This window comes from Xyrauchen texanus, chromosome 27 (genome assembly GCF_025860055.1).
Source record: "Xyrauchen texanus isolate HMW12.3.18 chromosome 27, RBS_HiC_50CHRs, whole genome shotgun sequence".
Classification (NCBI taxonomy): domain Eukaryota; kingdom Metazoa; phylum Chordata; class Actinopteri; order Cypriniformes; family Catostomidae; genus Xyrauchen; species Xyrauchen texanus.
The window spans coordinates 14,169,893-14,314,071 of record NC_068302.1 but is presented as its reverse complement, the minus strand read 5'-3'; the positions used below and the strand labels follow the sequence as shown (position 1 = coordinate 14,314,071).

The 144,179-nt window shown below is 38.6% G+C and overlaps 4 protein-coding genes and 1 long non-coding RNA gene across 9 annotated transcripts; 2 read left to right on the top strand and 3 right to left on the bottom strand.

Annotated features, from left to right (window-relative positions):
- The first annotated feature begins 46,983 nt into the window (after nt 1-46,983).
- Nucleotides 46,984-97,503, top strand: gpat2 (glycerol-3-phosphate acyltransferase 2, mitochondrial). Its single transcript, XM_052094472.1, has 21 exons — nt 46,984-47,049; nt 51,443-51,553; nt 64,092-64,165; nt 65,129-65,239; nt 65,876-66,010; nt 67,417-67,516; nt 70,471-70,604; nt 74,343-74,442; nt 77,862-78,047; nt 78,669-78,767; nt 79,226-79,308; nt 81,349-81,467; nt 81,569-81,639; nt 83,909-84,173; nt 84,323-84,465; nt 88,116-88,193; nt 91,893-92,018; nt 95,118-95,238; nt 95,337-95,405; nt 95,788-95,843; nt 96,110-97,503. Exons 1-21 carry the CDS (start codon nt 46,984-46,986, stop codon nt 96,224-96,226), a joined length of 2,364 nt encoding a protein of 787 aa, XP_051950432.1. The 3' UTR covers nt 96,227-97,503.
- A 146-nt stretch (nt 97,504-97,649) lies between these two features.
- Nucleotides 97,650-107,826, bottom strand: LOC127621051 (fumarylacetoacetate hydrolase domain-containing protein 2-like). 5 transcript variants are annotated; one of them, XM_052094481.1, is made up of 8 exons: nt 107,719-107,826; nt 106,785-106,986; nt 105,807-106,023; nt 102,511-102,570; nt 101,998-102,160; nt 100,957-101,065; nt 100,516-100,603; nt 97,650-98,384 (listed from the first exon to the last, which is right to left on the bottom strand). In XM_052094481.1, the coding sequence occupies exons 2-8, from the start codon at nt 106,952-106,954 to the stop codon at nt 98,322-98,324; spliced, it is 870 nt and encodes a 289-aa protein (XP_051950441.1). In that variant the 5' UTR covers nt 106,955-106,986; nt 107,719-107,826; the 3' UTR covers nt 97,650-98,321. The 5 variants fall into 5 exon arrangements, with proteins under 5 accessions (XP_051950441.1, XP_051950440.1, XP_051950437.1 ...); XM_052094480.1 differs by having other exon boundaries at nt 107,589-107,808; XM_052094477.1 differs by having other exon boundaries at nt 106,785-107,035; nt 107,612-107,808.
- A 221-nt stretch (nt 107,827-108,047) lies between these two features.
- On the top strand, nt 108,048-123,841 carry zgc:152830 (uncharacterized protein LOC767682 homolog). Its single transcript, XM_052094474.1, has 16 exons — nt 108,048-108,121; nt 108,945-108,986; nt 110,344-110,434; nt 110,510-110,658; nt 110,847-110,955; nt 112,759-112,880; nt 114,394-114,493; nt 114,869-114,944; nt 115,438-115,523; nt 115,908-116,012; nt 116,113-116,188; nt 118,295-118,413; nt 121,549-121,632; nt 121,724-121,781; nt 121,863-122,044; nt 122,431-123,841. Exons 1-16 carry the CDS (start codon nt 108,111-108,113, stop codon nt 122,557-122,559), a joined length of 1,539 nt encoding a protein of 512 aa, XP_051950434.1. The 5' UTR covers nt 108,048-108,110; the 3' UTR covers nt 122,560-123,841.
- An 823-nt stretch (nt 123,842-124,664) lies between these two features.
- rnf10 (ring finger protein 10) lies at nt 124,665-140,217 on the bottom strand. Its single transcript, XM_052094466.1, has 17 exons — nt 139,681-140,217; nt 137,599-137,789; nt 136,045-136,250; nt 135,771-135,861; nt 135,456-135,640; nt 134,908-135,044; nt 134,200-134,357; nt 133,605-133,739; nt 132,900-133,119; nt 132,660-132,793; nt 128,699-128,816; nt 128,489-128,590; nt 128,171-128,305; nt 128,008-128,099; nt 127,491-127,548; nt 127,225-127,389; nt 124,665-126,085 (listed from the first exon to the last, which is right to left on the bottom strand). The coding sequence occupies exons 1-17, from the start codon at nt 139,823-139,825 to the stop codon at nt 126,012-126,014; spliced, it is 2,346 nt and encodes a 781-aa protein (XP_051950426.1). The 5' UTR covers nt 139,826-140,217; the 3' UTR covers nt 124,665-126,011.
- A 642-nt stretch (nt 140,218-140,859) lies between these two features.
- Nucleotides 140,860-142,882, bottom strand: LOC127621055 (uncharacterized). Its single transcript, XR_007967829.1, has 3 exons — nt 142,748-142,882; nt 141,573-141,656; nt 140,860-141,281 (listed from the first exon to the last, which is right to left on the bottom strand). It is a non-coding gene; the product is annotated as an uncharacterized LOC127621055 (long non-coding RNA).
- Between the last annotated feature and the right edge of the window lie 1,297 nt (nt 142,883-144,179).

Genomic DNA, 144,179 nt, shown 5'->3' with positions numbered 1-144,179 from the left:
AACTTCATAAATCATAAAATAACAATAAAACATATTTGTTTAATTATAGTCATCTGACTACTGTACATGTTTTTTCATTATTATTATTGTTTTCACTTTTTGAGATTTTTTTCTTCTTTTACCTTCATGTACCTTCGGGAGTGTCCTGATGTTCAAGATCAAATGTTTAAGTATTAAAGTTGAAATACAAAATAAAAATGTTAATTGTTTATAACTGAAATATTTCTATGTGTGTTTATCAGACATAGTTCATAACCAAATACAACCCCAATTCCAAAAACATTGGAATTGGGGTTGTATTAAACTGCTAATAATATCATCAATGCACCTCAATACTGTGATACAATAATACTGTGGTAATTTTTGTGATGTTTTCATTCTGTGAAAATGTCGTACCATTACACCCCTAGTAGGCAGGCCGATACGCACTTGTATGTTGAACAGGTTTTTTCTTGATCCCGTGAAACAAACAGGGAGCACAAGTTCTGTACCGTGCAGCTTCCCTTGTCTCTCTCGATGTATCAATATCAATGCCATTTTGAATAAAAATAAAATGGTATTAAGTGAGAAGCACCACACGCAAAAGCCTCCTTTGAGGAGAGTGTGTCCAACATATTTGCACGTCAAGTCATTTTTATTTGTATAGCGCCTTTCACAACACACATCGTTTCAAAGCAGCTTTACAGAAGATCAGCATTAACAGACGATAAAACTGCAATAACTATAATGTCTTAGTCATCATTGTGTAGTTTGATAAAATGTGATTTTGAATTGTGTTTAAAAATAAGTAATTAAATAATAATTGTATTTATAACCCCAGTGAGCAAGCTGTAGGCGACTGTGGCAAGGAACACAAAACTCCAAAAGATGTTGATTAATGGAGAAAAATAACCTTGGGAGAAACCAGACTCACTGTGGGGGCCAGTTCCCCTCTGGCTAACATCATGAATATCATGTAAATATTACTTATGTATAGTTCAAGTCATGGTTTAAAATTAAGGGTCAGTGTTAAGGGTCAGTTTTAAACAAAGATTTTGTAATGAACTGTAAGATTAATGACTAATGTTTTTGAAGTTCATCCTGGATTAACTGCAGAAGTTCACATAGATGCAATATGTCCTTGTTATTTGGCTGATGAAGTGTTTTGTTGGCAATTAATTGATAGTCTATGTATTCCATTATAAGAGTGTAGTCCATCATTGCAGGCAGATGCAGGCAGAGATCAGTGAGGTGCATCGCAGTTCAGCCTGGCCAGTAATTTTGGTGAGGTCTATCCTAAATCCAAGGTTCAGGCAGTGGCATTTGATTAACACAATTTCATAAATTGCACAAGCAAATTAGCACCCGTTATTTGAGATCTTAGTAAATCTGGGCCATGGTGTAGGCTATGTGAAAGATACTTTTACACAATATATCATCAGTTGAAAATGTTCACAAAAATCTGTTTTAAATTAAATACATTTTACAGCCTACTTTCATTCGGCAGTAATAGCACAATGTAAATAGCGTATGGCAAATTGCACAGTCTTTAATGAGCCTAATTTACATAGAAAGGAGGCGTGTTTGTACGGAAAGGAAGTGCAATGACTTCATTTAAATATTGAAGACGCTGTGCAATTTCATCACTGATCGAGCCTGCTAAGGATGATTGAGGGAGGTTAGTGAATAAGATGCAGGTATTTGTGCTGAAATAGTTATTCAACTGTTTAGTGAATCTGCCCCAAAGAGTGTTGTTTAACGAGTAGCCCAATTTATAATCTGAAAAACAAATCCCATTATATATCAATTATCATCGGGAAACTCTTTTGATTATCGATGTGTGAAAAAGGCATAGATCACACACCTAATTTAAATGTATTATTTTACCGAATTTTGTGTGTTATATATTTATTATTTATAATACTTGTATGCTTATTTAGCTTAGCAACATGCTAATGTCAATATTCTAATTAATTTAGAGTCAAGTCTACCATGTGGAGCACTGTTTGTGTGGTGATTTGCTGCCTGACATTCCAAATAGGTCACTTATGAGGTTCCATGACAGTTAGGATGCTGCCTTGAAAGGCATCTGCCTTTGTAGGCAGTGAGACAGCTCTGTAGGATTTGTAACAGAGCTCTGTACCAGATTAGGTTTTTTCACGTACCAGTAAAACATGTGCATATTGATCCTGTGCAATGGTCCAAAAAGTTAAAATAACTCTATCCTAGTTCACTTAAGTTGCACATTTATCACCTTGCTTTCACATGCTTCAAGCCATCTAAAGGCAAAGACATGAATATTATAATGAGCATGTCCAGCATTCTTGTTAAACCACTGTAACATTATCAGCTTTCCCTATTCAGCATCAATGTTTAATCTGCATTAGTGTGTATTGGTCCTTTTATCTTTGCAGGTATGAAAAATAAATCTGTTTTTCTCTGTTAGCTGCATGTTAATTATGTGGTACTTCCTTCTGACCGTAATTAGTGTGATTGGAAGAGGGGATTGGGGTGTTATTTTATGTTATGATCTGCGACTCGAGTAGCATTAGCACAAATGCAAAATAAATTAGGTCATCAATCAAGGGCAGAAAATGCAAGGACTTCAGCAAACAAATAAAGGGGGAAAGAAATAAACAGGCAAATAAAAAGATAATTGAGTAGATGAATGGAAGGAAATGGAAAGAAATTGAAATTGAGTGACAAAAACAAAAGACAAGGGGAGAAATATGTGTTTAGGGTGAAGGGTAATTTGATGTGAATAAGAGTGTGTGTGTTTATGTAATAGACATATATTGAATGATGGACCTGAGAGGTATTTAGCCACCAAAATATCATAGACATGGGGGTGGCCTTTGCAATTGCAGAGCATGGATTGGGGCCTGGGGGCACCAGATATGGGCACTAGAATGTAATTGAAGCAAGTGAAATCATGGAAAAATTTTCAGGCCAACTCCAACATCATGGCCAAATAAAAAGACAATCAAGTATGGGCCAGCTGAAGGAAACAGTATTAAATATAAATTGAGAGACAAAAAAAGTTGATAGGAAAAAATGTTGCTTTTAGGGTGAATGGTCATTTGATATAAGTTTGTGTGTCTGTGAATGAGAAAGACAGAGAGAGTGACAGAGAATTTACATGTAAAGAAAATACATGAAGGAGAAAGAATGTATTTTGCACATTTGGGGAGAGAACAAACAAACACATGGACAGAAAATGAGGATTCATAAATGAAAAGAGCTGCATTATATAGAACTTACAAAAGAATTATGTAAGAAGATAGAAAACAGCAAAGCAAGGGAAAACCAGCACTGAGCTGAATACTTAGATCATAGTCAGATGAATGCTTTCACATTTGTTTGATGTCAGACAAACAAAAGATGGTTTCACAACACATAGGACATTTCAAGTCTCCTCTGCTTTAGAGACATGCATTACATATGAAAACTAAAGTTTTATTTCAGCCAATGGACCCCATACAACACCACTGATGGATAATGCATTCAAATGTACAAGTAATCAACAAAACAGCATTCTCCATTCTCTACTTCTCAATTACTATAGTATCAAGAGACAATGGATGCAATAGAAAAACTTTTGCAGTTAGTTGTGCTTGCTAAGGCAAGGATTATGACTGTTGTATTAAAGGAATGTTCTGGGTTCTATACAAGTTAAGCTCCATCAATCTGTGGTTGGTTATTCATGTTTTTGAAACGTTACAGACATTACATCAGAAATTAGCATAATTACTTCTGATTCAAAGTAATGTCCAGCATTTACATTTACATTTATGCATTTGGCAGACGCTTTTATCCAAAGCGACTTACAGAGCCCTTATTACAGGGACAATCCCCCTGGAGCAACCTGGAGTTAAGTGCCTTGCTCAAGGACACAATGATGGTGGCTGTGGGGCTCGAACCAGCATCCTTCTGATTATCAGATTACCAGTTATGGAATAGACCACTACACCACCACCACCACTCCAACCACACCAGCATCATCCAATCACTGCCAACCATGTAAAATAAAATTATACATTCTGAATCTATGTACTGGTTAATATTGTCCCATGTCTGCTAAACATGTTGAGTGGTCCAAATATTTTCTGCAGCCTGAAACTGAACTTTTGGTTGGATTTTAGGAGTGAATACACATATTTGCATAGAGAGTAATAGGATGTCCCCTTGCTCCCTTGGTTTTAGTAAAAGACTTAACCTCCTGTGAGCTCTGTCTGCACTGGTCTCAGAACAGCTTAAAATACACCTTATTTTCATCCTAACGCCATATAAAGCCTCTGAAAGAAACATTTTCCAGCTTTTGGAGGAACATATTGATTCTCAATGTGAAAATGCACAGTGAATATAGGAATGCATTTACTAATGTTAATGAATAGAATTGTATTGTACAGTGATAACACAATTAATATTAAAATGAAGCGAAGTGGCCCACTGATTTGTTAATGTTGAAAGTCATTCAATACAAGGAGAGGGAATGACGTCCCAAAACCCATGTGACAAAGTGGAGGGCGGGGCTGGGCCGTGATGGAGCATGGCCGGCGCTGAATCTGCTGATCAGTGGGAGAGTGAGATAAGGGGCAGCCAGAGGTGCCAGTTCGAGTGAGAGAGAGAGACGTATGCAGCCACGTTGAATGTGTGTCTGTGTTTGTTTATGTTTGTTTTAAGTTAAGTTTCTGATTAAACTTTACATTGATTTTTCAGCCTTTCAGCCTGTTCCCACCTCCTCCTTGCTTGAACTGTTACAGTGGACATGATGTTTATCAGTGTGGTGACGTGCGAAAAATGCATGCATTTTTTTTAAACGAAACTAAAGACGTTACGCTTTACACCCAAAAGGTTTCAATGAAAAAGCTTAAAGAGGTGTCTTACCCTCTGCCCATAGAATGTTGCACTTGGTGCAACAGATATTTAATCCTTAAATGACAGTCTAGAGACTTGTGAACAGTTTTCAGTCAATTTAAAATACACTGCCTGGACAAAAAGAAAGTCGCCGTTTGGATTTAAATTATTGTTGTTCAATTAATGAAATTTATAGGGTGGAATCTTACAAAATATTTTATCACTGTTAAAAGGAAAAGGCTTGAGAGTCCAAACTCATCTTCTCTGTGATTGGTTTTAGATTATTTAATCATTCAACCACTCTAAATTAATTGGAATATTTTACCAAGCCACTGTCAAGTTACTTCACCGAAAAGTATAGTGTGTGGGTGTGCGCGGCAGCTTTATGAGAAAGCTCTACCCATGAGACTGATTAGGTTATTAAGTTATGAATGGAGATGGGTTGTATAATGTTCTGTTTTGTCTTCAATAAGTCTCTGTCAAACTGAGAAGTATTGTATCTGTGCTGGTGCAGTCACTCTCTCTCTCTTTTTCTATTTTTCACTCAAGCTCTCCATCCTCAGTACTAAAAAGGTTATTTTTCCTGAGAGCAGCTCTCCATCTAGTTCACCCTGACAGAGCATTCACTTTTTCCTTCTCTTACTCTTCTTGTCGTCCCTGTATCGCTCATCGTTTCTCACTCTCTCTCTCTTTGCTCATATTCAGACTCTCTAAATTTTGAAAGGTTAGCCTTGAGTGTGATATCTCTCTCTCTCTCTCTCTCTCTCTCTCTCTCTCTCTCTCTCTCTCAGTGTAGTGTGAGAGGCCTGAAATGTTAACAGTATTCCATTAGTAATAGACTCCACACTGACTCCTTATGTAAGACACAAACTCACATACTCAGGATGGAAAATGTGTGCTGATATGTGTGACTATTAATAGACATTCTGCCTCTGATCTGTCATAAAATATGCATTCCTGTTGACTGTATTACAAAATATGTATAATGTATCATTATTTACAACTAAACATCAATGTTGTAGTACAACTCACTTTTGATGCCAATCTATGGACATTTTACCTGGAAATTGGAGCTCAAACATGCTCATACATTCAACAACTCTTTCAGCTTCAGCCATTGGGGGCAGTGGTAACCAGAAGTGGCCAGACCACTGGTGACCAGATATTTAATGGTTCAATCCCTTACAAGATGTGAGCCATGAAACCCTGGTTGCTAGGTTGGTATGGGTGATTGACCCTGTATATCCACAATATTCCTGAGTTCTGTGATGCTTGGGCAGAACTTCTAGTTAAGCGTTAATGATGGATGTTATGTCGTAATGCAGCATTAAAAATGACAGAAACTTGAGAACAAATGATCACAGAATTGAAAAGAGGTGATATTGTTCTTCCCTACCAATCTGTTAATGATTATGAGTTTGAGGATAATGGCCAAATAGAAGCATTTTAGTTATTTGGTTATTGAGTCTTTATCCATTGATGGAAGAACCTGAGCAGACTAACCTGAAAAGCTATGTAACCTATCAGCACCTTCACAGCTGTAAATTTGGACATGTTCTGCGAACTGTTGATAATTATGGTTATTTTAAAGTATATATTGAGTCTAGTCAGAACCTGAAGAGTTTGTTGTACCATACTTACTGCAGATAAAGGGGAGGTCCAGACAGCAGGATGCTTGTGTATTACAGGACTCAGGCTTTGATACTGTCATGCTGCTGTTTTTCAGATAACAAAAAAATATTTTGTGGGAGATGACTGTGTAGTATGCTCAATCTAGCTTTATACTTATAGTTTACATAAATAATATCCATATCTAAATGCTGTTGCCTACATTAAATGTTATAGTGTTGACTGAACAACTGATCCTGTTGATAGATTTAATTTATTGTTCTTGTGTAGGAAATAAGGATGCATTAGCAGCCACACAATAAACTGTACCATACAGAAAGAGCAACATGCAATACAAATAAACTAATTTATTTGGACATACATTATAAACACTGTACACAAAATTTCAATGTTCTCTGTAAAGCAACTATAAAACCGGATGTATTGTTAAAAGCACTAGATGTACAAATAAATGTATTTGATACTGAATTAATGTCCACTGTTTTCCAAATCACCTTTTCCCCATAAGGGAAGACAAGCACATCCTGCATACTCAAAAGAAAGTGAATGAAGGCAGGAAAGAGGAAAATCAGAATACAGTTCATTTCAAACGTGATAATGTCTCATTAAATAATTATGATCTTCCACTGAAGAATTTATCCATTTAGCATCACAGCATGAAAAGCATCGTCGCTACTCCCAGACAGTTCAGGAAAAACACTGTTCCTTTTTATACTCAGTAATAATACCATTTCAAAACACGTGAAGCATTCACAAAAAGATGCTAAATAGAAATGAAGAACTCTCAAAATGTCTAAAGAACTTTCAGCACATGTACACACACCTGTGATCCTTTTCATATTTGGCTCCTAAACTATGGAATAGTCTCCCTAACACTCTTCGAGATGCAGACACACTCTCTCAGTTTAAGTCTAGACTAAAGACTTGTCTATTTAGCCAGACAAACACCTAATTTATCCTCCAACCCACAATTAAGCTGCTTTAGTTGGGTCTGCCGGAACCAGAAACCAGAAACATTGAGCATGATCTCTAACTCTGCAATAAATTTAATGGCATCTATACTAATATTATTTTATTTGTTTCCATGTCTCAACCTCGGGACTCCTATCCTGAGGTCACCAGAACCGTTCCTGCTTCGTGTTGGACTCCACTGCTACATGTCGCTGAATGATGATGACTAAATGCAGCCGTGCCAGCCAAACATCAATTCAGTCTATTATGATGGACTTCAGAGGATGAACTGATGCCAACTCCAACCTGAATCACCTCGGTCTATTGATGGAATAGACTAACTATTGCCAACAAAAGCCTTCATCGGCCAATTAACAAGGACAATTGCATCTATGTGAACTTCTGCAGTTAATCCAGGATGGACTTCAAAGACATTGGTCATTTATCTTACAGTTCAAACACAATCGATGTTTAAACACTGACCCTTAACACTTACTTAGTTTAATCATTTTAAACCATGACTTTAACTATACTTAAGTAATATTTACATTATATTCATGATGTTAGCCAGAGGGGAACTGGCCCCCACAGAGAGTCTGGTTTCTCCCAAGGTTATTTTTCTCCATTAATCAACATCTTTTGGAGTTTTGTGTTCCTTGCCACAGTCGCCTACAGCTTACTCACTGGGGTTATTAATACTACTATTATTTAATTATTTTTAAACACGATTAAGAATCGTATTTTATCTAATTACACAATGATGATTCATCGACTTTATAGACATTACAGTTTTATCGTCTGTTAATGCTGATCTTCTGTAAAGCTGCTTTGAAATGATGTGTGTTGTGAATTGCGCTATACAAATAAAATTGACTTGACTTGACCTGTTAGCACAATAATGCTATTGTTTATGTAATTAATTGCGCTTTGTTTCTGGATGACTATTGTTGCTGGACCATACTGGTGGATAATATAAGTAATCCTTGCTCTTGACTTCTAGCCAATAAAGTGAAAAGAGCACACAATAAAATTATTCCAAGCTTTTTCAAACAGATGGTCCTAAGTCAATCCTGTTGTAGGCATTGCAAGTGGTTTTTGATCATAACATTGCTGTTTTAGATAAAACATTAGTTTCACTTGATTATTAGGATAAACATTAACTGTATACATTGTCCAGGACATTTTTAAGACATCTTACAACATATAAAAAGCAATAACCTAACCGCATGACACTCAAGCATGCAGTGAACGCCTACACAACCAATCGCACTTGCGCTAGCCAACCAGAAATTCTGCCCACCTTGTAAAATACAGTGGACGCACTGAGAATATTGTGGATACGTTTTAAATGTACTGTGTCACTTTGGGTCAAAGATACAAAAATATTACTTTGCTTGCTTACCCCTTATCAAATTCAGAGTGACAAGTTAAGAGTAGGCCTACCAATGTGACAAATATTAAATGTTTTATTTAAGTGTATTAAGCAAATACCAAAAAACTGTTTCTGTCAGCAAATACTTTTTGAAATGACTAGTGAATTTGTACAGTGATTTAAGATAATTTTAGTTTGACCATAAGTCACATTAATTTGGCTGTTGACAGAAGGAAATACTGCAGGGTCAAGTCATCTTTGCTCTGGTAGACACTGTAAATTGAGGATGACATTTATGGTTCAGTATTGCACATAGGCTATGTCACCCTGCTGCAAAATGATCTAAATTCAAGACCCAGAACTAAGCAGCCAGCTCACTGAGTAACGACAAATATCCGGCTGTGTGTGCGCGTGTGTATGATTGAAGACTGGCAACTGATGGTTTGTACAATAATTAAGTGTGTTTATTCTCAGGCCAGTGCCCATTTAGGGTGTCAGCATGGTACTCTGTTAAATGCAGCTGGCAGTGGAAGAGAGAAGGCACCATGCCATCATCTGTCTCTGAAGGAGGAAGAGAAAGAGAGAGAGAGAGAGAGAGAGAGAGAGAGAAAGAGGGATGGGTTATTAAGAAAACATAAGGGACAGATGCACAATGCTGGTCCTGAGAGAGATGGAGAAAGAGAGATACCCCAATATTAGTTACCGCTGCTCTCGATACCAGACAAGACACAATGGATATGAAAGAAATTTATTGAGTAGAAGATGATTTAGTTTGAGTGAAATTAACAATGTACAATGAAAAAAATGTGAAAGAATTTTAAAAGAGTAAAGGCCGAAACATACTCTACGCAAGTATGTAAATGCAGATGAGATTGTTTGACCACCACATTGCCAACACATGATCCAGTTGAACATGCTAAAACCTGTGGTTACACCAGGGAAACCGTTCCATGGAGGAATATGTGGAGGACTTCTTTGCTCTGGTCTGCGAGGTGGATTTAAATGAGATTTCTCTCAAAAACCTTTTCCGTTTTGGGCTAAATGAGCCAGTCTCCTCCATGATGCCTGGTGGTCAGATTACCCTCAGTCTGGCTCAATACATGGATTTAGATCTGCAACTGAGCGGTTAATCTTTCACTGTAGGAGTGGCCGACGAGGAACTTTGCACTCTTACAGTGACTGCCATGGCACCTTCTGCCCCGTATCCTCAGTCTGCTCCATGCCATGTCAGAGCCACACCTGAGTCTACTCCATGCCATGTCACAGCCACACCTGAGTATGCTCCATGCAATGTCACAGACACACCTGAGTCTGCTCCATGCCATGTCACAGACACACCTGAGTCTACTCCATGCCATGTCACAGACTTGCCTCGGATTCCAGGCTTCGCCTTAGCCCTCAGCCTCACCGGCTCTGCCTCAATCTTCCAATTCTCCAGCTCTGCCTTGGTCCTCCGAACCTCCGGTGCTGCCTTGGTCAACCCTGGTGCTTCGAGCCTTCGGCTTCTCTCTGGGCTCCAAGGTACTCCAGTTTCACCCCTTGAGTCTCTCACGGCTCCACCTTCCATGGCTCCGCCCCTAGAGCCTCTCACGTCTCCACCTTCCATGGGTCCGCCCTGGTCTCATGTTCCACACCCTGTCTCGCCAGGCCATGCCGCAAGGACCCCCCAGCTCCCTATTGTTTTGTTCATGTTTGGGTGTCGGGAGCCGCCCCTAGTCGGGGGATATGTCTTGTTTAAATGTGTTTTTGTTAATGTTTTGATTTCATGTTTTATTTTAATAATTTAGTTCCTGTTTTATAGTCATGAATTCCTATTCCCTCTTGTGATCCTGTCATGTGTTTCCCCTGTTCATGTGATTAACTCGTTATCAGTCTTGTGGTGTCATTGGTTCGTGTTTTATTATCAAGTTATCTTGTCATTAGTTTAGTCTTGTTATTTGTTGTCATTGCCCATGTCCATGTATTTAAGCCCTCATGTTTGCCATTGTCCTTTGTCGAGTATTTTTTTGTGTAATGTAGTAAGTCATGTCGTTTATGTTTGTTTTTGTTTATTACTCACATTTGTATAACTGCACTTTGTAAATAAACTGCACTTGGGTTATCACTTCATCATCATCTTCGTCTGCCTGTCATTGCTAGCCAATGTTACAAAAACCTTAGTACTCAAGGGGTCGATAGAGTTACCTTCAAACGGCTGTCATTAAACTGGATGAGTTATTATTCAGGTAAGTTTCTATAAATATATTGACTTACACTTACTTGCTCAGCAATATTAGAAAATTAAGACAAAAAAGCATCAAAATGAGTCAGACTCGCATTGCCATTGGTATGATTTATAAATAAGCTGAAGAGGGGGCGACCCAACTGAGCAGGCGAACACATTCTGCAGGCTTCCTTCTGTCAAGGAAGAGCTAGGATGCGGTGGAGGATTGAGAGGAGACGTGCCATATTAGCATGTCTCTCTAGCTTTGTACGTTTGTCTAATCATAATGCTTTTTTGTTAACCTACGCATTTGTACACTTACATTTCTACGCATTTATATGTAGACTTGGCAGTTAACTTGGTACACCTAGATAAAAAATTAAAAAAAACGTATCCTCAGCAAGGTTATAATGTTAACGTTCATTGCAGGGCTGTTGTGTTAGACTACATTCAATTTATGATAAACTGCCAAGTAAAGGGGATGTTTGACAGTTAATTATATTTAAATTAGCCTACATTCCACATACATACCTGCCATTTGTCTTCTTGTTACTCAGACATTAAGAGATTAATACTAAGTCTGACAGGCTTTGTACAGTTAGGTGCACAAACATCATTATATGTTAATGCAAGAAGTACCTGTACCTCATCTGTGTCACATACATCATTAGTTATCAACCAGGACAGACCAACACAAACGGGACATTTCATGTCTATGATACAGTAATCATGTAGGCAACAGCAACTTTTTGACTCAGAACCTGTGAAGACAAGTGTGCTCTCATATTGACTATCAAGCAATGAAAGAAATAGAAACCTTCTCAAGCATTAGCAAGTACCTGACCAAACAGGTCAGATGTTAGAGGGAAATTTGATTCTGTTAGACTTCAACCATTCATATCAGACATATTTAGAATATATGTTTATATTTAATATATGTTTAGAAGACAGTTGATTAAATATGATATAGTAAGAACACGTAAATAAGCAATAAATACATAATAAATATAACACAAATTAATAAACAATGTTTAAAAATTCAAAAATGATATTTCTTTTCTTTTTTTTAACAGGACCAAAGTCGCTTGTTGGTATGCACAAATGAATGAGCATGTGTCTATCCTCGCCATGTTCTTTTCTGGAGAATTTCGCCTGAAAAGGCTCTCATTTGCCGTCCGCCAGTCAATGAGGGCCTGTTACGCTTGAGTAATGAGGCAGACGAGGAGATGCGGATCCAAACGCAGTTGAGCTTTATTAAATGAACCAAACAGGAAAACACAAAGGAACAACCCACGATGGGGAAATTAAACATAAACTGAATGAGCTGACCAAGGTAGACACAAATAGGGAACTCGGGAAGGAAAGATTCACCGGGTTAACATCAAACAACGATAGACAAGGACTGAACCAAAAACCAGGGTATAAATACATGAACATAGGAAAAAGGGACCAATGAACAAACAGAACTCAAACAAGATAACAAGGTGATTAACAGAAGTAAAAGGCAAACTAATTAGGACAGGTGAAAACAATGAACAGAGGAAACACGAACGCTAACGAAGAGACTATGGAGTTACATAAGGGACTAAAGTGAAAACTAAAAAATGCAAAAGTGACAACAATGGTAAACAAAAGGGCAACAGTGAAGCAAGACAGGGTATTCATAACAGGGCCCGGGTTTCCTCAGTTATCCCTTGATTAAAATATTGCTTAAATGTTAAATGTTTTAATGCACAATAATATCCATTATAACAAGTTTGTACAATAGTGTGGTAATGGGGGCGTGGTTGTGTGTCTGTCTGCGGAAGAGAGAGATTGGTAAGGCGGTCACCTGGGTTGTAGTTTTCTCTAACATCTGTCTCTTGTTTTAGTGATGGTGGAGGCAGACTTTAAAGCCGCACCAGCGCATCAGAGAAGAGAGAGGCCCAAGAGCACAAACTCGACTGCTTCTGAGTGTATTAAAAAGTTTGTTATCTTATTGAGTGTTGTGAATATGCATGAATTTGGTGTATTAAAAATCGAAGACCCTGAAGGCAGAAAATAAAAGACTTGCCTGCACTGCTTTGTTGTCTCCTGACTCAAAAAGAACCGATCCTACTACAAATAGGGAATAAAGACAAGCAAACAATTCGGTCAAAACTACAAAGGCAGCGCTCTATTACAATGTTAAAGTTAAATAAATATATAAAGTTATGAACCTTAACTTTGTTCTCAGCCAAACCAATTTGCCTGTGAACAAATAATAGATTTAGACTCTGAGACCAAAAATTGCCCATTAGATATACCCAAAATTAATTATATCTCATATTTAACCACGACTTCGGAGACATCAGAGCCAGCAGCAAATTTCAAAAGGACTTGCCACAGATTTGAAGTTTAAACAACTAAATTCTTGCCTAAAAAAAATCTTAAAACTACATTCCATGACAACACAACAACAGTAGTATTTTGAAAATTAGAATTTACAGTTGTGCGCTTTCTCCTCCGCCATTGCCGCTGGTTGGTGCGAAATGCATTCTGTGATACTTGGCTCACCCAAGTCCACACAAGTCACCTTCTGATGAGTCCTCGATTAAACGGATGGAGCAAAAACACATTGAACTGGACTTTGAATTGGAACAGTACTTGGGCTGCGACTGATGATGTTTCACAAGTCCAGTATGCCTCCTACACACTACATGATTTTCAAAGACGTCGGATTGTGGTACCGTTCATATTACACAACTGTCTATCTTGTCATTGAAGTCATAGAGATTTCAAATTACAAGAGGAATCGGCGACAGGTGTGAACACATTATAAAACATTTCACTATTGACGAATCTGCCTGGACTCCAAATTACTTTTCACAACAGAGTACACGCAAAAAGTGATAATAGATACGAAAACAAATTCATGATCATATGTTATGCATTTCAGAATATGATGTGTATCTTTTTAATCATATATTTTATTGGTTACAATATGAAAAGTACCTCCTACTGAAGAATCTACCTATTTGCTTACCTGACTGTCCAAGAGAATTGGCAATTTCTCTCCAACTCCTCTCTTTCTCCACCTGGTTGTGGTACAGGTCAGAGGAAACATCAAATATGCACTGGTGCTCCTGCCAATGTTCCAATAATTTTTCCTCCATTTCTTCAGTGCAATGAGACTTTCTTGATACCGCAGCCATGCTATTTGATGTTCTGATGCAGGTACATCAGGACTCCTCCCACTGAAACTTCCCGTGCCCCGTTTCTTGCTCTCTAATTGGCTATAGGTCAACGCTGCAGTTGTATTCAGTCAAAACATATTTCACATTGTGCGGTTTGGAATCACAGACAGGTCCAGATATTTAACATTCTAGATATCTCACTGACATTGGCGACACGTCGGCGCTTCTCTTAAATTGCGTCTTTGATAATTCATACATTGCGATCGTCGCTCACTGGAGCGAGCTCCAATTTTCATATGATTTCATGATGACTGTCACTGAGTGAAAATCTGACCTAAAATCGTGTAGTGTAAACTCAGCCTAAGAACACAAGTACAGACTAGAATGCTTATTTAGAAATATCTGTTGTCTTCAAATTGTTGAAGTTATGCATTGTGGCCTGACACATTTCAGAATGCATCGACGTGTGATATTGAGCTTGAGTTGAAAGGTGTGTCTGTGTTCACATACTTGCGTAGAGTATGTTTTGGCCCTAAGTTACAACTACATATACTGTGTAAGCCAAGCCTATTCAACTGGTGGCCTGCGGGCCTTTTGAAATTTTCAGTGGCCCCTGTGAGGTTGTCAGTTGTCTTGGGGGATGTTCACAATGAACATGTTTTTTGTCTGTTCACAGAGTTTTTCAATGGTTTTCCAATGTAAACTTGCGCTAGATCGACGTCACCCCACATGTTGATGTTTGTACAGTGTCTTGTTCAGGAGCAGTGCATTTTTAGACACTTTCAGAGGTCGCACTACAAATAATCCTTATCTGTAATTTTGGTAGAATGAGAAGATTAAAGAATTAAAATCATGGACGACTGATAAGCGTTAGTTCAGAGAGACAAATTCTATTCATTCATTTGGTATAGAAAACATTACATTTGAAAAGTCAAAAGTTTAAAGGATTGCATCTATAAAAAACTTCACTGTTATTGTTCAATAACTTTTTGAGAATAAGTCTAATTCCTCTGTTAATTAATTTTCAAAGCACTTTTTAGTTGTTGTTTTTGTTTCATTTTTTCGGCAAGGTAACTGTATTTATTTTTATTTATTTATTTTGTTCAGAATTTCCTGCTGGAAAATATTTGTCATGAAAAAAAATTTAAGCTATAAATACAGAGGATTTATCTGTATAGTGAACAAATATAATGGGCCTACTATAAATCACTATTTTAAAGAAGCTTTTCATTAACAAACTATTCTGGCCAGGCCCACTTACCCCTAAGATTTTTTTCCATCTGGCCCACTTTCTGGTGTAAGTCTTGCAAATCATTTGGAACATGCAAACAAGTGATAAGTCATTTGTTTTAATTTCTTTATATTTCACCCAAAAATGAAAACTGCATCATGATTAAATCTGATTGACTGAGGCAGTTCCTAACATTCTGCTAAACATCTCATTTTGTGTCTCACAGAAAAAAAGTCAGTCAAACAGGTTACAACAATATAAATAAGAGACCGAATCATGACGGAGTGTTTTTATTTTTAATTAAATATTGGATTTTTTTATGTTATTATTACAAATGTAAGTATAATTGAATAGGACAGTTTTGAGATAAATGTTTTGTTTAGAAATGTCACTTTAAGAAATCTAGAAAGCCGACATCAAAAATGAATTTTCTATTATTTAGTTTAAAATCCAATTAATTAGGCCTATTTCATAAGTAGTAATGAACCTACATTATAAATTCACTCTCATTTTCTTCTTGGCTGGTACTGTAAATACACTGTCTTCTTCCCACTTCATTAGATTTGATAATTTATATACCGGTAATGAATGTCCATATGCTAAATCCTGCTATTCACCTTTAGCAGACATTATTGCCTATTGCCTGGAAACAATTTCTGAATCAGACATAAACCATCATTTTATATATACAGTATATGTATCTTATCTTTTAATGCTCACAATACCATTATTTGTTCCAGGTCAATTTGAACCCCAGTTACAGCAGTAAACCTTTTATTATACTGCATTTGTAACCTCTGAAAGAACACAAATAAAAAAAAAACATTCTAACATTTCTCACCATGTAATTAAATATTTTATTAGACAATGAATTGTTCTGGCATGATATAATAAACCATAAATGATAAAAATACATATATATATATATATATATATATATATATATATATATATATATATATATATCCTATACGTAATACAAAATATAACTCCTTATTTTAGGTGTTTTACTGTATGGTTCGTGAACAAGGAGCTGGTGCACTTATACTGTATATCTGTTAAAGATCAGTGTAAATCTCGTTTAGCTGTGACACATCATAAATGATCACAAACAGTCAATTAGATATGGGCATGCAAGTATATCTGTTCATATGTAGAGAAAATAAAATGCTTGGAATGAAATGTTGCCTTGGAATGAAAGCTTCTTGCAGAATCAAGATGCATTACTCTTCTTTCATCAGTGACTATTTCACACTCTGAGCTATCTGATTTAAGTTATGTGCCTGTACTAGGCTATAGCTAAACAATAAATCTCTTAGAAGAAGTCGGCTAAACATGCTAGATCTGTATTTTCCATTCAAATCAGAAATGTATTACTATCTTCAGGTATGCTGAGAACTTGATCTGATAGAATGTGTATTACTGTGCCACTGATATGTGACTAAAGCTTGCTGTGTGTTATGACTGGCTGATCCCACTCGTTGAGTCCCAGTTTAAACAGTGCTTACTTTGCTGCCATCCCGCATGTCTTCTGCTGGAGATACTCATCTCTGTCAATGTTTTATTTTCTCTTTTGTTCTGCTTTCTGGCATATCCTAACATATTTATTTCTTACTTTGTGTTTCTTTTTATTTAGACTGGGTTTTGACGTCTTATTTCAAATGCATCAAAAGTCCTTTCTATTTTCTACCTTTCTGCTATTTTTCCCCAAGAGTCAGGGTCTCCTGTGGTTGTCTACATTAATTTCTGTCACCATTCCTCTCTCCCTCTCTTTCTGTCTCTTTCAATTGGGAGTTTTCTCACATGTTCTACACAGGTTTGGAACTGAGCTATTTTGCAATGTAATTGGTGGGTGACATTGTTTTCTCAATGACAATAGCTTGCTACTAGTGAAATCATTGGAAGGCTGGGGACAATTGTTATTTGGGTAACCTTAATGTTTTCATCACAAACAAGCAAGAGTGATGGCGTTATTAAAAAGAGCAACCATTTCACTTAATGAGACATTTTTAACAACCAAAAAAATATTTTGACATATAGAATGGTTATTTTGGATGTCCAGTATTTTTCTTCTGTTGTATGGAGTTTTGATGCCTTTGAATATATATTCAGATTTTCTTTTATTTGGTTGTTGGTCAAAAGTTAACATGAATGACAGATGCTTACATTGTAAAACCATGCAAGCTTTTTTCATGGGTACTCCAGCAGCAACCCCGACCACTCCAGCCATTCCCCAGATCACGCTAGCAAACATGGTGCCCCAGGATGGCCAGTGTCACTGGAAGAGGCAGTCCAACTGGCAAAGGAACATTTGGTGGCGTATCCAGGAGCCGGCAAATCTTTTTCTCTAGCTCCAGCTCTCTCTTCCCCTGTCTCTCTTCCCCTTTTCCATCTCATCCTGTCCCTACCCCCCCAGCGACAGGGGTTCATTAAAAAAGTCTGGTCAGGTGTGCTGGCACAATGGGGAACCGGGACATATACAGGATCAATGCCCGGTGATGTATGTGATGCCATGGGTCCGGTGCCCGATGCATCACAAGCCGCCCCCGATTGAGCAGGGACAAACTGTATACCAGTGATTGTCCAAAGGGGTACATACCAAGCCTTGGTGGATTCAGGTTGTAATCAGACTTCAATTCACCAATGCTTGGTTCAAGAAAAGGCTTATGGAACAGTATGCCGGGTGAAGGTGTGGTGTGCGCATGGGGATATACACGAGTACCATTAAGTGTTCAATGTACTGTTCAAATCCTGGGACAAAAATATAGAATAGAGGTGGCTGTTAGTCCACCAATCCACTGATTATGGGTATAAATTGGCCAGCATTTCAGACATTATTGAGGGGAATGTGTGCAGATGGGTCCTGCAATAGTGGAATTCAGTGTGGTATTCGTGCAGTGCTGGTTAGGGAGGCATTGCCTGAGCTGTCGATGTCAGCTCTATGTCAGGGAAGCGCGGAGGGAAGTGAGGGCTCTGCCCATCCAACCCTCTGGGGAATCAGCATGGGGGATTTCCCTCTGGAGCAGAAAAGAGATGAGACTCTCAGGCATGCCTTTGACCGTCTTCTATCCATACTTTTCAATTATTAAAGAAAGGTTGTATCAGATGATACAGGACACTCAAACAAAAGAAGATACAGCACAGTTGTTAATTCCGGTCTTCCTGGTCTTCCAGGTGGCTCATTATAATACCAAGATAAGACCCTGAACTGTCTCATGGCCGCTTTTATTGGCCAGGGATTCACAGGGATGTACACAGGTGATGTCGGACATGTCGCGAATGTCAGTTGGCGAATCCTCTGGTCAACCCAAAAGCGACATTGCGCCCTCTTCTATTCATCGAGGTTCCTTTTGAAAGAATTGGCATGGACCTTGACGGGCCATTAGAACGGATGGTATGGGGGCATCACTTTGTATTAGTCTTTGTTGATTATGCAATGCAATAACTTGAAGCAGTGCCCCTGGGCAACATTTCAGCATGCAGTGTTGTGGAGGCACTCTTCAAAATAATCTCCCGAGTTAGGATGCTGAAAGAGATCCTAACTGATCATGGCACCTTGTTTATGTAACGTACACTCCGCAAACTTGATGAACTATTGGGGATTAAGTCAATCCGCACCAGTGTTTACCATCCTCAGAAGGATGGCCTGGTCGGATGATTCATACATGGAGATGCATGATATTGGGATAAGTGGCTATAATTTGCAGTACAAGAGGTCTTGCAAGCCTCCATGGGGTTTTCCCCTTTGAATTACTCTATGGCCATAAGCCTCGGGGCATCTTAGATGTTCTGAGGGAAAATTGGGAGGAGGGACCTTCAGAGAGTAAGGATGAAATTCGATATGTTCTGGACCTGAGAGCAAAACTAACTTAGGGAATTTGCTCCAGGCCCAGGAATGGCAATCCCAGCTGTACAACAGGGGCACTCAGCTACAAGAATTCTCACAAGGAGATAAGGTCCTTATGTTTTTACCCACATTGAGGTAAGTGCCCATTGAGGTCACACGGCGTGTTTGGGAAGTCGACTATGAGGTAAAACGAATGTATAGAGGTGGAGCACGGTATATGTATCACCTGAATCACTTAAATCCATACCATGGTGGTGCCTGTGCCTTTGGCGATGGTCATTCCAGAGTGGGTGGATCTAGGACTGGAGGTGGACTTAAAAACAACCCCAGCTATAAGTAATTTATTCTTAGGTTGATTTTCTTGAAAACTGTAAACACTGTGTTTCTGTGGCGCTATGATGGGCTGGTTTGAGTATTTCTGTAACTGCTGATCTCCTGGGATTTTCACGCACAACAGTTCACTAGAATTCAAAAATTCTCTAGAATATACTCAGAATGTTGCCAAAAACAAAAAACATCCTGTGAGGGGCAGTTCTGCGAATGGAAATGCCTTGTTGATGAGAGAGGTCAACAGAGAATGACAAGACTGGTTTGAACTGACAAAGTCTACGGTAACTCAGATAACTGATCTGTTCAATTTTGGTGAGAAGAATATCATCTCAGCATGCTCATCTGAGATGTGGGTTGGTGCTGTTTGGCAGCACAAGAGGGACCTACACAATATTAGGCAGGTGGTTTAATGTTGTGACTGATTGGTGTATACAGTATGTTGTATATATTAATTTATAGGCCATGCTATATGCAGTATTTATTAGTCTGTTCTTACCGAAATTCTAATCACTGTTCCCAGTGGCTGAAGATGTTAGTGTTGTTGAACGTATGGGAGCTTTCAGGGTGAAATGTCCACAGAGTGGCACCAAAAGCAAGCTGTATTTTTAGTTTTAAAAGATGTAATATAGTTAAAGAGAATGCATCTTTAAATAACTTTATCCCCTAACCGTCAGTGGAGTATGTCATTTTAGGGCAAAAATACGTGATCTCCGAATCATTCTCACCATTGTTTTTGTGAATGCGATTACTTCCTGGTTATAATGGCCTTCATCAGTAATTTGGCAGAATGAGGTTAATTTTATGGTCATGAATATTCGGAAGCAACTACATTTTTGGCTAGAAATTCCTCTTTGACAGTTACATATTGATAAAATAACCTTTAATATATATATATATATATATATATATATATATATATATATATATATATATATATATATATATACACTCACCTAAAGGATTATTAGGAACACCATACTAATACTGTGTTTGACCCCTTTCGCCTTCAGAACTGCCTTAATTCTATGTGGCATTGATTCAACAAGGTGCTGAAAGCATTCTTTAGAAATGTTGGCCCATATTGATAGGATAGCATCTTGCAGTTGATGGAGATGTGTGGGATGCACATCCAGGGCACGAAGCTCCCGTTCCACCACATCCCAAAGATGCTCTATTAGGTTGAGATCTGGTGACTGTGGGGGCGATTTTAGTACAGTGAACTCATTGTCATGTTCAAGAAACCAATTTGAAATGATTCGAGCTTTGTGACATGGTGCATTATCCTGCTGGAAGTAGCCATCAGAGGATGGGTACATGGTGGCCATAAAGGGATGGACATGGTCAGAAACAATGCTCAGGTAGGCCGTGGCATTTAAACGATGCCCAATTGGCACAAAGGGGCCTAAAGTGTGCCAAGAAAACATCCCCCACACCATTACACCACCACCACCAGCCTGCACAGTGGTAACAAGGCATGATGGATCCATGTTCTCATTCTGTTTACGCCAAATTTTGACTCTACCATCTGAATGTCTCAACAGAAATCGAGACTCATCAGACCAGGCAACATTTTTTCTTCAACTGTCCAATTTTGGTGAGCTCTTGCAAATTGTAGCCTCTTTTTCCTATTTGTAGTGGAGATGAATGGTACCCGGTGGGGTCTTCTGCTGTTGTAACCCATCCGCCTCAAGGTTGTGCGTGTTGTGGCTTCACAAATGCTTTGCTGCATGCCTCGGTTGTAACGAGCGGTTATTTCAGGCAAAGTTGCTCTTCTATCAGCTTGAATCAATCGGCCCATTCTCCTCTGACCTCTAGCATCAACAAGGCATTTTCGCTCACAGGACTGCCGCATACTGGATGTTTTTCCATTTTCACACCATCCTTTGTAAACCCTAGAAATGGTTGTGCGTGAAAATCCTAGTAACTGAGCAGATTGTGAAATACTCAGACCGGCCCGTCTGGCACCAACAACCATGCCACGCTCAAAATTGCTTAAATCACCTTTCTTTCCCATTCTGACATTCAGTTTGGAGTTCAGGAGATTGTCTTGACCAGGACCACACCCCTAAATGCATTGAAGCAACTGCCATGTGATTGGTTGATTAGATAATTGCATTAATGAGAAATTGAACAGGTGTTCCTAATAATCCTTTAGGTGAGTGTATATATATATATATATATATATATATATATATATATATATATACAGGCGTATGCAAAAGTTTAGGCACCCCTGACAATTTCCATGATTTTCATTTATAAATAATTGGGTGTTTGGATCAGCAATTTCATTTTGATCTATCAAATAACTGAAGGACACAGTAATATATCAGTAGTGAAATGAGGTTCATTGGATTAACAGAAAATGTGAAATATGCATCAAAACGAAATTAGACAGGTGCATAAATTTGGGCACCCTTGTCATTTTGTTGATTTGAATACCTGTAACTACCTAGCACTGATTAATTGGAACACACAATTGGTTTGGTGAGCTCATTAAGCCTTGAACTTCATAGACAGGTGCATCCAATCATGAAAAAAGGTATTTAAAGTGGCCAATTTCAATTTGTTTCACTCTTTCACTCTCCTCTGAATTGTGGCAACACGGGGGCCTCAAAACAACTCTCAAATGTCCTGAAAACAAAGATTGTTCAACATTATGGTTTAGGGGAAGGCTACAAAAAGCTATCGCAGAGATTTAAGCTGTCAGTGTCCACTGTGAGGAGCATAGTAAGGAAATGGAAGACCACAGGCACAGTTCTTGTTATGGTCAGAAGGCAGGCCAAGCAAAATATCGGAGAGGCAAAGGCAAAGGATTGTGAGAACGGTCAAAATCAGCCCACAGACCACCTCCAAAGACCAACAACAGTTGCTTGAGTTATGCAAACGCACATTTGGACAAGCCAGCTTCATTTTGGAAGAAGGTGCTGTGGACTGATGAAACAAAGATGGAGTTTATTTAGTCATAACAAGGGGCGTTATGCATGGCGGCAAAAGAACACAGCGTTCCAAGACAAACATTTGCAACCCACAGTAAAATTTGGTGGAGGTTCCATCATGCTGTGGGGCTGTGTGGTCAGTGCCGGTACTGGGAATCTTGTTAAAGTTGTGGGTCGCATGGATTCCACTCAATATCAGCAGATACTTGAGAATAATGTAGAGGAATCAGTCTCAAAGTTGAAGTTGGATATTTCAACAAGACAACGACCCAAAACACTGCTCAAAATCTACTGTGGCATTTATGCAGAGGAACAAATACAATGTTCTGGAATGGCCATCCCACTCCCCAGACCTGAATATCATTGAAAATCTGTGAGGTGATTTGAAGTGGCTGTCCATGCTCGGCAACTATCAAACCTAACTGAACTGGAGATGTTTTGCAAGGAGGAATGGTCCAAAATACCTTCATCCAGAATCCAGACACTCATTACAGGCTATAGTAAGCATCTAGAGGCTGTTATTCCTGCTAAAGGAGGCTCAACTAAATATTGATGTGATATTTCTGTTGGGGTGCCCAAATTTATGCACCTGTCTAAATTCGTTTTGATGCATATTGCACATTTTCTGTTCATCCAATAAACCTCATTTCACTACTGAAATATTACTGTGTCCTTCAGTTATTTGATAGATCAAAATGAAATTGCTGATCCAAATACCCAATTATTTATAAATGAAAATCATGGAAATTGTCAGGGGTCCCCAAACTTTTGCATACGTCTGTATATATATATATATATATATATATATATATATATATATATATATATATATATATATATCAAAAATAACTGAAAGAGTCAATTAAATTACTTGGTCAAAAATGATTGGTACAAAAACAGAAAAAAAATTCCCAACCACATTCATCCAGCATACTTCTATTTAATGTGGTTAATTACATCAGGGTTAATGGCAGATAATAAACTGCTTCATGATCAGGAGCACTGTAGTGGGAAGCTTTGGAGATACTGCTCTTCCTGAGGAATGGAACTGCAAGCTCCACAGTTTTCTCTCTCTGGGTGAGGATGAGCTTTATTGCATGTTTAGGACACTCAGGAATGAAACATGGCTCAATTTCATTTTGTCCAGTCAGCACTATTCAAAACCGCTGCAGAAAAAGACGCTTTATCCCACGACATTTTTGATCATCTCTTACAGACCCTAAAGGGGATGTGGGATTGGAAGTCATGGCATTTTAAAGACAAAATATTACCAGCTGATTCTATCAGTGCTGCAACTATTATATAAAACAAGAAATGCTGGATATTAACTGCAGTCTTTCATCAATTTCATTATGTGTTTGCTGTGTCCTAAGCATTTCAGTGGTGTATGAAAAAATCTACTTATAAATGCATTCATTCCATAAAGAGGACACAATTTCTGGTGAATCACAGGTGAACTATCTGTACTGAATACTGATTCTTTACTGGACCAATATTGAAGTATTCTTTAATATACTGTCACGATTGCAGGTGAAGGCAGACACGGGACAAGGATCTACTTGCAGCGGAAGTTTTATTGAATAACAAAAAAACACGAACAAAGAAAACATCCACGATGGGAAAAGGTAAAACAAAACACGGAGGGCATACAAAGGGTTAAACGGGAAGTAAATAAAGACAGAGAGCACGGATAACAGGCGTCCACATACATCAAAGACCGACAGGGGAATGGAGAAACAAACAGGGTTAAATACAGCGACACAGGAGGATAACAAACGATATTCAGGTGCAGACAATAACGCTGTGGCAGTGGTGATGAGGGCCGGGAACCATGGGAAATGTAGTTTGTACACAGACAGTGAAACACGGGGCGGACAACAAGGAAAACGTGACATGGAACGTGAAAAGTGGCATGTGAAACAGAAAACACAGGGCAGACAACACAGGAACGTGACATATACTCTTTAAGTGAAATGGTATACTCTTTTTAAATCCATTTGGCAGACACTTTTATCCAAAGCAACTTACAGTGCAGTCAAGCCATGCAACAGTACAAGTATTATGTCTTCTGTAGTTATATGATATCTTTGTGTGCCAAATAAATTGAAAATGTGTTGTTATTAAGTTGTTATTCACTGACTATCAACAGATGATATTCAAATCATTAAGTTAGTGAACCGAATCTTTTCGATTTGTGAACAAATAATTCAAAAAATGTTGTGAACAAGATCCACTGGTTCATCAAATAGATGCAACTCAAAGGAACGATTCATTCACAAACTTGCTCGGTTCAGCTCCTGTTGATGAAAAAGACTCCGAAAGACATAAATTGTAATTTTCAATATATGTAGGAAATCATGACCACTCACATTAGAATGAAGACTTCAGTCACTTCGGTAACATTATAAAAGCTGTTTTATTCTACATGGAGAGGGTCCGCACATGGGGGCTGCCATGTTAGAATCACATGACCAGCCGAATATGACTCGCTTAATCTCAGTAACTGTCCTGTTATTTGACACTTTCACTCACTGATTAAAGTAATCATGACTTACTGTAAATATTACATTTCTACAATGGCATCTGAAATTTAAAACTATTGATTTTAAATGATGCTGCATCCAAGCCGCTAGATGTCAGTGTCCAAAGTCCAAGATGACACAATGACAAAAGTTACTGAGTTCTCCTTTAACACCACAAAACGTATTCATGTACAGTAGTCCCTAATTAAATGGATTAAGTCATGGATTAATTGAAGAAGCAGAAAAAAAATAAAAAAAGAGTTGTGAACTTGTCATTTAAATTGAATGTGATGAAGCCCTTCCACAAAAGTTGTAAAATAATTGGTGACAACACTTTACAATAAGGTTATATTTGTTAACATTAATACACACATTAATCATCATAAACTAACAATGAACAATATTTTTTTTAAACAAAATGTATCAATCTTGGTTTATGTTAGTTTATACATTTCCAACTGCTCATTGTTAGTTCATGTTAGTTAATAATGCAATAACTAATGTTAACATATTCAACTTTTAATTTTAATAAGGCATCATCAATTCTAATTACCATTTACCAAGATTAATAAGTGCTGCAAAAGGATTGTTCATTTTTAGTTCATGTTAATTAATGTTGTTAACTTATGTTAATGTTAACAAATGCAACCTTTCAGTAAATTGTTACTGAATTGTTAATGAAATCGTTAAAGAACCAGAATTGCAAAATTGAATCGGAACTGGAAGCAGAATCATTACATTCCTTACGATTCCAATCTCTAATCATAAATAGGCTCAGAATCTTTAGGGCATTTACTGTATAAAGGTCTGAGATATGACATTAACTGAAGAGAGCAAGAAAAAACATATGAATTGGTCTCAAACCTTGCAAAATTAACATGGAAACAAAGAAAAGACCAAAGAGGTAGCTCATAATGAAGCAGAAAGTTTATTTTAGGGGTAGGTTAGGGTTTAGGTTCTGCAATACATTCAAATTCAACAAGAAAGATTTGAGTTAACCAGTAATAAATCATAGACAAAAAGGACAAAACAATATCTGGGCAGATGAGTCAATGCATTAAGACTCATGACAGTTTTAATAAAACTCTTATAGTTTATTATTCATATAAAATGGCTAATTAGAAATTCGTTTTCTGGCTAATTTGAAAGATTGCCATACATGGTGGAATTTTCTTATCATTTCAGTTTATCTGGAGTCTGATCATGACTTAAATAACTAAAATATCAAGTTATCAAATTAATCATACACTGGTCTTGTTGCATTAATAACATAATTTTTTATACATAAAATTGCATATAGAGTCATGAGTCTTAAATGCCTAAATACTATAGTTACAGTCTTGCATTTGTGCAACTGGGATGCATGTAGGGCCAACTCACTTTACTTCTTGTACGAAGGCTTTCAGGTGTAAAATGGATCAAATTCTCTGGAAAGCTGATTATTGAGTGAGGGGGAAAAAAAGAAAAGAAAAAAAAGAACCAGAGAGAAAATCACTTTGATCATTAATGGTAGCTTTTCAAGGTTGGTCAAACCACGTCTGCAGTATTGATTTTTGAGGATCAGAGCAACAGATATCTGTATTAATTGGTCCATATCTCACTGACTCAAAAACAGTACACAGTACGTAGTTTTGGAATGTTCTGCTTCAGTGGTGAAGCTAATACATGATAAACGTTTAGCAGAGGCAAATAACTGCAGCTGGATAGCAGTGTAGAAACACTGTCAGAGTTTTAGTGTGGTAGAACAATGTTCACGAACCGTTACAGAACTGAACTTAATGAAAATCATTTGGTTCCAGTTTTGTTTTTCTTTAATGGAACTGGTTCTGAATTCCTAACTTTACTCATGATCTAGTCAAAGATCCATTATGTTTCAGCACTTCCTTGAACAATATAGGTCATCTTTTGCATTAAAACACAAGTTTTGATGGGGAATTTCTCTTCCATATGCAGTAATCACAATAAAACCCTTATGCCTGGGGACCTCTCCCCGTTTAAATATCCTGGAATTTCAGAGAAGAAACTCACACTTTTATTTGAGCAGTGGAGCTGTTTGCACTCCGCTAGCTGTCTGCCATGACCATCTATAATCTCTGTGATTTGTTAATCCCTTTTTCCTCTTTTCTCTGTCTCCCACTCATGCTGCATTCTTTGTGCTATGAGAGGTCAAGATTTAAGCATCCGAGTGATTGGCCCTCCATACGCTGCCGATGAACTCTTAAACCTGTGAACTCTTGAACTTGGACTCATTTGATCAAATAGTTACTCCCAGTCGGTGACCACTCAGGGTCGGCTCTGGGCGCCGTTTCAAAACAAGGGCTGAGACTGAGGTAAATTAATTCACATCTGAGAGTAGACTTTTGGTGCCTGATCATGTACTGTATTTTCTCAGGAGGGGGCATATACTGTATGTGTTTATCATGCATATGTTTTTCATGGTCACATATGAAAACGACAATTAGGGCTAGTTCATCCCAAAATGAAAATTGTCATTATATATTCACCCTCATGTTGTTCCAACCCCATATGACTTTTACTCTACCTTGGAACACAAAAGGAGACAAAAGTCATACAGGTTTAAAATTTTGTATTTAAGCACCAAAAATGGAAATTGCCCATATTTCTATTATACAGAATTCTTTACACTTGTAAGGTATGGCGGAGGATCAGTGGCCTTAACAGATTCACGAACAAACAAGAACTTACTGTTAAAAACTCCCCTAATTACTGAAATAGCGCCAACCAGTCTCCACAAGCACAATAAATGTATTGACAAAGAGACAATGAACTATTGACAGAGAACCGCATGTGACATCCGCATGCTCACCACGTGCTTATCGTGTGGAAAGGAAGGGGGGACTTTTGAACGTAAAAATGTGTGTCTTTCTTATAAAGCCTAAAAGGGCTTAGTTTTAATGAAATATGTTGTAATCCCTGTGTGCTATGTATTTTGGTGTAGATCAAAATTAGTAGAATTGTTTAGTAGTGTAGGAGAACTCATTATATCTAATAAGAGGCTTTATATTTAATAGCCTCAGTGTATATTCCCTTTCTAAGTATACTAAACACATGTTTCTTGGTATCAAATTAAACCTTACGATTTGTCCGAGCTGAATTCGAATATAAGATCTCTGTAGAATGATATTACGCGATGTTTTACTATCTTTTGAGTCATTCAGCCCAAAATCTCTTACTGTCATAAACATGCAAATGAGCTTTGACAAAGGAACTCTCTCATGCCCAGAGTAAGGGAGACTTTTACGACCTCCAAAGGAATGTTCAGAGAAGTGCTGACCCTCACTTCATTCTCTTACTGAGAAAGAGAAATGAACCCTGTTAATCCTATATATATTCTGTATATCCATGTGATAAATATTGACATGTATCTAATGTGCCATCTCACATTTTCCCTTAAATGTGCTTGATCTATGTTTTCTTGCAAACTAATGGGTTAATGTTTCAGACTTTGCATACTATGATTAACCAAAATCATATGTGTGGCATATTTGGTCTCTATAACTTGGTATTTTGAAGATTGAAATGACTGTGTACATGATATGTCGATAACAACAACATATTAGTATTACAAGTATATTTCCTATTTTCTTTCTTGCACATGCAATGGGCAATTTTACAACAAAGAGCAATAAACCAAATTCCCGCCTAGAACTCAAACCCTTCTTATTGGTCGAGCCAATGAGAGGTGGGACCTGTTTCCTGAGGGTATAAAATTGCTGCGCCCACCTCTTAGCTCCCTCTTAGCCTGCCCTCTCTCTTATCTCTTGTCGCTTATCTCTTGCTTTCTGGTTCTCTGAGCCTTGTGCTCTCTCACTCTCTCGCTGAATGATGCCAAACTAGAGGCCCCAAGGACTCCCAAGCGTGTGCCAGGCTACGGCCTTGTCTCTGACTCCCACTGGTTCTCTCTCATCAAGACAACATCATCAAAGATCAACTGGAGCCTCAACAAATTGCATCAGGACAGTTTAATTCAAATGGGACATGCAAGTATCAAACTTAGTCTCATTATTTGATACATTAAGTATCCTCACCCCTTTCTAAAAAGGGCATGTCAGAACTAATATGATGGTTTGCTCAGGCTGTTGATCTGCTGAACTTCAAACAATGCTATAACTTCTTGCCTTCCTGTATTCTGCTTCAGCCCTCTTTCCCTTGGTAAACTGTACGCATGTATGTATATGTATGTTAGAGTAGTTTAAATGTTTAGTCTAGTTAATAAAGTCTTGTTCATGTCACATGTAAAGTTGTCTGTGTCTCAAGCTCATATCTAAAGTCACTAATCATAGATTTTGACTACTTGCTCTTAATACTTAGTAAGAAAGACATTTCCCTTGCCCCGAAATGTACATTTCTATTAATTAATTAATTAATAACCAAAATTGAGTGTTCACAGGATGAACCGAGTATTTGGTTGTAATGTTAATGTAGCTACATCAAGTTAACCCGATTAACTGATCCAAATATTCATAATTGATTATAACAAGTTATGATTGATTATTAATATTTCATAGAGCTGATTCGCTACCTAATGGTGGAAGAATATAGAGCTGATTCGCTACACACTGTCAGACAAAATCGAGATTTCCCCTGGGTCTTTTTTGGCCCACATATAAATTTAAGAGGGATTTAGTTGCATGTGCATTCTAGGGTTAAGCTTGACAACAATTCCTTAAAAAAGGATCAGGTTGTTTAAACAATAAAAAAGAGCATTATGGGATAAGTAGCTTGGTGTTTACAAACCTATTCAGACAGTTTCAACCAAAAGCCTTTTATAATTACCATAAAACTTAATATAGATTTTCTCATTAAAACTATAAAGTGTTATGTTGCCAGAATGTAAGATACATTCTTAAAAGTAAACAGAGGCTTCTATCAAGCCAGTACTATGATAAATCATCAATTGAAAGGTCTTTATCTTACACCGAGTGTGATATCTCTGCCGTGCATACATTAGCAATCAGTATGACAGCATGACAGAAAGGCAAGGCTATTTCTTATACTGGTTCTCATGGATGGCTGATTGCCAAGTGTTGGTCAGCTTCTGCTATACAGCCAAGAAGTTACCCTTCAACCCTTCCAACAACCTCTGAAATCATATGATCACACCAGTGTTTTACTCTGTGCTTGAAAAAGATCAGAGTGCTTACATAAGATGGTAGAGAGAAGTAAATAAGACTGAAAAAATTAAATACATTTTTAAAGATCTATGAAGATAATATAAGATATTCTGTGCATAATTCACACTAAAATATGGTTCCAAAGTATTCAGTTGATGCATGAATCAGTCTTGTTAGTGCTTGCAAATAAACTTTGTGTACAACATTTTGTGTACTACAAAAATAAGACAACATCCTTCATACAATGGAGCCACTGGAGCAGGGCGTAGTCCAAACAGAGGATGAAAGCATGGCCCAACAGATGTATCGGAGGGTGAGTACCACCCACTTGATGGCCAAACACTCCTTCTCAATTGTACTGTACATAGCCTCTCTCAGCGTGACCTTTTGATTAATGGAGGGCATGGTACGCTCCTCCCCCTCCACCATCTGGAACAGTACCACTCCCCAGTCTGATGCATCTGTCTGCAAGAGAAAGGGGAGAGTGAAGTGCCATAACAGCCTGCACAAAGTGCAGCCTTCACCTGTGTGAACGCCTGCTGACATGGCTCTGTCCCCTTGGCCGGATCTGATTCCCCCTTTTAGTCAGATCGGGCTGGTGACGGTTCAATAGTTATAAGGCACAAACCTTTGATAATAGCCAGCCAGTACCAGGAACTGTCTCACCTCCTTTTTGGTCTTAGGACTCTGGCAGCCTGCAATAACTATGGTCTTATCAATTTGGGGCCGCACCTGCCCATGACCCATGTGGAAGCCCAGATACCATATTTTAACCACCCAATTGCTCACTTTTTTGGGTTTGTCATGATTCCCACCCATCTCAATGACCTCAGGACAGCCCTAGGTGCCGCAGGTGCCGCTGCCAATCATTACTGAAAATAATGATTCCATCCAGGTCTGAGGATTCTGTCCATGAGCCACTGAAACGTAGCCGGGGTCCTGAACAAACCGTACAGAAGCATCATGAATTGGTGTAATCCGAACGGTGTGGAAAACACAGTTTTTTTCACAGGATATGGGAGTTAAGGGGATCTGCCAATATTCCACTTTCAAATCCAGTGTCGAATAAAAGCGAGCCGCGTCTAACCGATAAAGCAATTAATCAATCCAAGGCATCGAGTAAGCATCAGATTTAGACAACACATTGACTTTTCTATAACCCACACAGAACTGGACCAAGCCGTCGCTCTTAAGAACCAGAAACACCGGGCTGGCCCAGTCACTGTGGGATTCTTCTATTACCCCTATATTCAGCATGGCCTTTAATTCTTCCCATTCCACATATTTTTGTGCTCGAGTAAACGAGGGACAACTGTGTACCTCTACAACTGGGGTTGTTTCGATATGGTGCTCTGTGAGATTCGTACAACCGGGGTGAGGCGAGAACACATGGGAGAACTCTCCTTGTAACCTGGCAACCTCCGTGAACTAGGATGGTGAGAGGGGGTCTCTACAAGTGACCGAGGTGACTCAAACGGTGGCTTTTAAGTTCACCTCAGTCCCGAGCTCCTCTCTCTTTGGAACCACCTTCTCCAAAGTCATGGGAAACACCTCTCTCCATGTTTTTAGGAGGTTGAGATGGTAAATATAAAGTGCTCTGCCTCTATCCGTTCGTTTCACCTCATAATCGATTTCCCCAACTCACCTTGTGACCTCAAAAGTTCCTTGCCACTTGGTGAGTAATTTATAGCTCGATGTGGGGAGCAATACAAGGACTTTATCTCCCAGTGTAAATTTCCGTAGTCAAGTAACCTCAATTAAAAGTCTGGCTTTGACGTTCTTGAGCCTGGATCAAATTAATGTTTGATAATTGCCCTAGTGTGTGGAGTTTGCTCTCAGGTCAAGAACGTATTTTGCTGTTTGAAGATCCCTCCTCCCAATTTACCTGTATGACATCGAGCACACCGTGTGGTCAACGGCCATACAATAATTCAAATGGGAAGAACCCCGTGGAGGCTTGCGGGATCTCTCACACTGCAAATAAAAGTGGCCTTGAGCCACTTGTCCAAATTTCAAGCATCTTCGTGCATGAACTTACGAATCAAATTCTTTAGGGCTGATTAAATCGTTCGACCAAGCCATCAGTTTGGAGGTACTAAACGCTGGTACGAATAGATCCCCAATAATTTGTACAGTTCGCATAGTGTCTGTCACATAAACTTAGTGCCCTGATCAGTGAGGATTTATTTTGGAATCCTCACTCAGGAGATAATTCTGAAGAGTGCTTCCGCAACACAAGACATGCCATACACCACCTGCAATCATCCCCACAAATGGCCGACCAATAGAAACGGGCCATCAGATGTTTCAGTGTTTTTTATGCCCCAAGTGAACCGCCACAGGATTATAATGTAATAGCATTTCCAGATGGCTCTTCGGTACAAACAACTGGGTTGTATCCTCTTTTGTCTGAGAGTCCTGTGTCACTCGATACAACCGATCCTTGATAAATACGGATATGAGAGTGCAGTGTCTGGTTGGAGGTGTTGACCATCAATCACTCTCAGTTGGTCGAAGGCGTGCCTAAGGCTCACATCTCACATCTGTTCCAGAGTAAAATCCCCTGCAGGGAATCCTCTAAGGGCTGGGGAATCTGAGATTTCCCCTCTCTTACATCCTCCTGACATGGAGCTGACGTAGACCGCACCCAGCTAGCGAATCACACACCACACACTGATAATTTTTTTTGCAGGACCTATCCACACATATCCCCCTCAATAAAGTTATAAATGCTGGCCAATTCATCCCCAAGATTAGTGGATGGGAGAGGTGGGGACAAACCACAGCCTTGAAACTATGCTTTTGTCTCCGAAATTGAAAAGTGACCATAACTAAAGGGTAATTTTGAATTTCCCCATGCATACACCTTTCCTTCACCTGTCGGCTTGTTTTGAAAGCTTTGGATTGAACCAAGCTTTGGTGAATGGAGGTTTGGTTACAACCTGAATCAACCAAGGCTTGGGTTGTACCCCCCTTAATACTCACAGGTATACAGTATGCTCCTGATCGATCGGGGGTGGCCTATGGCACATCGGGATCTGGAAAAAAGTCTCCACCTCCAACGTGGAGCATTGGTACTGGAAGTGCCCAGGTTTCCTGCAGCCCCAGCAGACAGGCCCAGACTTTAAGCCCACACCAGTCCCCATTTCCAGGGAATAGGAACAGGACAGGGAGAAGGGGAGCGGGAGGAAGGAGAGAGAGAGAGAGAGAGAGAGAAAGAAAGAAGGAGAGGGCTCGCCGGCCTCCGAATATGCCGGCATATGGTCCTCAGCCAGCTGGACCGCCTCATCCAGCAATACCACCCGGTGACACTGGACCCACTCCGCTGTCCCTTTTTGTACCTGGGTGATGAACTGCTCCAGTACCACCAGATTGAGTACCTCCTCAGCATCACAATCTTCAGCCTGTAGCCACTTATGGCAGATGTCATGGAACAGTCGAGTGAATATTAATTGGCTGCCAAGATTTGGCAATGTTGCTTTTGGGCTTCAGCCAACCCATTGCATGATGGTTTTCTTCAGGTCTTTGTACACCATTAGGTTGGACGCAGGAAGTTGTTGGGCCACGAGGTAGGCAGCTGACAACAATGGCATGAGGTGGTCTGCACGAAGAGCTCAAAGAACGCCTCTGGGTCATCCTGAGGTCCCATCTTCGCCAGTGTGACATGTGGCGCGGCCATAGGTGTTGACTGTGATTAAGGCGTTTTCTTACTCCTAATCCCGGGTTTCGGCACCACTGAACAGATCACTAGCTCTCTTGTGAAGGAGGAAGTATGGGCCGGGTAAGCTGTCAAACGTAAGTCTTTATTTTACACACTTTTCAGTGCAACACAAAAGGTTTGCTTTTCTGCACAATAAAAGTACATATGGATGAACACTGCTTTCTCTCCCCTCTGGTGGTCTGGATTGCCCTTTTATCTCTCTCCAGCTCTCACTGCAATGCAAAACAGCTGTTAGAGATCATTTCCCAGAGGTGTCGATCCTTACCGCTCTTCCTCCCCATCATGGTACAAATGTCAGAAGATTGGTAGGGAAGCAGCCATACATGACGATGACCTGACAGCAGTAGGACAAGGTAATTTAAAATGAAGAAATAAAAACTCTCCCATGCCCACATGTTCAGCATATCAAATCATTCAAGGAAAAGCAATTCTTTGAACGCTTATGTATAAAGCATTAGCCATGCATCTCTTGTCCTATTGCTTCTAAATGCATATGATTCAGACTCAGTGTCACTATACAGATATATTGGTTGTTTGTAAGGATTTACAATATATTCTCTGTGTATGGTGTGACAATGTCTCTGTGGAATGAATACATCAAACATGCATGAGAAAAATAAGGAGGCATGCAGAAGGGTATTAAAAATTATGGATGTGGTTGAGGTAAATAATGAAAGAAGGATGGGGTTAGTATTGATCGGATAGGTTGGAAACAGACTGTACTGTATAAAGAGGGGATTTCTGACTACTGCTATTGGAATTGATCAGTGTAGTCTTGTAGCATGGCTGTGTGTTTCTGTGCTTCAGGGGCGGTTCTCAACATAAAAAGTGTGCTTCATGTGGTAACGTCTAATAAACTGGTTTTATTAAATTAAGAAATGTTGTTTACTTTGACTGAATTTACCTGACAAAAATGGTTACACCAATTAAAAAATTTGTATGGGTTAGATCAAGTAGATCTTTGAGGTAACAATTGCAGGTTACCACTTCTTTAGTGTACACTGAAAAAATGTAAACCTAAAATTGTGCTTCAATTGGGAACATCTAAATTAGCTAGTTTTATTTAGGTATGTCCTGATACTGATATCGTAATCTGGTCTGATACCGTGCTCATGTACTTGTACTCATGTAAAACTTCGCCGTTCCGAAAAACTGATACCATGTACAAATGTAATTCCTTAAACATTCAGTGCACAAAAAAAAATCCCATTATATCCTAGTGAGATTATTAGTGATTAATATGTTTCAGCTGGCAACAATTCTTTTAACCCTAACTGATACAGTGTGTAGCTTCTCATTTCTTAAACAACCATGTCGTAATATGTATCCCATGGTCATGGAAAAGATGTTACTGTTCAGTAGGTGCAAATTATTGGCCTGCAACAAACAAAGAAAACAACTAAGGAGATTGCAGAACTCACTGAAATTGTGTAAAGAACTGTCCAACGCATTATTAAAGCCTGGAAGGATGGTGGTGAACCATCAGGTTTGTGGAAGAAATGTGATCAGAATTTTCTTTTTGAATTATCGTGATTGGAGATCACTAAAACGCTTGGTGAAGTCACATCGTAAAAAATCGACATTAGTACTCAATGCAATGAGAATTTACAGGTTTGGGGCTACACAGATGTATGGCCACAAGAAAACCACTTGTTAGTGAGGCTAATCTGAGAGAAAAAATATTACATTTGCAAGGAAGCATAAGGATTGGCCTGTGGAGCAATGGAAAAAGGTAATGTGGTCTGATTAATCCAGATCTACCCTATTCCAAAGCGATGGGTGCATCAGGGTAAGAAGAGATGCGCATGAAGCGATGCACCCGCCATGCATAGTGCCCAATGTAAGAGCCTCTGGAGGCAGTGTTATGATCTGGAATTGCTTCAATTGGTCAGGTCTAGACTCAGCAACGACTGAATGACCAGGTTATCCCATCAATGGGTTTTTTTCTTACCTGGTGGCACCGACATTTTCCAGGACAATAATGCCAAGATTCTGGCTCAAATTGTGAAAGAGTGGTTCAAGGGGCATAAGGAATCATTTTCACATATGAATTGGCCACCACAGAATCCTGAACTTAACCCATTAAAAGTCTTTGGGATGTGCTGGAGAAGACTTTATTGAGTGGTTCGACTATCCCATTGTCAATTCAAGATCTCGGTGAGAAATCAATGCAACTCTGGGTGGAAATAAATGTTGTGACATTGCATGAGGTTATAGAAACAATATATATAATGACGAATGTGTGGCGTAATCAAAGCTAAAGTAATCCTAACTAAATATTAGAGTGTGCAACTTTCTTTTGGCCAGGCAGTGTATTTATTTAATTAAATAGCAGAATTCTGTGGTTTAATAATCACTTGAGTCATGTAGTATACGATCTTCTGGATTGAGAAGCTACCATCATGAAACAAAGAAACATATCAAAATAAAAGTTCTGCCAAATTAAAAGCTCCATTTAAAGGGAAAAATTTACATCAGAAATAGATAATCACTGTAAAGTTATGTAATATTCAATGTAATACTATTACTACTATTACTACTACTACTACTACTACTAATAATAATAATAAATCAATAGTATTATATTTAAGCTATATCTCACATCTGTGATGCTCTGTTATGCAGCAATTTATTTGATAAAATTTTACTCCAGTGTTGTGTTTTGGACTGTGCTGTGAAGTTCTGTATAAAAGCTCTTCATTTGATAAAAGTAATTAATTATAATACACATAATGCTTTGTGGGGATTTACCCAGCGAAACCGAGCCTGTCGTCATCCCCAAATCGCCTGCATCGCCAGCCGGGTCATCCTCAATCCCGTGGGAAGAAGGAGCGATGCGGGGGGTGGCTGAAGTGGCTTTCTCTCGTGAGGAAAGAAAACCGCGACCGCAACATTACCATGGCTATGTTCTCGCACTGTCCCTACGACTTTAATGCACCGTAACCTTATTCTTGGCTCCTCAGTGAAAACCTGTCTGACAGATGCTCGCCCGCTCCCCTTTATACCCGTATGTCCAGGGGTGGGATATGCAAATTCTGTCTGCCAATTTCTCAGAGGTACGCGAGGCTCCCAAGGAAGACCCCTTGTGTCACTTTATTAGACACAATGTCGAGTGAGTGACAGAAGGGGAACTAGGTTTTAAGGGTTAGATCAGGTAGCTCTTTAAGTTTACAATTCAGGTTACTATTTTTTATAGTTTAGGCCTACATAGTGAACATCATTAATACACATTATCTTTGGTACAGGGCTTGGTAGAAATAATAGGCCTCATTCATGAAAAACAAGCAACAAATTTCAGTGTAAATCCCTTGTAGACCCTTTTTTTATCAAACAATTTATAACCATTTTGTTTTTATGAATGATTACACAGGATTTCTTTCTGCTCAAGGTCCATTAATGAGGGTCATTGTGTATATGGTGCAGAATATTTTGTAATTTATTATTTTCTTCATTATCATTGTCATGTTTGATGAAGTTTGTAGTATAAGTTTCCACCCTTTGGAAAGAAGTCTCCTGTAGGAAAACTTTTTTTTTCCACGAGCACAATAAAGGCTCAACCCATTATTAAGCATTGACCATGTTTCAAAACAGAGCCACTGTCTTTTGACCCAGAGAGGAAGTTTGTTTAACAGCATGATTATATACAACATGAGACTTTGAAAACAACTCTGAAAAGGCATTACACACACAGACACACACACACACACACACACTGTAATCAGTAACCTAGTGGTCATTATCCTCTCATGTCATCTCCAGTAATTAGAACCCTTTTAAAGTGTCCATTTGACCAAGTCCTCCAGTTATAGGGCTTTTCTAAACCTCTTTCCCACATTAATTACCACTGGTATACAATTAGTAACCCACCTTCCATTCCAGTGATTCCAATCCCAATCTATTTCCGATGCTAAATGCTTCATCGGAGCCCACAGGAATTGTGGCTTAATGAGGAGTTGCCTGGATAATGATGGGAGGAGGCTGTATTAGTTTGCTGATGAGATATTGGTGGTATCAGGATCTCTTTATCTCTCTCACACACATCCACATTTACTGCCTATTTCTTGTGCTTTCTTCCTCACCATATATTTGCACTGCAACTTGCTCGATACTAAAGTATATTGGAATGGTAAGGCCAAGAGCACTGTGTTAACCTATTGATGTGTGCTAGGTAGCATATGGACTAGTTATCATCACCATATAACTAATTAGCCATTTTTCCACTATTGGGCCAGTATGAGCCAGGGTTAAAAACTGGCCAGCTGGTGCCAATAGCCACGGACCTGGAGTCTCAAGACCAAAAATGAATCTACGTTCACAACATCAGGCCAATAGCCCCGCAGCGTTGCCCTAAACCCGCCCTTAACATACATCCATGGTGCTAATGTCACACATCCCGCTTACTTCATAAGCAAAAGGGAAGCTGAGGTATCATGTTGTCTAGTGTAGAGGATTGCGTATGAAGGTAAGAATTTTTAATTAGTCAAGTCAGCACTTTACAGCTACACAAAGTAACATAGCTTTATAGCACAAAATAGTTTCCCAACAGGACTCTCTCAGTCTCTAATTCTCTCCCGTCTGGTGGTTCTGTGTCCGTTTATATGCCGCTCACCCCATGCTTAATGAAATGAGAGACAGGTGTTAGACATAATTTAGCTCAGGTTCAAGTGCCCTTACCGCTTTCTCACGCCCCCACTACCACATCTAGTTACCTAGAGTACTGAGTTTATATAATTTGCAAACATTAGCTAGCTAGAAAGATTTAAGCTAGTGTTAACAACTCACTGACTGAAACTGCACACCGTCCATGATCTCGAACCATGGAAAGTCATTTTTTGGGCACTGCTTTGTCCATTGTGCGTTTTAACAGATTTGTACTGTACCCACAATTTTTTTATTTTTCCAAACCTCTACTGTTGTGCGCTGGATACAATACCTGTCAAATTTGACAAAACTCTGCATTTGATATTGACATCGCCTCACTCCCCACTTGGCCTTGTTTGGCCCAAAGGCAATAAACGGGCCAAAGACCATTGGCCGTTGAAGCCCTGGAAATGACAGTGGGAACTCAACTGGCCCAGGTACGCCCAGTGATGTGCACAGGCTTTAGCAGGGAAAGGGATGGAAGGATAAAAAAGGGCATTGATTTTTTTTTATTTTAATGAATAGTAATTATAAATACTTAAGTAATGTCTTTGCTTTTTGAGTATTTAACCATTATATTGTATATACAGTATATACTATACATACAATTTTCTATTTTTCCTTTATCACAAATAATAGCCTAACATAAAGGCTAACATAAAAAAAATTATGTTTCTCACAAAACGCACCATGGTAATACGCTTGTTTATTTATTTATTTTCAGACATGGTCTGTGATAACCCCATGTTTATGACGTATCATAGTAAAACCATGGCATTTTTTAAGGTACCTTGGAGTACCATGACGGTATCATGAAATATTAGTATGATCAATCATTCAGTACCATGGCATTACCCTGGTAATATGGTGCACGGTGCGAAGGTGCGATGGTAAAGTGCGAGCATTAGGCGATCGACTGTGTTCCGCAAATGCTACAGGTCCTTGAATAATGTATAACATGCGAGTAAGTGTAGCTGGTGCCCCCCTAGGGAGTTGGTGCCCTATGCAGACTGCATAATATGCGTATAGGGAGCTGCGGAACTGTCACAGACAGGTTTATTTTATATAATTGAAAGCGACGTGACCGCTCCCATTATAATTATTAAATCTTTCTACACTAGTGGTACTCGATGTCGGAAATGCAATAGTAATCGAGTATTATTCTTTGCTGAACTCACAGCACAATAAATGGAGTGGACTTTTTATCTGACCTGTTACTTATCTGAGGTAACAGCACTTTGATGTTCCGGGGCAAATTCAAAACTGCATTTTTTACTTCCTTGAAGGGCACTAATGTGGGAGGGGATGCCACTAGAAAACTCATTCTAAACGAAAGTGAGAAAATGAATCTTTTCTCAGAGTGCCCTTCCACAAGACTGTTAGCGAATCGTACATTCATAGAGTAATGCCATGTTTCCACTTCAAGGGCTCTGGAGTTCAGAGTGAGTATAGGGCATAGGGAGGATCACTTACGACTAAAATCTCCCCCCGATCTGCTGTAGCATGCCCTCTTAAATGCACCTCCGCTTCATTTTCTTGAACAAGGCCACGATTTACAAAGAAATCTCATAATAACACATTATTACTGTTATTGTTATATTATGACAAGATTTTAATTTTTGTTTTATTTAACTATTTTAATTCAATTATTAAAATATCTCCCCTTTTTCTGGACGGCCAAAAGGGCACCTTTAGATTTGTGAATGAAAGGGGCTTGCACCCCTGCTGCCCCCGTTCTGTGTATGTCAGTGAGCACACCCTAATTTGTCCCGATAGTGGAAAGGTGGCTATTGTGTGGGTGCAGCCTTATGTTTGCAAATGCATTTCTCGGTACCTCATATCTGCAAATGTTTTCCTTTCTGTATGAATTAGTTTCATGTGAATCTGTCTTTATAACATGCAAGCCCACACTCATTACACTCAGTGTCAGCAATACCAGCAGCTCTTAATGGGCAAAATAAGCCTTTTTATTAGCCTTCCAATGACTGCTTCCTTAGTGACTTTATTGGAGATTCATTTGTTGGGCTGTCTGCAAATGTTTCAAGCAACAGCTCATTTCAATAATAAATTGAAATTATTGTAATTATTATGTACTATTGCAATCCACATAATCTACCTGATGAAAGCAGAGTGGACAGGAAGGACGTTATATCTAATCATGCCTTTGATTGAGTTTAGAAATAATGAATACATAATAAACAACTTTGTTTGCCATAGTAAAGTCAGTAGCACCAAACCTAAATTAGCATTGAAAATGGTTGTTGAAAAAAGGCTGTTTTTTTTCTGAATATGAAGCGGATATCTACAAACGTGGGTGACAATGAATGTTTTTGGAGAGGAAGGGAAAACTGCAGAGTACAAAGTGTTTTCTATACATAAAAAGCAAAAATCACTAAAAGGTCCAAGGGTGAAGAGAGAAAAAGGCAAAGAGAAGAGGCAAAAGAGAGAACATATTGTTATTTCCAACAGACTGGGGTCATATTTCATTTGTAAGCACCCACTTTTACACCTACATGTGCATACACAACAATATGAGCTCACTTTGCAGTAAATACACATATTCACATAGTTGTGTAAAAGGTACAAGTGTACCTGTACTATGCAAAATATAATCCTCGATGACTGTGTCTGACATTGACATCATGTAATTTCTGAGAGTGTCACTATATAAAAGTACATTTACGCTAAAGATACACACTCACACATATATGAAATTGCTCATTGCACAGCTTTTTGAGGCCTCTTTGACTCGTATCTGCTCTAGGTATTTGTGAAGTGCTGCTGTACTTTGAACCACATATGGATGTCTTGCCCCTGTAAGGACCTTTCAAGGTAATTGCTTTAGGTTCACCACTTTGGGTGAAGGTGAATATAAGTATGAAATACATACACAAGTAATATACTTTAGTATAAATTAACTCCTAAATGCATTCTGAGTTCTTTAGTGTGGCAATGTTCCATAAAAAAAAAAATAATAATTTGAACAAACTTAATCTACTGAAAAACTCTTCTATAACGTTCTCTAAATCATTTTGAATGAATCTGTTTAATTTCTTTAGTGCCATGATCCCCTTTGCTTTGTTGTCTTTGTATTATAATCACCAAGATTCTCTTAAAATCTGGAGGTATAATTCAGGTAAATCCTATTTCAATTACGATAAGTCAAAAGATAGTTCTGTAAATACTTAGAGAAATCAGCGGCTCTAATCTCTAATATAAATGTAATCCTGCTTTGCCTATAATAACACATCCACAGTCTCAGGATTTTAAGTATGAGGTTTTGGACTGAAATGAAACAGTGTTTGCTAATGAAATCAGTGAGCATCTTTTATTAGGCAACTGGCCTTTTATGTATCAGGTGATATCTTAAGCCAAAGAATGGCACTCCATCAAAAGAAGAAAGCCTCAGGACAATCCATGGTGATTTTTTGGACATATATATACAAAAACCTTTCCAAATGATTTAATTTCTTAAGTATTAAATTAAATTATCAATTGTCTTTGAAGCGAGATGAAGTGATGGTAACAGTACAAACACTTTCCTGCCTGATCAAAGGTTATAAAATACATATCTGACCTAAAGATGACCATTGGACAAACTTTTCACCATTTCCTGGAAAGGCAGGCAAACACAATGACTTATTCAACATCGGAATATCTGAACCAGCATGATCCTGTTCAAATAAATAGGACAAGAGGCAGTACAAATAAAAAATGTCAAAAGAAAAATACAAAAATGTGAACAGAATGATAAAAGATAAGAATACAACAGGGAGTGAAGATGTTTTGGGATTTGTCAAAATAAAGGAGGAAAAGAGAATAGTAGAAATGATGGAGGGTCATAGATCAGATACATGGGGAGCACAATGTGAGCTTAAAGAAAGTTGTGAGACTGATAGACAGGTAAAGTTAAAAGCTACACATGCACATAGATGTTAAAGCAAAGACTACAGATCACTATAAATCACAATTTAATCTATCTATGTTTGGTTCATCTTCTGCTCAAAGATGAATTTGAAGTCAGTCCTGTGATTGAAAGCAGATGAATGCTGATGTTTTTTTAAGGGATTGTTCACCCAAAAAGGAAAATTCTCTCATCATTTACTCACTTTCATGCCATCCCAGATGAATATTTTTAGAACAATATATCAGCTCTGTTTGTCCTTTCAATGCAGGTGAATGGTGATCTGGGATGACATGAGAGTGAGTAAATAATGAGAGAATTTTCATTTTTGGGTGAACTATCCCTTTAATTGAGAACAGTAATGTATCCTCGTCTATAGGGGGCGATGTTGTGCGGGTGAGCTCAACAAACCATCCATAATTGCTGCAGGCGAGGTTAGTCATGCGGTAGTTTGTTAGCGTTAATGAAGCAAAATACTGTTAACCAAAATAAAAATTAAGAATGTGAAATATTAGTCGATTTTGCTGAACATTAACTTTATAATAATGCTAATATTTAGCCTTGTTTCTTTCTATATCAACTTTAAATCCTGCATCGCCATTGTTTTCTGAAGCCTCTTAACATTATTGAGTGTACCCGAGTAGATCTGGGAGAAATTATTATTGTTTCTCCCAATCCTAAATCTCCATAAAGGACGATATCACTTAAAGGAGGTCATAGCCTTGTAACAGCCAAGAAACCAGGCCAACAGATGTTCACGTCATAGATGTAATGACCAATCAGCATCCAGAACACGAACTATCCGTTTTATAATATTTTATTCACGTTATTCATTAGTAATACAGCATTATCAAGCATTCAACGGGTGAGTGAAGGTTTGTGACTGTTTATAACTTTTTATAAGCCTTTGTTTATGTGCAGTAATTGAGTGCGTGCATAACCTCACTCACGCGCTTCAGATGCTCGTGAGCTCATAAATCTCGTGAGTGATGCCACCTGTGTGGTCGGTTTATAAAACGTGAGTACTTTTTCAAGTGTTAGGCCTCTCCATTGTCCGGATAAGCTTTTTGTTAGCGCTTTCTCTTTGGCTCTGGGTTTTAATTTAATTTAGTAAGGAGACGGCGACAGTAAGGCTCAAAGTTGTTCAGTGTAACTCAAAACCTGAGCTGCCTACCAATACATTATGTTGGGGCACCAAAGGCACGCTCCGAGTCCATTTGGGGTAACTTATTTGTGCCATGAAGCTCAAAATGCTGTCTAGCAACTCACTAGGTTTAATTTTTTTTTTTTTTTTTTACTCACTAGGTTTAATGTTGCAGCTTCTTAACCGACAGTGACGTCTTTTCTCTACCGGTCATTTTTGTAATGCAGATATTGTGCAGTGAAGAATGGAAGCAAGAGATATGGAGATGCTTGCAATAATTGTAGCTAAAGGGGCAACGTTTGATGAATAGTGAGGGTGTCAGAGTATTCTGTAAGGACACTCTCAGCTACAGAGAGGGATAATGGAATTTTAGGGTGGAGGAGAGAATGTGATTGTAGGGCCTGGTCTTGTTCATGTTTGGAGAGAGAGAGCTCATTGTCAGGATTTCAATAACAATAAGCTTGTTCTCAAGAGTTGTTGCCTTAAATACATTGGGCCTCGTTTATGAAATACAAGCAGATTGATTTTCTGTGAAAAACGTTCACAAATTTATTCTCACATAATTTGCATTTAATTCAATGGGACAATGTAGGTATAAATGAATTTATGGACAAAATATTCAGAGTATATTGTTGTATCTCAAGACTACTGTTAATTTCCATTTCCATTTTTATTTTCTTTGAAAGATGTGCAATGGCTCTAACTGTGCACACTCTGACTTTAAATGTTTTTTTTTTTGTTTGTTGTGTTTTTGTGTCTGTGCCAGTATCATGTAATTTTAGGCTGACTCGCATGAAGGTTGAAGTCTAGGGATGGGCAATATGACTATATAGTATCACATCACGATATAGTATTTTCAGTTTACAGAATAAACAAAAAAATTGGAATGCCTATTTTTTGATAATCAGCTTCCTCTTTTATAATTTTCTTCTTATTTACAAGTTGACTGTCAATGGTAAAAATAACAGCCAATAGCAGCCATCATACTGCTCAGGAAGGAGACGCATTCTGTCTCCTAGAGATGAATTGGTGCAAAAAATGCAAATAATCAGAGAACAACAGCAAATAACCTTCGGAAGATGCTGGTGGAAACAGGTAGACAAGTATCTATATCCACAGTTAATGAGTCATGTTTCGACATGAACTGAAAGCCTGCTAAGCAAAGAAGCCACTGCTCCAAAACCGCCATAAAAAGCCATACTACAGTTTACAAGTGCACAGTGTTTAAATTGGCTTCTGTTGGGAGGGGGAGCCCTAATTTACGGTGAATGGTCATCATTCTAAATCCCGCCGTAAAATGACTTAATGTGTTTTTACACCAAAGGGGCTCTTTTTCCAGTATTAATGTGCAAGTTAGGGTTGAGTAGTTATTCAAACAAAGACAAATACTTTACAATTCACTTATTTTATTATTATTTTTTATCTTGAATGTTAACAGGCAGGCAATGGATTTCACCCTCGGAAAATTTATGAAATGAACATGTTTGAAAATATTGCAAGCCAGAGACGAATATTTAAATGTATTTTTTATTTGTGCAATTTAGAAACGTTGAAGTCCCGTCGCACCTGAATGTTAATGTAACTCATGCAGTAATTATTTATCATATTCATGCAGCCTGTGTTATTCTGTTGAGTGTTGAAAAACCATCAAGGAGAAACGCATCATGACAAGTTTTAGAAAGAAAATAAAGAGTAAACTCGTCCGCTTTGCGACAAACATTAGTCGTTCTATACATTTTTTTTAATTATTATTCAAACTGAATAATAAATGAACAGGGAAGTAGAGTTGGCAAAATAAATGTATAATCTCTGCCTTTATTGAGTTTTTAATGCCTGATAGAAAAGTATCTATCTTTGTAGAGCAATACAATTCTTTAGGCAATTGCAGAATAGTCCCATTAGTCTTTCCTTCTGTGTATAAAAATGTAATATTAGGTAACAAATGTCATAATAATGGGCCCATATAAGTACAGTTTCTGTAGATTTTGACATCAACAACAAAAATAATGTCACTTAATGCATGTTCATGTACTGAAAAACCATGAACAAAACTATACTATATAAAAGGAAATGCAACTCAGGATCCATTAAATACAGGTTATGTTTAATCTATGGCAGGTCGACACTTGATGTCCAATATAAAATCTGTCCTGAAGTAAAAACCAGTTGAGAAACACTGAGATAAAGTTACAGACAGGAGCAGGATATATTCGATCACTCTAGCCGTTAGCGGGTTTCCATGGTAACGTCGCTGTTATGCTTAGAATTGTGACAGTTTTCCCTTGGTGGCTGTGGGCGGGGTGCTGAATCAGCGATTAATGCATTTATGACGTCTGATAATTCCATGTAGCCTGGGTGTCTCTGTGTATATTATTCAGTCTCATATGCCATGTATTTGTCAGGAGTCAGGAGATTAAAAATAATTCAAGTGGAATAACAATATTTGGTGCTGAAGGAGACGGAGCTGAGCTCCGGCAGGGTGTGTTGTGGACCCGAGGAGGTGGAGCTGCGCTCCGGTGCGCTCCGGCCCAATTTAACCTCTGCAAGTGCACATGGGGACAAAGATCTTTTTGGAGAAGTGTCCTCTGGTCTAATGAAACAAAAATGTTTCAAAATGTTTGGCCATAATGACCATCATTGTGTTTGGAGTAAAAAGGGTGAGGCTTGTGGGTGTATCATCATGTTATGGGGGTGCTTTGCTGCAGGAGGGACTGGTGCACTTCACAAAATTGATGGCATCATGAGGAAGGAAAATTATGTGGATGTATTGCAGCAGCATCTCAAGACATCAGTCAGGAAGTTAAAGTTCGGTCGCAAATGAGTCTTCCAAATGGACAATGACCCCAAGCGCACCTCCAAAGTTGTGGCAAAATGGCTGAAGGACAGCAGAGTCAAGGTATTGGAGTGGCCATCACAAATCCCTAACTTGCCTCAGTCCGATAGACCATTTGTGGACAAAACTGAAAAGGCATGAGGGTTACACCAGTGCTATCTGGAGGAATGGGCCAAAATTCCAGCAATTGAGAAGCTTGTGGAAGGCTACCCAAAACGTTTGAATCTAACAATTTAAAGGCAATGCTACCAAATACTAACACCACCCACTAGGAATGTGATGAAAGAAATAAAAGCTGAAATTAATCATTCTCTCTACCATTATTCTGACATTTCACATTCTTAAAGTAGTGATCCTAACTGACCTAAGACAGAGAATGAGTTCTACGATTAAATGTCAATAAAAACTTAGGTTAAACTAAGGTGTATAAACTTCTGACTTCAACTGTATATCGTCATATTGCCTAGCTCTATTGAATTCTCAAAGCTACTATCTTAATAAACCGTACACACTTTTTATAATCTTAGACACCGCTATTTCTTCTTTAGGATACCTTCTGATAGTGGGGCAGTAAATTGATCCTAAGAAACATGGATCTGGCCAGTGGAAAAACCTCCAGTGAAAGTGCTCATGCTTTCCAGCCAAAACATCCTGCGGTAAGCTCTTTCACATCACAAAACACAATTTACTATATCATATGAGTTTAGAACAGAACAGATGTCCAAAACCTGCAGAAATGTTAGATTAGATGCAATTAACTTAAGGCTAAGACTGCTATCTACAGAGGTTATAGTTAAAATTTTTCTGAAGACAGAATGTTTTCTTCATCTGGGCAGTACCTTGGAATTAACTAAAGCTGTATTTCATCTCATCAATAATCTTGTATTTTTCAGACCATGTCAGTCATTTTTAGACTCCATTGTCAATTTAAAGGAATATTCCGGGTTTAATACAAATTAAGCTAAATCGACAGCATTCTTGGTATGGCTGAACGATTAACCAAAATAAAATCGAAATTACCCAATGCGATTTTCAAACCGTGAGGGCTGCGATTTAATTAAATAAATAATTAAAGTCTCAAAGTGCTGGTTTTTACCTGGACTGCATACTAAGAAATGAATAAAGAAATAAATTACTGTTAAATAATAATAATAATAATTGTAAATTATTATAGTAATAATTATTAATATTATTATTATACAATCATATATTTCTATAATCATTTCTTAACATTATTATTATTATTGCAATAATATCATATTCAAGTTGACTGGGTTTAAAACAAATTATGATGAAAAGTGAACTGACCTTTTCACATTGGACAAATTGCAATTTGTTTTTCGAAATAATCGCAACTAGATTTTTTTTGTCCAAATCTTTCAGACCTAATTTGTCGGATAGAAGTCATTTCGAAAAGTTATCCAGTATTTTAACTCCATTGTCATGATGTCGTAATGCCAATAAACCATGTGGGCGTAAATCCCAGAAACTTTTGTGCATTGTAAAGCAGTGTTTCTCAACCACTGGGTCGCCACCCAAAAGTGGGTCACGGATCATTGTCTGCTGGATCACAAGATCTTTTCTGTCTCAAGAACAAATTACCAATCAGATGGATAGAACCGTACATTTGCAGTGTTTGGGGCAACAGTGACCTCTATTGTCGAATTGTGTTCAGGTTTACGTAAAACGACTAAGTAAGAGGCTGCATTTCTCTGACATTAATTATTAGCTTCTAATAATCCATCAGTGCTACGAATCATTCGTTTTAGACAAGGTCTCTCTACATATGTTTCATGTGCTAGCTCCATGCTTTACCATGCTAGACTGAATGCAGTCCAATCTTTGGACATCATCATTTCAGAGCCACAGTCCCAACTAGGGCTGCCACCCATCTTGTAAAATACTGGATCGTCCCGTATTTAAAGATGAAATGATGCATACCGTATCGAGTCAGTGCGGGTGTGATTAGTCCCATATTTAAGCTGGTCCGACGTCATCACCGCAAAATTGTTCAAGATTATTAATTTAACATTGATATTCACTGAAATTTTGACCTACAGTGGTTGGGGACCATCTGAAAACTTCAGTCAGCAGCACCAAAGCTACAAAAACATGTATGTGAAGGCAGGGAGCAGAACTGCAGCCAAGGAACGCTTGTGCCGGTCCAGTTATGGACTGCGGTCCAATCTGATGAGTGATTTCGACATTATCTGCTCCATGAACCGACACACAGAAAGAAACGTTGGAATCAGCACTCCCGTCTAACAGCCTCCCCTCACTAGTAGCAGAACTGCAGCCAAGAAACACTTGCGCCGGTCCATATATGGACTGCGGTCCTTTCTGATCACATTATGGTGTTTATTGTAAAAGTCTGCTCTCCTCGTGCCTGTGGAACAGTTATGTTCAAGAGTTTGAATTCTCATGAATAATGCGGAATAACACTCAGGATCTACAGACGCACATGAGTACTGTCTTACCAATCATACAATGTCTTGTAACTATACTTTCAAGACAGTGAGTATTTTAACGTTTATGGATTGGCACCATTGACTTCCATTGTAAGTGCCTCACTGTAACACAGATTTTTGCTTTTAAAAGAAAAGGAGGGACAAGTAGAAATTCCATTTTGTTGTAAACAACTAATGCCACATGCTGTTGATTGAGTTTAACATGTATTGAACCCTGAATGTTCCTTTAATTAGACTGGACAGTATGAGGACAGTGTGAATACATAGACCGCATAATATCTACAAACATTACATTCATAGCTTTGCTCTTCCCACCTCTCACCATCTACATTCTAGAACATAATTAAATTCATAACTCAGACCAGGTGCAGACAATTACTCTTAAGCACCAACCCATCTTCCTCCCAGCTGTTGTTCGCTGTGTTGGTTTACTCACTAAGAGCTGCTGACATCCTCTTAACCTAAAGAATACTTACATGGATATTAACTCCGATTCAGTCTACTTCAGGCTTCTTGATTCACAGTTCCACAGAAGCTCCTTTCCCGGAAACGCTGATGAAAATGACATCAAATGTATTCCATTTTTGATTGGTTCATTAGTGTCTCCGTATCAGGAAAATTGAAAATGAAAAATTGTATCTGTGTTTATGATGATGGTGATTATCACAATCAAATTCAGAGCACAGCACTAGGTAAGCATAAGGTAACACACACTGCCATTAATGAATGCATATACACGACTGTATCAGCAAAAACACTTAATCACATGGAGCATTTGTGAGCTCAAAACGTTTATATTTTTTTGATATAATCATAACAAGACGTAAATGTACTCACCTGATCAGAAGGAAGGTTTTAAACACTTTCTCAATGAAGTAATAACATTGGATGGTGGATCTACTAAATGCTGAAATGCATGGAAATTATGTAGCTTTTTGAGCAAGGATTCAACAAGCAATTTCCCCTTTTTTTCCCCACTCTATTAAGGTTGGAGAGAAAATGTTCTGCATGGTGCCATAACAAATCCTTACAAATACAAGCATGTGTATAACTGCACAGACAGAATACAGAATTATTTAGTCCAAATTGAGTCCTTTAAAGTTTGATTTTTAAAATGTAAATTATCTTAATGTCTTTTTTTTTGTCCTACCCCTGATGAGTTTTTAAATCATTTTAAAAACTCACATTTAATGAGTTAGTTTGAATTATTTAATCTCTCTCTCTCTCTCTCTCTCTCTCTCTCTCTCTCTCTCTCTCTCTCTCTCTGTAACTCTAATATTTCTTCTTAACCCTTAAAACCAAAGCATTTGATTCTCATCTGGTCTGAAATTTGAGTAGAGCTGGAATAATACAAACATTACAGCCTAGTACAATTCCTCTGCTTGTTAGACTATAATCTTGTGCTTTTATTATGCTTGACCAAAGGCACAGGGTGCCTGTGAGCCCAAGCAGAAACTATTTAGCACAGATGGGAAACTACTATTCAAATGAATGGGAGAAATTGGAATGCCCAACCAAGGAGCTCTAGAGCCCATTGGTCAATGGATGTAGAAATTAAGTCCTACTTTACAGATTAAAGAGCCAATCACCTTTTAGATAGACATCGCCTGTCAATCAACTTGAGAATGACCATGCACATTAGCTATACAAGCTGGAAAAATGACGCTTCTTTGCATAATTTGAGGTAAAGAATCACCATTTATGATACCAGTTTTGTCAGATTTTACTGCTGATTTAAAATATACTCTTCGATCGTAATCTTGACCAACCATTTTTGAGATTTTGGAGTTCCTCTATTCAAGTAGATAGGAGCTGCTCTGGCATGACTGAAAATAGCCTCCCGAGAGCATTCCAAAGATGGCTGACAGTGGACTGACTTGGTAGAAAGACTTTGGCCCAAGCTAATGAAACATTATCAGCAGAAAAATGTTCCATTGAAAAGGAGATTCAATTAATGAACCTGGGTGCTGGAGCCCCCTATCTATTATGCAGCCTTATTTAATAATTGATTACTGTGAGTGATATTTCCCACACAGATGATTAGAGACTATGTAATAGCGTCTGTTGTCTAGATAGCTTTAAATTATGGTAAATCAATTCTGCTGTCTCCAGCCTTGTCTCGTATCTTTCGGCTAAAATGTTATGATTGCTATCAATTTGAATTTATGTCGTCATCAGTGGAAATCTATCAGGAGACATTTGGTTCAGTGCAACGTCTTTGTCACAAAGGCCCAATTTGCTTGCGATTCAATTGCAATACTATTGTAGTAACCACTCATGAATAGATTTCATATATCCTTCCCTGCGCAGTTTGAACTCAAAAACGCCTTTGATGTAGGAAAATGTGAAACAAATTGAGGGATGATAGAAGAGATAAAATGTAAACTTGTTACATTCCTAGCATGGAGAAAAAGGGCCTCACATTGGCTGCAGTATTGTTTCTTATCTCAGCTTGAAATATGTGGAAAAAGTGCTGACACTTTTATCAAGCTCTGTGTAGGTTTCAAATCATCTGTTTATTGTTCTGGCAAACCCTTTTTTATGTTTCTCTGTGTGTTTGTGTGTGTGTTTTCTTTGATAGCTGTCCTGGGGTGTGAAAATCAGGAGGAAGTTAAAAAGTGTGGCTCCTTTCCTGGGCAGGTTCAGACCGCTGGTTGGACAGTGCTGTCACCAATGCACCCCAGAGAGTCTGGTGAGAAAACGAGAGGGATGAAAGGATTATTTGAAAATAATAAAAGGAAAAACGGGGAGAGTTAGATGGGGAAGTACACAGGTTTATGCTCACCTGAAAACCCCAGACATTGCTTTCACAAACCCATATCATGAAGGACGATCAAAGGGATTTCTGACCGCATGTGAACATGTGATTTACGGTAGGAATAGCAAGAAAAAGGGATTAGGAGTGAGAGAAAAATAATGAACACTCAAGAGCATAGTTTCCCCTGTGCTATGAAGAGCTTTTCAGAAAACTGCAGATGACTAAGATTGTTTCCAGCAGCACTGGTCCTAGCAGATAGATCTTGCTAAAAGCTGGGTGCAGGGCTAATGGAGCAGTAATCACAGGGTTATTGGATTGAATACCCTCCTGAATTTATCTATTAATCTAAACAATCTCAGACTAGCCACCTAGATAAATCCCATAACTGTCCTGTATTGTTTTTTTTTTGTTTGTTTTTTTAAAAAAGTAATTTAAAAACATGTACATGTATGTTTTTTTAACGCCATGGCAAATAAATCTGTAACACTATACAATAAGGTTCCATTTGTTAATATGAACTAATAATGAACAATAATTTTACAGCATTTATTAATCTTGGTTAATGTTAATTTTAACAGTGCATTCATAAAGTGTTCAGATCCCTTATGTAAAATACTTTATATATACAGTGGGTACGGAAAGTATTCAGACCCCCTTAAATTTTTCACTCTTTGTTATATTGCAGCCATTTGCTAAAATCATTTAAGTTCATTTTTTTTCCTCATTATTGTACACACAGCACTCCATATTGACAGAAAAACACAGAATTGTTGACATTTTTGCACATTTATTAGAAAAGAAAAACTGAATTATCACATGGTCCTAAGTATTCAGACCCTTTGTTCAGTATTTAGTAGAAGCACCCTTTTGATCTAATACAGCCATGAGTCTTTTTGGGAAAGATGCAACAAGTTTTTCACATCTGGATTTGGGTATCCTCTGCCATTCCTCCTTGCAGATCCTCTCCAGTTCTGTCAGGTTGGATGGTCAACGTTGGTGGACAGCCATTTTCAGGTCTCTCCAGAGATGCTCAATTGGGTTTAAGTCAGGGCTCTGGCTGGGCCATTCAAGAACAGTCACGGAGTTGTTGTGAAGCCACTCCTTCGTTATTTTAGCGGTGTGCTTAGGGTCATTGTCTTGTTGGAAGGTGAACCTTTGGCCCAGTCTGAGGTCCAGAGCACTCTGGAGAAGGTTTTCGTCCAGGATATCTCTGTACTTGGCCGCATTCATCTTTCCCTCGATTGCAACCAGTCGTCCTGTCCCTGCAGCTGAAAAACACCCCCACAGCATGATGCTGCCACCACCATGCTTCACTGTTGAGACTGTATTGGACAGGTGATGAGCAGTGCCTGGTTTTCTCCACATACTGCTTAGAATTAAGGCCAAAAAGTTCTATCTTGGTCTCATCAGACCAGAGAATCTTATTTATCACCATCTCGGAGTCCTTCAGGTGTTTTTTAGCAAACTCCATGCAGGCTTTCATGTGTCTTGCACTGAGGAGAGGCTTCCGTCGGGCCACTCTGCCATAAAGCCCCGACTGGTGGTTGGTGCAGTGATGGTTGACTTACTACAACTTTCTCCCATCTCCCGACTGCATCTCTGGAGCTCAGCCACAGTGATCTTTGGGTTCTTCTTTACCTCTCTCACCAAGGCTCTTCTCCCCCGATAGCTCAGTTTGGCCGGACGGCCAGCTCTAGGAAGGGTTCTGGTCGTCCCAAACGTCTTGGCTGCAGAAATTTTTTTGTAACCTTGGCCAGATCTGTGCCTTGCCACAATTCTGTCTCTGAGCTCTTCAGGCAGTTCCTTTGACCTCATGATTCTCATTTGCTCTGACAAGCACTGTGAGCTGTAAGGTCTTATATAGACAGGTGTGTGGCTTTCCTAATCAAGTCCAATCAGTATAATCAAACACAGCTGGACTCAATTGAATGTGTAGAACCATCTCAAGGGTGATCAAAAGAAATGGACAGCACCTGAGTTAAATATATGAGTGTCACAGCAAAGGGTCTGAATACTTAGGACCATGTGATATTTCAGTTTTTCTTTTTTAATAAATGTGCAAAAATGTCAACAATTCTGTGTTTTTCTGTCAATATGGGGTGCTGTGTGTACAATAATGAGGAAAAAAATGAACTTCAATGATTTTAGCAAATGGCTGCAATATAACAGAGTGAAAAATTTAAGGGGGTCTGAATACTTTCCGTACCCACTATAAATTATTGTTTTCACATCAATGTACACTCCATACCCCATAATGGCGAAGCAAAAAACAGATTTTTGTTTTTTTTGGAAAGGCACACATACCTATGTACGGTCTTATAGTTGAAAATGCATATCAGAGCAAAAACCAAACCATGAGGTCAAAGAAACTGCCTGCAGAGCTCAGAATCTGGGGAAGGTTACAAAAAGTTTTAGCTGCATTAAAGGTTCCCAAGAGCACAGTGGCCTCCATAATTCTTAAATGAAAGAAGTTTGATACAACCAGGACTCTTCCTAGAGCTGGTTGCCTGACCAAACTGAGCAATCGGGTGAGAAACCGATCTGGGCTTTATGACAGAGTGGCCAGATAGAAGTCTCTACTCGGTGCAGGAGACATGAAAGCCTGCTTGGAATTTGCACAAATGCACCTAAATTACTCTCAGATTGTGAGAAACAAGATTCTCTGGTCTGATGAAATGAAGATTGAACTGTTTGGACTCAATACTCAACTAAATGGACATCATGTCTGGAAAAAACCAGGCACTGCTCATCACCTGCACAATACCATCCCAACGGTGAAGCATGGTGGTGGTAGCATCATGCTGTGGGGGTATTTTTCACTAGCAGGGACTGGTCAGGGTTGAAGGAAAGCTGAATGCTGCAAAATACAGATATATTCTTAATGATAACCTGGTCCAGAGCACTCAGGACGTCAGACTGGGCAGAATGTTAACCTTGAATGGCCTCTGGAGAGACCTGAAAATGGCTGTCCATTGACGGTTCCCATTCAAACTGACAGAGCTGGAGAGGATCTGCAGATAAGAATGGCACAAAATCCCCAAATCCAGGTTTGCAAAGCTTGTTGCATCATACCCAAAAATACTTGAGGCTGTAATCACTGCCAAAGGTGCTTCAACTAAGTGAAGGGTCTGAATACTTATGTCAATGTGATATTTCAGTTTTTTCTTTTTAATAAATGTGCAAAGTTATCAAAAAACAGTTTTTTGCTTTTTCATTATGGGGTATGGAGTGTACATTGATGTGAAAAAAAATGAAGGGGTCTGAATAATTTATGAATGCACTATATACTAATACATTTTTAAAATCAAAAGTTGTAGATGTTAACATTAGTTAATGCACTATGAACGAATAATGAACAATTGTATTTTTGTTAACTAACATTAACCAGGGGTGTAAAGAAACAAATGACAAATAGTCACGTTACTGTATTTAAGTAGTTTTTCCCAGGAATTGTACTTTTAAGTAGTTTACATTTTTTATACTTTTACTTGAGTACATTTTAAGTGCTGTAACTGTAGTTTAATGCACTATTTTCCCACCGTCTGTGTTCGCTACTTCCTTGTCCTGATTTTATTTATATCCATCAATGTGATTGGCTAGGCAGAGTCTCGTTACTCTTGTCAAATCAAATCATACGAAAAAAATTTAGGTGCAGCTGTAGATCTGGTGCTGTCTATTATGGATGTGGAGGATGCCTCAAGCACATTTCAACACCTGAACATCACGGCCGCACCTAAAAGGGCTTTTCGCCGTGAAAAAGGCCAATTGCTTGACTGTGTCATGTGAGTTTAACTTGCTCAAGCCAGATATCAGCATTAATCCTTCCTTTAATTTTAAGAAACATGTCAAGGTAAATTTAATATTTCTGTTTACTAGATTCTGTGTGTCTATAATGTAGCCAGTAATTTACTCTATCACCGAGATTATTGGGTTGATGTGAGAAATTAAGGCGATGTTAACAATAGGGCTGGGCAATTAAAACAATCTTGATGTTTATCTGAAAAAAAAAAAAACAGAGAAATGTTTTCTATTGATGTTGAACTTTTGAGTAATTTTCTATATTTAGCCTATGTTCTATATCTAGAACAGGGGTGTTCATTACATCGATCGCAATAGCAAGACAACGCTAGTTACGTATGTAACTGTGGTTCTGTGAATTCCGGATGACCGCCAGAGGCAGTGCAAAGCACTAGTGGATAAATCGCTGCGCCAGCTAGATAGATCGAGAAAAATATAACAACAAAGTCACGTCATGACGCAGACCGAGACGCAAGGATATAACCCACAGCGACTCGGTGCCCAGCCTCAGAATGCTTTCTCGCGCATTCCGAGTGACGAGGGACTCTGGCGGTCATCCGAATTCACAGAACCACAGTTACATACGTAACTAGCGTTCTGTTTCATTCCTACTGACCGCCAGAGGCAGTGCAAAGCACTAGTGGATGACGCATATCAACACAGTCATGAGGAATGCCACCCACCTGTAACATCAGGGTTGCTCCAGAAGGACTGCAGAGCTCACATCATGGGAAGCAGCCACGTTAACCTTGTAGAACCTCGCGAAGGTACATGGAGAAGACCAGGTAGCAGCTTCGCAGACATCTGCCAAGGAAACTCCCCGTAAAGTGGCCCAGGATGAAGACACGGCCCTCGTGGAGTGACAAGTAACACCCCTGGTAAGGGCAGATGAGATTTATTGTACGCCAACTTTATCGTCTCGACAATCCAGCGTGATAACCTCTGTTTGGACAAAGGTGCACCCTTGCGTACCTCACCATAACAGACAAATAACTGATCCGTTTGTCTGAAAGAAGCGGTAGACTTAACATAGCACTTTAAAGCTCAGTACAGGACACAGAAGATGAGACCCCCCATCTATATCTGTGTGTGATTGGAAGGCGGCTGAAAAGCAGCCAGATGAATAGACTGATTCACAAATTGTGGTAACAAAACTTTAGGGAGAAAGGCTGGATTAGGCCGAAGAATGACCCCAGAATCCTCTGGTAACCAGCGTAAACACATATCGCTCACTGACAAGGCATGAAGTTCACCAACGCGTTTAGTGGAAGCAACGGCCAACAAAAAAGACACTTTTAAGGACAACCACTTAATATCTGCAACAGCTAACGGCTCAAATGGTAATGTACAAAGGGACTCTAGAACAAGCGGTAAGTCCCACACAGGAAAGGGAGTAGAACGAACAGGCTTCAAACGCCTCGCTCCCTTTAGAAAACTACAAACAAGGTTATGAGACCCAAGGGATGCACCACAAACTGGGTCGTGATAAGCCGATATGGCAGCAACATAAACTTTTAAAGTGGAGGCCGCCCTGTTGTTGTCAAATAGATGCTGCAAGAAACTCAGAACTGTCGGCACAGTACAGTGAACTGGGTCAATTCCTTGATCCCCACACCAAGAAGAAAATATCCTCCAACGAGCAGCATAAAGCTGTCGTGTTGAAGGAGCCCTAGCGTTGCCGATAGTGTTCACTACTGCTGGTTCACAATCCATTAACTGTGATCTGGACCCAAGGGCCAAACCCAGAGCTGAAGACGAGTTGGATCTGGGTGCCAAACACGGCCGTTCATCTGAGAAAGAAGGTCCCGTCTGGTGGGAAGCTGCCATGGTTCAGCCCTGCAACAGACTCAGAAGGAGAGGAAACCATAGCCTGGATGGCCATCGAGGTGCCACTAAAAGCACCCTGTGCTTGTAAAGGAATATACGATGTAATGTTTCCCACAGAAGTGGAAATGGAGGGAACGCATACAATAGGCAACTCGGCCATTTGTGGGCTAAAGCATCCTGCCCCAACGGGCTGGACATCTCGGTTCTCGCGAACCACAAGCGGCAATGAGTGGTCATTTCTGATGCAAACAGGTCGACCTCTGCCTTGCCAAACTGTTGCCAAATCAACTGCACTACATCCTGGTGAAGTCTCCATTCTCCGGGAGCAGCAGATCCCTGGACAGAGCATCTGCCACTTGATTGTCCAATCCCGAAGATGAACTGCCCTTAATGAGGCCAGCCGGCCCTGAGACCATGTGAGGATCTTGCGAGTTAGCATTAAAGATGCAAGAGACCTGGTGCCGCCCTGATGATTCAAATGAAAGACCGTCGACGTGTTGTCGGACCGGACAAGCACATGACGACCCATCAGGTTTGGTAAGAAGTGTTGTAGAGCTAAGTACACTGCCTTCAACTCCAGGATGTTGATATGTTCTAAGGCCTCCCTGGGTGACCAGTGACCACCAATTCCCCTCTGGTTCCACGTTGCCCCCCATCCTGTTAGTGAAGCATCTGTCGTGATCACTTCCCGGCGAGAGGGTACCACCCCTAGAGGCACACCGGCTTTTAGAAATGTTACCTTTTTCCAGGGTTTCAATGCACGGACACAGGCCGGCTAAACGACAATCATACAATGGCGATGTCTTGCTGGATCTAGCCCCAAGCTGTTGCTCCACCTCTGAAGAGGCCTGAGGTGAAGCAAGCCCAAGGGGATCACGGTGCAGCGGCCGCTAACATCCCCATTAGTTGCAGAAGAACACCATAAGTAAGTTTTGTCCCCTGACCGAAACGAGTCAGTAACTGACAAATATTGTCTGTTCGTGCGTGAGACAATGTGGCAGACATTGTGATTGAATTGAGTGTTATTCCTATGAAGGTTATGGTCTGTACTGGAACCAGATGACTCTTTGTGCCGTTCACAGTAAGGCCCAACCTCTGGATATGTTCCAGCACAATCCTGGTGTTGTGTAACGCATGCCGTCTTGTTGGGGCACAGAGCAGCCAATCGTCTAAATAGGGCAGAATCCTCATGCCCTTGGACCAAAGAGGAGACAGGGCCGCACTCATGCATCTTGTGAAAACACGAGGAGCCAGAGATAGACCGAATGGTAGAACTCTGAACTGATAGGCTTGATTCCGAAAGCTGAATCTTAGGAACTTCCTGTGGTGGGGAGCAACGGGAACATGGAAGTAAGCGTCCTTCAAGTCCACACTCACGAACCAGTCTCCTTTCGTCACAGATCGAAGAACGTCGACTGTGCGTAACATTCGGAAAGGAAGAGACTTCAAGAACACGTTTAGGCGTCTCAGGTCCAGAACTGGACGAAAACCTCCATCTTTCTTTGGAACAAGGAAGTACGTGGAGTAAAACCCGTCCCTCTGACTGAGGGGAAGAACTTTTTCTATGGCTCCTTTCAGTAACAGTGAATGAATTTCTAAGGAAAGGGCCATTGAACTGGTTACATCTTTGACAACTGTCGGAAAGATTCCTGAAAACTTCGGAGGCCGGCGTCGGAATTGTAGAGTGTATCCTCTGCTCAAAGTCGCCAGAACCCAGGGGTCGGACACTGTATTTTCCCAGTAATGTAGATGCTGGACAGTGAAACGACCGACCACCGGCCCCATAGCTTCAGGGTTTTTGGCCTCTGCCTTTAGGACCCGTGGGGGCGCTGACGTGGTCTCCCCTGCTGGTGACGGTGAAACGGGCGACGTCCCTGAGCCTCCTCTGCACCTCTATGCTGCCGTGGAGCCTGAAGCTGAGAAATGTCCGGCTGCCGCGACTCGATGCTCTGAGCCCAGATAGTGTGGGCGAGCCGGAGTCAGAGGCACTCTAAAAGGTGGTGCTCGTGGAACCTGAGTCAGTTGTCGTGTGGCTTCTGACAACTTCATTCTCTTCTCCAATACCTCAGAAACATTGGGGCCAAAAAGATGTCCTGGTACAATTGGCAGTTCTCTCAGTGTCTTCTTACAATCTTCAGGTAGCTTTGCCTGAGCAAGCCATACCTGACGCCGGGCTGTTAGGAGGGTCGCTGAAAGTGTCCCAAGTTCCCGAGTCACATGACCCATAGTCAACAGAGCCGTCTGTAAGAACTGAGATGCAGAAGCGCCAACGCTCGCTGACTCTAATGTGTTGCTGCAGGCAAGGAGCAGCTGGCAGATAGTATTCTCAGCTCGAGTTATATAGGCTACCGACTCGTATGCCTTCTTTAAGAAAGTGTCAGTACGTCCGCATTGTGCACTTGGGCAGCGTACATTGCCTCTTAGAGCCTCATCTGGTGATACAACCAAAGCTGCAACTGGCTGTTCAATTGCAGGTGCCCGTCCTACCCCAATGGAGTCAGCCTCAGCCATTGTGGCAAGAGTGCGGGCTGTCTTTGACCTCCTCTTAGGCACATTGGGACTGGTAAGTGCACTGGAGAATTCTGTCACAAAATCCTTACACGGTGGCATTGTGAACACATTACTATCAGCAGCTTGTCTGAAGAACACATTGGTTTGAATGGGTTGGACAGGTGATTTGTCAAGACCCAAACGAGCCACTGCCATCTGCAGAACAGATAACACATCATCTGGAGAAGATGGGCCTGCGCCCGATGAATGTACAGACCCACCGCTCGAGCCACCTGTAGCATATAGGTTAGAAAAAACATCGTTTGGGAGGGTGGGTTGTATGTCAGGTTCCACCGATTCTCCATCAAGAAAATGTGAATTAGACAGCTCATGGAGAGAGCGTCAAAATCTATAGCATGTGGGGTTGGAAATCACTCTCATCCACTGGTGTTTTCTCAGTATGTGGGGCCGACACTGGGGGTTGTAGAGACTGAAGAAGACGTTTCATCTCCATCATTTCTGAAGAGAGAGACGCTACCGTCTTCGATAACAAGTGTTCTGAAGTGTCTATCTGTATTACAGATTTCTTTTTGCTCTGCGGAGCGCCGGCCGCTGCTGACGCTGCGACGCTTTTGAGCGCTGTCGCGGCTGTTGTGCGAGGCAAACAGGCGAATTAATGTCTAACTCAGCAAGGCGAAGCTGTCTCTCTGACATCGGTAGCATACTACATTGCAAACACGGATCAGTCAGGGCCTCCTTTAGATGTTGAGCCCTAAACATGATGGGCAACGATCGTGTCCGTCGTCGGGAAGAAGTGTATTCGGACACAACTTGCATCTTGAGACGGAGATGACAGAGCTATGATCCATGACTCCGTCAATAACACGTCCTCGGTTAGCACCGTAGGCACTTATAACTGTAATAACACCCACCGAAAATTCTATAATGAAACGCTCTTACAAGTACATAAAGTCAAGTCTGCCTTTGGATAGAACCACGAGGCATGCGATGACAAGCACAATGGCAAGTATACAATTAATCTAAGATGTGAAAACAGACATAACGTTATAGGTATGCGGTGGACGCTAACCTAAGCGCGGTCGAAACCAGCCACCAGATAGTACCGTGAAGCACAGAGTATCGCCGACACAACCACAATAATTGTATACACTCACGTAATGGGGAAAAATCCAAGATATCCGTCCTGATGATAGTGTAGAGCGCGCTGTCACAGCTTGAGAGGGCTGAATCCTCGCAACTCAGGAAAGCTGCACGGGACAGCGTGAAAAACAACGACCTATCAAAAGCGAGAAAGCGAAAGAGGCTGGGCACCGAGTCGCTGTGGGTTATATCCTTGCGTCTCGGTCTGCGTCATGACGTGACTTTGTTGTTATATTTTTCTCGATCTATCTAGCTGGCGCAGCGATTTATCCACTAGTGCTTTGCACTGCCTCTGGCGGTCAGTAGGAATGAAACAGAACTTCTGGTGATGATCAAGATAAAATATTAAAGATTTACTTTTTATTTCCTGATGTCTGTAGCTGCATGCTTTTTGATTGACAGGTGGCTAATGTTTGTGCACTAATGCAGCACATGCCTAAATGGTCAAATGCACTTCATAATTCTGCTAATGCCCGTCTTGATGAGGTATTCATGTAAACACAGTCAGTTTGGCCTAAAGTGAACATAAACAGTGGGACAAAAAGCATATTTGCATCAAAATGTAGGACTTGAAGTGCATATGTAACCGAATTGTGCACTGTCTTGTAGGCTATTAAAAAGGCTGTTAATCACACAACAATAACAACAATAAGGAAACGAGAAAAACACTCACTGCTTTGGGCTGAATAACTTGAGTAGCTTTAAAAGTATTAATGTAATAGAATAAAATGGTGACATATTTAATAATAATGTTTTTTTTAATAATACCAACCCCTGATGTAGAGAGTGTGTTAATTTGTATAATAAATTACCAGAAAATAGAGATGATAAAATTATTTATAATTATGCTTAGCCTTTATCAAGTTTTTTTCTAATGCCTGATAGAAAAGTATCACCATTTGCAGAGCAATACTTCAAAAGAATATTCCACCAGTCACAAACTTCAGAAAATTGTGTATCATGCATTAGGATGAGAACACAGCTATTTCTGGGCTTAAAAGATACCAGAACTAAATCAATGTTGAACACTGCATCTCAAAAGAAGGACAATGTGGCCCCCCATGTGCTACTTAAAGAAATAGTTCACTAACAATTGAAAATTCTCTTATCATTTACTCACCCTCATGTCATCTGTCTATGACTTTCTTTCTTCAGAACACAAATGAAGATTTTTAGAAGAATATTTCAGCTCTGTAACTCCATTCAATACAAGTGAATGGATACCAACATTTTGATGCTCCAAAAAGTACATAAAGTCAACACAGAAGTAATACATAAAGCTCCAGTGGTTTAATCCATGACTTCAGAATTGATATGACAGGTGTGGGTGAGAAACAGATCGATATTAAGTATTATGCATGAAGAATGTGAATCACCAAAAACAAAAGAAGAAAGTGAAAGTGGAGATTGACTTAGCAGGGAAGAGAATTTATAGTAAAAATGTACTTGAATATTGATCTGTTTTGCACCCAACCTATCATATCTCTTCAGAAAACATGGATTTAATCACTGGATTCACATTGATTAGGCTACTTTTATGCTGACTAATGTGATTTTTGGAGCTTCAACTTCAAATGCCTTAACCATTTAAGCTCTAATTGTCCCTCAGATTTTTTTTATCAGAATATTAATAATTACAGTATTGACCAACAAAAAATAAGTATTGTTGTTAAGTTTTGAAGCTGTACTTAACAATTTATGTAGGCATTATGACTAAAACTGTTTAGGCAAGTTTTGTTGAAAACCTCTCAAAGAGTAGAATACAACCAGCCTATTTGTTTTACTCAAAAACATAGCGAGTAATAGCCTGTCTGACAAACTTGTTACATGTAAACAGGTGTTGCTTGTAAGCTGCGTTTTTGCTTATAAATTCATGAGAAATAAACCAAACTTATAATATCACAAAACATTACTTGGAGGAGGGGATTCCCGTTAAAACGAGCCCACACACAACGTTATCGGAGGCAAAGATCATTTGATAATCCACACAAAGCACAATGTGCACACAGCACATAATGTGCTATCTGCATAAATCACTTTAGCTCTCTTTAAAGGAATATGATATAAAAATTAAGTCATTATTCACTAAAAATCTTGCCCCTTGCCTTAACTTTTCCTGTCTCATTTACACATATTCAAACTTGCTGCAATGTGAGTGGTCATGAAACGCACAATCAGTGCTGCCTGGCATCGTTAACGTAAAACCTGACGTCTTTACACAGCATATTTAAATACGTGAGGTTTGAGAAATATTGCTGAGGGTGTACATTTTCAGGTTTTCACTCAAATATTAGGTCTGTTCCATAAATTACATGCATTTTAATTTTGGGGAAATCTAACCATTTAATTTTAAGTTGTTCTTGCATCACTGCACAAAACAGAGATTACATGCTCACTGTTATATCGTTTTGCAAAGTTATTCATTTGTTTAGGTTTTTAAATTGCTTGTGATCTTTGTTGAAGCTGTGAAGGCGTTGATTTTGTATCATATTATTCATGGTTGACCTAAATGGCGGCAAAGCATTAGAATGACAGCCAAGAAATCCACATCATTAATCCCCACAACCTATATATTCCTATACAGCCCTTTCAAATATGTCACTTTTAGCTACTTTATGGAGATGAATTGTGCAAAGCTTATGCAGTTGCTTGGAAAAGACCAATTGTATGGTAGTTAACCAACCCTGTCACAGAATTATTTTCTTTACCAAGATCATAACCGAGAAAACAATAATAATAATTCACACTCCATGTTGAAGTGGTGGTGAAGTGGTTATCGCACATGCCACAGACACGTAGTGTGGTGCTTATTAGAGTAATGCAGTTTTCTGTCCAGCCTCTGACATTTTCCCCTCTCACTCTCAATAATTTCATGCCACTTTCCAGATAAAATGGAGATGAAGAAAAAAAGTATCCAGAACTAGTGTTTTTAGTTTAAAATGTTATCAGTTACCAACTGAAGTGCATGTCAACATGTTTTGAGAAACATTTTATTCTGAAGTATTTTTATTTAGTGTGCCATGACTTTGATTTATAGTGTAACTAATAATGTACTATTTTGAATTTTGAAAGCTTTCCATAAAGTGTGTCATTATCTCAGTCTATATAGACATCAAAACAGACTCTCTGAACTTTCTGATGGAGGCTGGTTGGAGCACTCTCCATCGGATTGATCAAAAATCCTCTTGCCACTCAGGGTCTGAAGTTGCTGCGAAACACTCCTCCGCTGGGCTTTCAGAATTTAACGTGTGTGAACGAGAGACACACCAGGTAAGCACATGTCCTTCACTCAACTCCGGCCCTCCCCTCCCCATCCCAGACAATAAAATAAAATGCATCTCAAAACTCCTGCTGAAAACTACTCGAGTGTAATTACTGTTTGTGTTTCTGCCTCACAAGCCTTGTACTTCAGGCGCAAAATAAAAAAACTCTAGATTACTTTGGGGTATTTCTTGCATTTTTTTTAAAGCACACAATGTAGAGCACCGTTCCCTGCCATGTACTTTTGCTTTTGTGAATGGTCTTTGAATCACATCAATATGAGATCCCGGCATGTACTTGCAGTGTTGCCCTGAACAAAGATCTCACATGAAGCTGTCTGTCTAACATTCTGGAAAACGCTTTATTTGGGCAAATAAATGGGATTTGTCTCTCACACATCTAACCACACAAACGGCAATCTGAGTAAGCGCCCAGTTTGTCTTCTCAAACACACCCAGTTCAAAAAGCTTTAGAAGATGGGCACTACAATTCCTTCCAAGGCATTTGATTTGTACTGGTTTAAAGGAATAGTTCACCTAAAAATATAATTATATGGTTCCAAACCCATATTACTTTCTTATGTGGATACAAAACAAGATGTTTGTTAGGATGTTTGGTCTCAATCAACTTTAAAATACAATGAAAGTGAATGGTGACTGAGGCTAACATTCTGCCTAACATCTCATTTTGTATTCCAAGGAAGAAAAAAGTAGTAAAGGTTTGGAACAATATGAGTGTGAGTAAATCATGACAGAATTTAGGTGAATAACCCCTTTAAGAATGAATAGGCCCAAACCATTGGTGGAAGTGAATAAACATTTTGCAGGCTGATTAAGTCACCTATTGTTTATTTGTTAGTGATTATTTCAATTGTGCCAAGGTGAGAGAGACAATATATATCTACCCAATTGTTCCTTTTTATTTTGCTAATTGGGTAAAAGTCACAGGGTACTCATTTGTGTTTGTTTTCAGGTACCGCGGCTGGTTAGTAAGGAGGGTTTGCTGTGTGCTGTTTGTATGGGGTCGTGAAGTTCAGCCCAGCCCTGCTGGAGATAGACTGCACAGAGTTCACAACAGCGAGAGGTATGGCTCACTCGAGCACTCTTTACTGATTAGATGACATGCCACGTGTCACTGAAGCTTGGCAAGAAACATGCTACTCTTTGTCCCATATCAGGGTTTTGCACTATACAGAGTTTTATTTAGAATGCCAGTTCAGTTCCAATTCAGTTGAGGATGCAAAAAGGACGAATAATTGTAAATTGAATTTGAAAATTTGTATTAAAGTGGAAAGAAATGTATATAATGATGTAAGTGTACTTGTAATGATACATTTAATTATTCATTATTAATGCCCCATAAATATGCATTATCACACAAGGAACATGGTGTTTCCAGATTTCCAGAAGCATTAGATTAGATTGTTATTAATTAGTGTTTGAAAGGTCACCTATAGGAAATTTTAATTGTTTTATTTGTATTTCATTATATTTAACTTTTTTGGACCATGGTGGAATGCACTAATTTACTAAATATATAAGCAATAGATTCAAATGAAAGGCCATATATACACGCACTTATCAATTTATTAGGAACACTATGGTCCTAGTAAATTGCCCTACGTGGCCTTCTGCTGTTGTAGCCCATCCACCTTGTGTTTGTTTGTGTGTGTGTATATACATATATGATATGTACACTGTGTGTGTGTGTTTTATCCAGAGTGAGGCAGGCTCTTATGATGGCATGTTCCCCAGATGAAGCCAAAGCAACGGAACTGGTGATGCCTGTGGTCAGACATCATTTAGGCAGACTTGTGGCCCTCATTGAAACCTTCATTTCTCCCACCCTAGTCCGGTCAGATTGAATTTCTGAAATTTCATTCTGGAGACTTTTTTTGTTTCTTTTTAAGATCAAAAGACGTCTCAACGGCTGTTGACAAGCAACATGGAAATGAACTTGTTGTAAATTGTGACATTTTTATATTCACTTCCAGTCAAACGTTTGGATACAATTGACTTGTTTCTCATGAAGCTAAAAACTTTTCGAGCTAAATGCCTGTACTGAAATGCTTTAGTTTCTGTAGAATTTATGTAATTTTAAATGTTTATTTTTACAAAACTTCAATGCTCTTTTCTATTTATGTGCCATCACATCGAACAACTCATTCAAACAACAGAAATAAACTGTAAAATACCAAACCCAGATTCTGTTTCTAGATGTAATAACTAGGAATAAGCAGGTGTGTTCAAACTTCTGACTGGTTGTGTGTGAGTGATTCAGTGATAGCTGTGTCCTGCAGTTTGGCATCCTATACTTCTATATCAGACTATATATAAAATAATAATAATAATTATATATGTGCATATTTAGGACCTCATATTAATTAAGAGACTACGTGAATTATTTACACGATAAAAAATGTGTCATACTGCTGGACAATTTAAGTAAACGGCAATAAAGCTAAAAGGTGATTATAAAGTTTTCACCTGTAAATGTGCCCAAAATATACACCTTCCCTCAAATATGTTACCCTAAATCTTTGTTGAAAAGTTCATGTATAAGGGAAATGTATATTTTACATGTCCTAACTGGAGCCCTAACATACCTTTTTTACAATTGTTTTTTTTTTTGTTTTTGTATTTTATCTTGATCTTATTTTTTTCTTACAAGCACATTTTTAAAAGTACAAGTGTTCCATGCACTCAAAAAGTCATTACCCTTAGTTTAATTGTATAAAGTTTTTACAAGCAATTTAATGTCTTTCATTCAGATGAAGTCAGTTTCATTGAGCCAACATAATTTTGTTGGATTAGGTCAAATTAATGTACTGTAGTAGATTTAACACAACTTCTTTAGGTTCGTCAAACTCAGTTTACTAAGGTTTTATTCAATTAATTTTATGTTGGTCCAACGTTTTTTATTTTCAAATAAATTTGTGTTGTAATCAACGTTATGCCAGAAATGCTGTCGATTTAGCTTAACTTGAATTGAACCCATTAACTTGAAAGCATACGCCTTCAGATCAAACGATTTTTAAGATCATGAGAAACATTTCAGTCAAATGTTTCAAAAGTTTTGACCGGTAGTGTATATGCGGCGGCCATGAAAATGGCATGTATAATAATTAATACAAAAATTTGAAAATGTTTTAAGTAGTTATAAAGTACTGAATTGCTTGTCACAGTACAGAACTCTGCCCATATACACACAGATATTATAAAATGGTTTCTTATCAAACATCCTTTCCCTCTTTTTCTCAGGCTGGTGAGCTTGGTGTTGCTGAAGTTCTTGAGTTTAATGTTCTGTAGTGTGCAGGTTAACCTTAACCAGATGGCAGCTTTACACCGTGCCACACAACTGGTAAAAAACAAACACCCTTTTCTGCTCCAATCACCCTCCATCACCTTCCTCATTCCTTCGCCCCATTCTATCACACACCATTTTTTCACCTTGTTGTCTTCCCTGTAGATGCCCCATCCTTTATGCATTCATTGCCTTCATTCTTTATATAGCTTTTTGGCTTTTGCTGACGACTTCTGCCGCTATTTCCCTTCATCTCACATATTTTCACAATTGCAGTGCTTTCCTGACACAAACTCAATTATGCTTGATTTCTCTCTTTAATGTTGTGAATTAAACTCATGATGCTGATTGCATGAAGGCTGCTCTCTATTTCAAAATGGTCTTTTTGTTTCTGTCTCTTTCTCCCACCCTCTCTCTCGTCCCTTTCTTTCAGTTATCCTGTTTACACATTAATTTTTATTGCAGTCAGCTTTTTCACCCCAGGCTTTTGGTCACACATAGCCCTTTATATGCCTATTAAAGCACACTCTTGATAAGCTTTTTGTACCATATTATATTTTTTGGGGGTGTGTTTGTCTGTGTGATTTCTCAATTTAGTGCAAATGGAATCATGAAACACAACATCAGAGAACCGATTTTAAGACGTCAAAAGTACATTTAATCTGCTGTCAGATTTTAAAACCATGTTATTCAACAGTTCTGAAAATATTTAGCTCACCTGCGAGAAACTTGCCACTAGGGTTGCAACGGTATGAGATTTTCACGGTATGATAACCGTCTCAGAAAATATCACGGTATACGGTATTACACAATTACTATTATCAGTGAAAACAGAAGGGTTATTTTATTTATCTATTTATTTTTGAGCAAACACTTTATTATAATTGAAACTTGAAACCTTATAATAGAAAATGTATTTTATTGAAGTATGTGTAAAAAAGTCTCCCTTTTGAAAATAAAATAAATAGAAAAAACAAGAAAGCTAACAGAATTATAATAAACAGTATTAAAAACATGATAAAAAATAGCATGTAAATATAACATGTTATATAACTAAAGCATGTTAGTTTACATGTTAGCATAGCATGTTAAATTTACTACTAAATGAAAAATAACATCAGCTGTGTGAGCTTTTGAAGTAATGTCCTATGATTATTAATAGTTAACATGTACTGTAGGTGCACGACAGCACAGCCAGACTGCTCCTGTCTGTCCCTTTAACTCAGTGCTTCTCAACTGGTTTTGCTTCAGGACAAAATTAGTAGCACCAAACATCACAAGCAGCCTCAAGAATGGACACAGGGTAGCCGTAAAACACTTTTCCTTGAGCAGAAAATTGCACTACAGATTGCTAAATTTGTTCAAAGGGGAAAGCGAGAGATAGAAAAAGCGCACTCACATGCATTGTTGCCAGATTGCACAAAATAAGTATAACATTAGGCGGAATATTTCCAATTTGCGCAAGTATAAATCTCAAACTGGGGGTGTTGCGTCTCTTATCTGGCAACCCTGAGCATGCTAAATGCTTGTGAAGACGTGTTACGTCCCAATGCAAGTTAACTGAAATATCCAATGAAAAATAAAAAAGCTTTTACGATAAATGAGCCGCAGGACACATTATACCATGTGGAGGGCCTGATCCAGCCCACGGGCCGTAAATTGCCCATGTCTGTTTTAGCTTTTTGCAAGATTATCATTAAATCTGCCAAGGCAGTATTAAATATTCTATCACTTGGGCGGCCGCCGAAATATCTTCAATGGGAGAACCATGGCGTTGTTCTTTCCCTGCTGTCCGCGACCCAGTCCGAATAGACCAGTTGAGAAACACTGCTTTAACTCACACACACACACACTCATGTCAGACCCCCTCGCCTTACTTCTCTCTGACATTTTCTCCGCTGCATGTGTGTGTGTGTGTGTGTGTGTGTGTGTCGTAAGTCGACGAGTCTGACAGGCAGACAATGAGGAAAGGAGATGTGCATGCGCATGTGAGATTCTCCGTCCAGTTTTTTTCTCAGTACCGTAGATAAGCAAATGTACATGGTATGTTAACTGTCAATTTTCAAACGGTGGTATACCGTGAAACCGGTATACCGCTGCAACCCTAGTTGCCACCCACTTGAACCACACCTGAACACATGCAAAAAATCTTTGATCTTTTGTCTTTGCCTTGGTAAAATATCCAAAGCCTAAAACAAGATGAATGTAACTGAGAAGCAAAAATGGATAAGAAATTAAGAGCATTTCTTGTTTTCACAGAGTGTTTGTTGAATAGTGGTAAACAAACTTATGAGCTTGGGCAGTGAATCAGCCAAAATATGGCCATTTTTAAATCACAGTATCTGCATTAGCTGATAACTACGCCCGATTGTTTGATTTCATGAGACAGGTTTGTCAATGAATGATGGACAATATCTATTTTGAAGTGTGTGTGTGGAAAAAAAAGGGTTGTCGTTTAAATTAAACAATTTTGCAGCCACCCTGCTCTCTAGATTTCGGTATCACCAGTAGCTAAAAAAATAAAATGGGTTGACTGCTAATCTTTTTTTTTTTATAAGAGTATTTAGTTTTGTTCCATTGACAGATTATTTTTTTTTTTTCTCCCCTTGTTACCACAAACCTTACAGCTTTTAATTTGTATTTTTTGGCAGGATAGACTCAGGAGTCAAGGTATACATAATTTATGATTGTTTTGCTTTCTCAGTTTTTTGGGTTGAATATTTGCTCAGAGTTCAGATGGAAAATATAGTTTTTACCATAATGTGGCCGCCTACACAACTGGGTCTGAATGTGTTAAATAGAGGCACCAGCAACTGTATTTGATCGCAGAAGTTCAGGGATATTAGCTTTGTTTGTACAAAAAGTCAAGAAAACAGTCTGCAGTATGAGAGCCATTCACTCAAATACAAAAACAGTTAATTTACGAGTTCATTTTCAAGTGTGCACTAAACACTGAACTGCATTTCTCCCTGCACTGAAGTGTCCTCTAATTTTGTGTGTGCGTGTTGCAGAAAGCTCCGCTGGTCTACGTGTGTGTTCGTCAGAGCGCCATTGATCATGCTTTGATTTGTCTGACTCTGTTCTGCCACAACTTGAGGGTTCCCTATACTCTCTACCCATCTAAGGTCCGACAAACCTGGCTAAGGTAAATACACGTACACTGTAAACACATGCATAGTTTGATTGGAAACCTTTTTTGGGTCGGCACTGCATAGTGCTGGATGATATATTGGAATTTCATGATATATTTACAATGTTGCTAAATTGTATATTTCCAGCAAAGTTAATGTAAGTATTGTGCTATTGTGTCCAATTTTAGTGTGTCATTTGACTAGTTTAATGACCCGTTCCTTATCTCGTAATTGGTGAGTATGTTATTGTAATGACAGACAGATTTAAATAGAGTCTCTCATTTTAGGTGCACTCTAGTCATGTCAATCTTCGAGAAAAAAAAACCACTTTATTCTAAATGGACGTTCTTGAGCGTCAACATGATGATATCCTATGACTAGCCAAATATTACTCGTGTTACCTTTATTATCCCACTATTGGGCACTTTCTCTAGCAGAATGAGTTCATCAGCTGACTGCGACTAGTGAATTTCTAAATGGCATATGTAGCAGAGAATATTTGTTTTTGCATAATGCTGCATCTATTCTGCTTGGTCAGCTCTACATAAGCAAAAATATTACTGAGTTCACCGTTAATCAGTTCAACCGGTCCATTTCAGTGATTAAAAGATTTGCTCATGTCATCACCCAAAATGTCTTTTATGTTTTAAGACCCCATGTGACGTTTTTCATATATTAAAATATTTTTGTAAATATATATGTTGGTAAATATTGCTTTTTATTGTTATATTGGTGCATTTAAATTAAAATGATTAAATACAAGTCTTTCTTATGTACATTTTGTGGAAAACAATGTAGGAAACATTCCCTGATTTTTAACTTCATTTTTTTTATTCTTTTTTTTAGCTAATCTTTTAAAAAGGCATTTTTGGTAGTCCTTTGATTGAAATAAATAAATAAATCCAAATTGGGCCCAATTAGCCATTTTCCCTCCCCGGTGTCATGTGACTCGTTAGTGCTACAAGGTCTCAGGTGTGAATGGGGAGCAGGTGTGTTAAATTTGGTGTCATTACTCTCCCACTCCCTCATACTGGCCACTGGAAGTTCAACATGGCACCTCATGGCAAATATCTCTCTGAGGATCTGAAAAAAAGAATTGTTGCTCTACATAAAGATGGCCTAGGCTATAAGAAGATTGCCAAGACCCTAATACTGAGCTACAGCACGGTGGCCAAGACCATACAGCGGTTTAACAGGACAGGTTCCACTCAGAACAGGCCTCGCCATGGTCGACCAAAGAAGTTGAGTGCTCAGCGTCATATTCAGAGGTTGTCTTTTGGAAATAGACATCTGAGTGCTGCCAGCATTGCTGCAGATGTTGAAGGGGTGGGGGGTCAGCCTGTCAGTGCTCAGACCATACGCCGCACACTGCATCAAACTGGTCTGCATAGCTGTCGTCCCAGAAGGAAGCCTGTTCTAAAGATGATGCACAAGAAAGCCCGCAAACAGTTTGCTGAAGACAAGCAGACTAAGGACATGGATTACTGGAACCATGTCCTGTGGTCTGATGAGACCAAGATAAACTTATTTGGTTCAAATGGTGTCAAGCATGTGTGGCGGCAACCAGGTGAGGAGTACAAAGACATGTGTGTCTTGCCAACAGTCAAGCATGGTGGTGTGAGTGTCATGGTCTGGGGCTGCATGAGTGCTGCCGGCACTGGGGAGCTACAGTTCATTGAGGGAACCATGAATTCAACATGTACTGTGACATACTGAAGCAGAGCATGATCCCCTCCCTTCAGAGACTGGGCCGCAGGGCAGTATTCCAGCATGATAACGACCCCAAACACACCTCCAAGACAACCACTGCCTTGCTAAAGAAGCTGAGGGGGAAGGTAATGGACTGGCCAAGCATGTCTCCAGACCTAAAACCTATTGAGCATCTGTGGGGTGGAGGAGCACAATGTCTCTAACATCCACCAGCTCCGTGATGTCGTCATGTAGCAGTGGAAGAGCACTCCAGTGGCAACCTGTGAAGCTCTGGTGAACTCCATGCCCAAGACGGTTAAAGCAGTGGAAAATAATGGTGGCCACACAAAATATTGACACTTTGGGCCCAATTTGGACATTTTCACTTAGAGGTGTACTCACTTTTGTTGCCAGCGGTTTAGACATTAATGGCTGTGTGTTGAGTTATTTTGAGGGGACAGCAAATTTACACTGTTATACAAGCTGTACACTCACTACTTCACATTGTAGCAAAGTATAATTTCTTCAGTGTTGTCACATGAAAAGATGTAATCAAATATTTACAAAAATGTGATGGTTGTACTCACTTTTGTGAGATACTGTATGTGTATATATATATCTATATCTATATATATTAGTTTTGACACTACCGGACAAAAAGTTTGAAACACTTGACTGAAATGTTTCTCATGATCTTATAAATCTTTTGATCTGAAGGCATATGCTTAAATGTATGAAAATAGATTTGTAGACAAAAAAATTATTGTGCCAACATATTAATTTATTTCATTATAAAACTAAAATTTTATTTAAAAAAAAAAGTTTTTGAAATTGATGACTTGGACCAAATAATAAAGAAAAGCATCCAATAAGTGCCCAACATAGATGGGATCTCCTTCAATACTATTTAAAAAGCATCCCAGGGTGATTTCTCAAGAAGTTGGTTGAGAAAATGTCAAGAGTACATGTCTGCAAATTCTAGGCAAAGGGTGACTACTTTGAAGATGCTAAAATAAAACACTGTTTTGATTTATTTTGGTTTTGTTTAGTCACAACATAATTCCCATATTTCCATTTCTATTATTCCATAGTTTTGATGACTTTACTATCATTCTAAAATGTGAAAAAAAAAAAAATATAATAAAGAATGAGTGTTTCAAAACTTTTGACCAGTAGTGTATATACACCGATCAGCCACAACATTAAAACCACCTGCCTAATATTGTGTAGGTCCCCCTCGTGCCGCCAAAACGGCACCAACCTGCATCTCTGAATGGCATTCTGAGATTATATTCTGCTCACCACAATTGTACAGGGCGGTTATCTGAGTTACCAAAGACTTTGTCAATTCAAACCAGTCTGACCATTTTCTGTTGACCTCTTTCATCAACAAGGCATTCAGTCCACAGAACTGCCGCTCACTGGATGTTTTTTGTTTTTGGCAACATTCTGAGTAAATTCTAGATACTGTTATGTGTGAAAATCCCAGGAGATCAGCAGTTACAAAAATACTGAAACCAGCCCGTCTGGCACCAACAATCATCCATACGATTATCTAATCAGCTAATCGTATGGCAGCATTGAAGTGCAAAAAATCATGCAGATATGGGTCAGGAGCTTCAGTTAATGTTCACATCAACCATCAGAATAGGTCAAAAATGGGATCTTAGTGATTTGGATCGTGATTGTTGGTGCCAGATGGGCTGGTTTGAGTATTTCTGTAACTGCTGATCTCCTGGGATTTTCCAACATGAAGGTGAGTACATAATAACAGAAAATTTCTTTTTTGAGTGAACTATCCAAGGGACTGTCCAATCAAGGGATACAAAGTTGAATGAGAAATGGTCATTAAAAAATAAATTCTGATTGTTTTTGGTGCAATCAACCATGACTAACATTATAAGTGGACTTCAGGGGGAAAAAAATTACATGCTACAGAAGTGTATGATATGTGCCCTTTTAGTCTCATTTACGTTCCTATTTTATTTGTTAGATAAATATTGTTGATGAATGTGGGATCAGTCACTTTTAATTGAAAGCATTCTGTGGTCTCATCTCCTCAGGACAATTCTTCAGAGGCTGGGTGTCATCTTGCTCCCAGAAAATATGGGCTCAGAGCTGGAAGCTGAGATGGACAGTCTCTATTCTCCAGTCATGACCTCTGTAAGTGCGCATCTCTGCTTGAATTGCTCTGATGCAGCATATGATAAGTGAAACAGACTGTCGCCTCAGGCGCTGAGCTGCTGTGTCCAGCACAGCTTGTGCTTAAGATCTTTGGTGCAGTATATGGTTTTGAGTCCCATTGATACTGGTGTAAGTTGGGGCATCTCAAGAAAGATAGTCACCTATGTTTTTAGAGCAGACAGGGCTGCATTAGTAACCCTTTTTGATGGACACGGTGGTTCCCATGATGATGGGGCAACTGCTGATGTTTCAGGAGGAGGTAGCATGCTCCTCTGAACCCATTACTCTGCCTCACTAATGCTTGAAACTGGAAATTAAATGCTTTCATCTTCCTGATTTACTGTCAGAATCATACTATATTCAGAATCTGTTGGAGGAATGTCTTATGAGCAGTTTTGCATTTGCATGAGCTCATCATACTTCTCAGGATGGATTTGGAGTGATTTTGTGTAGGAGAAGGGGAGAGAGTTAAAGGAATACTTCACCCCTCAAAATTGAAAATTCTGTTATTTACACCCCTCATGACATTCAAAGGTCTGGAGAGAAAAAAAAAACATCACTCATGACATTTCCAAATCCTTTGGAAAACAAAAGGATATACTTTAAAGAATGTTCACACTGCTCTTTTCTGTACAACAACAATTATAAATTCTCACTATATTGTATTGATTCATATAACCTTTTATTAATATATTTGTCTATTCATATCATGTCCAACAGTTCAATAATAAAGCAGGTCGTCTAAACAAGTGTAAAGTTTGAGAATGGGGTTTCCAACATAGCCTCATGGCAACTTGTTATAATTCGTACGAGGTGACGAAATCTTAAGATATCATGCGACTTAGCTCATACGAAAAGGTAGAATTTCAAATCGAAAAAATACAGGCACTAATTGTAAGACAGCCTTTTTTTCCAATGTTTTATTTCAATTCGAAATTTTATTTTCATTCGTTTGTGAAAAAATTTGGTTACTTATTCCTTTTTTTTATTAAATAAAAATGACTGTTGAATGTCAATAATCTGTAATCTGCTTCCCTTGTCTCATTCCAAACTGCATCCATTTGTCTAGTTTTCTTCCATGGTTCGCAAATTATTTTCCCATTTAAAATCATTGTTCTGTTTGGGTAAGGAGTTACCCTTTATGGTTAGGTTTAGGTTTGGAGTTTCACATAGGAAAAATCGTTACAACATGAATCGTTGGTTCATTTAGTTTTCTCTATGGGAGTAAATGTCATACGAGTTTGTACCAACTTAGTTTACCATTTATGATTGCAACATTCTATTATTGCGATTTGTCATGAGACTGTGTTTTTCAGTGCAGTCCGAGACGATTCTAGGAAGAATGAGAGAGATTGAACCTGAACCCACACGATTCTGCCAATATCCAGCCCTAGTCATTGAGAAAATAAATATGGCAACCAGCTATTGGGCTTTTTTTGGTTTTCTCAATTTAAGGACACATTTGTTAAAATGAAGTCCAACAAACTCAGAAATAACTTTGTTTTTGAGTAGGGCTGTCAATCAATTCCATTTTTTTATCAAATTAATTACATGGTGTCCCGTTTCAACAACTTGATTTGAGTCCATCTGTGGTAAATTCAGTTGATTGGACATGATTTGGAAAGGCACACACCTGTCTATATAAGGTCCCACAGTTAACAGTGCATGTCAGAGCACAAACCAAGTCATGAAGTCCAAGGAATTGTCTGTAGATCTCCGAGACAGGATTGTATCGAGACACAGATCTGGGGAAAGGTACAGAAACATTTCTGCAGCATTGAAGGTCCCAATGAGCACAGTGACCTCCATCATCTGTAAATGGTAGAAGTTTGGAACCAGCAGGACTCTTCTTAGGGCTGGCCGCCCAGTCAAACTGAGCGATCGGGGGAGAAGGGCCTTAGTCAGGGAGGTGACCAAGAACCCGATGGTCACTCTGACAGAGCTCCAGCATGTCTCTGTGGAGAGAGGAGAAACTTCCAGAAGAACAACCATCTCTGCAGCATTCCGCCAATCAGGCCTGTATGGTAGAGTGGCCAGACGGATAACACTCCTCAGTAAAAGGCACATGACAGCCCTCCTGGAGTTTGCCAAAAGGCACCTGAAGGACTCTCAGACCATGAGAAACAAAATTCTATGGTCTGATGAAACAAAGATGGATCTCTTTGGCCTGAATAGCAAGCGTAATGTCCGGAGGAAACCTCATCACCTGGCCAATACCATCCCTACAGTGAAGCATGGTGATGGCAGAATGCTGTGGGGATGTTTTTCAGCGGCAGGAACTGGGAGACTAGTCAGAATCGAGGGAAAAATGAATGCAGCAATGTACAGAGACATCCTTGATGAAAACCTGCTCCAGAGCGCTCTGGACCTCAGACTGGGGTGAAGGTTCATTTTCCAACAGGACAACGACCCTAAGCACACAGCCAAGATAACAAAGGAGTGGCTACAGGACAACTCTGTGAATGTCCTTGAGTGGCCCAGCCAGAGACCAGACTGGAACCCGATTGAACATCTCTGGGGAGATCTGAAAATGCTGTGCACCGATGCTCCCCATCCAACCTGATGGAGCTTGAGAGGTCCTGCAAAGAAGAATGGGAGAAACTGCCCAAAAATAGGTGTGCCAAGCTTGTAGAATTATACACAAAAAGACTTGGCTGTAATTGGTGCCAAAGGTGCTTCAACAAAGTATTGAGCAAAGGTTGTGAATTATTATGTACATGTGATTTTAATTTTTAGTTTTTTATTTTAAATACATTTGCAATGATTTCAAACAAACTTCTTTCACGGTACCATTCACTCCCATTATAAAGCTTGAAAGAGCCAGGATATTTTTTTAATATAACTCTGATTGTGTTTGGCTGACAGAAGAAAGTCATATACACCTAGGATGGCTTGAGGGTGAGTCAATTATGGGATAATTTTCATTTTTGGGTGAACTAACCCTTTAAATTTCTCTCTTTAGTTTAGATTTCTGTGCGAAGATGATTTTCTGCTTTGCACTGCACCTGTCTGTCTTAAATACATTTTATTATTCTGGTTTCTAGAGGCTCAGCTCTCTATGAATGGATTTTCAGTCCTTTGCATGTGGAAAGCTTTGTACAAGCATTAGAGTCTTTCCATTTGAATCCACAGAAGTGCCGACTTTGCCACTTCCTCTTGCTGTGGCACTCTCCTCTTCTCTCCACTCCTCTCCACACAGACACTTCTCTTTAACACGCACACCAAGCTTACAATTAACTTTTCATAGAGCTCATTTTACAACTTAGTTCTTAGTTCAGTTTTCATTTTCTCGATATTTCATCCTCATCATAAAAATGTCCACACATCAGCCTCTACAATCTGTTTAAATAATTAAAACATTTAAATCATTTTTCACTGTTCTTTTTCCCACCTCACAGTTCATTGGTGAGCTGTTACAAGAGGGTGCTGGTCTTAGCATGGGCATCTCCATGGACAAAGGTGACGGCGGGCAATGGATGGCGCGTGTACGTCAGGCCATCACTGATGGTCAAGTGCCTGATGTTAGCATCGTACCAGTGGGCATATCTTATGATTGCCTGCCACAGCACTTTATACATCCACAGGTGACGATCTTAATATTAACTACACACTCCAGAAAGACCCCATAATGACCCCTATCAAGCCACAATCACCATTTGCATGGAAGGCCATAAACCAAACCAATAAAGTCACAGATACATGCACATTCGTCTCATAATGGCAAACATTATAATAGTGCTTATATAATCATAATAGCTTGTAATCTAATTAGTGATGCTTGTTAGTGAGGCAAGCATCACAATTACTGTTGTTCATACTTAGAGTTAGGGAAAATTAAACTCACTGTTTGTGCTACGGACAAGAATGATTCCTCAAGTTGTGCGGCTTGAGGAGGGGTGTGCTTTTAGATTTCAAAGTGATCTGACTTGTGATTTGTTTACCTCGTGTAAGATATAACTGGTTTGGTGGTTTTAATATGCAGATATTGAGAAGTGTTTTCTAACTGAGGAATGGTGAAGACAAGTCTTAAATATAAAAAGAAAAGAGAAGGCTGCTCATTTATCCTCTAATGGCTCTTTACTATTAGAGCATTGTGAAAATAGTTTTCTCTGAATTTGATCCAAGTTATTTCATCTGCTTGTGTGTGTAAGCGTTTGAATATGTGGATGATATTTGTGTGAATCATTTGTTTGTGTGATCTCAAGGCTGGCATGATGTCTGCTCTGTGGTTTGTGGTCTCCCTGCTAAAGGGTGATCACAGAGGAAGTGTTAGGATCCATTTCACACAAGCCTTCTCTCTAAAGGTATGACTCATGCACAAAGAATTACACTAAGTATCTCTCTATTATGCATACCCACAAAAATGTCACAAAACATTTTAAAGTATATTTAAGCCCATACCTTAAAGGTGAAGTGGGTAAATTATATGATGCTAGCATCACCAAATGAAATTGTAAAAATTATGACAACGGGTCTACTAAAAATGTGGTTGGTCAAACCGATAGACCCACCCCAAACTCATGCCATTGGTTGACAGCAATGTTGCTCTGCCAGGGCTGGTCGGGATACTCAAAGAAACAAAGTACCAAAGTTTTGGTAACGCCACAGAGTTTACACTTTATGAATGGCTTACTTGCAGTCTGCATGTTAAACTGCAATAGTAGCAAGTTTGTAACATTTGAAAAAATAACAGAACTCACTTTTAAGCTTAAGCTTAAGTATGGGGTACCATGAAGAAAGTCTCCTTCCTCTTTCTTCTCAGGAGATGTGTGAAAGTGGAAAGTGTCGTGTGGATGGAGGGCGCCCCCTACAGGACCTGCTGTTGTCTGCCATACTGTATGACAGGTCTCTGGTCTGGCTCTCTTTAGTCTCTCTATTCCTATCTCACATCTGCGGCGTCCCATCCTCCTCTTCATCCACCTCTCCTCCTATCTCTCTGCCCATATGATCAGAAAAGAAAAACATACAATATTTGCTTTAATTCATTATATGCCTACAGTACTCCATCTTTTAATATAGATTTTCCCAATTTTCATGTTTCAAGTTTTCCTCATTTCAGTTCTTCTTCACCTACATGTTATTAATCAGAGGTGCCAAACTGGTAGGTAAAGAACAAGAAGTACCAGTAGTAAATGATGGTTCAGACAGTTTAGTCAATATCCAGTGTATCTACATCAAATGCCATAGTGATGACTTGAGTATCAGAGACAGTGGCAAGAGACAGTAGCTGTCATTTAAAGAGTGAACAGAAAATGTGCAATGTAAAATGTCCATCAAGACATCACGGCGCAGTGCTGAACTCATAAAGCGCATCAGACAACATACACTGTGTTCTAAACAGATGTGACATGATAAAGCAATAAGCGATACAAAGTATTTCTTCCATGTCAAACAGTTTGTCCTAACCAGCTGTGATGAGCGACAGGACATCCTGTCGATCACTTGGCTACTATTCCTACCGCACCAACTCTCATTGGTACAAAATCATGCTTCTCAAAACTGTACATTATATTATGACATGAGGAATCAAATTTCCCTTTATCTTTTGACATGTTAGTGGTCATTGTACTACAAAAACATACTCTAAGTTTCAGAACTCAAAACGTCAAAACTACAAAAAGAGCATTTGTTGAAACCCAGCTGCCTAAACAACTCGTTCTCTACTTCCTCCACATTGGGATGTCACACTGTAGTTTACATTTACATCTGATCGTCTCCACAACAACACATCACTGCCTACTTTACCTTAACACTTCTGTAGTACGCCCAGTAGTGGTGAGCAATGAGATGGCAAGTAGAGCGAGCAGGTCAGTCAAGCGCAGAGAGCGAATCATAACAGTTGGCATTTACTGTCAAGTCTTTAAGGTGAAGCTTCTGACAGAGGGTTAGAATGAGGGTGGAAAATTATAATGTTTAACAAATATATGACTGTTTTTTTTGTACAAAAAACTTTACTTATATTAAAAGTGAACCTCAAGGAACATATTAAAATAATTAAAAAAGATGTCATGACCCTTTCAAAGCTGAAATTTGTCATTTCTGCTCCTCTAGCGTCACCAAATGTAATTGCAAAAATTTCATCAGATCTGACCGTTCAGTCTGAAACCCATTTTCAAGAATCATATTTGTAGGTTGGATGAAGGTATTAATATTTAAAAGGGATTTTATGTATTTATTAATTAAATTTTTTTTGCTGTTCAGACTTCAAACAACTAAACTGATTTGAGTTAGGTATTCCAAAAAAATGCGATTTTTGTTTCCTGTCTGACTCTGAAAAGGCCTCAGTGTACACATCCAGTTCAACATATCACTTTCTTAAAATGTCTCTCTGGCATCTGCCAGCACAGAGACTCCAGTTTGCTGAATCAGACCTCCAGAGCCACTCCCTTCATTTTCTGCAAGGCATAAAATGTACCATCTTCAAGTTCTCGTTAGAAGTCAGTCATCCAGAAAAATCTGGCTGTTAATGAGCTGGAGTATCCTGGAAAATCTACAAAGAGCTCATCATCTGTTCTTCTGTTTCTTCTGTGAGCCTCGGGGCTGGTGTGTTTTTAAGCTGAGCATCCACAGCATGGAGGCACTATCATGAAAACTCAGCCCTATGGGGCTCAGCTGGCGTTTGCTTTTTGACAGTTGGTAATAAGGTATTGTTGGAACGCCTTTTGTTCTACACATTAGGGAGAACAAACTTTTGGCTGAAAACTCGCAGTCGCCAGTCGCAGGAGGTTTGCAGTAGGCTGTAATGCAAATTTCATGCCGACATCAAGGCCATGTGTGTTTCAGAGAAAATAAGTTGGTGCATATCTCAGCATGCAACCTGTTAGTGTGCCAGTATGTATTTATTGCACAAGGCATGTTGAAATAAGTTGTGATTTATTACATCAGGATGGACTCCATCTTTGGCCAGAAGGATGTTTCCTGGCTCCTCCCACCTGCTGTCATGCCTGAAATGCCCCCTGCGGAGAGACAGCAAACCATTGCACTCACTCTTCATTTGATGTACTGTGAGTCTGTCTAAAACTCACAAGATCCTACAGATAATTATCTTGTTCGCATCATAGTCCTTATTCTATACATGAGGCTAACCTTGTTTTTAATATTTTAGCCTCAACTAGCAATATGGCCGTCATGTCTACCAGTCTGGTGTCCTGTCTGCTGCTTCACAAACATTGCAAGGTGTGTTTCAAAAGCAAACACCTCGTGTATGACTTCACAACATCTCACTTTATTTGTTAGTGGTTGACAAATATTGGATTTTGGACTATACAGATGTTTATAGAAAGCTGTGTGGCCAGTGGAAATGGCCATTGGGAGTTCTTCCACTTCTGTTAATCAGTCAAGCAGGTCTATTAGGCAATGCTGATCATTTTAAAATGGTTAAACATTGGTAGATATGTCGATCTATCAATGTTATATTTAAGCAATTAGGTTCAAGAGGCTATACTGCATTATTTAATATAATTTCTGCGATACTTGCGCCAACATAATTAAAAAGGAATTGCAAAAATAAACTATGTTTTCAAAACAGATTTTTCAATACGCCACTCCTCTGTAGTTGTAGTTCAGATTAGTGTTGTCACAGTACCAACATTTCAGTAGTCGGTTCCAGCAGATTAAAGTCTACAAAACATTAGCAGCAGAACTAAGAACAGAAATATGCCATTGAGCAACACTTTAATTTAAATGTATAATTTTTTTAATTATAACAAAACTGAACAATGTATGCTTAAAGTATTTTTGAACACTTATATAAGATTTGCTTCAACTTTTGCAACTTTTAATTTAAGTTTTTACCAAGTACTAAAAACAAAACCTCAATAAACAAGCATACAATAGAATTAATAAAAAACAATTTACAAACTAATGTGCAAAGTGCTCTCTTATTAATAAAGCTGCATTTTGCCAATTTTCTTCATGATAAGAAATGCATAGTGACATATATATATATATAGATATTATGATTAAATAAGTTTTAATCTAGCTGCATGAAGCATCCACGCTCGAGGGAGGAGCGTCCCCGAGGCAGAGTCTCTCTCAGGCGGGTTAACATGAGCTGCTTCTGTATTATTTGAACTTTAATAAAGCTATAATGCATTCAATTTTACTGCATTTAAGATGTAACGCTGGGACGTTTCCTTTAAAGAGCTCCACCTCTGCTTATTCCACAACGGTACATGTTTCTGAATGTACTTTTTTTTTATTCATTCCCTAATACTTTGGGATCTACATAAAATAAACTGTGAAAGTTTAGAGTTCATCTGGACTGATCTGTGTAATTCTTCCTCCATCAGGCGTGAACTGCTGCTCTCACGCGTCATCGTTACAGTTTATTGTGATTTCATGTTACGTTAAATGAGATCAAACGACTATTCAACAACGAACATTTTTCTCGTCAATTTTGTATTTTCGACGGTGTCGATAATGTCGACTAAACGTTTCAGCCCTAATGCAAATGATAATATGCTTTAGTTGCTTGAATAAATCCAGGTGTCTGTCTTTCATGTGCTTTATTAAGTTTGTTTATTAAGTGTTTCCTCCTTTCGTCAGAAAATTGCGAAAGCAGCGTTTACAAATAGGTTTTTGCTGATCTATGATGTTTCCCTAACCTAAGAATTTCCAAACCTGGCTTTTTCCACTTTTCGACGAGATTCAGTTGAGACTCCGCAGCAGCTTTGCATGTCGTCATCTTTTTTCTTGTTGTGAGCGTTCGATAGTTCCCGACTCTGCATGATTACCGGGTAGACCCGGTACTCTGTGCCCGGTACCTCCATAAATTCTGGTATCATAAATAATTTTTTGTTTGAGTACCGACTTGGTACCAGGGTACCTGTATTTTTGACAACACTAGTTCAGATAGTCTAAGCGGGTCGCGCGTAACAGAGTTTACAGTCGCAGTGTTTACAGTTTTTGAGAAAATGTACCTATGAATGGCTTACTTATATTTGTCTGCATAATTAAGCTGGTATAGGAGAAATATTTTAACACTGAAAAATGTCCATACTTCAGCTTTAAGTGCCATCTAACAAAAATGACACCGAGTATGTTTACATGCACTTTAAAGTTTGATTTCAGTCAGACTAAAACAATAGTTCATCTTTTTAATGTCATGTAAGCGCAGTCGGATTTTTGTTGAACTAACTGACCTAGATAATTCGATCGTAACTTGGCTTCGTCATCAGACTACAACTTGACTCAGACACACAGCATGGATTAAACACAATATATTTGTGGCCTTTAAATATTTGATTATGCATTGGGTCAAATGTGGATCAAAAAGATACTTTTAAAGAAGACTTAAGTGGAAATCATTCTAATAGTATGTTAATTAACATATGAATCATCCACTTGTTGTAGATTATTCATAGAAGCAGTAAAATCTGTTCTTCTTTTCTTTCAGTGATTTGCCAATCTAAAACCTAATCTTCTCTCTTTCTCTTTCTGTAAGGGTGTGCGTGTGTCTGTGTTGTGCAGGGACATATGTTGGCTTTTGGAGGAGGTGTTGTTCAGAAACACTGATGTGGGTTTCGGCGGTTCTCTGGTTGGACTGGTGCATCATGCGCTCGCTCTGCTCCGCCCACATCTGCTCCTGGCTGCAGCTCCACCCACTAGAGAACCTGTTATTGCACCGCGGCCAGACTGGAACTCTCTGGTTACACTGAGCCAACATTGCAATCTGCTCACTCACGTCTTCATCCACGAGGCTGTAGGAGGTGGGAGAGCATGTGTGTGTTTGTGTTAGGGATGAGTTTGGAGGCAAGTGAAGGGAAGTTGTTATTGGTGGTGGTGTGTTTGGAGTTTATTGACTTTGCTAATGTGTGTTATGTGCAAATGTGCCATATGTGTGTGTGTTTGTGTGAAGCATGTGCCATCTCTGCCATGCTGAGTGAGGTTGTAGGTTGTGGAGGGGGTGGAGACATGGAGTTTGATGTTGTTCTGGGACAGGAGGAGCTGATGGAAAAATGTCTCCAACTCACACATTTATTGTCAGCAGGATACATACCAGTGAGTTCCTAAAACACACACATACAGATTCAGATATCTCACTATGAAATGTGTTTAATATAGTGCTGTCAGTCAATTTATAATCGCATAATTTTTTGTAGATAATCGCAGATTTTGAATGTTGAAATTTGACACTATATATACCTTTCCTGTCAAAATGCATTTATTTACATATTGGGGAAAGAAAACAAAACAATATATAGCTATAATGCTTATTAACATTTTCCAAAGAAAGCCTTCTGCAGTATAAATATAGAAATGCACTAAAATAGCACCAATTCAAGTAACATTAAACATTTCCCAAAGTCTAATTGGGAGTTTGACTAATTGAAGAACTAGTCCCCACATAGGTTGTATATATATTGCAATGCAGGGGCAGACCTAGAATTTCTTTTTATAGGGTGGCAAGGGGGTGGCATTCTGACTAAGAGGGGTAGCAACACTAAAGCAAGTGCCCATGCTTGGTTTTAATGCATTAAGGTACCAAACTTCATTGCAAAAAGTACTAGTTCATTAATAAGATACACTATCAAATTACAAATGCTCAAGAATTTACGATACAACTGAATTTCTACAGGAACCACATAGTAACCATTTTGCTACTGATGTTCCAACATTAAAAAAAAAAAAAAAAGAATCCTTTTTGCATAACAATAAAAAATAAGTAACAAAATGTCTATCACCAGAGCACCAATACTTTGTCATCAGCAAATTTCTAAATGTTCCTTAGATAGACATTTAGAACGGGCAATTTGGACTAAATTCCTCTACCATATGCAGGCCAATTGTTTTTATTGTGTTAAGTGTACCCATGGATGGAGAGTGCATACATATCCCATGTTATTCTCATGAATATTAATTATATCATGCACAGTAAAAATTATTTTAAATGACCTGTTTTGATCAACTGTCATTCTTAATGACCGATTCAAGCACCCAAATAAATATATCACATAATATGTTAATTACATCTCTACATCTGCCACTATCAGTCTTGGGATTTTGTTAGTCTGTAGAAGAATTCGTAGATCAGCACTTTGATTAAGAACATGACTGATTGATCTAGTGGTAAATTTTCGCCTCTAGTTTTTAGAGGTTCAGTTTTCTAATTTTCCCAAACATAACTTCTTATTTTAGTAAACCAAGGTTGCATCTGTATGTCAGTGGATGGGTTACACTTTAAAAATAAAATGCAATAAAAGATGCGGGAGACGAGAGTAGCAGAAACAAGGACACATTTACTGACAGCTCTGTATATGCAAAAACAGCGAACTCCGAAATTTAGACAGTGACTGCAACAACCACAAACTCTCCGCACCAGCAGCGGTAACTCGGAAAAAGTCAGAGTGCAACTGAGCACCTGTGAACGAGATGACACAGTTCACGAACACCCGCTAGCCATCGCACAACCCAGCCATGAAACACTCAGTTTATATAGTGAGGAAACAATCAACACCCGAGAGCGATTAAGACACAGAGAGAGAGAGAGGGAGAAAAAGAGGAAAAAGAAAACACTCTCTCTACATACAATTAATATGGCCAAGAAGGCCATCACAATGGGGGACACTGAAAAGAGTGTGAGGGGCCAGTCAAAACACAAACAGATGAAATAGAATCTCCTACTTCAGAACTGGAGATGTTTCAAGAGGATTATACACATACCTGACTAAAGCTATTTAAAAAAGTGGTGAGGACACATCTCACCCATATCAACCCATAACTGACAGCAGTGTATGTAATAATAATTCAGTGAATACTTGGAAACAACTGAGAAATTAATATTGTACCTTTTTTTTTTTTTTCATGTGTTTCTCCATGTGGCCACTGTTATGGTTGAGTAAATAAACAAAAAAAATGTAACTGGTGAAAACCCAATCACTGTAGACACGCTGCAGTAGCAAGTACACGATTGGTCTAATGTTGTGATTGGCTGCTGCTGTAATCAATCACACGATTGGCTGCTGTGATTGGCCACTGCTCTAATTTGAGTCTGGTATGGGTCTGTGTAGTCATTTGTGCATTCGTTGAGAGTTGAGGCAGTTCAACATGAATAAAACCCTACACAATGCCAACATGAACTATAATATATTTATTTTTAAAGAGCACCTATTATGGTTTTTCAAATATTACCTTTCATGTAGTGTGTTTTATATAGCGGTTTGTGAATGTAAAAAATCTGCAAAGTTTAAAAAGTAAAAGTGCACGACAAATGGAGTTATTGACTCCCAAATGAAAGAACCGATTCTGAACACCTGAAATGAGTCGTTAGTAATTCCAGACATACATCCTGTACTAACATGCGTAATTTGGTAACTAAAAAACCCACCTCTGGTCTTCTTTGACTGCTCACGATCAGCTTTGACCCGCCTTCAAGCACTACATTAAGCGGTAGACCAATCACAACAGACTGGGACATCTGACCAATCAGAGCAGAGTTGGCTCTCTTAAATGGGAGTTTAGAATGAATCCTTTAGAATGGATCATTGAACGAGTCGTTTTTGACACTGTGGGGAAAAAAAAGAATGCTGCAATTTAAATTATGAGCAAATTAAAGTGGTTTTTGACCTTGGATGCATGTAAATCAATTGTATGAGACCTTTAAAACAAAATTAGGCACGTTTAAAAACCATAATAGGTGCCTTTAGTACATTTGGATACTTATGCTGGGGTGGCAGATGAAGTGGCAATGTTTTTTTCTTAGGGTGGCATCTGCCACACAGGTAGACCCGCCCCTGTTGCAATGGGCATTGAATCTCTTAAACTCTCATCCTCCACAATAATAATCTGCTGGTAGACTGTGGCTATCCACTTTCCTGCAACAATTGTGAAGCCACGATCATGATTCAGAGCATCAAAACAAGTGTCGAATGTCACATTGAACTCCACATGAAAAGCGCTTGCAGAAAAAAACAGTATTGTTTATTCTGACAGCTCTAATTTATTTATATTACACTTAACTGGTTTAATGAATCTAATGTTAATTTACATTCAATGCAAAATCAGGGAATAGAGCTGTTCAGGCATGGCTACAGCTAAAATTCTACATGTGCCATTTGGTTATTGCAGTTTATGATCTTACCTCAATAAAAACATTGTTTAAGACGTTTACTTTTGACGTTTATCTTACATATTGGGTTATTAAACATAATCAGTGTAATACTGTGCATGTAAAAAGGCTCATTCATACACTGTTTGTGGTGTATGGAAAGAGTACATCGACAGTTGATTATCAGTGATTGTCTGCCAGCATTCAATAATAGTAGGTTCAAACTCAATATGACATTTATAATCACACTGATGCTGGTGGTGATTCAGCCTTCTCACTCTTCAATCAGTCTGAAGAAAATGAATTCATTTTTTCATAAATTCTTCTAATTTGTTTCTCCCAATCGATCAGTCGCTCTCCATCTGTTCCATTTATTTTTCTTTCATGATTTCTCTTAAATCGAATTTCCCGTTCAAGGGTTCTTCAGTGGTGGGAATAGCAAGTGTAATTATTGCTGGCACATTTTACACTTGCATCAGCAAATAAACACTTGTAAAGGCTGTGAAATGTCAACAAGAACAAAACACTACACAACAGCTGAGTGGAACTAATTATGTTCTGTTGCATGCTTTCTATCTGCACTATCTCTCTGACTCTTTCTCAGCCATGTCAGACAGCTCATAGCTTTGCTCTTGATGTTGTGGATAGTATGGTGCGCTGTGGGGTTCTCGTTATGGAGGAGGTAAGACATTCGCATTAACAAACAAGCACTCATCCTCTGATCACACTCATTCTTCACATTTGTGGCATTTTTTTAAATCCTCATCAGTGGTAGATCGAAATGGGTTTTTCAGTGGCCGATGGCAGGATGTATATCAGGGGTGCCAAACCTGCTCCTGGAGATCTACCTTCCTGCAGAGTTGAATTCCAGGCACCACTCTAGAACACCTGCTTGTTATTTTGTGAACCCAAACATGGATATAGAATACCTAGATTGTGCATGAGCAACAGTTGCTAATAGAGAACAACAGTGCCCATCCACCTTTTTAGCTGTATTAGTTCCAGAAGTATTTTTCCCATTCGATCATTCCATACAGTGAGGGGAAAAAAGTATTTCCCTCATTAAAATGCAATTCAATGTATAAAATGTTTGACATGCGATTTTCTGGATTTGTTTTTGTCTCTCACTGTTCAAATTAACCTACCATTCAAATTACAGACTGATCATTTGTTTGTCAGTGGGCAAACGTACAATATCAGCAGGGGATCAAATACTTTTTTCCCTCACTGTATGGACTTCATAAAATCCTTCATTAAAGAGCTCAGTCATGAACAAATCAACCAGCTCTGAGGTGAATCACAAAATTACAAACTTTGATTTGAAGCTAAAAAAGTATTTGAATATCAGACAAAAAGACACATGTACAAGATTTAAAGGGATAGTTCTCATCATGTTTTCTCATCATTTACCCTCATGCCATCCCTGATATGTATGACTTTCTTCTGCTGAACACAAAGGAAGATTTTAGAAGAATAGTCCTTACTATGCAAATTAATGGGTATTAAAATTTTGACATAAAGGCAGCATAAAAGTAATCTATACAACTCCAGTGGTTAAATCCATATATTCAGAGGCGAAATGATAGGTGTGGGTGAGAAACAGATCAATGTTTAAGTCCTTTTTTACTATAAATCTTCACTTCTTTGTGCATATCGCCACCTATTGGGCAGGGAGGAGAATTTATTGGAAAATCAGACTTAAATATTTATCTGTTTCTCACATACACCTATCTTATAACTTCTAAAGACATGGATTAAACCACTTTTATGCTGCCTTTATGTGATTTTTGGAGCTTCAAAATGTTGGTACCCATTTACTTGCATTGTAAGGACCTAAATAGCTGAAATATTCTTCTAAAAATCTTTGTGTTAAGCAGAAGAAAGAACATCATACACATCTGGGATGGCATGAGGGTGAGCAAATGATGAGAGAATTTTCATTTTTGAGTGAACTATCCCTTTCATGTCTTTCATGAGGGCTCATGAGATTTCTTTCAATCTCGTGAAGCATTGCAAATGACGTAACCGAATGAAAACCAGTTGAAAAACATTGATTGCTATTGATTTAAAGTAGCTGCTTTTAAGTAAAGAGACAATATCTTTTAATATCATTGCAAAATATTTACAAATATATACGCACACTGAAGTGGGCGCTTACTGCAGAGTAGAAATAACATGGACTCAACAGAAGCATATATCATCGGTTAACAATCTCTGAGCTCATGGTTGGTCTGTCTTTAATGGTTTATTTAATATCGTTAAAAATCTATTCCGCTATGGAGAAAATGAATGGGAATTTTACTTCTGGAACATGACAGTTGCACTCTATTGCAATGATACTTATGATATTGATGGGCCATCATAGAGCACACACGATTGCTTGAAGCTTAAACCGGTTGGACTAATGATCATAAATGCTACGGCTAGGATAGAGGTCATAAACCATCTATAATATATTTGTTAACTCACATAATATTCATATCACTCATAACATGGAATGAGATTTTGTTTTTAGTTTATGTAGGCCATCATATATTATCATATGATAATATGTAATCATTTGCACTGTTATTACTTTCAAAGCACTGTAGGCCTACAGTGTCATTCAATTTTTTTTTATATTGTCAAATAATTGCTCATTCATAATAAAGATAATAGAATATTGACAATATGACGGTGGTAGGTCTGATCACTGACAATGATGAAACAGCCTACATAGAGGAGGTGCACATTCTGACACAATGGTGTCAGGAGCACAACCTCTCCCAGTAAAACCAAGGAGCTTGTAGTGGACTTCAGGAAGAAAGACAGAGAACACAGCCCCATCACCATTAATGGAGCACCGGTGGAGAGAGTCAGCAGCTTCAAGTTCCTCGTTGTCCACATCACTGAGGAACTCACATGGTCCGTCCACACTGAGGCCGTTGTGAAGAAGGCTCACCAGCGCCTCTTCTTCCTGAGACGGCTGAGGAAGTTTGGAATGAACCACCACATCTTCACACGGTTCTACACCAGCACTGTAGAGAGCATCCTGACAGGCTGCATCACCACCTGGTACGGCAACAGCACCGCCCACAACCGCAAAGCCCTGCAAATGGTGGTGCGAACTGCCAGAAACATCATCGGAGGTGAGCTTCCCTCCCTCCAGGACATATATAACAGGCGGTGTGTGAAAAAAGCTCAGAGGATCATCAAAGACTCCAGCCACCCGAGTCATGGTCTGTTCTCACTGCTACCATCAGGCAGGCGGTATCGCAGCATCAGGACCCGCACCAGCCGACTACATGACAGCTTCTTCCCCCAAGCAATCTGACTTTTGAACACTTGATCTCTCACGATCAATATACACCAGCACTGCACTTTATTAATCTATTATCTCACACTGGACTGTCATAATTATATTCTCCTCAATAGAACTACAGCATATATATTTTTTTTTATATATATACTTTTTAATTTTTTTTATTGTATGTGCATTCTATATTGTGTGTATTGTTTACTGTTCGTTGTATATTATTATTGTGTTGTGTACATTATGTAAATTGTGTTGTGTATGTTGTTTACTGTAATTGGTTTATGTCTCGTCACTGTCATGACTGCTATGTTGCTCAGAACTGCACAAAAGACTTTCACCTACTGTTGCACTTGTGTACATGGTCGTGTGACAGTGATTTGATTTGAATATGCCAACAACACACACTATAAACTGGTGCAAGTATATAATGAGCTATTTATAACAAGTTAAGAACACAAAGAGCTTGATTGGCTGGAATTTAACTCTGCAGGATGGCAAATCTCCTTGAGCAGCATCGAGCCCCCCAATCAAGAGAATAGGGTGGCCTATGTTTGCTGTCATTACAGTTTATAAAAAGAATATGATACAATACAATTTAATGATAGGAAGTGAGACGTGCGTAAGACTGCTAAAAGTAAATTTATTTTACAGTGTCTTCTCAAAATTCTTTATTCAAGTTTATTGCACAGATAATGGGCTTTATATCATGTATATTGGTCTATCGCTAATTCTTATAAAAGATTAAAAGACAAAAAGTAAATTCACTAAGACATGCCCAAAAATCCATCAGGCCCGGAAAATGGGGTGTCATAATCGGCACTCTTGATTGTTCTGTCCCTGTCCATTTGTGTTCATAGTTTTCAGCTGAATGAGTCTGAACACAAACACCCACAGAGGTGAAAGTTGGCTGATTTGTTTAATAAATTTCTGTGATGGCGTTCGAGCCAGCTATTTTTGTTTCTCTGTGGTTAAAGGTCATTTCAGCCTCAAACAGATTATTTGCCGCTTGTCTGTAGAGATGTGAACTTGATTGTGTGTGTGTGTGTGTGTGTGTGTGTGTGTGTGTGTGTGTGTGTGTGTGTGTAGGTTCAAAGAGATACACCAGTGTGTGACTTCATGAAGAGGCAAGGTGTGTTATCATGGGCTACTTCAGACAACCCTGACCAGAGCAGCGATTCCGACTGTGAGGAAACGGATATGCGCTCTTTTAAGGTATATCCACTCACACAAATTTTCAAAGGATGAATTCACCCGAACATAAAAATTTGGTCATTTATTTATTTGTGCACCCTCATTATGTTCCAAACCTACATACTGTCATTTTTTTCTGTAGAACAGAAAAGCTGAAATTTTTCAGTCTATAGGTAGCTCTTGCCATGACAAGGGGCAGTGAAGCTTGAAAAAGGACAAAAAAACACCATAATGGTATCAAAGAAAGTACAAGCGACGCATATATTCCAAATCTTCTGATACTATACAATAGCTTTGTGTGTGAAATGGACCATAAATTAAGGTGCTATTCACTGATTTTCTTCTCTTTGCCGAAGCTGTGGTTAAGTAAATGACAGAACTTTCATTTTTGGGTGAACTAATCCTTTAATGAAACATGGAAAACGAGTGTCAATGACTGTCAACGTGCCCGAGCATAAAGTTCTATTTAAATATTCAGAGGTTTTTGGGATTTGAATATCATTGGATTTACAATAATATATTTTCCAATTGAAAGAACACACATAATGTTTGGACATACTATTAAAGGACCCAATGTTCCGGTGAGATGAAAACGCCTCACATAACATACACCTCATTTATCATTTACACACAGAGGCAGACAAAAACAGCCTTATAACTAAGACAGACAGTTCAAAGATGCTGCTCTTTAGTCTAGCTCAGTCTGCAGCTTGGCATTTCTCAGTATCTGCGCAATGAATCCAGCACAAAGAGAAAAACAGTAGAAGGAAAAGTCAATAGCATGTGCATATGATTTACTTTCTTCTATGGAACACAAATTAAAATATTTTCATAGATGTATAATGTGTTTATATCCATAAAATGTAAGTCAATAGAATCCAAAACTTTCAAGATATATATGCAGCGTAAAGGTAATCCATATGATGTCAGTGCAAACGATCAATTTTGGGTGAGAAACGGACCAAAATGTAAACCCTTTTCACTATAAATCTTGAAGTCTTATTGGCACGTTCATGAGAGAAGCTCAATTACACGTCCTTGTGCTTGCTCTTGACACATGCACGGAGTAATTTGATAACTACATTTTTAAATTTTTCTGAAGAAAATATCAGTGTAGTTGCCTGCAGTGTTGGGTGTAATTGGATTAAAAGGTAATTAGCTCCTCCTACTTGTAATCAGATTACAATTTCTCACTTTAAATGAAAGTAATAACTTTTTTACATTACTTGGGATACAAATATAAAAAAAATATGATTTATGTGTAATACAATTCAAATGTGAAAATGTGAATTCAATTCATATGTACATCTGTTTGCGTTTTCGTGACCTCTGAAGTGTGCTTTAATGAACAAAGAGAAAATAGACATTTTAAATTTGAGCGGAAAATTAAAAAAAACAAATTGTTATGAGTAAAGTAATGTGATTACTTTTCAATGAAGTAATCAGTAAAGTAATTTGATTATCATTTTTGAGAAGTAGTTTATAATTTGTACTTTTTTGTAACTTACCCAACACTGGTTGCCAGGGCATTGCTAGGTCATTGCTTACTGTCCCGTCAACAGAACCCACCCCAAAGTCTCTATACCTGCATCTGAATATGCATCTTTCTCTGATATATACTGAAGTAAAGTGACTGGTCCGCATATTACAGGATATGGCTCGGGTCACTCCTTTTATGTAAATCTATGGGATTATTTTGTCCTTTTTATTAACTGCCTCAAAAACATAAGCCTGATTGCTTGGAAAAGTAAAAGCTCAACTCTACTCAATCCACTCGATTTGGACCATTTGTGTCCATGGCACAAACAGTGCAGGACAAATTTTGTGCCCAAGTATTATACTTGGGGTTAGAGGTTTGTTAAATTTGCCAACCCAGCCTGATCTCATTAAAATGACATGATTATGGCAAAATTTTGCAAGATTATATCACGTGGTTCCCCGCGACCCTGTACACAGGATAAGCGGTTGACGATGGATGGATGGATGGATATATGGATATATCACGTGGTTTGTTACACGTATTGCTGCATTTCCGAGGTGAAAATTCCACTGAGTGGCGCTAAAAGCGAGTTCAGTTTTCTCCTAAACATATGAGACATGTAAGGTTAATGCTCTATGGAGTTTTAAATGAACAAAACCGACCTCCCTAACCTAAACCTAACCGTTAGTGTCGGTGTAGTCTCCGCATCAGACGGGCATGCCCACGGAGCGTCCACAGTCTGTTCTCTAACCGTCTGTTGCTTATAGCACACAAAACTGGAAAACGCTTTCTTGGTCAACTCTGAAGAGCAAATCCGATTGGCTGGTTCGATGGAACTTCCGCAAGTCAACGGACACGGGATGTTTTTATCAGACCGCCTGGAAGCCAAGTTGTGTTCTCTAGGTTCCACGTTGATAGAATGAGCGATTTTAAGGAAAACATAATCACAAAAGTTTGCCTGGTTAGTTGACATGAAATCTTCTAAAGATATTCAGTTTCGTTTCAGGCATATAGCAGTAAATCAAGCAGATATCCACAAGCAGAGCTGCATGATGTCTGTGAAATTCTCGATAATGAAGTTTTCTGTGCTGTAACTAGACTCTTTACACATATTACGCTCCTCTTCTGTGCAGTCACAGAGGCTCACGCACAATTAAATAAATAATTTATTTCCCCATGTTGGTCTTTTATTACGGTATGATACATCCGATAACCCTGCCCCTAAACACCTCAACGACAAAACTGACTGTTATTGGTGGTGTTACATGTCATTTAGATGGCTTTTCCTGTCTAAATGGGTGGTCCTTGGCCAAATAAAGCTGCTTTATAGCCTAGACATATGCCGTAGTCAGAGAAAGCATGTGTGAGATAAATAAATGGAATTGCTGAATCAACCACATCATTTTGTGGTGCTTCTATGACACTTTCGTCTCACATGTCGACCCGCATGCACTTTAGGACTTGTACCCTGGTAAAATGTTGGTAAAGTAACGTGATACTATGAGACGAGGTTGCCTAACCCCTAGTATGAGTAATAGTGATGCAATATAATATCAGGAAATATCAGGACACAGTGCAGGTTTACTCACTCTCCTCCATCCTTCTGTTCTGTTTTCTCTGTCTCTCTCTCTACTTTCTAGTTGAGTCAGCCGTCTCAGTGCCCAGAATTGCTGTTTTTTCTCTGCAGTTTACTGAGTGTCCAGCTGAGAGCTCTGTGCTGGGCTTTTGAAAGCCTTCATTACCTCCCCTTACCCATCACAGGTAACCAAACAACACCATTGCCACGTGTGATGGGTTAGTGTGCCTTGGCAGCATAACTGTCACTATTCACACTATTGTTAATTGATTGTTTATCTTAGAGACAGATTGCGTGAGCCAACTTCATGCACACTTGAAGAACCGAGCTACGCTGGACAAAGTGCACCACGGTAGGAGACACATAAACACGTTTTCTTTCTCTATGCACTACCATGAAGCTAAAAGTTTAGCTCAGTGCACCTTTTTAGGATAAAACATTGCTTGTCAAACCAGTTTTGAGCTTTGATAGAGCATAAATAAACTGGTTTTAACCTTGAAACATGGCCTATATAGATATTGACAGCTACTTATGCATTGTCTATATTATTAATCCAGCAGTTTGTTTTTAACCAACTATCGAATCATAGCTCTGCTTTTAGTCTGTAGCCTTGATGTTAGAAAGTTTAAAGTTTAATGCTCTGCAGATTACATTGCACTCAAGGATTATTAAATAATACTTCAAGACAATAGCACTAAGCAGAGCCATCTTGTCATTTTGTGAATGTTCTGTAGAGAGCTCATCTATTGACTTGGTGAGAATGGCGCTTCATACCTTCATTGATCTCGGGGTAAGCGAATCCCAGCTAACACAAAACATCTTGATTTACTATATTTACACTCAGTGGCCTTTCCACCAGCCTATTGCACACGCCTACAGAAAGCTACAAATAACACTGCAAATTGGAACCACTGTGAAGTGTAAACAAAATTTAATAATGACAATAAATTTGGCTCTGTTGCTAAAGATTGTGTCTGTGTGGGTTTTTTTTTTTTCACTACAGGTGTTGAGTGGCCTTTAGGTTTTAAACATTGTGTCTGCATTTCTTTATTACAGGTGTTGACTGAGGACCGGCAGAGAGAAGCTGTGTATCTAGACATCAGTCCGCTTTTTTCTCAGGGTGGGAATAAAGAGAAACTGTTGCAGTTTTTCTCGCAGTTCATGTATAACTGAAAGAGAAAAGTAAAATGAGCTGAGAGAGAAGTCTGTCTCAGCTGGGAATGATAACAGCACAACCAGAGGCACTTCTCAACTTCTTGTTCTGTTCTTTAGTGTTATATAAATCATTAAGTTGCCATAGTTTTGAATACTTTTGTGTTTATACTTTAATACACTTGGTTTCTGCAGCGTGCATGATGTTGAGGTTACTTTTTTTTTTTAAGTTAATTGTTCTTAATAGCCCAGATTTGGTTGAATAATGACTATTTGAAAAGGGATATGTTGGATAATGTTCTGTTTTAATGAAGAGCATATCAAATGAGCAGGATTTGTGTTAGGTCAAAAAAGATACTCTTTAGTTTAATTGAAACTGTTGTTTTATTATAACTGCTTTTTGTTGAACTGAAATGTATACAGAATGTGATTGGCTCGGTTCAGTACACAAGTTTCTGATCATTGACCTGGTTGCAGTGTTTCTGTCATGGTTTGATTTATAGACCGGTGGTGCAAATGTTTCCTCATATGCACAGTAAACAGTGTGTATTTTCTTCATATCATTTCCTCAAAGATTTAGATGAATTACATCTTTCTATCTATGCATGTTTCTGCTTCCTCAAGCACAAATGTGCTCTCACAAACACTATTCATTTAAACACTTTCAAGCAATAGTTCACCCAAAAATGACATTTACTCACCTTTTATAGTGTTCCAAACCTGTATGACCTTTCTTCCTTACTTATAGGGTATGGCATTTTAATTTTAAGGTGAACTGTCTTTTTGACTTCTATTCCAGTAGGTCTGAAGCTCTACATTTTATTTAAGAGTTTTAGGTGGTTTCACATTCATTAAATGATCTATTTATGAGTAATAATTATGATGGATGCTACGGAGACACAGACAGTGTGAGGGGCGACTAAACTCCGAAAATTGACTTCAGCTCTACATATAACCAGCCCTTGACAATCTCGTTTATAAACAACCGTCCTTGCAACATGATCAGTTCTACATGTATATTTACAAAGGAAGATCATTTTAATACTTAGTAACAGAACTGAGGGGCCATGTACATCTGACATCTGAAACAAAAAGGCTAACAGACGGCTGGTGGCTGTAGCACAGAAGTGCTGAATAAGCTCTAAAGAGAATCGACCCATAGACTCACCACACACAGAGTTATCAATAACTCAGACAGTGCAGAGATCCCTTTAGATCAAAGTGAAGGGAAGAGAGCAGGACTGAGGGATGGGGGAAGAATAGGTGATTAACAAAAGACAAGATGAGATAGAAAATAATAGTACCATCCATCCATTGCACTCAGGGTAGTAATTTTGAACACTTTTCCCCTAAGAACATAAGCATTATGTCTCAGTTTAATTTAGTATTGTACGCAATCAGTGTAATTCCTATATAGGATGAATTGATTCACACAAAAATGAAGTTCATTTACTACTCGTTACTTTATTTAGAAACTTTTATGACTTGAAGGAGAATGTCCAAGCTGCTCTTTTACATACAAAGTTAATCTAAATAACTCTCACACAAAGCTATCATATGGCTTCAGAAGGTTTGGTATATAGTGCAGAAATCACAGACTATTTTTAGGATGCATTTTGGTTCCTTTTGAAGCTTGACAACCACTAGTCACCATCTCATTTCATTGTATTGAAGAGGGCAGATTGGACATTCTGCTAAACATCTCCTTTGGTCTTCAATGGATGAAATAAATGCATGCAGGTTTGGAAAGACATGAGTGCGAGTAAATGTTAGATTTTTCATTTTTGGGTGGACTATTAACATTGTCAAATAGAGATATACATTATCTACTGAGTACAAGTAAATAATGCCATCTACTGGAGGCTTGAGTTGCATTCTGTCCCTGTGTGTGTGTGGAAAAAGCTGATGAAAACAAGCTTCACATTCACAAGAAATTAAACTCAACAACTTTTGTGCCAGATTCAGAAACAATATGGATGATCTTGTATTAGTAGTCCGTAGCATCCTGTTTTACATTTAAAAATGCAGTATTTCCATATTCACAATGTAAAAAAATAATTACAGATATTGAATTTGGTACTTGGGTCAATGTTTAGCATTTAACTTGGTGCTCTTCCTAAACCACTGTGTTCCGTATGGATCCTATCTGATCAATCTGACACTCCACAACATCGCCCCTCTGAAACAAATAAAAAAATACTTTATTATAGCATACTGACTTACATTAAATATCACAATAATACAAAAGAATAGAGATAGACCAATATATCGGTCAGACCGATTCATCAGCTGATATTTGTCCATTTTGCATTTATTGGCGTCGGCTGATTAACAGTGTTTCCCTCATGTCAGTTCCAAAACCTTCTGATAGATTTGTCAATAAATAGTCAACACTTTGTTTTCAAGACGTTTACACAAATTTGAGTAAATGTTGCATAAGTGCTTGTTTTACTTTAGAAATAGTGTGTACATCTGATTTGCTGTAATAAACTGTATTATGTTTATCTGCTTTTATATCGGCCATTGAAAAACCCGTATCGTTCGACCACTACAAAATAATACATTTAATGTGTTTAAAACAGTTGTACACATTTTTTAATTGATTAACTAAATTGATCATAATCAATTAAATCATAAATAATTTTTCCATTACCTTTTTCAGCCGCTGTACCAGATAATTATTTTTACAGCTGAATTACAGCTGATTAAATATTTTAAATATTACATATTTTAGTTGAACATAACTAGAACAAAAGAACAAAAACTTTTCATTACTTTTAAAAATAAATCTATCCATGATTGTGGGAACCCTGTTCAAATAGCATTTGGTAAACTTGAAAAAGTTGAAAACTGAATTTTTAAATAGTGAATTTGTGACAATTTACATGATTACTTAAATGATTTGTTTAGACTCAGTTACTGTTTTGTTTGTGTCATCTTGGACTTAAACAGACATCTAGCGGCTTGGATGCAGCATCATTTAAAATCAATAGTTTTAAATTTCAGATGCCATTGTAGAAATGTAATATTCACAGTCAGCCATGATTACTTTAATCAATGAGTGAAAGTGTCAAATAACAGGACAGTTACTGAGATTAAGTGAGTAGTATTCGGCTGGTCATGTGATTCTAACATGACAGCCCCCATGTGCGGACCCTCTCCATGTAGAATAAAACAGCTTTTATAAGGTTTATGACTGGAGTCTACATCTCATGTGGGTGGTAATGATTTTTACATTTAAAAATTAAAACTTTTTTTTAATGAGGAAACAATTACTGAGTACACCTATGCTATACAAAGTAATATGTGTATACTGTACATGTCATAATTTTTGAAGTAGTGTTTCCACTAGCAGCATATTTAACTTCTCAGACAATGGAAACCGATAGTGCTTTCACCCAGTGGAGCATTTTTTGCTTGCTAACCTCAAAGGACCAGATAAATGTAAACGTGCCAACACATTCTATCAATCCTGTCTAAAAAGGCAACAGTTTTAAAACAAATCTAACACTTCTGTGTTGTGTAAATTGCATTTATAATTACACATGAGTAGGGTCAAAGTCTATTTCTAACAAGCAAATATTTGGTGTAAATGACGTGTGGCATGGTGGCTGCTTTCCTCTTGGGCACGTCTACTGCACGCTGAATCAGTTCTTGCATCAATATCTGTGTTTTTTTTTTTTATTGAAACCATTATTGAAGGTTCTAGAAAGTAGAGATAGAGCTGCTGTGCTCCAATTATTTATTTATTTCAATATTAAAAATATTGTTGGATGTGTAAATGCTATTAAAATAAGGAGCACTGAGGCAAAAATATTTTTGATGAAAACAAACCGCTGAAGTAGATGAGAACAAAACAGCAATGATTGCATCATTGAACCTATTTGTTTGGCTTTAAGGTTGGTTGGCTCTGTTTTCCCTCTCAAAATCAGCTTGCACTAGTGTCAGTTCAGTCAAAAAGAATGAGAAACCTCGTACCCTTTTTTTTCTTGTAATGTTGCCTCTTTCAAATCCTCAGTTTTGTGTGAAAACTGGCATTACCGCAGCATCAGTATTTTCACTCAAATTGGTCAGGTCTTCTTTTGCGTATGATTCAGGATTACAGCTATTCTCTTCGTTTCATCAGTTACCCTGATCTGACTGTATGAACAAAAGGGAATGGGTGGCACAGAAGCCACACATTGCCAGTGCACCAAAACAAAGAATTCAGAAAAGGGTGCTAAAAGATTGCCAGGTGCCGTGATTGTAGATTGCGACGTTAACCCAGCAACATTGAAATATACATGCTGTTTTCCTACAGAATAGCTCACCTTTAAAAACACAGGTGGATTTCTGAACACCCCCACTCCTGGAGGTGTTCCAGTCAAAAACACATCACCAGGACACAGAGTTACAAACCTGTAGGAAAGTCGAGAAGCAAAATTAAAGCAACACTTAATGATGGCATGCCCAACTGAATTACAAATAAAGTACTATCAAAATACTTTATAATGTATAAATGTTCAGAGTGAGACATTAATCCTGCAACAAAGAATAAACTGAACCCAGGATAGCCCACAAAACAACCTGTTGTAAACAGTATCACACATATAAACAAGTTTATAGGCCTGCATATGTCATGCAATGCATTTTTTTTATTACAATAAAAAGACAAACCAACAACACATTTTTAGTCACTACTAAAATATATTTTGATGGTTTTCTGCAACACAGGCCTATACAAAAATTCAAACCAGAGTGAGTTTGCTTACTGTGAGACCCAAGCCACCAGTTTCTTTGTCTGAAAGATCATTTGATTGGTGTTACTGTCTTGAACAACGGCTCCATTCACCAGGCAACGGATCCCCAGGTTATGAACATCTGCTTGAACAAATGTCCCTCTAGTCACTGTTGATAACTAAATCAACATGAAAAAAATTCTAATAATAGTTCACCCAAAAATGAAAATTCCCTCATCATTTACTCACCCTCATGCCTGTTTATTTTTGAAGCTCCAAAAAGCACATAAATGCAGCATTAAGTAATCCATATGACTCCAGTGGTTTAATCCATGTCTTCAGAACCAATCTACTCAGTTTTGAGTGATAACAGATCAAATTAGAACTCCTTTATCACTTTAAAATCAGCAGTCTCCTTGGTGATCATGATTTGAAGCTCGATAAGACTTCCTAGCACCATCTGGCACCCTGCGCATACATCAAGCACTAGAAAGTGTAATCGAGCTCGAAATCATTATAAGTTGTACATGGATCGCAGAGAATAGCATGAGCCTCCACATGCTGTGAGTCTCTGCGGTGTCATGCACAGCGAGCCACATGGTAAAATGCACGGATTGACTGTCTCAGAAGCAGAGGCAACTGAGACTTGTCCTCCACCACCCGGATTGAGGTGAGTAACCACACCATCAGGAGGACCAACTAAGTAGTGGGAATTTGGCATTCCAAATTGGGGAGAAAAAGAAAGATGGACAAAGAGATATATATTGGTCTGTTGTCACCCAAAACCAACTGGATCACTTCAAAAACATGGATTAAACCACTGGAGTCCTTTTATGCTGCCTTTGTGTGCATTTTGGAGCTTCAAAGTTCTTGTCACCATTCACTTGCATTCTATTGACCTACACAGCGATATTCTTCTAGAAATCTTCATTTGTGTTCAGCAGAAGGAAAAATAGTCAAAGAATTTTCTTTTTCGGGTGAACTTTCTGTATACTTTAAGTGTCAAGCTGTCCTGCAAAAACAAAAACACCTTCATTGACACTTGTGACTTTTGATATGGTTCATTTTAAATACCATTCAGTGCTGCAGTGGTAACAAGCGCTGGCCCCAGAGGACAGAATGTATCAAACGTTTTTCCCAGCAGCCACTGCTTTCCATTGCGCTTCATCTGCCAATCACGGGCGCTGACATCATTAGCTACAGTGAATCCTGCAACATAAGAAAAGGCCTCCTCTTCCTGAGAACAAAAAAAAAGTTATTTGACATTCGTCAGGACATTAATTCGTGGAGAACTGTCCAACTGCCAAGAGGCTGATAAAGACATCTCTTCATTTACTTTATGACCTGTTATATTGCATTTTGACTGCTCACATTTATCAGCTGTCAAAAAAGCCATAAAGTATTGGTATCATGCCTTAGGCTCTCAGACAAAATGTATCATGCCATGTTTATTTTTTTTATTTGTTGCATTGTCTGGAGTATACCAAATAACCTACTTGTTGTGGTAAATGTGACCATAGCACAGACAATTTCCTATCTTAACATAGATATGTCAACAGATGGAAATTATTTATATTCCTTCTTTACCTTAATATGCTTCCCTTTCTGGCCAATCACAAAAGCCAGCTCTACCTCCCAGTCCACTTCCTGTAAATTCACAAACTCGTTTGAGCTGTCGCTACAACCCCCTGTAGCTATAAATCACATGCTTCACACATTAATTAAATAACAATGCTACCTGTCTACATTTTGCAGAATTTCAAATATTACATTTTAGTAAATCAACAGTATTTTTAACCCTAATAATATCTGAACATTTTGAAAAAAAAACAAAAACAAGGCTTGATTCGATAAGTCTTAAGTGGTCGTAAAAAAAAAAAAAGCAAAACTGACCGACCACTGAAAATGAATGTGAAAAATTCTTATCTGTCAAATACAATCAATAAATCAGTCATGATGCAGAAAAAAACAGACAGAAATTGCAGGGTGAGACTCTAAAACATCCTCAGTGCAACAAATACACACCTACACAAACACACACAAATGAACTGGAGAGAGTATAACACAGAGCTTTTTTTTACATTTGTCAAAAAAATATATAAAAATAAATCAGTCACAATGCTAAACACACACACACACACAGAGAAATGAAGGGGCGAGTTGATAAACACACTCACAATGCAGAACACACACAGAGAAACAGGGCATCTATAAGTCAATTCAGCCATCAAAAGCTATCTTTTGGTCATTGTTGGCATTACAAGACATTTACAGCTTATGATAGCAATCTGTCACACACTTCCTACTGTAGAAAGTTTGAAATTGCAAAATGTTTGTGATACTTCTGTTTTATTTTCTAATTGAATTTTTAGAATTTTGCAGTTCATTACTGGTTCTTGATGTTTCTTTTCTTGACATTATTATGCATTTACTTTGAGTTATTAAATGTTTATGTTTGAAATAATTTATTGGTAGAAAAATGCTTATTCAATGTATTCTCTTTGTAACACCATGGTCAGGTTTGATTGCAAGCATGACGTTAACTGCAAAAACAAACACTTCAAATACATTTTAAAACGCTAAACTGACAAATAATAGTTTGATACTGTCTTAATATACACAGATCAGCCACAACATTAAAACCACCTGCCTAATATTGTGTAAGTCTCCATCGTGCCGCCAAAAAAGCGCCAACCTCATCTCAGAATAGCATTCTTATAACATTCTATTCTTATCTCCAAATTATACAGAACGTTATCTGAGTTACTGAGTTACCCAACTTTGTCAGTTTGAACCAGTCTGACCATTCTCTGTTGATCTCTGTCATCAACAAGGCATTTCCATCCACAGAACTGTCGCTCATTGAATGTTTTTGGTTTTTGGCACCATTTGGAGTAAATTCTAGAGACTGTTTTCAGTTACAGAAATACTCAAACCAGCCCATCTGGCACCAACAATCATGTCACACTCCAAATCACTGAGATCATATTTTTCCCCAATTCTGATGGTTGATGTGAAAATTAACTGAAGCTCCTGACCCATATCTGCATGATTTTATTCACTGCTGCCACATGATTGGCTGATTAGATAATCACATGCATGACGAGGAGGAGGGCGTGGCTGGGCCGTGAGGGTGCACTGCCGGCGCAGATTCAACTAATCAGCGTGAGAGAGAAATAAAGGGGAGCAGGAGCAGCCAGTTTGGGAGAGAGAGAGACACACATGGCATGTGGTTTAATTTCTGTCATTAAAGTTTATGTTGACTGTTCTGCCAGTTCCCTCCCCCTCCTCCTTGCCCATCCGTTACAGCATGGATGATTGTTGCCGCCAGGTTTGAGTATTTCTGTAAATCCTGGGATTTTCACGCACAAATAGTAAATGGTCTGCACTTATATAGCGCCTTTTTAACATTAGCGGTATTCAAAGCGCTTTACACTGCGTCTCATTAAACCATTCACCCATTCACACACACATTCACACACCAATGACAGCAGAGTTGCCATGCAAGGCACTAGCCTGCCATTGGGAGCAACTTTGAGTTCAGTGTCTTGCCTGATGTGGCATGTGGAGTCATGTGGGCCGGGAATCGAACCACCAACCCTGTGATTAGTGGCCAACCTGCGCTACCACCAGAGCCACAGCCGCACAACAGTCTCTAGAATTTACTCTGAATGGTGCCAAAAACAAAAAACATCCAGTGAGTGACAGTTCTGCAGATGGAAATATCTTGTTAATGAGAGATGTCAACAGAGAATGGCCAGACTGGTTTAAGCTGACAAAGTCTACGGAAACTCAGATAACCACTCTGTACAATTGTGGTGAGAAGACTATAATCTCAGAATGCTATACTGAGATGCATGTTGGCGCTGTTTTGGCAGCAGAAGGGGACCTACACAATATTAGGCAGGTGGTTTTAATGTTGTGGCTGAACGGTGTTTATCCAAATGCATATTTTGTGAAAAAATATTAAATTAGCTACAGCCATTTACTGGCCTTTACTGGCAAGACATGGTTTTCAAGTCATGTTATTTATATTTTCTTCACCAGATGGCAGCAACTTATAGAAGTGTAGGTTCTGAAAAGTGTTTCAACTTATAGAAGTGTAGGTTCTGAATTGTTTTCTTTCTTAATTGCATATGCAAATTAATGGTAACATTTTGACATTTTTGAAATGTAAATAATATCAAAATAGTATAAAATCTTAAAAGAAATGCATAGATGTATTGTTCTTCAGGGAAGAAGAAATTGTATCATTATCATCAATAAAAAAAGGGTTACACATCTGACTCTTCCAGTCAAAAATGACCTTGAATACCAAAGGGAGGTGCCATTTTCAAAACCTTAGGAGGCTTAAGAGACATATTGGCACAAAACAGTCAGCTGACTTTTTTGGAACCCTAACAAACATAGGCATATGAAAGATTAAACTAACAAAGTATTATGGGGAAGTCTGTCAGTTAAGAAGCGATTAACAGTTATTCTATAGTATCTAGTGTAATTAAGCTTGTTTACATGCACACCGATAACATGATGATAAATCCCAAAAAACTGCTTATTTTAAAAATAAAATCAGATAAAGTAAGAAACCCATATTTACATGAGATTTGAAATAATTAAAGTTTAAATAATAAAAGTTATTCTCTGATTTTGACGTGCGCACAACACTTACATTCATTGGATTAGCCGGTAAGAAAGGCACAAATCTGCCTATGTCGATCAGTTTATTGTTATGCTATATATACTGATAAAGGAAAGAATTTTAATGCATTCACATTGTTAGCTTATAAAGCATAACTGGTGTACGAACGTGCATGTAAACACGCTCATGGTTCACTTAAAATGAGATCACCTGCTTGTTTCAAACAATAAAAAACCGAGCTCACCTTACTCTCTTCAGGTAGAACGATATCATCACAAGGGCCAATAATAGTGGAGGGGAACTTGCTGAAAATAATTGGCTCCTTAGGAATTGGGGCATTCTGCTCTAGGCAGTGATCTCTATAATTCATACCAACACATATCACCTTCTCCGGGCCAGTGACTGGAGAAAGCAGCCTGATATCTGACCGTGGCACCACACACTGACCACTGGACAGAGCCCTAAGAGAGAGACAGAAATATGATGATAAATAAATGTCTTTTATGTCTGTACTAAAATCTTTAAGCTCCAAAAAGCATATAAAAGGAAGTATAAACGTAATATAAACGTTTAATCCATGTCTTCTGAAGCAATCCAATCGATTTATATTGCTTCAGAAGACATGGATTAAACCACTGGATTCTTTTGAATTACTTTTTGCTGCCTTTATATGCTTTTTAGAGCTTCAAAATTTGGTCACCATTCACTTGCATTATATGGACCTACAGAGCTGAGAAGCAAGAAAGTCATACACATCTGGGATGGCATTAGGATGAGTAAATTATGAGAGAATTTTCATTTTTAGGTTAATTATCCCTTTCATTTTTAATAAAAACTATCATATGTCTTCAGAAGACTTGGGATACGGTGGACAAATTGTATGAACTGACTGTATGAAACTTACTGTATGTGGTGCTTTTTTGTCATTACGTGGAAAAGAATGGTCAGAATATTCTTTGTAAGTCATTCAGTTTTGGAACGACATGAGAGTAAGTAAATAATGACAGATTTTTAATTTCTGGGTCAATTATTCCTTTAATACTGACATAAAGGCACGCTCCAGTGTTGAAACTCGAGGTATTAAATGTACCCTTTAAAACTGACTGAAATGAAGCAATCTATTTACTAGTGCTATCCATTATTTGGCATGTGATTGTAAAGTATGTGTTTTATCACATATTTGTCTAGTTTTTGTGGTTTCTTGCCATGTGCATTCTTGTACCTTTGAGCACAATCCATTCCCTTCTGTCCCATCTCTAGAAACTCTCTCATAGTGGAAGGCATCGAGGGGTCAAAAGATTTCAGATCAACAACGCTTTTACCTTCTGCCTGCTCCACCCCGACTCTGACCCTCCCCTCATCTCCTCCATGGCAGAATTGGACCAGTCTCATAGCGGCTGAGCTCGCGGTGCCTCTGAATGTGCCTGCAGAGAATACGGCATTGAGTCGCCTCAAACATAGCAGCAATCTCATCTAATCAAACATGGAGGAAATGAGAGAGGAGAAAAGAGGACAGAAAAGAGGAAAACGTAAGTAGTGACATATGTGCATGGTTACAGCACCCTTCTGGAAAAACAGCCCAAACCGGCCCCTAAGGTCCCAAGCTCAAAGACCAGCCAATGCTTTTTAGGCTGGTCTGTTTTAATGGTTTTAGAGGGGGTTTGCACTTTTTAGCTGGTCCTGCTAGGATACCAGAGTGGCCAGCTAAACAGCAGCTGGACCAGCTAAGACCAGCAAACCACCTTGGGCTAGTTTGAACAGTTTTTTTTCAGCAGACAGATGAAAAGAAAAGAAATAAGTTTAGGAAGCAAACGCAATTTTATCAAATTAAGATTTATCATATACAGCTGAATTATTAGGCTAAATAAGAACCACAGCCCAAGGAACAGGAGGTTTTATGGTTAGGTAACAACCAATCAGCAGTAGCACAATAATGGGTTACATAGTTCAAGCTATTAATCACTAGAAATAAAGATATCAGATCATTGCCTTTTTGCAAGATTTAGATAAGAGGTCACTTAATTACCCAGCTTTCAGTTATAGTCCTACCTGTTCCCGGTGCAAAAACACGAAATTTTGAACATGCACGTTAAAAATGTATTGTAAAATAGCATACACAAAAAAACGAGCTATCTAAAGCGGAAAGTGTCACTCACTGCAACAATGTCAATATGAACCGACTAAATATATAAAAATACACAATCTTTGTACTTTGGTCCAAGTTCAGCTCAGGCGCTCGGTCGACTCTGTCATGTGACTTCCGGTTTTGTATTTTGTATTTCAAAGAATGGCTGCACAAACACAATACAAACATACAAACTTCAGATAAAATATAGAAATTTGTATTTATATAAATACAAAATTAAAAGTGAGCAAAGCCGATAGTATCACAACTTATATGCATATTGTTTCGTCGCGCATTTAGAAAAACTACAACCCGGAATCATGTGATCCACTGGTCATGTGATTTGTCTCTTGAAATCTGTCAGCTGACGGGCGGCAAGACTTCTCGGCTTCACTTCTTCAAGACGTCGAGCGGACAAATACAATGTCTGTTAGGTAAGAGGATTCCTTGCAATATCATGTTTAATAAATGAGTTACGAGCCCATTACCACTTTGGCACATTTCTTTGTGTTGGGTGTATGTGTTTAGTACAGACACTGTGTTATCTGAGCTTTTGTGCCGCTGCAATGAGCTTAAAGTAATAATCGCTAAAAACTCAAATTAATGACAGATACATAAAATGTTGATTAATAAAATAGGTCACTTTTCCTACATTAAAATGGTTTAAGCATTCTTGTTTGTTAATTTTTTTCCCGTTTCAAGCGTGTTCGTGTAAAATATATTTGTTTGCAGTGTTTCACTTTGTTCCAAACTATCTATTGTGTATCTATAAGAAAAGAGATAGTGGAAATATTATATACCGGTAGAAAAAGAAAACTAAATATAATTAAGTGTAATAAGATACTGAAAAGACACTACAAGTTCTTGTTTTTCTTTCCTTTTTTATTTTCTTTTATTTATTTAATTTGCCATGTCAGCAACGAGGAACTGTCTTTGCTGGAATTGTCTGAATTACATTTTGGAGGATTTTGATTAGTCATTTAATAGACAAAACTATGCACTGACACTCATTCAAAAGACTTGCACAACCTGCTTTCAAACTGCATGGCATTTAACAACAATAAAGTATATTGAGTTAAAGATGATAATAATTACTGAGACCAGCTGCAATTGCAATGCAACATTTGTATTTTATTTTGTATTGTAAGATAAGATCATCTCAAGGCCTTCAGCATGATAATGAGTTTCGCTTAACACAATATTTTCAAGTGTGTAAGCTTAAACTTTAATGATGCTTAAATTATCTCTTCCTCACAGTATCCAGCCTGTCCAGTGGACCTCTGACTGCAAGGATCAAAAGTGAGAACCACAGTAGTTTACTCTATTTTTTATTTTTTTTAACCATCACTGCTATTATCTCAGTTGGCCAAGCAACACGTGGACTTTACACCATGCTATCAGACAACTTACTGTGCTGACATGAGAAAAACTACAGATTGCTGTCTTATTGCTGGCCTTTATAAGTTGAGCAAGAAAGGTGACAAATTCAATGGAAAGTTCACACAAAATGAAAATTCTGTCATTATTTCATCATGTCGTTTCAAACATTTATTAAAGGTACTTTTTTCTTTTCCACGGAGCACTAAAGGTGAAGTTTTGAATAATAATGACTTAAAGGGATAGTTCACCAAAAAATGAAAATTCTCTCATCATTTACTCACCCTCATGCCATCCCAGATGTGCATGACTGTATTTTTAGTTGCAGAATAAAAAAGAATACCTCAGCTCTGTTGGTCCTCTGATTGCAAGTGAACGGTGAACAACACTTTGTAGCTCCATAAAAGTAATCCATAAAACTCCAGTGGTTAAATCTAAATCTTCAGAAGCTTTCCAATTGGTTTTGGGTAAGAACAAACCAAAATGTTTATTTTTTACTGTATATCTTGACATTGCAGTCTCTTGACACAATCATGATTTCAAACTTGATTAGACTTCCTAGAGCTTGATGCATGCACAGAGTGCTAGATGACTCTACTAAGTCTAATAGAGCTTGAAATCATGATCGCCAAAGAGACTGCTGATGTCAAGATGATGTGAAAATTTTGTTCAGAAGACATGGATTTAACCACTGGAGTCTTATGGATTTTAGGCTTTTATTGATTTTTGGAGTTTCAAAGTTCTGGTCTCCATTCACTTGCATTGTATGGACTTGCAGAACTGAAATATTATTCTAAAAATCTTAATTTGTGTTCAGCTGAAGAAAGTCAAACACATCTGGGATGGCATGAGAGTGAGTAAATGATGAGAGAATTTTCATTTTTGGGTGAACAATCCCTTTGATAGCTCTGTGTAAGAAACAAACTGAACTATAAGAGGACTTGGAATATAGTGTATGGGTAACTAATGCAAATTTTATGGTGCTTTTTGTAATTTTAGGGCTTGACAGCCTTCGCACTCATTCACTTTCACTATATGGGAAAAACATAGTAAGGATATTCTTTAAAAAAAATTGTTCTCTGGAAGAAATTCATATGGCTTTGGAATGATAAAATGATGACAGAATTTTCATTTTAGGGTGAATTATTCCTTTAAAGGCAAGTTATCACAGCACTGTTTGTATGGATGTAGTACAGCTTTCATATTCTATTAAAGTGAAAGATGATTGAAATATTGTGAAAATTGATCTGAATTATTTCTCTATTTTTTGTTTTTACAGTTTTGATGGCATTATCTTGGTAGCCCAATGTTGTGATCAGCTCCCTGATGTGCTGGAGTGTTTAAAAGCACCCTTGCAGGACTACAGTGCAGTGAGTTTACACACACTTGAACAACATTGATTTTTATGTTTATTGATTTATTACATACGTCTGTCACTCATTCAGGTGGACAGTGGCTTAGGGGAAGAAGTCGTGGTTGTTAAGGTTCCTGGTCTCCCTGGAAACCGATTGGTATTTGCCTCCACTGGTCCAGTGAATCGGGACTATGATGATGTCAGACGATTCAGTGATGCTGGTGCTAATGGCATTAAGAGGTGCCTATGCAAACATGAGCAGAATGAGGCTCTAATTTGTTATGATCAATTTTACATCCTGTGAAAAGAACACCGTGTTCTAACAGTCCATAGCCTGCTGTGCTTTTAAAACTAATTTCCCTCTTTGAAGTGCAGTTTTTCCTCATCTGGCAGTTTCGCTTCTTTGATCTTCTTTCTCCTTGCTGCAGGGCTCTGAAAGCTGGTATGCAGCGCCCTCTGCTGGTTTGCCCCCAACACAACAGCTATGCACGAAACACCTTAGCGGCTGTACTGGGAGCCCTGCAAGTTCTCTATGTGGTGAGATGGTTTTTTTTTTTTTTTTTTTTTTAAATAATTATAATCTAGGCATCATTTTAGCAAACCCGCATTCAGTTGTTGCTCCATTATGGTATGGAATGACCACTTTTCACAATTCAGTCAAATCCTGATGAATAAAATCAAGTCCTGCCCCATATGTTTGTTTTTTTTTCTCATTGAATATCCTTTTTCACTTGGAAATATAATAGACTACAGATATAAAATGGCTTGAGGATGGCATTTAATGTTGACTTTAACTATAAAATAGCTTTTTGTATTGCTTACAGTGCCTTGAAAAAGTACTTCGCTCTTCACAATTTTTGGTGTCAGATTCCAAATTTAGAATATATTAAAATATAACTTTTTCCTCAGCTGTTACACAGTATTCTATGTCATGACAAAAAGAAAAAATCTAAAATAAATAAAACTAACATTGAGAATAAAGACTATTCATGCATTTTGTAATTACTTTGTTAACCTTGCTCTGGTGCGAGATATTGTCTTATAAACGCATCCAATGGGTTGCTTCTGTCTCCACTAGTGCTTTTAAATTAGAGGATAAGCTGCTTTCAATTACTTCATGATCATAAACAGTTGAGGTCCACCGATATTGCAGATACCAATAACTAAGGGGGGTGGGAAAGGCAGAGAACCGATTAATCAGTTGCTAGTTTTTAAAAGCGATATATATATATATATATAGAATGGGAAAAAATATATATTTTTTACTTTGTAATTTTACCAAAATCCCAATAATAACCAGAAAAAAAAATTAAGATTTTGTGCATAATGCAGTACTATTATGTATAAACAAGGCCGAAACGCACTGGGGACTCTTATTTTAAAATGTCGAAATTATGTAAAAAAAACTATCGGCAACATTCGACACGTTTTGGAGATAACCGATAATTCCGAAAAGCAACTATCGGCACCGATATATCGGTCTACCTCTAATAAATACTGTACCTTCTCACTCTAGAAGATCAAATTGTATTGTTGGATTTTCCTTTGAACAAAAAACAAAATGAAGACAATAGAGCATGCAAAACAAGTAAGGGATATAATTGTGGAGAAGCATAAATCTGGGGATAGAGACAAGGCCATTTCAAAAGCAATAAACATACTTCAGTGCTCAGTGCAGTCCATCAAACAGAAGTGGAAGAAATATGGAACTACAGCCCAGGTTTTATTTCAGCAGGACAATGAACGAAAGCACAAAGCTAGAGCAACACTAGAGTTGCTTAAAATTAAGAAAATGTATGTCCTTGACCTCAACCTTATTAAACATGTGAAGGGACCTCAGAATTGCTGTCTATTGCCGATCCCCAACTGACGTTGTACAGCTTGAGCAATTTTGTGAGGAATGGGCTAATATTGCTCCATTGTGTTGGGCAAAGTTGATAGAGACTTATCCAAAATGACTGATGGCTGTAATAGCTGTAAAAGGTGGTTTAACAAAGTATTAAAGTGGGTGGGGGAATACTTTATTCTTCTCAAAATTCTAGTTTTAGGTTTAATGTTTTTAATTTTGAGAGATTTGGACATTTTACCAGCTGGGGGAAAAGTCTACTTGATGTATTCTTAATTTGGAATCTGACAAATGATTATGAAAAATGCACTGGGGGCTTTTGGAGTACTTTTTCAAGGCTCAGTATTTCAAAATGCTTACATTTTTAAAAATGTTCCTCCTTGGCCACATCCTTACTTTGTATGTTTCTACTTCTCTGCCTCTACTCTTTAGTTATAGACGTTAATAGTTGGAAATACCGAAACAATGTTACTCCGTTATTTCTCTCTCCACAGCCTTTAGAGGTGAGGGAACTGAAATCGCCCCTCCCTAAGGTGGACGTGCTGGGCATCTGGGTGGAAGATAAATCGAAGGGAGCAGACATTACTGAGCTGGCCACTGCCCTGGAGAGTGGCAGGTAAGAGTCTACGAGTGTGAGGCCTCTTCATTCTGGGGTCCTACCTCACAGTCCCCATGATGAAAACAGCTTAATAAGTGAACTAAATAAGGCCTTAAAAACCATAGACTTTAAAGGGGATGTGCAGCTTTACAAAGTTTATTATGTTGACTTGACGAAGCCATTATACTGTTATTTTTCAAAATCCCTAAACCGAGACCAAAGGTTCTAAAACTAACACCTCCTAGCACTTTCAAGCTACATTCATCAAACTATGCACAGGCCTTCAGACTGTGAACGAAGTCACATTTTGTTGAACCGTCTTTAGCTTTGACTATGGCACACATTCGTCGTGGCACTGTTTCTACAACCTTATGCAACGTAACATTTTATAATATATATATAAAGCTCCAGAGTTGCACTAATTTTTGGCCGAGATATTGTATTGATGATGGGAGAGTCGGACCATTATGTAAAATCTTCTTCAGCACATCCCAAAGACTTTCAATTGGGGTTAAGTTCAGAACTCTATGGTTGCCAATGCATGCATGCATGCATGAAAATGATTCCTCATGCTCTCTGAACCACTCTTTCACAATTTGAGCCCAATTAATTTTTGCATTATTGTCCTGGAATATGCCTGTGCCGTCAGGGAAGAAAAAAATCAATTAATGGGATAACCTGGTCATTCAGTACATTCAGGTAGTCAGCTGACTTAATTTTATTGCCTCATAATGTTGCTGAGCTTAGACCTGACCAACTGAAGCAACCCCAGGTTGGCAAATCTGGACTCATCAGACCACAAGACCTTTTGCCATTGCTCCACTGTCCAATCTTTATGCTCCCTAGCATATTGAAGTTGTTGTTTTTTTCAGTTAGCCTCACTAACAAGTGGCTTTCTTGTGGCAACACCGCTGTTTAATCCCAATCCTGTAAGATCTCGTCGCATTGTGCATGTGAAAATGCTCTTTCTTTTGCTATTAAACAAAGCCGTGAGTTCTACTGTCAACTTTTTCTTTTTTTTTTTTTTACCATGTGACTTCGTGTTTTTCCGACCACATTTCTTCCATGAAGCTGACGGTTCACCACTATCCTTCCAGGTTTTAATAATGCGTTGGACCGTTCTTTACCCAATTCCAGTGATTTCAGCAATATCCTTAGTTTTCTTTGCTTGATGCAGGCCAATAATTTGCCCCATCTGAAACACCGTAACATCTTGTCCACAACCACGAGATGCGTCTTTCGACATGGTTGTTTAAGAAATGAGAAGCTACACACTGCATCAGTTAGGGTTAAAAGAATTGTTGCCAGCTGAAACATATTAATCACTGCAATAATGATCAAATCATAGGCTCTTAAGCTTATTTAAATCGAAATAGCTGGCGATTTGTCTAACTGTAATTCATGTATATCTGTCAAAATGTTAAAACTACTTTAAAACATTTAGACAAGCCTTTGTCAAGCCAACATAGAAATGTATTGACAGACTTTACATATCTAGTTGTTTATGGTATACAATGTGTTTCTCTTGTAGGTTTGTATATCGGGATATTGGTGGCTCTGACCCAGAACGTATGGCTGCCCCCCGTGTAGCTGATTATGTTCAAACAGTCTTCAAGGACAGTCCTGTAAAAGTGAGTCTTTACTTCTGCAACAGTGTACGAGCAAACAAGCTATACTGTAAATATAGTCATGGCTAAAGGGAGTTGTAAGGAGTGCCTGAAGCCCCTTTAGCCATGACCATATTCACAATATAGCATTGACTTACTGCTTTTCTAAACTAGATACTGCATAATAAAAAAATATCAAAGGAACACATTTTCATTAAGTTATTTTATTAAGTGTCATTCTTCTACTAGAATGCAGTCATTGATCTAGCACTAACATTAGTAGTTCAAATCTTCAGCGGTTACTGAATCATGTGTTTGTTGACCAGTCAGAACCTTTATAGGTATAGCTCATCTCAGTACAAAGTGTGCATGCTTTATTAATCTTGATCTCTTTCTCAGGTGACTGTAGTGAGTGATTTGAATACTCTGGAGAAAGAGTATCCCTGTTTGGCTGCAGTAAACCGCTGTGCTAACAGTAAGAGAATAGCTTAATCTGATATCACAGACACAATTATAGGCTGCTATTACATCATATTTGCATCAGAATTGGAGTCTAGACCAGTGAATCCCAACCCTGTTCCTGGAGGCCTCCCAACACTACACATTTTGGATATCTTCCTAATCAAACTCGCCTGATTCAGCTCATCAGCTTGTTTGTGGAGACTCCAAGTCCTGAATTGGGTGTGTCAGAAAAGGTAGATTAACAAAATGTGCAGTGTTGTGGGGCCTCCAGGAACCGTGTTGGGAACCACTAGTCTAGATTTCTCATTCATTTCAAACGCTCACATTTTCACCTCTTAAATGTTGCAATTTCTTTCAAAACAGAAATTCCTCATAGGCCATATTTATTTGGTTTTGAGAGGTCTCAAGATTAAACATCAAGACTCCAACTCTGGTTGGGATTAGTGATTTGTGTTATGTAATTTGTGCGTTAGTGATGCTTTAAAAGGGACATATTTCTGCCTCAGCTGTGCCACGTCATCAGGCCAGAGTGATCAAGCTGCTGTACTGTGGGGAAGGACCCATTCAACAGACTCTTATGGTGGTCGGCAAGGTGAGATTGAGGCCAACTGTATTTGTACAGCCATGTAGTAGTTTCTTGTATACAAGAACATTGGGTCTGATTCACATGCACATATGTTTGCATAAAACATGTGTGCTAATGTTTTGCACAGAAATCATAATTTAAGTTCGCACTTAGATTTTTTTTTTCTAAATTTAGGATAAAATATAAATCAAACTCAAACTGTACATGCACAAAAATTACACCTTGTGGCTCTAGAGATATGGAATGTGTTAAATAGAAGAGACCATACAGGGTCGTATTTACCTTTTGTGAATCTGGAGGAAATGTTGCGAGACGGCAAATTTTTCTGTGCACAACAGAACTCTTGCATGTAGTTATTAGTGAATTTTGACCGATTGAATCCTGTTGCAGGGAATTACATATGACACTGGTGGAGCTGACATCAAGGCTGGTGGAATCATGGCTGGAATGCACAGAGATAAATGTGGATCTGCTGCTGTTGCTGGCTTCTTCCAGGTATTGATGATCACATGCACTGCCACTGATGTGCCTAAATTTCTATTATTCACTTGATTATTAGGGTCTAATATCAGTGTTTGTACTGTATATTTCTTAGATCCTAGCCAAACTAAAGCCCAAACACCTCAAGGTTGTGGGTGCAATGGCAATGGTGCGGAACAGTGTTGGTTCTGGTAAGTGTGTGTCGACCAGTGGCATGGATTTGGTTAACTTTGTGTCCAAAAATGGGTCCGGGGTGGGGGCCCCTCATTGCAGGGCTCCAGGCTGCGACTAAAATTGTCGCAAATGCAACAAACTCATTTATTGTGAAAATAATTAAAAACATAGTCACCATTGTCGACAGTTGGGTTGTGTGCCTTCATATGCGATTTCATCAGATATCATCTTGTGAGTTATCGAATACATCTTTAGAGCATGCACCATCGGTGTGTCTCGAGCTGTTTTTCACCCATTCTGTTGTGATGAGCTCGCTGCACGCAACAACAAATCCAGCGTGAGAGAGTCGTGACCAAATGACACTTTTGAACCGGGTCTTTCATGAATCGCCTGAAAATAACTGAGGGTTTGAACTCTGGAGCGTATGTTAGCAGTTTGAATCAGTCACTTTCTCAGCGAATCATCTGTCAGTGTGTTTACAACTGGAGTCCCATGTGTAATTCCGGCTTCTTTGTAATTCAAAGTCTTGCACCACTTTTATACATGTATGAGAGCCAGCTTTTGACAGTTAGGACACTTGAGGGACTCATACACATCTATTATGCAAGGTGCAAACATTAATTCATGCTCAAGAAGGCAACACACTACTATATGCGTACTATGCTTTATGTAAATGTATGCTTATGTAGATTTTGAAGGGCAGACCTAAATAAAAAAAATTATAATTATCTTATATTTGTATAAATTATGAAAGGGGTGTGAACATTGAGACAAAAGAGGAATGCAAACTTGCGTATCTTAACTATATATATTGGTTATTATACCCCCGATTAACGGGTTATCAGCTATCTTCCTTTTCTTCTGCTTTGTATCTTGTTTCTGAACAACAACAACAATCTAAATCAAGCAATTATGTGATTTGATAACGAAAAACAACCATTTGGCTCCTTAAAAGGAATAGTTCACCCAAAAATGAAAATTTGCTAATAATTTACTCACTTTCAGTCCATCCAATATGTATCTGAGTTTCTTTCTTCATCGAAACAGAATTTAATGCAAGTCAATGTACTCCGTACAAAATACATATTTAGGGTGCATCAAAATAATCATTTTTATCATTTTATTCGACTCCAGATGACAAATGAAGTTCTTCTGAGTCCAAACGATTGATTTATTTTTAGAATCAAAACAATGCTTCTATAATTTTTACCTTCAAATGTTCGCTTGCGTACATCTCTGTGACGCGTGCTCATGCACTTGCATTGTTTAAACTAGGAGGCCTGATGAAATCTTAAATTCTGTTTTGATAAAGAATGAAACTCTGATACATCTTGGATGGCCTGAGGGTGAGTAAATTATCAGTAAACTTTTGGGTGAACTATTCCTTGAATGTTTCTGTTAAGGAGCCAATGGCTCCGAAGTAATTTTTTTTTTAGTCTGGAGCCCTGCTATGGTGTTTCTTTACAACACATTACACCGTGCATAGTAACCGTTCAAATTAATGCACGGATAAATAGAAAATTATATTAATTGCATACATATTTATTCACTGCATCATATCAAACATTCAGAAAAAGCATTCGGTTGAATGTTTTAGAAAATGAAAATTCTTTGAAAAAAAACAACTGATCATTTCTATGGGCCACTTCACTGACTCCACATATGACTCATCTGATATACTTATTTCATGTTTTCTAAATTCATATAAACATGTGTGGGTAATTGACATGCAGACCGAAATTGTAGATGTTGTCAGCCTCTGACTGTGACTTGTAAGACACAGATTTATTCCTGCATGGGTCGCTTGACGCTCTGAAAACCGAATCCTCCATGCAGCCGCATTAAAATCTCAGAACGTTTATTTCCTTTTGAAGCCATTTTACACTGGATAGTTATTTTTTTTTTTTTTAAATTCCTACCTGTGAATTGAAATCTGCCTCGGCATTATCTATAAAAGCATTTTTAAAAATCCTCATCCAGTAATAATAAACGACCGATTGTCCCATCCTAGCCAGCAGTGAGAAAAGTAACATGTACCCCAGTTCTATGCCACTGGTATTGATCTGTTTGTGTGTTTGTTACTTAATTAGTAATTGTTTATTTATTTTTTTATCCTTTGGCAGATTGTTATGTTGCGGATGAATTGGTTGTGTCTCGTGCTGGTCGCAGAGTCCGAGTTGGAAACACTGATGCTGAAGGAAGAATGGTCATGGTTGACTTGCTGTGTGAGATGAAGGAGCAGGTATACTGCATACTGTATTCACTCTGTCCCTTGTAAATATGTTGCTTTATGATTCTATCGTACTGTTTACTGAATATTGCACAGTAAATACTGTTTACTGCTCTTTTTAAAATGGCATGAACCAATATGTGATTTTAAACATTTTAAAATGGTAAAATGCAGCATTGTTGTCAACCAGTGAGTGGTGACTAATTATCAGTTTAGAAATTATTCTGCTCTCTAAATTTAAGTTTGAGTGAAAAATGTATTTTTGTCAGTCCAGGAAAGATGTTAATGTGACATGTTCATTTTACCTGCATACCCATACACTGGACAAAAACAAATTGCATACTCTGATATTTTTCGTTGGACTACCTTTAGCTTTGATTACGGTGTGCATTATTTGTGGCATTGTTTCGACAAATTTATTCAAACCTAAATGTCAAAATATTTATTTCCGGCCGACGTCTTGTATTGATGACAGGAGAGTTTAACCACTCTGTAAAGTCTTCTCCAGCACATCCCAAAGACTTTCAATTGGGTTAAGGTCAAGAATCTGTGGCAGCCAATTCATGCGTAAAAATTATTCCTTATGCTCCCTGAACCACTCTTTCACAATTTAAGCCTGATGAACCTTGGAATTGTCATCCTGTAATATGCTTGTGCCGTCAGGGAAAAAAAATCCATTGATGGTATAACCTGGTCATTCAGATTACTTTTTATTGCTGCATAACATTGCTGAGCCTAGACCTGACCATCAGGTTGTAAAATATTGTTCCAGTTTTGTCCTCCAGGGGGCTCTGTATGCCTGCAGTTAGTAATGTTGCAAGTGTTTACAAAGAATGTCTCTCATTAGCTAGTCCTACTGCTCATTGAATGTCTCAGTTAGCAGTAGGGATACCGCTCATGTTATTGTAGTGTGCAGCCGGTGATGTGCTGACTTTGGATACTCTTACGAGGTCCTTATCTCAAACTCGCGTGCTCTGTTTGTAGCAGATTACTGGCAGCAGAGCGCTAATTCAGTTCATGCAGACTACATATTTAAGTAGCAGCCATGTTCAGTTTAATAATCACTTGGAGTCATGTAATGACTGGCATTTCTGGAGGTTAAAACAAACAGAAACGGAAAGGGCTTTCAATGTAATACTACTAATTTACACAGTATCTCTCACTTGTAATGCAGCACTTTATTTGACAATTTGAATTTTGCTGTGAGGTTATGAATTCAAGCACTTTGAAAAAAATTATAATTAATACAATAATTTTGAGAATGAATTGTTCTATTTTAATTTGATTCAAGTTTTAATGTAGACAATTTTGATGATACAATTTAAATAAACTGTTGACATGGATTTCAGAAAAAAAATAAAACAAATAAACAGTTATCAGTATCTGTGAATACTGAAAAGTACTCGTTCCCTTACGAATCGTTTATACATGACATTGTGTCACTAAGCTGACACTATGGGGAGTGTTCTTCTAAACAACCTAGTTGTAACCCTGCTACAATAACAGCTATTCTAATATTGGCAATGGTGTTTGAGCCCCGCCCTTTTAGGAACAAAGCTGTCTGGTATAAATGCAGGTGCTTAAACACCATTCCTCCAGAATTCTTCCTTCAAAACACCTTTTCATCTTGTCTAGAAGCCCTTTACTTTGCCGTCAACATGCACGAGTCATGGCAGAGACTTGGCATCTTCATGGGCATGGATGAACGGTGTGTCCTTACAAGCATGATGGTCTTCTCTAAATGCATTCGCAAGGTTTTACAACCTATATGTAATATCTCTCATAGCAGGTCCTCTGTTTAGAGAACTATTTTACTGGCCAAACATATTTATGCCCCCCTCAGCTGGATCTATCATTTCACACAACCGCCTATATTTGGACCAGTGTGTTCCCAAAGTCACAAGCACTTAATTTTAAATGAAACTTCCTCCTCGATTGGGTTTGTGACGGGGTTATTTCATATATCCATTCTGAGTGTTCCCCTTCTGTCCCACCATGAGGGTCATTCACTTGTGTCATGCTCATGATGGTCGCTGTCCCACAGGACTGCAGCGTCATGTTTTCCTCTCTGGGAAGGTTATGTTGTGTAGTGCGGCATGATGGGACTCTGTTCCCCATAGCGTCAGCTTAGTGATGCAATGTCAAGTGTAACAAGTTGTAAGGGAACGTCTCGGTTATGTATGTAACCTCGGTTCCCTGAGACTAGGGGAACGAGACATTGCGAAAGCTGGACGCACTACAAGACTTTTGTTCTATAAATTGAGTTCTTTTGAGGTGCAAGCTATGCACTGTCCCTCAGTCAGAAAATTCTGAGGAATGGTGTTTTGCGGGCCCGCTTTTATACCGGACAATTTTGCGCCTAAAAGGGCGGGGCTCAAATACCATAGCACTTATGGGCACTCCCCATAGCATCAGCTTAATGATGCAGTGTCTTGTTCCCCTCATCTCAGGGGAACCGATGTTGCGTACATAACTGAGACGTTCTCCAAAAAATGGTATTGGGTCATCCCTAGTTGGCAGTAAATCTATGAGCCGGCACTCTTTAGTGAATTAAAGAGTTATGACTTAATCCAGTTGGGGGCTAACTGAATTAATTGACTCACTCCAAATAAACCAAGAACAGTTAATGTGCTATGTATACTTGTAGGTGCACTCTTTTGCAATTTATGTAGGAAATCATGAGCACTCTCATAAATAAAATGAATTGGCCGGTAAGAAATCTCACTGGCTGGTAAATTTGTCATCTACCAGCCACCTTAGCTGGTGTGCCAAAAAGTTAATTTCGGACCTTGGTGGGTAGAGTCGCATGGGTTCCCTTCCTCTTGGTCGCTGTAAGGTGGTTCTCGCTCTCAGTGGGGCGTGTGGGAAGTTGTGCGTGGATGCCATGGTGAAAAGCGTTAGCCTCCATGTGCTAGGTCTCCGTGGCAATGCGCTCAAGTCGCATGATGGGATGCTCTGGCTGATTTGTCTCAGAAGCAAGGGAAGTAAGATTTGTCCTCCGCCACCCAGATCGAGGCGAGACACTGCACAACCATGATTATTAGAGCACATTGGTTATTGGGTATGCCAAATTGTGGAGAAATGGGGATAATAAATTGTTGGTAACATTAATTAAGATAATACCAAAAGTGTGCATTTTTCTCCTAGGCATTAAAGGAAGTGTCTCCCCAACTCTTCACAATCGCCACTCTGACTGGACATGCCATCAGAGCCATGGGACCAAACTACTCCGTGAGTACTTGAACGCACTCCTAGATAACTTGTGAGGTTGGGTAAAACAGGTAAAATTGCTACATCTGTCTCTCTCCGTTTTTCACTGTAGATCATAATGGATAATGGTGCTGCTCACCGCTTTGGGAACGCTCTGCAGTGGCAGAATGGTATGTTTTTGTTTTGTTTGCTTGTTTTTGCTTCCGTGAATGTGGCTTTAGTTTACAGCAATCTGTTTGTGTTTGTGACAGCGGGAGAAGTTCTTGGAGATATGTTTGAAGTGTCCTCTATTCGTCGAGAGGATTACGAGTTCCACAAAGGGAAGTCTGAGTACGAGGATATCCTGCAGTCAAATAACCTCCCCTCTTCTGGCACACCACGTGGACACCAGGCGCCTGCCGCCTTCCTTATCATGGCCTCTGGACTAGACAAGGTAGGCACACACAAACCCACCAATGTGTTCTTTCAATAATAGTTTACAGAATGGAGAACTATGAGAAAGCACACCCTTTTGTCCTTCTGAATGAAGTTATTTTGTCCGTGGAATACAAAGTTAAATCTTGAAGAATGACCATGATTGTCAATCTCCAAAAAGGACAACAAAACAGAAAAATATAATGGTGCATCAACTCAAGTCTTCTGAAGCTATACGATACATTTGTAGTCGAATATTTGGTGTAGCCTCATCTATGAACTGTCAAATTTTCTCCTTTTTGTGTTCATTGGAAAAATGTATGGCATATGGTGAATAATAATAGAATTCAGTTTTGGGTGAATTGTTCCTTTAAGTTGTTAACTGCCTATATCTTTGCCCTTTAGCATGGACTGGACTCTGATAACCCTCTGCCTTATTCCCATATCGACATTGCTGGATCCAGCGGCCCCTTCCCTGGAGTCCCAACAGGTGCTCCTATCCTTGCCATGGCAACGAAGTACCTGCAGCTCTAAATATCCATCCAATATTTCTTTTCTGTTTTGGTGTTATACCAGTTCCCTGATTAATGACTTTCATTTCGGTCTTAATCCGCTACTCCTATTACACCATGTTGAAGTAAGGCAGAGAAATAGTGGCATTTGCTAGTCATATCCATCATTGTGAATTGTCCATTTTCACCGTTCAGCTTTTCATCACCTTGATAACTTTTCATACATGCAAAAATAAATATTTTTCACATCCTGGAAAACTTCTACACTCCTCTGTAGCACACAGACACCCATCTAATCCATTTTTTTGTCCTGTGCAGCTTTTCCAAATCGACACAATTACCAAAGTGTTTTATTTCTCTGTTCTTAATCTGTAGCCTTATAGTTTTCTCACATGTACTGATATTAAAGCAACAGATTGAGTAACAGGAACTTTATCTAGCAATATTGATGTGAGAAATAATACATATGTTAAACCAATTCATTTTGTGCAAGTATAGTCCAGACTTTGACAGACATTTTGGCAAACAAAATGAACATAATGCATTCTTCTGTTTCCAAATATAGCCATTTAGTCCAGTTGCGTTGTAGCCACCATAGAGGAAATGTCTTAGACTTGGTGATCCCTTTCAGAGTTTCCAACTGATAATTTGGGCTTTGTGGTGCTGTTCAATAATTCTGACATGACATTAGTTTAACATGTTGCACTTGTTCATCTATAAATTTATAAATAACATTTAATATTCAAATGTCTGAACTTAACAATTTCATCATATTTGTAGAGAAAAAAAAACAATGTAAATTTGAAGATATACAGCTTACAACAAAATGAAGTGTTTAACAAAAATTCCTTCAGAAAATGGGCAGGGAAGTATTAGGGGTCTCTGGTATCCCAGAGCCATGATCTGACAGAGGATTGAGCAGTGACATAATAGATTTTGATCAGCTTCAGAAGATATGGTTTTAAATCTGGTTAATTTATCACCTTGAACTTGCACACTAAACCATCTCAATATGTTCAGTGGTTTATTTTTGTGTGTGTGTATTCCAGTTATTGTTCGAGTACTTCAGTAATGTTATTTTTGGAATGCTCAATTTTTTTGAGTGATCATGTTTTGATTTCCTGGTAATCTTTTTCAAGTGTTCCACTTCATTTTTTGTTAAAATGTGTTCAACTTGAGTCACAGGCAGAAATCAAAATGTCATACTTCAAAGAGAAGCCCTTGCACTGATTGAGCTCTTAAAAAGTTCAACTTTGAGGACAAAAAAAAAACCAAAATCAAATAAATGGAATACTCTCAATTAACACCTATGACCAGCTGCTGTTAATCTAAAAACCAAAATAAAGGTGGCCTCACGCTCCGATCAGACAGGATGAGCCACTGAATTTAAACATTAGCATCAATCTGATGATTCGCTTCAGACTCTGCAAATCTGAAGTATGCTATGCATTTTATATGCTCTTAATACTGATATTTTGAGGCAAAAAAAATCAAATGTTCCCAACCCAGTCTTTGGAAACGCACACCACAAAAATTAACTGGCACTCTGGTGAAAAAAATTAAATATTTGAAGTAGTCGGGAGGAAACCACTGGATCACTATCAAATAAATGAAACTACACTCAATACTCTTGTGATAACATAGCATGTGTCAAGAACACACTTAAAGGTGCATTCAGTAATTTCTTCCTTGTTAAAAGTTTCTCCAAGTAATGAATAGTAATTTTGAAGCAGATGACAAATGACCATGTCAATCATATCTATAACATAAAAGTGGTTTTATTTTACATGAAGGGTCTCCTCATGGGGGCTGCCATGTTAGAATCACGTGACCAGCCTACTGGCTTAATCTCAGTAACCACCAGTATTGGACACTCACTCAAGAATTAATCATGGCCGACTGTGACTAGGGAATTTCTACACTGCATTGGTAACTGAAAAATATTGTGTATGAATGATGCTGAATCCATTTCATTAGGAGTCAGTGTACAAACATATGTTCTTGAATAAATTCCTAGATCATTTAAAATTCAACAGAAATATGCAATGTAAACATGTACAGAAATGTGAATGGCTAAGATGTGGTATTTAAAAAAAATTAAAACAAATAAAAGACCCAACACAATGCCAGTGCATAATAATCCTTTATTCATTCCAAATTATTCTGTATGCAGGTTCTGAAATCACAGGTTTCTTCAGATTTCAAAAAAGAAAATAGAAAAGAAAAAAACTATTTTACAAAGTCTTTTCTTTGTCTTAACATTCTCTTATTCACTCAACCAGAGCAAGCACTGGAGTCAGCACCTCTTTAATTTTTGAACACTATAGAACATTATGGACTTGTCTCATAGTTGGAGTTTCTAATACAGTCAAATGCTTAAAGGCCCACTAAGTATTCAGCTATTGTAAAAAGACTAATTTACTGATCAAGACTTTCATGTTGGGCAGATGATAATTGCTGGTAAGAGTCAGCTGAATACAGTGTGACAGAGAACAATAGCACAGAGTTTGTGAAGCAGCAGCGGGAAGAAAACTCAAGACAATGTAACGACCAAGCATGAATGCGTTAAATCAGCATACCTTTCTGTGCATGTGTAAAGCAATACTAGATCAAATACATATAAATCCTGTCACAGGTTCTTAATTAGCATATTCTCCTAGTTTTAAATCATTTGCAAATTTTTGGCAGCCTGCTGAGAAAACTTTATTCCCAAATTCAAAGCGCCAATGTTTGGGTTGTAGTACTACATGTGTAACTATCTGAAAGAGTCTCAAGATATATCTTTAAAGTGAGTATGGAGGGAGATGTCTTTGCAGCTGGCTGACTGCTCTCACAAAACCCCCTAAAATATATCATAAGCCAAAACCAACAACCATTCCAATGTTTTCTCCATATTCCAGAAAGTGTCATCTAATGTAAATTGGGCACAAAAACTACAGTGCCATGTCAATTTTTACCATCTCTTTAAATGATTACTTGACAGTAAGGACAACTGTGGAAGTTGATCAGTTAATGAGTCTATAACATGCACAGTCTAATAGTCTATTCTATTGCCACTGAATTTAGCAACTTCTTGAAGGTTACTGAACCTGAAAAGTGGGGAAAGGAGCTGCTACTGACATTATTAACAGTAGAAACATCCCTTTGAGGGAATAGCAACGAGGATACTTAGTCTCTTCAATGGGTTGTACTGTTGTTTACAGTGCTTGGATAATTCCACTGGCAAAAAACATCGTTCAGAAAACATGAATGGCTGAGAAATCAGGTATGATCTAGGAACTTTATACAGATGTATATACACTGGATGGTATTGAAGAGACTTTAAGTCCATCCCCTCACAGCCTCAATTTCATATATATCAAATCAAATATGGTGCTACTGTGAATAAGGTCTATGAAGGGACATAATGAAACAAGAATCAGTTGGGAAGGAATATGGAAGGTGACATGAGTGAAGGGTGAACTTCAGTGCTGTTTACTTTGTATGAACCATAGAGGTGCTGAACAGAAGCTTCTGCTTTTTCTTTTTCTTCTTCCCCCCTTTCTCCACTAAAAAGAAAGATAATAAGTACTGTTAAAAAACAAATATTAATTACATACATACCATAGATACGGTTCCTCGTTTCCATTTTTGCATCTAATCATGACCTTGTATTGTACACTCTGCCTTAAATGAAATGCAAGGTGGAAAATATGTTTAATGAATCAAGTCATTGACACTTATTTCAATGAACTAGCTAAAAACAAATAGATTTACCCATTTGAATAATCACTCAAGTGTTTGTGTATTTCATCAGTTCACAAAACACATATAGAGGTGGTCAAAAATACACGTGACCACATCGCATTTGAGGTGCAAACGTGAATTTGTCCTGCATGCGTCCCAGACGGCCACCCCCTCACACGTTAATCAACCGCTGCGCTATAACAAGTGTTTTACATTTTGCCAGTTATGTGCTGCTAAAAAGAAATAACTGTCCAATCTGAAAATTTGAAAAAGTGGATACATAAGACAACAATCACAGATCTTCTTCAGTGTCAAGACGTTGTGATGCAAATGAGCGCACAAACGTTTAATCCACAAAAACATCAGATAATTTTTCTTGAAATGTTTGTGCTTGGATTAATTTTCAACTGCATCTGGGAGAAACAGCACAGGTTTTGTTTGCACTTTCTTTTTCTTTAAAATGGTTTATTATCACGAATTAACATACTGACAAAGTGGTTGAGATATGTCATCATTAAATCAGACCCTCCCCTCAAAATCCGAAAACAAGCAGTCACAGGAGACACATTTATGAGACCAGTAAACAGGGATGCATCTCGCCTGACCACACGCGATCAGATCACCCAAGACGCATCTTAATAACAGGTGTAAACGGGATCGAAAACTGTAAAAACTGTCTTATTGCCGTTGTAAAACGTTGTTAGTTTTGAGCGACCTCTTCAGGCAGACACAACAACACTGACTCAACCAATAGCATGAGAGCAGGGGGTTGGGCTATCAGTTTGTTCGAGCAACAACAGGGGGTACTGTTCAAAAAGGTGATAAAAACAATATTTGGTGATGCTAGTGGTGCAGGAATTGCACAATTCAGCTTTGTGTAAATAATGAAAGCTAGTTTCAAAAATAGCTTCCCTAAAACTGCACAACATACACATTGAGGAGGATAGTGTGGGAGCCTCACCGGGGATGGGTAAAGGGTGCGCTGGGGTACGATTTCCATGGTCCAGCTGTGACAAAGCCTCCCCAAAAGCCTGACTGAAAGAGTTCTGGAAACTGGGTACTGGGACCCGATCAGAACCGTCACTCTCTCCATCACTGTCTGCTGATGGAGGGGCCAGTAACATATCTGCACACATTTGAGGAAAACATAGGTCATATCTATGCAAAACAAAGATATTCAGAGTTAGCCAACAGGAAATAAAGTCTAAAAGCCAATAAATGACTGACCTTTTTTTGTGGTAGTTTTAGGCCCAGCATCCACACGGGCTTTCCCATCTTTCAGCATCTACCAGAGAAGTCACAAATCGTGTTATATGCTTTTGATACTCAAACATCTCAAAAATACCACTAATGTTTCAAAGTTTAACCAGACACACAACTACGAGTGGGTCCACCCCAAAGTTATCATAATTTTTTTTTTTTCATTTTAGTTCGCAGACCAGCACTACAATGCGTTCAATGGCTACTAAATTACTATTTTGATGTTTATTTTAGCAAGGTTCATTTTTTAAAAAAAATTCAATTTTTGTCTAGGTTTTAGCATACAATAATCACCTAGTCCACCCAGTGGTAGGTCAAGTAGGTAACAGCTAGCACTCCAATCCAAAATTTTGTATTTGAAATATCACTGAGCATCTAATTTTTACATTATTCTAAATGCCCACCCAAATTGCAAACATCACTAGTGCCTCTGGGTGTACCAGAGACAATGTTTAAGCCATTCCTGAGAGAATGAAAGGCAAACCTGAGCAAAGGACATGCAGTGAGAGTCCTCTTCCACACTGGCTACACTGAGAGAGGGACTGTGCTCACTCAGAATAGGGAACATCATTCCATCTGGAATAAATAATTTAAATAATAAATAAATAATTACTGAGAACAGTTAAAAGGGAGTGTGCTTGTGCTACCTGAGGAAGGGCTGCTGCTTAAAGAGGCAGGTCCCAGTAGGAACTCTGGGGTCTGCATTATTGGGCTGTACTGAGGTGGCGATCCAAAAGCAGGAAACTGCTGGAGGTTCTCAAGCCCAATGTGCACCTCTGGATCTAACAGATGGACAAAAACACACCCCTCTCATTACGGAGCCAATAGAGAGCTAAAGAAAAAAATACCCATATTTACTTAGAAACACAGGACCAAGTTCATTAATGTTCTACTCGCAAACATTTTATGCATTTTGCCCAATTTCCACAGAAATAAAATTAAGTCAAGGGGAGCTTAATTCTCACATTTGCCCAGTTTCCTGTTTTCCTCCATTTCAATCCTCTTCTCTCTTCTCTTTTCATCCCTCACTTTCTTCTGCCTCAGACGCTTCCGCTTCTCCAAGTCATCTGCCAAAATGAGAGAAAATGTGATGTTAAAAAAAAATGTCTAACATTTGTCCATCAGCTTTTGGGTTTAATGAGGGGGATTAATTAGAATCATGTTTGTTAATGTACCTGAGAAGCTGTCCAGGGTCTCTTTTGAGAGAATCGGTGGCTGAAGATGAAGCTCACAGAGGCTGAACTCACAGGTAAGGGGAAGGTGAGAGAGGTAACGATGCCGGCGACGAATATCCTACAAATAAATTAAAATAGTTTATTCATGGCAGGCATTACTGAACAAGTTTAAAACCCAATCTGACCAAATGGCGGAAAAAGCATGTCATGGTTCGGCTGCTCCTGGTTTTAGCCGGCCTCAAATAAAACCTACGACTTATGAGACTGTTGATGGGAAATTTATCTTTGAGGAAGAGTTTCTTAACTTTCTCATGGTTAAAATAAAAATGATGAGTCAGGACCAAATAGTCCTAGTTGCCTTGAGCACCTTTGACTCAAAGTTGATTGAGTCTTCAAAAAAGGATGTTGTTTGAACTACCTGATACTAAGCAACAGTGCGTGGCCTGTAAAGGCAACCAGAAGGATGTCAATACATCCTTCTGGTTGCCTTTAAAAGTTTCAAAAGTTGCCTAAAAGTGTTAAATGAGAGTGGGGAAAACTTCCCCCAATTTGCCTACCACTACCTGGATGAGCTGCCACCCGTGACATTAGACAACGTGAATGTCTCAAACCTGCTCTGCAAGATGGAGTGTCTGCACAGTGAGGTGTGTGCGCGCTGACACCCAGTAAAACTTCAGGCGGATATCGGTGATGACCGGCATACTCCTACTACGACCATTGATAGCGGAGTCGTGGCAGAAGGCATAGCCTGGATAAATTGATTCATGCTGGAATCGCTTGCGGGAGAGCACCAGTAGGAGCCTCTGTGGTGGATAATGGCATGGAGTTGGGCGCAGCTGCGGGTGGCTAAGGCTCTTCTGTTGTCGGGGAGTCAATCAGTGTTACCCCGGCTTCTGCATCGCACATGGTGGGCATTGCCAAAATCACCAGAATGGAGCTTTATAGTGAAACATGGACGATGCAGGTGGAATCATGCTGAGAGCCAATTTTCCCAGCAAGCTAGTAAAATTAAGCCTATTGTTGGCACTGGGGCACAAGGAAACAAAGAAGAGGTGCAAAAGAATTTGGTAAGTGTGTTTGCTACCAAATTCTCACCACACCTTGATGCAGAGACACGGTCTTATTTTAAAGAAAAGCTTGGCCTTGACATTAACTGTCAATATATTGTTACTGTGCGCAACAGACACAGCTCATTTAAAGTGAGGTTAAAGAGATGTATAACACAGAGCTCTGGCCTAAAGATTTTGATGTGTGGCGATATTATGAGCCATGCAAGGCAGGAGTTACGGGCTCTAACATAGCTACTTCTACGCTTGGTGCAATGGTGCCGGTTGGGGCTATGGCCACAAAGAACACTTGAATTATCTATGCATGTTGTATCTTACAACTGTCAGGGGCTGCATGTTGGCAACAGCACAGGAGAAAATGGCCCAACATATAGTAGTTGACAACTTGTTGCAAAACTGTGAAATCTTGCATTTGCAAGAAACTTTCACCCGAACAGGATTTGGGGAAATTTAACTTAATTTTAATGACACCATTCAAGGGGCTGGTAAATCCACAAATGATCTTACTATGGGAATAGTGAGAGGAAGGATAGCAGGAGGAGAGTACAATTAAAGATTAATAACAAAGAGTTAATTATCCTCATTGTATATACACCTTATGTGTCAACAGAATGAGGATGAATACTTGAATAGACTGTCTTTTATAAATTCCTTTATTTATGACAATCATCCTACAAGTGGTTGGTGTTACGAATGCTGAACTTTTAGATAGATGCTCAATGTTTGCTAAACATATGCTACAGTTCTGTGATGATAATCTTATATTATCCAGTCAAATGCTTTTATCTGCAGATAGCAATTCTTACATAAGTGAAGCCTGGCACACAACCTCATGGCTTGACAATTGCATTAGCACTGCTGATGATCATGCCATTTTGCAATCAATTAGAAAATTTGTATGAGACATCCATGTCTGATCATGTACCATTTCTTATGATTCTTTAAGTTGACAGTCTCCCTGAGATTATTTATGATGTTGAGTGCTGGCACAGCAAACCTGGATTGGGCCAAGCTTGCATAAGAGGATGTCTTAACATCCTCTAAGAAACTGATGTAAATTGTAATTACATTTCTCACTGTAGAGCCTCTGTGCCATGTATGACTGTATTTTGGGAGCAGTGTATGAGGCCAGTAGACCATACTTAACTTGCTCTGATAAGGCATACAACATCAAGCCAGGTTGGGAAAAGTATGTGTCTGCATATCGTGAAGAAGCTAAGGAGGCATTTAAGGCATGTGTTTTGGCAGGTAGGCCCAGACAGGGGCATGTCCTGGATTATAAGAAGTTCACCAATGCTAGGTATAAATATGCGATTCGTTATGTTTGCAAACGCGAACAAGTTATGAGAGTAGACTCTATGGCTGAAAAACTACATTGTAACAATGTAATTGACTTTTGGAAGGATGTGAGAGCTCTAAACAGGAGCAATATGTTGTTACCATGCATTATAGAGGGAGTTTCTGGAGCTTATCATATAGAGTTGTGGAGCCAACATTACTTTGTTTTATTTAACTTTGTTAAAAGTGACACCTATATAGTGTATAATGTTGCCGAAAGTGATACAGTGGGTATTACAACATATTACAACAACAGCTATCTGATAGAAAAGGAAGTGGCTTAGATCTTGCTGAACACCAAGTTTGCAGTTTTTCTTGCCATTTGTTTTACTGGATTTATAACCCATGCACTGTTGCCAGAGTCTATGTTGTTAGTTGCTCTTGTGCCTGTCATCAAGGATAAAGCTGGCAAGGATGGAAGCCTGGATAATTATAGACTAATTACAATAGCCAGTGTGTTATCTTAAGTTCAGGAAAGGATTTTATTAGATTGCGTGTGTGTGTATAAACTGGAACCACAGACAACCAGTTTGGTTTAAAGGCCAATCATGGTACTGATTTATGCATCTACGCCTTGAAAGAAGTAGTTGAAATGTATAGAAGGCAAAACTCCTCTGTTGTAATCCGCTTTATTGACGCCTCTATGGCTTTTAAATGATTGAATCTCCAAAAGCTGTTTTTGAAATTGAGTCAAAGGGGTTTGCCTAACAGCATGATAAGAATCCTGGCATACTGGTATGCCAATCAGAGTCTGAAGGTCAAATGGAGTAATGGAGGTCTCCACTCCTTTTGGGGTTGGTAATGGAGTGCGACAGGAAGGGGAAGGGTCTTCAACGTGTACATGAACAACCTGTCTGGACAACTAAGAGGCTGCAAAACTGGCTGTATTATTGTTAACACCCTAATGAATCATCTAATGTGTTGATGATCTGGCTATTTTTCCACCAAGTAGTGCTGGCTTTCAACAGCTGCTGAATATATGTTCTACTTACAGGGTCAAACATGATGTGCAATACAATGCTAAATCTCTTTAGAGCATTTTGCACTCCTCTCTACACTGTTCCTTTGTGGACAAAGTTTAAAAAGGCGAGCCTACACAAGCTTCAGGTTGCCTATAATGACTGTACACGGATCTTGCTTAAAGCTAGGTGGTGTATTGCAAGTGACTTGGTTTGTAATGGAAGAGTCAACACATTTCAGGCTCCATTGAGAAATCTGATGTATAAATGTATCTGTCGACTGGATGATTCTTAGAACGCCATTATTATGCTGCTGTCAAATCCTAGGCTGTGTGTTGTCCAATACCAGTCACTTCTGTGGAAACACTGGTAAAACTGTCTTTTACAAAACATTTCAATTACTTTTTCCTATTTTTGTTGTGTGTATTGTATCTAGTCTGTGTGTTATAATTTTGTATGTTTGCTAATGGACTCTGAGTCTGACAATAAAGTTGAACTGAACCAATCCTGTGAATAGCTCACCAAAGTACAAGATATGCATTTATCTTTAATACTAGGAAACTAGCAGGAGTATTAATTTAGACAATGTTTGTTTACCTCAGTGACAGTCTGTCCATCAATCTCCACTACAGTAGCAGTTATAGACTGGGGGCTGTTCTCCAGGCTTCCATACTCTCTCTGCAGACAGCGCACATTCACTGGGTGCAGAAACATCTGCTGACCATCCTCAGCTGCATGTGCACAATGGAGTGATGCATTAGTCATATACAGAGAGCTGTTATGTGCCATGTACAAAATAATAGAATTAAGCACTGTTACATATGGGCAGACACACACCTTGGTAGAAGTAGTAATATGGGCCATGATGAGAGTTATGCAGTGGGCCCGTCTCATTCTGAATGGCCTGAGAGTTGTCTTCCAAGGGTAGGTCCTCCACTGGTCCTTCAGGAATCTCTTCAGCCACCTCAGGAACATTGTGAGCAGGCATCTCTTCCACCGGCTCCTCGTGGAGGTCCTGAATCTCATCATCAAATGCAGAGGCATACTGTAGGATGGGCTGGGGTAGGACACAATGGGTTAAATCAAATTATGCTCGGTGATATTTACTGCAACTGGATTTGCTTCTGGACTCAGATTTAACATTTGACAAAGTGGTGAACCAACATTTTGGTCCAATTGTTTAATTGGAATGCATTACCAAGAAATGCATAGATTCTTAGTAATTAGCAAAAGTTTTAGCCTGAAATTAAACTGACAATTTTTATATTTTGTAAAAACACAAGCTAACATAGCTAAAATGGCTTAATTTTGCTCAGTGTGTCAAAGGTATATTTGCAATGTACTTATTTTGCCTTCACAACCACATCAGGACAACTAATTTACAGTAGTTTAATCCAACAAAATATGGTCACAATTTGTTCAACAAGATCCTTTTATAATACAGGTTAATTATAGGTATAATGTATTAAGCATTGAAACAATCATAATCATCTTAAACTGTAGTAGAGATGTACTAATGGAAGGAAAGGTGTTTGTACTTACCTTGGAGTTAGTGAAGTTCTTGACTGGAATCACTTCTGGAGAGGAGTGCACAGTAAGAGACAGTTTTTTCAGGTCTACCTCATCAACAGAGCCACCGTTTTTACGGCGACACTTTAGCAGACCGTCCTCTCGCTCCTGTGGATTTATGAGGTTTAGATTGTTAGGTTTACATATTTGTGTGCAATGTAGGTGGAGTATCTAACTAAAAGCGACAACTTTGTTGAGCAACATAACTACTGAACTTGCAAAGCTTTTAACCAATGTGTAGCATCTCCAGATATAGTTTTCTTTTTTCCTTCTCAAACGCTACACTGTTTATATACTTCTCATTGTATGATTCATTCCAGTTTTATAAAACATTATAAAATGTAAAACCTCAGTTTTCTTAGTTTGTACAGAAGATAAACTAATTGAGAAGTTTTGTGCTCTATAACTACTGCTCTGATTTTGTACTTAATTTCATAATCTAGTATCTTAATTGCGCAACTACTTGTTAAACGTTTAAGAGACCCTTTTGGAAACTAGTATGAATTTTGAGTAGCTTGTAGCCCAGCATTTTCTCCATACTGGTTGCATAGTGAGAATGCATGTGTACCTGCAGCTGCAGTAAGGCACTTTGTATGAAACAGGCCTGTGGGTCATCTTTCTCTTGGTTGAGTTGGGTTTGGAGAGCCATCCTCTCCTCAGCCAGCAAACTCAAAACCTGCTCCTGAGATGCCAACAGCAGCTTAGAGTAGGAGCTTAAATGCACATCTGCAGCAAAATGAAAGAAAACATTGGTCAAATGTGAAATATAAAAATACTCAATTGAGGACCAGCAAAGATGATTCTAATAATTGTGCATCCTTGTTTCCTTTCCTCATTTCCTAGCTAACAAGGAGGTTATAATCAAAGCAAGAATAATTTGTAAAATGGAATGTCTTTCTCATTCACGCATCACTTTAGAGCACAGTCCCTGTGCAGCTGCATTACCTCAGAGTTCTTGCCGTTATGTTGTTGAAACTTTATTTTTAAATAAAATCCAAGTATGACAATTATGGTTCATTTTAACTGCAAAGGTGAAAAATATATTAAAACTTTTGCATCAGATGTGTAGGTAGAGGTGAATTTAAGATACATCAGGTGATTAGACCAAAAAGTCTTCCGTAAAGGATCCACCTGTGCTTCCTCACTTAAGCATACTCTATAACCTTCCTCCATCACAGTGCATTTAGAGATTTGAATACGTCCTTTATGATGGCAGACTTTGATCAGTTAAAAGTTTAGATATAAGCAGCACCCCAGAATGTCAAAGAAATCCCACCTCCAAAATGTATGGGCTCCTCCACTTTAACCCATTGAGAGCTGGGAAGAGCCACCAGCGATCCTTTCTCTCTCCGCATCAGACGCATGGTGATGACATCACCAGTCACATACTGATGGGTCTCCATGGCAACCACACTGAAATATAACAAGGTAGGGTTCATTTACAACATGGAGTTCACCAATTCCTAAAATTACATCAAGTGAATAACAAATAAAATAAGGCAGTCAACATGATATATTTTACTGTCCATGCATAAAAAGATTTAAATAAAAAGTCCATTGTCTTAAATTGACACCTATCTAAATATGATTTAGAGAAAAAATATGGAAATTAATTTAAAATTGGCTCTAAAGTTTCCTTTAATAAAAGGGTCTACAAAGCTTGATTTTTACAAACATTATGGTTTAAAGATGTGCTGAAGAATAAATTGACCAGTAGATCATACATCAAACACAGAAAATCAGAGGCCTACGACACAATACAACCCATTCAAATTAACCAAAACGAAACATTAGTAAGCATAATTGGGTGATTTCAGTACAAACCTCTTGAGGTCAAAACTGTGCACGGCCTCATAACAAATGGGGCACTTAGACCAGTTCTTCTCACTCAAAGAGAGGTAATGCAGCATACACGGCCAACAGTAGATGTGGCCGCAGCGTGTCATGTGGGCCGCCACGGGGGGATACAGGCAGATTGGACATGACGGCACCTCATGACTGTAGATGCGCTGTGATGAGACAGATAACATTTCATGAATAAACACATTTAGTTCTGGAGTACGCAAATGTTTTAAAGAGGAGTCAAAGTATTTTAAGCGTGCTGTATGAACTGGAAAAAAAAATGACTAGACTCCTCACCACTTGCTGCACATACTCCCAGTCTACCAGAGTATCTGGATCAGTGAAGTGGGCCTGATAGTCCTGATCATCAATTACCACAAACTGGCAACTGGTGGACAAAACATACACATTTTATATATACACATGCACCCTTTCTTAAAAGAAATGTATACTTAAACATCAGTACTACAAAACTACCAGGCCTCATCATGATGCATCACATTGTCATGCCATTGGCACCAGGAAAGACATTAACCTAAAATATCACTATAATAGTACAAATTGTACCCACTTGGCCTGTAGGAAAAGCTCTTTGTTGAAGGGCTTGTGTTTGTGACCCCACTTGTTGCGGCGACCCCAGCAGGAATGGCCATCACCTCCGAAGCCAAAATGGGTTCCTCGTGGCTCAAACGTGAAGTTGAGCAGGTGGTTCAGGCTTATCTTTTTGGGTCCAGCAAACTGAGCCGGGCTAAACTCTGCCCGGCAGTTCTCTTCTACCTAATGACAAGAGTAACAGTGCTTAAAGTTAATTCTTGATACAGCAAACAACTATGGGCATGTTTATTTTAAAGGAGTAGTTCACCCAAAAATGATAATTCTCTCATTATTCACTTACTCTGATGCCAACCCAGATGTGTCAGCAGAACACAAATGAGGATTTTTAGAAGATGGAGCTCTGTCAGGTCCTTATAAATGAACGTGCACGGGTGTCCGCACTTTGACAGTCCAACAGTCACATTTAGGCGGCAATAAAGTAATTCTCAAGACTCCAGTCAATCAAAGAATGTCTTATGAAGCAAATTGATATGTTTGTGTAAAAAATAAATCAATAATTGAAACATTAACTTTTAAAAAGTAATTCCTGTCAGCAGATGACGTATCACATAGCTGTCGCGTGGCAGAAGCACAGTGGCGAAGTGCTTATTTATAACAGAAGAACGAACGTCATGCGAGAGCTCGTCCATTTCAAACTGCATTAGAGCCCTGGATGGAAGTGTCGATTTGAAGTTAAAAACATTTGAATTATCGTTTCTTACAGAAACCTATCCATTTGCTTCAGAAGACATTCACTGTTCGGCTGGAGTAACAAGGATTACTTTATTGCTGCCTAAATGTGACTTTTGGACCGTCAAATTGCTGGAACCCATGTACATGCATTATAAGGACCTGACAGAGCTCAATTTTCTAATAAAAATCTTAATTTGTATTCTGCTGAAGAAAAACAGTCATGAGGGCCTGGGTAGCTTTGAGTGTATTGACGCAGAATAACACCCCTTGTGTCGCGAGTTTGAATCCAGGACATGCTGAGTAACTCCAACCAGGTCTCCTAAGAAACCAAATTGGCCCGGTTGCTAGGGAGGGTAGTCACATGGGTTAACCTCCTCGTGGTCGCGATTAGTGGTTCTTGCTCTCAATGGGGCGCGAGGCAAGTTGTGCGTGGATCGTGGAGAGTAGCATGAGCCTCAACATGCGGAGCCTCTGCTGTGTCATGCACAACAAGCCACGTGATAAAATGCACGGATTGACCGTCTCAGAAGCGGAGGCAACTGAGACTTGTCCTCCACCAACCGGATTGAGGTGAGTAACCACGCCACCACGAGGACCTACTAAGAAGTCTGAACTGGGCATTTCAAATTGGTTGAAAAGACGATACAATTATTTTAAAAAAAAAATTTAAAGACAGTCATACACATCTGGGATGGTTTCAGGGTAAGTGAATAATGAGAGAATTAAAATTTCTGTGTGAACTATTCCTATAATGAGTATGAAATATGGAAACAAAAATATTAATTTGTGGAAAAACAAATGAATCAATCATTTTGCTCAAATTGATTTATAAACAAACCTCTTCTCTTCTCCCACCACCAGGGAGTCCATACTGTCTACCCCCACCGCCACCTCTCTGAGGGGGTCTCTTGTCAAAATTCTTGCTTTTGTGTGGCTGGGAACGCCGTGGGCCTGGACAGCTCTCAGCCTTGGGAAATGTGGGCTCACGCTTGCGGTTATAGCGCTTTGAGCCCCCATTATTCTTACCATCTAAACAAGAGGAAAGAAGACTGTCAATATGCATAAAATCTATAGCACATCATTTTACTTGTCAACATAAAATGGATGCAGGCCTAGTTCCCAGGATGGATGAGGGAGAACCCTGATTATTACAATTAATATTGATAAAATTAGATTAAACTAAAACAATAATAGTCGAGAAAAATTTATTTGAGGTAAAATATGATCTGACATGTGACTAAAGTAGTTGCGCATGAATTGTGAATGTCGATCGCATTCATGCTCATGACCATTATTTTTTTAGAAGCACTTTCACTATTTTGTCATAACTGGCACAGGCCAAACTTAATCAAATCAGTCACATGGTTTACTTTGAAGTATTTCAGAGTAGGGGGTGTAAACACAGCTTATCAACCAGAAGCAGAGACTCCATATGGTTCATGGAGCCTACATCGAAACATTATTCATCAAAACTTCACCGTTCAGTCACAGCATTAAAACCACCTGTCTAATACTGTGTAGGTCCCCTTCTGCTGCCAAAACAGCGCCAACCCGCATCGCAGTATAGCATTCTGAGATTATATTCTGCTCACCACAATTGCGTAATTACAGAGCGGTTATCGGAGTAACCGTAAACTTAGTCAGTCCGAACCAGTCTGGCCATTCTCTGTTGACCTCTCTCATCAACAAGGCATTTCCATCCGCAGAACTGTCACTCACTGGATGTTTTTTGACACCATTCGGAGTAAAGTCTAGAGATCAGCAGTTACAGAAATACTCAAACCAGCCCATCTGGCACCAACAATCATTCATATGATTATCTAATCAGCCAATCATATGGCTGCAGTCCATAAAATCATGTTGGTATGGATCAGGAGCTTCAGTTAATGTTCATATCAACCATCAGAATGGGGAAAGAAATTATCTCAGTGATTTGGTGTGGCATGATTGTTGGTGCCAGATGGGCTGGTTTGAGTATTTCTGTAACTGCTGATCTCCTGGGATTTTCACACACAACAGTCTCTGTCATTTACTCAGAATGGTGCCAAAAATAAAAAACATCCAGTGAGTTAAAGTTCTGTCGAAATATCTTGTTAATGAGAGAGGTCAACAGAGAAATACCAGACTGGTTTAAACTTCGGTAACTCAGATAACCACTCTGTACAATTGTGGTGAGAAGAATATAATCTCAGAATGCTATACTGAGATGCGTGTTGGCGCTGTTTTGGCGTCAGAAGGGGACCTACAATATTAGGCAGGTGGTTTTAATGTTGTGGCTGATCGGTGTAAAACAAGATCGATATATTACACAATTTAAGCGGTTATCTACAACGAGATTACGCTGATACGTTCATAGTTTTCTTTGGCCCCTACAAAATCTAGAGAGCATTAAACAACTAAAGCTTTTTTATCTAGTCACATGGCAGCCTGCTGATAAGAATAGATCCTGACCATGATTCTGATACATATGTGCTAAAAACAAATGGGAGCAGGGAAACAAACCTATTCCCCTTTTGGAAATCAATAAAGATTCCGTTTTATAGACCATCAGTCTACCTATATAGAAAGTTTTGATATTAGAATTGTGATGTAAAGTTGCAAATCCAGTCAGGCAAAGAGGGAAATGTGGAATGGGCCTAAAATGTTTCATCTGACATTAATGACAATATAAGACTAATAGTTTAATGTGTAATTTTTGTATGTTATTTTGAGTTGATTGCGATTTAATTCTAGTATTGTTCGATTCTCCCCATTAATAATGACATTAGGAGGCCAAACAAACTAGCTGGAACGAGGTCTTATCTGCAGACACAAACAAAACTACGCCATAAGAATAACATATCTTTTCTCCAAGCACGAGGCAGCTCAAATTTGACCATAACAAGGATGTGTTTGTGTCCATAAGGTGCTGATCATGTACCTGTTTTTGTTTTAGAGTCCGCAGGAGTCGGGCCTGTCGAGCCAGAACGGGGCGGGATCTTCGTACTGCTGCTGTTGTTGGTATTTGGGTTTTTCTCCATATTGAGGCCGAACTGTGGGGAGAGAGACTCCGAGCTCTTTGGCATTAAACGGGGCAAAGGGGAATAACAACGGGTTGTATACGCGGGTCAGGCGACGGAGGCCCTTATTCATTTCTGTCAAACGCGGAGACCCCATTACGGCGACATCTTGACCACAAACAACCCGAGAAAAAAACAGAGACACAATTCGAATGTCTCAGTAAAAGAGCTGTGCTAACACAAAAAACAGGTGCCCAAAAAACGGGGCCTCGCCCCTTGAAAAGCGTCGTTTTTCCTTAGCGTGGGAAGTGTACCGCCCCACAAGGCATTAACCGCATTCCAAAAGTGGAAAACGGATGATTTAATGGGTTTTCACCCAAATTATACTTGCGTAAAACAAAGTCACACTTATGGCGACGGGTCGCCAATTCGGGAATCGTAAACACCCGGATGTAGATTATAAGGCTCGCAGGGCTTAAAAATGCGCATGCGCGGACATAACGATTTCTGATTGGCGTATTTCACTGCGCGATGTGTTGTAATGTATGTGAAAGTCGTGATCTGCTGTCAAAGCACGTGTTGCTGAAAAACTTTATAATTATTATTTAAATAAAAAACTATGAATAAAACGTTAATTGACATCGTGCCATTGACTAATAGCGTGCGTTTTATTAAGTTGACCGAATAAGAACTATAAACACCAATGGAGTCAGTACAAAAGTTATCAAACAACGAACACATTCGTGATAAACATTTAACCTGTACATGGTAAGAGTTTATATTAGCAGTAATGTATCACACTACAATGCGTGTCTTATTTTGTGATGTGAACAGATAGAAGCAGCAATGGTTTTAGTCAGTACAAAAGTGAACAAACAAAAAAAACCTGTACAAAACGGCCAGAGTACATATTAGCAGTAGCCTAATGTATCAGATTATTCTAGATTTACAAATCACTTACATAACCAACTGAATAATGTTCAGAAAATAATTACAATTAATATTAATTTCGCAATCAAAATTGTATCCATATTAACCAATTACTTAAAGGGTAGTTCAACCAAAAATGAAAATTCTGTCATCATTTACTCACCCTCCTGTTTGACTTTTTTCTGTGGCACATTAAAGGATGCTGAATGATTGCTTCTGTCACCATGTATGAAAAAAATTGCAATGGAAGTGAATTGCATTTGATGTGTGCCACGTAATAAAGTAAGTCATATGGGTTTGAGTAAATGAAAATAAAATAAAATTTGGGGGTGAACTATCCCATTATAGTCCAATTTCTTAACATTTAAAAAGATCAGTGATCTTTTTAAGTGATTTCACTGATCACTTCATGGTTACATGATGCTTTTAAGACTTCAAGATGACACCATCTTCATCTATATATCAGGCACAAAGTTTGTTTAATTTAGGGTGTTTGGGTCCATTCATCATCATCATAATCACTCAGCTTTTTCCCTAAAGACAGTACTCAGGGAACAACTCTGGATTGCTCTCCTGACCTCAAGTCTTTCATCTACATTAGAGAGAGAAAGAGAGAACCATCAGTAGTTATATGTTTTATAATAACCATACAAGCACCACCTGGCGAGTTGCCCTATAACACTATTAAAATTCTACATACATCAATCATTATAATTAGAACAGGAAATAACCTGTATTCTTTGGCATTTTCAGTATTTGACGTGTCCATAATTGTACAGCTTACCACCAGGGGGCCCCGTTTTCCAGGTATAAATACTGTACAGTTCTTGTGATTATAAATAAGGGTCGACTGTAATGGTAAAGGCATGAAAACAGAACTTACTATCTGTTTGTCAGTCTAGCAGCATTCAGTTGAGCTGCTGTCTTTTGAACTGAGCAAGAAACTTCTGACATGTACTAATTGTTCCTGTGGACATGGACAAGAAAGGACATAGACGCTGTATGAAAAAAGATAGTGAGTTGTGTTTAATGTTCTGTTAAGCAGCCACCTCAAAGTCCCACACATATTATGTTCAATTAATGTACCGGTACAACTCTAGCCTGCAATAGCATGCACCTACGGTCAACTGGACTTTAACTTTCTTTATACAGATGTTGATGCATTACTTTTAATGTTGCAGTGATATAAGGAGTCTAAAATGTGCTAACAGCCCAGCCGTAAGTTCTGAAAGAGATTGTTCACCCAAAAATGAATATTCTCTCATCATTTACTCACCCTCATGCCATCCCAGATGTGTATGACATTCTTTTGTCTGTAGAACACAAATTACAATTTTTAGAAAAGTATTTTTAGCGGGGCCTGTGTAGCTCAGCAAGTAAAGACGCTGACTACTACACCTGGAGTCGCAAGTTCAAATCCAGGGCTTGCTGAGTGACTCCAGTCAGGCTTCCTAAGCAACCAATAGCCCGGTTGCTAGGGTGGATAGGGTCATGTTGGGTTAACCTCTTCGTGGTCGCTATAATGTGGTTCTCGCTCTTGGTGGGGCACGTGGTGAGTTGTGCGTGGATGCCATGGAGAATAGCATGAGCCTCCACACGCGCTAAGTCTCCATGGTAAAGTGCACAACAAACCACGTGATAAGATGCGCAGATTAACGGTATAAGACACTGAGGCAACTGAGATTCGAGTCACTACGCAACCATGAGGTCTTAGAGCTCATTGGGAATTCCAAATTGGGGAGAAAATGGGAGAACGAACCCCCCCTCACTGGAGTCGTATGAATTACTTCCAAGCTGCCTTTTTATGCTTTTTGGACCTTCACAGTTTTGGCCAAAAGAGATTTTTTAGATGAATATCTCCACTATACAATGCCATCATTCACTTGCATTGTATAGTGGAGATATTCATCTAAAAAATCTCTGTTTGTTTTCAGCAGAAGAGAGTAAGCCATACATATCTGGGATAGCATGAGGGCGAGTAAATGATGAGAGAATTTTCATTTTTGGGTGAAACTATCCCTTGATGTTGGACCAGTACTTCATCCACACCTCTCTTACCTTCTGCATGTAAGCAGCATGGCACCTTCTGGCCTCAGTGTAGGTGATGAAAGGGAGAGCAGAACAGATGAGCCTGTATTGTGCTATCCTGCAGCATTTGAAAACCACTCCAGGGTGAGCATTCAGGTATTTCACTGCAACAAGATTTTAGAATAAACAACTTCTGTGATGAGGCACTAAATTGACTCATTTGTAAATGCAATCCCAAATGAGTTTGGATAAACTGCATTATCAATAATGCATAATAACATTTTTATGCATAAAAATCACAGGATCACTGTGGTTATTCTTTATATCAGATATTCGCGATCAAGAAGCTCGGATATGTGCAGACACATCTGCAAAGTCAACAGAGGAAGATCACAGGTTGGATTTGTTCTGCATATGCAAAGTGTAGTTTGATTTATGTTCCTAGCTATTTTTAAATCAGATAATATTTTTACCACGTGTAGAACTAGTTTTGAAAACACTTGATTCACTCCCTGATTTCTTTCTGCCAAAATATCCTCGTTGGACAAAAGTAGGCGTGGTTATACATTGACGTACAAGTTTTGCCGTTTATTTTGTCATGTATTTTGGGCAAATTTTTCGGGATTTTTATTTTTATTTATCTTTTAAAATCATCTGAACATTATTGTCCCTAAAAAGGAAAATCATTGTGTATTTTGTGTATATTGTGCCAGCATTGTTGACTGAAAGAGGGCGCTAGACAGTTTAAATTTAGTTTAAATGAATATTCCAGGTTCAATACAAATTAAACTCAATACAGCATGTGTGGCATAATGTTGATTACCACAAAAAATTATTTATTCTCGTTCGACTAAAATTCTTAAATAAATAAATAAAGCAAAAATCTGGGTTCCAGTGAGGCACTTACAATGGACAAGAATGGGGCCGATCCATCAACATTAATAGTAGGCTAAGTGCCTCACTGTAACCTTGATATTTACTTTTTTTTTTCAAGAAAAGGAGGGACAAGTTGAATTTTTTTTAGATAGTAATCTAAATTATGCCACAAACGCTGTCGATTGAGCTTAACTGGTATTGAACCCAGAATATTCCTTTAATGAAAGAAGTTGCGTTCAATTGCCCTTTTTTATCATTGTAAAATACACAGTAATTATTTAAGAATGACGATACCTCATTATTAGGCCTATTAGTAAAAATTAAAACAAAATTGGCCACACAATTATGCATCAAACGTTACCATGAAATTGACATATGTTTTGTATTATTCTATAACTTTAAGTTACTATTACACTGCTCAGTGGTCAAGTCCCTGGAAAGATACCAAGAAGCGCACAAAGCAACATTAATGTCCCTGTGGTACAGAAGTCGTGCCAGTGGACTTACATTGGCACTGACCTTGTGTTCCAAACTGGATAAATCAGTATGCGAAGAATAAATCGTTGAAACGATTTTCCAGAATGGA

Bases quoted from the DNA above. Each gene is read 5' to 3' on its own strand.
- LOC127621051 (XM_052094477.1), bottom strand. From the start codon at position 107,035: ATGAGATTGCTGCTATGTTTGAGGCGACTCAATGCCGTATTCTCTGCA. The intron at 100,604-100,956 runs GTAAGCAAACTC...ACTTTCCTACAG, and splicing joins CTGGTGGCTTGGGTCTCACA to GTTTGTAACTCTGTGTCCTG. The intron at 98,385-100,515 runs GTGAGCTATTCT...TATTTGTTTCAG, and splicing joins ATCCACCTGTGTTTTTAAAG to AGGGGCGATGTTGTGGAGTG.
- rnf10 (XM_052094466.1), bottom strand. From the start codon at position 139,825: ATGCCAAAGAGCTCGGAGTCTCTCTCCCCACAGTTCGGCCTCAATATG. The intron at 133,740-134,199 runs GTACACATGCAT...ATAAATCCACAG, and splicing joins GTGCCTTACTGCAGCTGCAG to GAGCGAGAGGACGGTCTGCT. The intron at 128,817-132,659 runs GTAAACAAACAT...ATTTATTTGTAG, and splicing joins ATGGACAGACTGTCACTGAG to GATATTCGTCGCCGGCATCG.
- zgc:152830 (XM_052094474.1), top strand. The intron at 110,659-110,846 runs GTGCCTATGCAA...TCCTTGCTGCAG, and splicing joins GGTGCTAATGGCATTAAGAG to GGCTCTGAAAGCTGGTATGC. The intron at 121,782-121,862 runs GTATGTTTTTGT...TGTTTGTGACAG, and splicing joins CGCTCTGCAGTGGCAGAATG to CGGGAGAAGTTCTTGGAGAT.
- gpat2 (XM_052094472.1), top strand. From the start codon at position 46,984: ATGGATCTGGCCAGTGGAAAAACCTCCAGTGAAAGTGCTCATGCTTTC. The intron at 79,309-81,348 runs GTCTCTGGTCTG...TTATTACATCAG, and splicing joins TCTGCCATACTGTATGACAG to GATGGACTCCATCTTTGGCC. The intron at 95,406-95,787 runs GTAGGAGACACA...AATGTTCTGTAG, and splicing joins GCTGGACAAAGTGCACCACG to AGAGCTCATCTATTGACTTG.